Source organism: Oreochromis niloticus, linkage group LG22, assembly GCF_001858045.2.
Source record: "Oreochromis niloticus isolate F11D_XX linkage group LG22, O_niloticus_UMD_NMBU, whole genome shotgun sequence".
NCBI classification, from domain to species: Eukaryota; Metazoa; Chordata; class Actinopteri; order Cichliformes; family Cichlidae; genus Oreochromis; species Oreochromis niloticus.
This window is the reverse complement of record NC_031985.2, coordinates 29,216,270-29,350,830: the sequence shown is the minus strand read 5'-3', so window position 1 is coordinate 29,350,830 and position 134,561 is coordinate 29,216,270. Positions and strand designations below refer to the sequence as shown.

At 39.5% G+C, this 134,561-nt stretch overlaps 6 protein-coding genes and 1 long non-coding RNA gene across 9 annotated transcripts; 2 read left to right on the top strand and 5 right to left on the bottom strand.

Moving 5' to 3' along the window:
• Positions 1-13,024: 13,024 nt before the first annotated feature.
• On the top strand, positions 13,025-17,134 carry LOC109200053 (uncharacterized). Of its 2 annotated transcripts, XM_019355442.2 has the most exons (7): positions 13,025-14,000; positions 14,103-14,227; positions 14,380-14,511; positions 14,626-14,687; positions 14,765-14,845; positions 15,864-15,985; positions 16,307-17,134. In XM_019355442.2, the coding sequence occupies exons 1-7, from the start codon at positions 13,967-13,969 to the stop codon at positions 16,393-16,395; spliced, it is 645 nt and encodes a 214-aa protein (XP_019210987.1). In that variant the 5' UTR covers positions 13,025-13,966; the 3' UTR covers positions 16,396-17,134. The 2 variants fall into 2 exon arrangements, 1 of the variants encoding a protein (XP_019210987.1); XR_002060267.2 differs by lacking the exon at positions 13,025-14,000 and having other exon boundaries at positions 14,101-14,227; positions 14,626-14,671; positions 15,864-17,134.
• Positions 17,135-18,972: 1,838 nt separating this feature from the next.
• On the bottom strand, positions 18,973-24,816 carry LOC102078363 (putative nuclease HARBI1). Its single transcript, XM_005466295.4, has 2 exons — positions 24,142-24,816; positions 18,973-19,059 (listed from the first exon to the last, which is right to left on the bottom strand). Exons 1-2 carry the CDS (start codon positions 24,725-24,727, stop codon positions 19,004-19,006), a joined length of 642 nt encoding a protein of 213 aa, XP_005466352.1. The 5' UTR covers positions 24,728-24,816; the 3' UTR covers positions 18,973-19,003.
• Positions 24,817-40,196: 15,380 nt separating this feature from the next.
• Positions 40,197-46,149, bottom strand: LOC106097823 (uncharacterized). Its single transcript, XM_019355452.2, has 5 exons — positions 44,743-46,149; positions 44,505-44,657; positions 44,386-44,433; positions 42,129-42,227; positions 40,197-40,837 (listed from the first exon to the last, which is right to left on the bottom strand). The coding sequence occupies exons 1-5, from the start codon at positions 46,010-46,012 to the stop codon at positions 40,605-40,607; spliced, it is 1,803 nt and encodes a 600-aa protein (XP_019210997.1). The 5' UTR covers positions 46,013-46,149; the 3' UTR covers positions 40,197-40,604.
• Positions 46,150-46,154: 5 nt separating this feature from the next.
• On the bottom strand, positions 46,155-47,728 carry LOC109200054 (uncharacterized). Its single transcript, XM_019355443.2, has 3 exons — positions 47,491-47,728; positions 46,850-46,920; positions 46,155-46,769 (listed from the first exon to the last, which is right to left on the bottom strand). Exons 1-3 carry the CDS (start codon positions 47,564-47,566, stop codon positions 46,155-46,157), a joined length of 762 nt encoding a protein of 253 aa, XP_019210988.1. The 5' UTR covers positions 47,567-47,728.
• A 1,031-nt stretch (positions 47,729-48,759) lies between these two features.
• Positions 48,760-53,109, bottom strand: LOC109200059 (uncharacterized). 2 transcript variants are annotated; one of them, XR_003216087.1, is made up of 5 exons: positions 52,937-53,109; positions 50,233-50,387; positions 49,494-49,614; positions 49,027-49,189; positions 48,760-48,858 (listed from the first exon to the last, which is right to left on the bottom strand). It is a non-coding gene; the product is annotated as an uncharacterized LOC109200059 (long non-coding RNA). The 2 variants fall into 2 exon arrangements; XR_003216088.1 differs by lacking the exon at positions 50,233-50,387.
• A 3,718-nt stretch (positions 53,110-56,827) lies between these two features.
• LOC109194549 (uncharacterized) lies at positions 56,828-74,510 on the bottom strand. Its single transcript, XM_019355445.2, has 15 exons — positions 74,391-74,510; positions 73,300-73,408; positions 72,848-73,010; positions 70,849-71,041; positions 69,987-70,083; positions 69,837-69,898; positions 69,457-69,571; positions 69,162-69,223; positions 68,088-68,190; positions 66,179-66,243; positions 63,117-65,103; positions 62,975-63,034; positions 59,165-59,245; positions 58,512-58,577; positions 56,828-58,196 (listed from the first exon to the last, which is right to left on the bottom strand). Exons 2-15 carry the CDS (start codon positions 73,400-73,402, stop codon positions 57,970-57,972), a joined length of 3,384 nt encoding a protein of 1,127 aa, XP_019210990.1. The 5' UTR covers positions 73,403-73,408; positions 74,391-74,510; the 3' UTR covers positions 56,828-57,969.
• Positions 74,511-112,603: 38,093 nt separating this feature from the next.
• On the top strand, positions 112,604-115,151 carry LOC102078056 (uncharacterized). The gene is made up of 5 exons (XM_005450808.3): positions 112,604-112,701; positions 112,800-112,819; positions 112,922-113,036; positions 113,120-113,293; positions 113,967-115,151. The coding sequence occupies exons 1-5, from the start codon at positions 112,699-112,701 to the stop codon at positions 114,585-114,587; spliced, it is 933 nt and encodes a 310-aa protein (XP_005450865.2). The 5' UTR covers positions 112,604-112,698; the 3' UTR covers positions 114,588-115,151.
• The last annotated feature ends 19,410 nt before the right edge of the window (positions 115,152-134,561 follow it).

Here is a 134,561-nt window from a genome sequence, read left to right as displayed (position 1 = left end):
TGCATTTTTAGATAAATAGTTGTATATGTTTACAAAATGTACAATTTATATTTGCATTTCAAGTTATAAAAATTTACTCAACATATCTGTGGGGGGTTTTTTACAGTAAAAAATACTACTAGGATTTTAAGTTCTTTGTGTGATTTCAGATCAGTAATACTAATGCAGTATGTCAGTGAAAAAAACAACTAAATTCAGTTGAGCTGAAAAGAATGACAAGGCAAGGGGAAAAAAATAAAATGAAACAATTTGACGGTGAAATACAAACGTAAACTCAAAAGGAGTCAAAAATGGCCGGTTGTATTTCAGACCTCAGTGGGTTAATCCAACAAATCATGAAAAATTAGGTTTAAATTTTTGTTCATGACAGTGCAGATTTCTGACATTTTGTGTAATTTAAGCTGTAACAACGTGATTGTTTTCTAACAAAAAACAGTGTGAAACTTAAGTTAGACTTGTGTTTGTAAATGAACCGCCCCATGTTGTGTAGCTTTCTGGATTTTATACTTATTGGGCTACATGTTTATTTATTATACAGGCTATACAGTACATAACATCAAAACTCTCATGTTTTATGTAACTAAAGTGTGTAATTATGTGGGCTACAGACAATAATTAAGTAATAGACTATATTTATATGAAAAATGTGTATACTTACTGCATTTGAATCATTTTAACCATATGTAACCACCTGCATATGTGTTTGGGGAAAAAAAAAAAGGCTTTGATTTTGCCACCCCATTTAATTTCTTTGCCACCCTCATGCCACCCTAAGAAAATTTCTCTAGATCCGCCCCTAGTGCAGTGATGAAACTTTCTTGCACATCAGAGGTTGTTCACCAGGAACACAAGTTTTTCAGCAGTCTCGGGCTTCAGTGCAGATCGGTGGCATGTTACTATGTTGCCACTGGTGCTGAATGCCCTTTGTGAAGGAGCGCTTGTGGCAGGAATGCAAAGGTATTTCCTGGCTATGCTTGCCACCCTGGGAAAATTAGCCTGGTGCAGCCTTCACCAATCCAGTGGGTCAGCTTCTCCTTCAACATTCAGTGCCAGCAGGTAACTCTTAAGCTCAATTTCAATCACTTCTATGTCATTGAGGGCAGCTGGGCCAAGCTGAATGGATGCCTTTTTGAAAAAGCTGCAGAGACTTCGTTTACTCCTCTTGGGTTCTTTCCGGGCATCTCCAGCAGCTCCTGTGCTTGTGTGTGATGGTGGTAACTCTGTGGCAGACACAGCTTGCGTCTCTAGCAGTGACTGAATTTCTGCTGTTGCTTTTGTCAAGATGAACTCTCTTCGGTCATCAGCTATATATGATGATCTAAAGTGTGGTTCAACAAAGGAGGCCATATCCAGTAGGCCATCAGTTGCAGGGTCTCTATACTTCTTATTTAAATGCTTGAGGATGGCTTTCTGCATGTCCTTCGTCAGGTCTGTGTCTTCATCAGCTAGAGGAAGAACTGTGTTATTTAGTAGGTGGAGCACAGGTTTGACATACAACACACTCACATACTGTTCTCCAGACAGAGCATCTGTGAACTCCATCACGGGATTGAGTGTCTTTTTCACAGATTCTGTCATGTCAGTGTCCTGCCAAGTTGATACCAGGTGCCTGTTTTTTCTGTCTACTTTCAGGACCTGTGATTAGTCCTTCTCCTGTTCAAGCACCCGTTGAATCATCTGTTGTCAAGACCTTTTCCAATTGTAAGAAAAGGCACTTACTATTTTCTTGCACTTGCCAATTGCACGTTCAACACAGGCGTCTTTCATACTTCTCTTTATGGACAAACTTGGAAGATATTATTATTAGTCCCGTTACACATGCATAAGATAGCAAAACATCTGCACAACTACATCATCAACATGTACAAATACCATTATTATCTAATCCTAGAGAAAGAAAAAGGAGAGCCGAACAGTACGAGCTGTCACCGACCAGAAACAGGAGATGGGAGCATGTAAATATAATAATAACCAGTGCAGCCAAAAAGAGTGCCCGACAAGTCCAGTTGTAAGTAAGCTATTGAGACTCGACTGCACACTGTGTTCGTGATTTCCTCTGAAACAACAAGAGCAGCCTTTCAACGCCTATCTCTGTCTCTCGCTAGTAAATTTGACCCAGACAACAAAATTAAGCTAGTTTTTGGCTACGACCCTGACACGAACCCAACGTATTAGCCAGAGGTCCCTTTACGGACCTGCTTCATATACGCGCAGAATAATTTTCTATACGAGATCGCTGCAAAAAGTGCAGCCTTACCTGATGTCCACCCTACTGTTACTCATTTTATGTTAAGGTTTAAAAATCTAATTGGTATTGGTATGGCGAGTAGCCTTCAGTAATAGAAATAAATCACACAGCAATAGTACATTCATGTAGTTGTAAAAAGCATAATAATACAGGGTGGGCCATTTATATGGATACACCGTAATAACATGGGAATGGTTGGTGATATTAAAGTCCTGTTTGTGGCACATTAGTATATGTGAGGGGGAAAACTCCTCAAGATGGGTGGTGACCATGGTGGCCATTTAGAAGGCGGCCATCTTGGATACAACTTTTGTTTTTTCAATAGGAAGAGGGCCATGTGACACATCAAACTTATTGGTAATGTCACAAGAAAAACAATGGTGTGCTTGGTTTCAATGTAACTTTGTTCTTTCATGAGTTATTTACAAGTTTCTGACCACTTATAAAATGTGTTCAATGTGCTGCCCATTGTGTTGGATTGTCAATGCAACCCTCTTCTCCCACTCTTCACACACTGTTAGCAACACTGCAGGAGAACCTGTACACCTCCAGGACACTGGGGCATGCAGCTCGGATCAGTGGTGACCCTTCTCACCCTGGACACAGTCTGTTTGACCTGCTCCCCTCAGGCAGGAGGCTCCGGTCCATTCGCACCAGAACCTCTCGCCACAAGAACAGTTTCTTCCCCTCTGCTGTTGGACTCGTGAACAATAACCATATGACTGTTCCCACCACTAACACATGACCCTACACTGTGTTCACTGCATCATTCCATGTTTGGCACTGATCACCACCTGCACTCATGTACATATCTATCCTCTTAGCACTTTTAATTCTTATTTTTATGTCTATTTAAGAGTTGTATAACAGTATGTTTGCACTAACTACCACAGCAATTTCCTAATGTTGTAAACCTGCTCAACATTTGGCAATAAAACCCTTTCTGATTCTGATTCTGATTCTGAAATGCCAGCACAGGCATCCAGTATCCGTAGTTTCAGGTGCTGTACATCTCCTATCTTTATTTTATTTATTTTATTTTATTTATTTGTTCATTTCAGGCACAACAAAAATACATATATTAAACATAAAGTGCACAAAACAAAAAGCAAAATTCGCCTGAAAAGGAGTGGGACGAAGAAAACTTATTAAATCCCACCCCTATACTCACTCATCAACAAAAAACAATAAACTTCCCGCAGCTACGCCCATCGTTGCAAACCAAACAAACCCATCAACAGCCCCGGGCACATGCAAGCATCTCAACGGCAGCTCGCAAACAACAAATAGAACCTTCATAACTGAATACAGAATATATTAATTATAAATTGCGTTACCACAGGTAACAGGCAATAATAATTACATAGTAACAAACACACATACATATACATACATATATATCTACACACACATGTACATATATGTACATACATACGCACACACTTTTTTTTTTTTTTGGAATCCATACCAGCAATGGTAAGAGAACAGACATTACAGAGCACACTAAAACCATCCTTGAGTATACTGTGACCAGACCAACTGTTTGTAGAGGAATTTAAATCTATGAATATTTTTGCATTGTTTCAGTTGTAAACTCAGACTGTTCCAGATTTTCACACCACATACAGACACACAAAAACCTTTACGGGTTGTTCGAGTTCTGGGTAATTTGAATTCTCCGAAGCCTCTCACATTATAAACCCCTTCTCGAATTTCAAATATAGTTTGTAAATTTGCAGGTAGAAGTTTATTAAAGGCTTTGTATAAGATTATGGATGTATTGTAATTAACCAGATCCTGGAATTTAAGTAACTTTGCCTGAAGAAAGAGTTTGTGAGTATGATCTAGATAACCAGCCTTGTGAATAATACGCAGTGCTCGTTTCTGTACTGTAACTAATGGATTAGTTGTATTTTTATATGTGTTTCCCCACACTTCCACACAATATGTAAAATATGGAAGAACCAGGGTACAGTACAGAGTACGAAGTGCATCTTTATCAAGGTATGGTTTCACTTTGTTCAAAACTGCGAGGCTTCTTGAAATTTTGGTTTTTATGTGTCTGACGTGGGGTTTCCATGAAATTTTGTTATCAATTACGACTCCCAAAAATTTGTTTTCACTCACATTATCAATTGGTACACCTTCAATGATAATTGGTAAGTCTATATTATATTTTAAATTACCAAAAAACATTGCTTTAGTTTTATTTATATTTAATGATAATTTATTTATATCCATCCATTTTTTTATTAATTTTAACTCCCTGTTTACGGTCATTACAAGATCAGTATAATCATTGCTACTGAAAAATATGTTGGTGTCATCTGCGAACAGTATGAGTTTAAGTACTTGAGAAACATCAAAAATATCATTTATGTATACATTGAAAAGTTTTGGTCCCAACACTGACCCTTTGGGAACACCACATGTAATACCAAGTTTCTCTGAATGGTAATGCCCTATGCTAACATATTGTTCCCGACCCGTTAGGTAACTTTTTAACCAGTTACCAGCTTTCCCTCGAATAGCATATCTTTCCAATTTATCCAATAAAATTGAGTGATTGATTGTGTCGAAGGCCTTTTTGAGATCAACAAAAATACCAACTGCATATTTATTTTTATCCAGTGCATTAGTAATTTCTACTGCCTCAATTATCGCCATTGAAGTGGTTCTTTGTGTTCTGAAACCATACTGACCAACATTTATTATTTGATTTTTTTCAAGGAATTTTTCTAATCTTGAATTAAAAAGTTTTTCTAAAATTTTTGAGAATTGAGGCAGTAGAGAAATAGGCCTATAATTGGTAAAACTATGTTTGTCATTACTTTTGTATAGTGGTATTACTTTCGCAATTTTCATTTTTTTTGGAAAACAACCGGACTGAAATGATAAATTACAGACATATGTTAAGGGACTAGCAATATTCAGAATAACCTGTTTAACTACAGACATATTTATGTCATGATAATCCATTGAAGACTTACTTTTACATTTTAATGTGATATTTATTACTTCTTGCTCATTTGTAGCTGAGAGGAACAGTGAAAAGGGATTTGATTTTATATTACTGATATTTTCATTTTTTTGACACGGGATGTCCGCTGCTAGTTCAGGGCCAACATTTATAAAAAATTTATTGAACCCATCAACAATGTTACTCATGTTGTGATTTTCGCCATTTGCATCAAAGAAATATTCAGGATATGATGTTCCAGAAGATCCTTGTTTAATTAAATTATTTAACACAACCCAAGTTCCTTTTATATTGTTTTTATTTTCATATAATCTTCTTCTGTAATAAAGTTGTTTACTCGTTCTTATAATATCAGTCAATTTATTTCTATATGCTTTATATCTTTGTTCCACTTCTTTTGTTTTTACTTTGATGAACTGTTTGTACAGATTGTTTTTCTTTTTGCAAGCATTGATAATTCCTTTTGTGAGCCAAGGACTTTTTATCTTTTTTTTCTTTGTCTTGTGTTCGTTTACAGGACAATGTTTATTGTTCAACATAGTGAAAATATCTAGGAAATTGTCATAAGCCTTGTCCACATCTGACTCATCGTACACCGAGCTCCAATCTTGTTGTGCTAAATCGAAATTGAAGGCATGAATTGCTTCTTCATTTATTGTTCGCTTTGCTATCGTAATCTTGGTATCTATTTTTTTTAAATTACAGTCACACAAAGTAAAAACTGTTAAGTGGTCAGTTATGTCACAGACAAGCAGGCCACTATTAATTTGGAAATCCATGACATTAGTAAAAATGTTGTCAATAATAGTGGCGCTATGTGATGTTATTCTGCTTGGCTTTGTTATTGTTGGATATAGTGATAAGCTGTACATCGTGTCAGTAAAGTCGTCAATGGCTTTTAACCTTGTTGGGTTTAGCAAATCAATATTAAAATCACCACAGATGAAAAGTAATTTTTGGTTCACCGAAGCAAACATTTTTTCTATCCATTCATTAAAAGTGTCAATACTTGAACTGGGTGTCCGATATATGCAACTTATTATAACATTTCTCTTTTTTTCATTCATGATCTCAATAGTCAAACATTCCAAAATTCCATCAATAGCCATAGACATAGTTGTTACAACATTATATTTTATAGAGTTATGAACATATATAGCAACCCCGCCGCCCGCCTTATTTAATCTATTCATGTATTTTAAATCATATCCATTCAAACAGAAATCTATTACTTTATCGACATTAAACCAAGTTTCAGTGATGGCTATAACACTAAAGGGGCGAGAAAATTGTTGCAAGTAGTCCTTAATGAAATCAAAATTAGAGTACATGCTTCTGCTGTTAAAGTGAATTAATTAATTAATTCCCGTCTAGGTTGATTTTTTTTTCATATTGTTCCTGTGTGAAATAATTACAATTTTTAACAAAAGAAGAGAGAAAATTACTTTCAGAATCTATTTCTGGGTCTATTATATTATGCTCCTTATATTCACAATCTAGATCAATTACTTTCTGTTGGAGAATTGATTTCAACGTGTCCATGTCATTTTCTGGTGTAATTAGAGATGTTGGTGTATTTATCATTTTGATTGTCATTAGAGTTATATATTACCTCGATACATTGGTGTCAGTTGTACTTGTCCAGATCCTCCATGTTCCTCACTATCAGTACTTTTGCCTCTTCTGGTGTCCCGTTTAGCTTAATGAAAATCTTGCAGTTTGTTACCCATGTATGTTGTATTTTACCGTTCTTCTTCAGTTGCCTTGCCTTCCTCGCGATGTCTGCGTTTTTTCGTGTCACATGCTCATTAATGAAAACGTCCGTGCCTTTCAGTTTACGTCCTTGTTTCAGCAGTGCGACCTTGTTCTTCCGATTGACGAATCTCATAATGACGGCCGGCGGTCTGTCGCTCCTCCTGGGCAGTGGGTGACATGCTTCTATGTGCTCCAGGTCCATCTCTATCCCCTTGCTTTGGAGGAAGGACGCCACCTGTTGCTCCACCGAGCGGGTCTCCTCGTCGCTGGGCTCCCCGACAGTACCGCTGATGATCACGTCGTTTGTACGGGTGTACTGCTCCAGCTCATCCACCCGCCGCTCGAGAGCCATGATCCGTCTGTCCTTCTCGGCATTTTGGAGGCGTAGCTGTTTTACCTCCTCCAGTAGCCCCAGAAGCAGCTCCTGCTGCGCCCTGACTGCAGCCACGTCTCCGCACAGCGCTCCGAGGGAGGTTTTAATGTCCTCGACCTCCTCTGGTGTTGGGCCTTTCTTGGGTGGCATACTTCACCTTGCGTCACTGCCATTTAACTTATGGGAATCTCAACAGTTGTTGCGAGGTGGTGTTTTCCTTGGGCTGCTACCTGCTAGCTGATTGCTAGTAAGTTAGCGCTGGTATGCTGCTGTTAGCGCTGGTGATCGAAGTGAAGTATAAGGTATACTAATGCTGTAATAAATACTGGTTTGTTGTATGTGATCCTAGATAAGTCAAAGCGTTTAAACAGGAACAAACAGCACTGCTAATAATGACATTTCTAGTGTCGGCGTTAGCTTCCAACGGTCGTTTACATCTAATGTTAGAGTAGCGGCTGAAAGCACGCCTCGGCAAGCCCTTTGTATCTTCACACCATAGACAACTGCCGTCAGATGACCCCAAAGATAATAGTCTAAGGGGGTCAGATCGGGAGACCTTGGGGGCCATTCAAATGACCCACGATGACCAATCCACTTTCCAGGAAACTGTTCATCTAGGAATGCTCGGACCTGGCACCCATAATGTGGTGGTGCACCATCTTGCTGGAAAAACTCAGGGAACGTGCCAGCTTCAGTGCACAAAGAGGGAAACACATCATCATGTAGCAATTTCAAATATCCAGTGGCCTTGAGGTTTCCATTGATGAAGAATGGACCCACTATCGTCGTACCCCACATACCACACCAAACCATCACTTTTGTTGTTCCAACAGTCTTGGAGGGATCCATCCAATGTGGGTTATTGTCAGACCAATAGTGGTGGTTTTGTTTGTTAACTTCACCATTCACATAAAAGTTTGCCTCATCACTGAACAAAATCTTCTGCGTGAACTGAGGGTCCTGTTCCAATTTTTGTTTTGCCCATTCTGCAAATTCTGTGCGCCGATCTGGGTCATCCTCGTTGAGATGCTGCAGTAGCTGCAGTTTGTAAGGGTGCCATTTGTGAGTAGCTAATATCCGCTGAAGGGATGTTCAACTAATGCCACTCTCCAGTGACGTGCGGCGAGTGCTACGCTGTGGGCTCTTGCTGAATGAAGCTAGGACAGCCACTGATGTTTCCTCATTAGTGACAGTTTTCTTGCGTCCACATTTTGGCAAATCCAACACTGAACCAGTTTCATGAAACTTAGCAAGCAGTTTGCTAACTGTAGCATGGGAGATGGGTGGTCTCGTAGGGTGTCTTGCATTGAAATCTGCTGCAATGACCCGGTTACTGCATTCACCAGATATCAACACAATTCTAATCCGCTCTTCATGTGTTAACCTCTTCGACATGTCAATGCCTGTGAACAAAGAGAAACTTGTAAATAACTCATGAAAGAATAAAGTTACATTGAAACCAAGCACACCATTGTTTTTCTTGTGACATTACCAATAAGTTTGATGTGTCACATGGCCCTCTTCCTATTGAAAAAACAAAAGTTGTATCCAAGATGGCCGACTTCTAAATGGCCACCATGGTCACCACCCATCTTGAGGAGTTTTCCCCCTCACATATATTAATGTGCCACAAACAGGACTTTAATATCACCAACCATTCCCATGTTATTACAGTGTATCCATATAAATGGCCCACCCTGTATATTAAGTAATCCAAAGCATTCAGAATACGTTGTGTTAGGGTTCAATGTTGAGAGAAGAATCCATAAAAAACCACAGATCCGGTCCCGTGTGGAATTAGACAGTATTTTAATAAACACATGTGTGAGCTCAACAACCCAATCAGTGTTGAACTGAACTTTCAATCATGAGACAAGGTTTTATATGGGTACAATAACAAAGCCCCCCTCTTTTACAAAAATAGACAATAGTACAGCTTACGTCAATCCAAACCACAAAATGTTCCATGAACTTTAGCATAGTCTAAAACAGAACATCTTCTTCGGGTCAACGCCAGGTGCTTCCCCTCAGCTCGTCTTCGCTGTCGCTTCCCTCTAGTGCACTTCCTCTAAGCACGTCGGCACAATTCTGCATTTCTGCCCTACCAAAATAGATCTACCATGGTGTGTATGTGTGTGTGCGTACACGTGCGAGGGCGCGTGCATGCTGTGTACTGCGTACGTGTCATGACCTCTCACTATTTGTCTCTCTGTATGTGTGTCTCGTCTATCTGCGGGTGCACAGTTTCACTTCTGCAAAAGCATGCTCTGCAGACGCGTTTCGTTTCCTGTCTCATTTTGGCACAGAGTGTATTTTCCTGTCTCTGCCCTCTACACAGAGATCATAAAAGCATTAATAACTTTTAAATTATAGATTCAACTCAACCATTTAAAATGGTTCTTCTTTGGACCTGTAATAAAGGCTATAACCATATATTTGAACATCTGAATGCATCTAAATGCAACATCACTATTAACATGAAATGGTAATGATGATTATAAAAATAGCAGCAAATAATAGCAGTAAAATATTTCTATTCCTCTCAGTTGCTCTCATTGAGTGACGTAACAGAATATGTTACAAAATAAATTTTGGGCCATGTAATCTCTAATCTGTAGTGGAATACATTTTAAAAGTAGTCTTCCCAACACTGTTGCCCTTTTGTGTTAACTGTCAAAGGGATACTGTATGACTACTGTATTTAAACTACACGGCTTATTTCTTTCACTATTTCAAGAGCAGAGGAGATCACAAAGAGCCTGACAGAGATGATTGTGAGAGACCTACAACCTCTTTCCATAGTGGAGGAACACTACCCTTGTTTTGCAGACACTTTAAATTTGGTGGTGAAAGACTCCATTAAAGCCCTGCCTGACTTGCTTGAGCTTCAGCAGAAAAGCAGTGCTATTGTTGCTTTCTTTCACCACAGCACTAAAGCTGCAGACAAGCCCAAAGACATCCAGAAGCAGCAGAAGTTCCCTGAACAAAAACTTATTCAAGCAGTTGAGAAAAGGTGAAACTCCACATTCTACATGTGGGAGAGATTGCTTGAGCAAAAAGAGGCAGTTACCAAAGTCCTCTGTCTCCTTAGGAAGAGCTCACTTTGTTTAAATGAGGAAGAATGGTCTGTCATTCGTCTCTCCATCAATGCACTGAGACCATTTGAGGGAGGAACCAGAGAGAGGGATCAGGATCCACTACTTTGGTGGAAAAACAATGAACAAACATTCCCCTCTCTGAGCAACCTTACCAAAAAATACCTGACAGTGGTTGCAACATCAGTGCCAGCTGAGAGGATTTTTTCAAAAGCAGGGCAGTTAGTGAGTAACAGAAGAAATGCATTAGAGGAAAAAAAGGTGAATATGATACTGTTCTTGAACGAAAACCTGTAACCAAAACCTTTGTTCTGCACAGACTAACTGAAGGCTTTGGGGGTTGTTAAGTTGTTTACTTAGCATTTATATTTTCACCAGTTGTTGTTTTTGTTGTTCAGAATTTTAATTGTTATTTTTTGTATTATAGTTTCTCAACTGTACTTGTTTGTTTAAATTTGTTTACTGGTTTGGGTGCACTTTTTTGTAAAGATTTTTCTAAAAAATATTCATAATAAAGCATTTTCTATGTAATTATAAATTTTCTCCTGATTATGTCCTGGGTTTTAACTATTTAATAATAAAGGAAACACACATCACAAAAAAAAACACTTGAGGTCATGAAAATTAATTGAGATTTATCAATTCAATGACGCATCCACCTTATTTTGGGGCGATCGTGGCTCAAGAGTTGGGAGTTCACCTTGTAATCGTAAGGTTGCCGGTTAGAGCCCCGGCTTGGACAGTCTCGGTTGTTGTGTCCTTGGGCAAGACACTTCACCCATTGCCTACTGGTGGTGGTCAGAGGGCCCGGTGGTGCCAGTGTCCGGCAGCCTCGCCTCTGTCAGTGCGCCCCAGGGTGGCTGTGGCTACAATGTAGCTTGCCATCACCAATGTGTGTATGGATGACTGGATGTGTAAAGCACTTTGGCGTCCTTAGGGACTAGTAAAGCGGTATACAAATACAGGCCTTTTTTTTTTTTAACCATTTATTTATTGAAAAGTATCGGTATCGGCAATAGTGGCCTGTGTTTACTTGGTATCGGATTGATACCAAAATATGCAGTATTGCACACTACTACTAATAAGCTTGTGTGCTGCAGGGTAGCTTTAAATTTTAATTTGATAAGTTCTGGGACCTGCAGGTAAAAGAACATTGGGAGGTGCTGGGTATGGATTTAATTGGACCACTCCCAGAAACACGTCTAGACACACGTCCAGGACTGCAGTGGAGGTCTCTGCAATCATGAACTCTTAAGTTATACATAGGGATGCACCGATACCGATACTGGTATCGGGTATCGGGGCCGATACTGTAAAATGCGCGCGTACTCGTACTCGTAAAAGTTAACCGATACCATGAACCGATACTAATGTAGCCCGGATGGGAATTTGGGAGTAGATACTCATAATTCCCATGGACTTGAACGCCACGGTAACATAAGGTGTTCACAGTTATGTGATGTAACTGTACCCTGAATTTAATTTGCCCTGTAATATGTCACAAGGTAAATACAGGTAATTAATTAGAGCAATCAAACTGTTATGTTAATCATAAAGTATTATTGTATGGTATGTAACTCTGAAGGGAGTTAAAATATTGTTCAGAGTTCTAATTTTCTGGAGGCCCGTGAAGGTAGCATATAACGGGACCTGTGTATCTGTTGCAATGGAGGAGGAGAAGAGAACGGCATGGAGAGATGCACGAGGTTAGCTGAGCCAAAGTGAGAGACTCCGCTAGTTTTACTGAGGTTAACTACCACAAAAGAGTGTGTGACTAGAAAGCTAACCGTGTGGGAGCTTCGCAACAGAGTGTGGGTGAAGTGACTTTTTGTTTCAACGGTAGCACCACCGTGGAAATCTGTGTTTCCAGCTAAGACCGTCGAGGCTAAAGGCTAGCCCGGACTGCTTGGCTGCGCCACGGCGGCAGCCGCTATGGACTGTCGGAGAGCTGGACAGTGACGGGCTAACGCGCTGTAGCAGAGACAGCATCGGGTCCGCAGGGAGTGGATTTAGTGTGGGACTGGTGAACGGCGACCTACCGAGCAACGGAACTGTAAGTCAGACTTTTGTGCTCTTACTGGGGAGAAGAGGATTTTTCTCCATCGTCCGGCGTGAGCAGCAAACAGGCCTGCAACAAGTGTGAATGTGAGTGTGTGTGGGGCCCATGTGTGAATATTGTATGTTTAGTGGAGTTATATAACGTGTTTTGGAGTGTATATTAGTGAGTCACTTACCAAAAGGTGATAACATAAGTTGGGTTGTTTAATATAATTTGAAAGGGAATTATTTCATTTATACAGTGTATTTCATTTGGTTAAGGAATTGGAATATCATTTGAGTTTAAAAAAGGGATGTGTTGTACAGTATTTGTCTCTGCCCTTACGTTCAGTAAACGTTTCGTTTGTGTTAAAGAGTTGTCTGGGGTCGTTTCTTTACTACTGGTTAAGTTTAACTTGTGTGTGGTAGAAGTATCGGATTTTGTACTCGGTATCGGCAAGTACTCAGATCTAAGTATCGGTATCGGATCGGTTTGAAAAAATTGGTATCGTTGCATCCCTAGTTATACATGTTTGGGATGGTCAGGAAAATCATCACTGACCAAGGAAAGGAGTTTGTGAACCGGGTAAAACTTGTGAAAGTGTTATTCGTACCTTGACATATGATATGATGTATTTAGGCTAAGTCTGCTCATGTCACTGCAGCTCAACAACAGCATTTTCAGCATGCTGAATATTAAACATGCTGTCTCCAGTGCTTACCACCCCCAGACCAACAGGCAGGTAAGCATTTGGATATCTAACCTCGAGTAACTCATATGAAATTAGTCATGCTTATTTATCTATTCTACAATACAACTCAAAGGATGAGAGGACCAACCAGAACATTAAGCGTGCTCTCAGAAAGTACGTCAACCACGATGATGAAGAAGCACGATGACTGGGACGTTCACCTTGCTGCTGTGGTGTATGCTATCAACACTGCATTCCTGTTTTGACATTTTGTATTACTTTTAAGATACTTTACAGTGTAGCATCGTTTTAAGAATGTGTTTTTAAACTTAATTTTTTAAAAAAGTTATTGATAAGTGCAAGAGAAAATGAAATGATGGAGAGATTTTGTGTGATCAGCACTCCACCCGTCACAGTCCCTATTTCCTGCTCTTCCACCGACATCCACGTCTTCCTGCTGTGATTAACACCTGTCCCATGGATGAGGACTTTGAGAAACCCAGAAGAGGACACAAGAGTTGAGGAGATGACGGTTCTGATTAAAACGGTCTGTACAATTAAAGAAGGCTGAGTGACAGGGAAAGGAGATCTGATGAGGCAAAAAGGGAAAATGTAATACAGTGTGTTGGTCAAGCAGGTGATAATGTTCTTTTGTCAGGTGATCCAAAAAGGAGACAAACTGGAGATAAATTATTCAGCCAGCACCAAGGACCGTACACTGTGGCCAGCGTCACACCAAGTGGGGTGGCCAGTATTGTGAAGGGAGCAACTTGCCAGAAGGTAAACATGTCCAGGCTGAGGAAATACCACAGATCAAAAAGTAAGAGTATGAGATGTAATAAGTACTCAAAATTACATTTTGATTTAATGTTAAAAATGTATTAAAGTTTGTATGTCATGCCACATATTTGCATATTATTAGATCCACCAACTGAGAGGAAGTTTCTCCTAAACCACTCATATGGGACTCAATGGCAGATTGATCATCAGTATGCCAGTCCAGGAGCAAAGTGGCAGAAAGACTTGGACCCTCTTCAGTCCAGTCTGGTAAGGCGCATTTCTGTGCAGTCACGTTAAACCTTAATAAGTCAAAGTCATTAATGGTTTTATAACTGCTGAAGCATGAGAAATAATGCCAGCCTTATTTTGTAGTTTCCCTTTTAATCTGTTTCTTTATTATTTTCTATATTATACTGAAGCAAAATCACATGAATTTAGGTGGAATATGTTTTGGACCAAAACCGACCTCCAGGAAAACTCCTAGGGTAGGAAGACAATCACTGCCTGAAGACTTTTGGAGCCTGGGATTGGAACAATCCATGGAATCTACTGTAAGTATATGTGGTTACTTTGTCTAATGTACCGCAAAGAAAATATCATGTAATGCAAGATTTTAAGAATAGTAACTGAAACCATATTCTATTGCTTTTTGCTATTTCTTTCAGATTGGGAATGCTTTTCTGAAGATTGTGGGGGAAGCTGCACAAAGACGTAATCTGTCATGCTGGTACATTTTTTTCTTTGGTTATAGCCATGAATGGTTGTTGTGTATTGATTTTGGTTTTTTGTGCGTGTTTCCTTTAGGGAAAAGATTTTCACATTGCTGACCTCTATGTCATGGCCACCTGGAAGGATCCACAAGTCAACCTGCTGCGTCGCTTGCCAGTATGTTTTTTGTTGGTTTTACTCCTGGATGTGCATGTTTACCAATTTGTACCAATACCTGTAGGAAAACTTTAGGTCCAAGGACATCCTGCTTTTTCCAGCTTGGAGCAGGCAGGCAGGTGAAGCTGACCATTATCTACTCTGTGTGAATGCCTTTGGTCTTTCTCGCTCTGTTCTTTCATCTGATAGAAAATAACGAAGGTTGACATGTCGTCTTTTCATGGATGTTGAAAACATGTCTATATCAGGCTATATTGGTAGCTGAGAGATAGATGCTCTTTCTGGAGTCACTTTGCCCTGACTGTTTTGGAGATGATCTCTACCAAGCCATAATTAGGTTGACACTAAAGAAATGAAAAATTGTTTTGGTCTTATTCAATGGCCAAGTGTGTTCTTTGGCTAGATCGTCTAAAAGCAGCCTCGTTCTAAGGTTTAAAGGTTCAGGAGGGAGCCTCGTTCTTAGGCTACTTCATGATAGGGATGCACCTATACTGGGATCTGGACCGATACTGTTCTAATGAACACGTATCCGTATCATTTTGTTAACCAATCCGTGAACCGATACTTGAAATTTGGGAAAGTTTCTCAAAAAAAAAAATTTTTCCGCCCTAATTTTGAATTTTCTGGTCATTTCTATTAATATGTTATATATGTTTTTTTTTATCTTATTCACCATTATTATTTGTAACAAGCACAGAAGAAAATAAAACCTGCCTTCCCATTCATTCCATTTTTTTGTGTGGTAGAAGTATCAGCATTGGTACTTGGTATTGGCAAGTACTCAGATCCAAGTAACTGTATCGTATCGTTTTGAAAAAAGTATTGTTGCATCCCTACTTCATGAATTTATTTGTTAATGGCTAACATTTGATTTGTGTGTTATGCGTATTCTCTAAAATGCCGGGAGAGTAGCAGCCTTATTGACTCTGGATCCTGGATGGAGAAAACAGGAAGAGACCTTGACGTACAGCAGCAGTACACAACTAGAGTCCATTCTGACTGGTATTGCTTTTTTAAGGCATGGACAGAGATTCGCCTTCTGGACAGAAGAAGCATTCTCCTCCAGGGAACACTCTTCAGCCTGTCTTCAGGGTACCAACGGTAACCTCCTCCAAGCCTTCACCAAGTCTAATCAGACAGGTGAGAGAGGACAACAATGAGAAACCCATTTGTAGAATATAACCACAGAATGTTAATGTTGAGACTATTCATCAGCAGCAGGTTTACATATATGGTGGTAATCTTTATTGCCATGTAATATTATAATGTTAATGCTACTGAATTAGTAACTATTAACACAGGTAGCTCCATCAGGGCAGAAAGAGGCATTATTCAGTAGTGGAATGAAGTAATAGTTATCAAAATACTACCGAATGTAATGTATTTTCAGTCCTCATATTTCTGAAACTTGGTGGACAAACTTTATATTTTCATTATTGTTGCCTTACCTATATTTTACAGTTACCAGCATGTGTCCTCATCGACATATTGGAAGACATCTTCAAACTGGCTCTGGTGTCCTCCATGTTCAGACACCTTGTGTCTACTGAATATTTCAGAAGACGAGCACACTTCAAGTGCCTTCACAATAAGAACTTCAGTAAATTATGAAATTATATGTACAGTTATTGTTGCCACATGTTTTCCACTGGCAGCATGTAAATGTTTTTTTTTGTTTTTTTTCTTTTGCTTTCCACAGGTGTTTGCACATGGAGAAGGTTCTCAGAAAAGTACAGAGAACAGTACTTTAACATGTACACAATTAGGATCTGTCATCAATGTGGAGATCAATACAAACACTTCCCCCGAGGTATGCAACACTGTATAAGCTTATATTACCATATCGCTATATATACAGACAATGAGATTTTTGTCTGTAATGAGATCTGTAAGGATGAAAACCATACCGCTTGGAGCCCATTCTCCTCCCTGTTTGAATTTTTTAAAATTTTTTTGTTGTATTTTAGGATATGTTGGCACAGGTAAAAGAGGACAACTAAGGGCATTTTACTCAGAGGAGATGTGCCCAGGCTACTGTAGCCACTTCTGCAGTCAAATGAACAATTAGTATGTCTGCTCTGTTCACCTATACACACACGTACACACACACTGGTTTTAGTGACCAGGTTCCGCATTAGTGATTCCCCACATCTTGGGCCCTTTCTCAATATGCGTACTTGTGCGTACTTGCGTTCTTGTGTACTGGTGATACGTCAGCAGTGGGAGACCAAGTACTGTTCCAATTCAAAGTACGCATCAAGCCGAGACCGTGAAAAATTCCCGGATGTGTTCTCGCTCCCCCCGTTTTATCGAGCATGCATCGAGGGTGACTTGTGCGGACTTGGTACAGCTAAATATCCCAGAATGCATTTCGCAAGACCTTTGTGAAAATGGCTATGGAGAAGACGCACAATTTTAAGTTAAAAATACTATATTGTTGTAATATGCAGGGCTTTTTAAATGCATTTTTATGCAAGAGTATAATTATTTAAACCTCGAATGTTTAGTCATTTTAACAGGCCTGTTTTCGGAGACTCCTTGCCCGCCAAATAGTGAGCCCTGTGACCGAAGAAAGTGTCCTAATCGCGGCATTTCGTTCAGAAATTTTCTGCTATCTCTAAAGTCTGATATAAATCACTTTGGTATTTTTAATTGCCAGTCGTTCACACAAATGTCACAAATGTCCTATATAATGTTTAAAAAACTTAAATTCTTTTTGTGTTTCTATGTACATTAAGTTTTAATAGAGCACCTATTGTTTTGCTGTCATTTTTCCCTAATATAAAGGCTTTTTTTGGCTTTAATTGTTATTATACTAATGCACAATTTAACATTTCATATTTTATTAAGGGACCAGTGAGGAAACCCAGGTTCTTATTGAGTGGCGGGTGGCAAATGACAGCCTTTTTACAGGGAGGTGACACACCTGTAAGACTGGATGGGAGTAAGTACTGATTTTGACTTCTTTTGATGTTAGAGGAACACATCTTATGATAACTAGCTATTGAAGTGACAGTGCCACATTCTTTTCCCTCAGGGACTTTGTTAGCTCTTCCGGCTTGGCCATAACAGCCAAGCAGGCAAAAGAAAAAATGGAATAATCTGAAGGCGAAATACAAGGTAATGTACCTGTTCCTATCTGATTCCTTAGATTGCTCTAACAAATACTTGTTTACCATTCCTTAAATCTAAGGCTTTTTTTGTAACAAAATTTACTTTGCAATTTAATAATACAGTGAGTGTAACTGTGATAATATAGCAATTAATCAAATTTTCAGGAGCTTAGGGACCCACCCACAGGCTCGGGGGTAGAGGAAGGTAGCCCGACTGCCGCCACCTGGCAGTGGTATAGTATGATGGACACTGTGCTCCAGGGTGAACACTCAATCAGTCCACCCCTGCTAGTGGCAGCATATCTAACGTCCACTACAGGTGGCGCAGTCAGCACGCCGGCCTCGACCCCTTCTGCCGAAGTGCCCAGCAACAGCCAGAGGAAGAGATCCAGGGACAGCCAGGTTGTACTGCAGTTTCTGAGAGATCAGGCGGAAAGAGAGGAAGAGAGAGAGAGAGACAGGCTCTGGCTAGGGAGGAAGAGAGGGAGAGGGCAGCCACTGAAAGGGCAGAGCGATACCCGTCACTATTTGAGAAGCTTGTCCATAAAAAGAAAACTACTGCACACTATTTACAATTTGAACAAATAAAGATGCATTTAAAATAATTAACTTAATTTTGCTAATAACTAACACTAATTAGGAAAAAAAATGTGATTTGAAATTAAATTTTTCTTTGACCCACAGGACACTTTTTCCTGTGGCCTTAGCTGCTTACATATCTGCTTGAGCATGACAACATCTTGCAATTGAAACCTTTACATAGATGTAGTCATGTTCAAACAGACATGCAGGCAGCTGTTCAGGAGCAGACACTTGCAAACCTGGCTCGGATACAAGCTACTGGAAGCTTCTGTGCCTTCTGTTTCAGCTTCTAGTCCTGGTTGTGCCTCCTGCCCTTCTTCTTGGTGGACGTCATTTGTTGCCACACAGATATTGTGGAGGATGCAGCAGGCCCCCACAACCTTTGGAGCAAACAGAGGCTGAATATCAAGGGCTCGCAGGAAGATGGAGCGCCAGCGTGTTTTGAGGATTCCAAAGGTTCGCTCTATGATGATCCTGGCCTTCGCGTGGTGCCGATTGAAGCTTTCTTCAACTTGAGCTCTAAAGGAAAAGAAAATACATACTTTTATTCAGTGCTTAGTAAATTTCAATTAGTGTAATAGGTAGAAATATATTATTGCATTTGTTCTGTTAAGGCTCTGCATGCTTCACAGTAAAAGATGTAGCACTACACGTGTTTGTAGGTGTGATAAGAGATTTTTTAGGATTTGGGGATTTTTATTATGTTATGCTTAAAAGTACGTTTCTTTATCTAAATGTGTTTGCTCTTTTCAGTATTCAGCTTAAACTCTGCAACTCTGTGCAGACTCCTAAATGGGGAAGTTACACAGGAAGCCTGCAGTTCTATTTTCTCTCTTCCTGTATGTGCTCTCTGAATAAAGACTCTTCCTTTTTACTGCAGGGTGCGAGTCTCCCTGAGTCTCACCCGTGTACACATTAAACCTGTCTGAGCGTTTTTATTCCGACCTGAGTTGCAATACAGGAAAACTCCTGACATTTCTTGGTCCTTCGAGCCGGATGGGACACAGCACTTTTGTGTGACCCCACAGGAAAACCTCATCGAGTCCTGCCGTCGTGAGAAGCCCACGCTGAAGTCTGTCGACAGCTCCTGTCCAGGTACAGGATAAAGTCCAGAGACGTGAATTCGGGTTCTGGCCGGCGTTCTTATAAGTGGTCCACGGCGGTGGGGGTCGATGAGGTAGACCTGAGAGACCGGCAGTGAATCAGCAACCAGGTGAATATTAACACTCAGACACCTCGCGTAAAACGTCTAGGCTCGCCCAGAGGGGTTGGTAGCATTCCTAAAAGTAAACGCTCGCCTGAAAAAGGGGCTGGAAGCTATTTTAGGGGGCATTCCTAAAAGTAAACGCTCGCCTGAAAAAGGGGCTGGAAGCTATTTTAGGGGGATTTCTAAATGTAAATGCTTGCCTGGAAGGGGCTGGAAGCTATTTTAGATAAACCTGGTCCATAAGACGTAGTACGCGTTGAAAAGGTATTGTTGTTGTTTTATTTTTGTTGGTGGAATAAGTTGATTTTACAGCACAATAAGGAGGCTGAACTATTCCACTATTTTGTTTACTGTTGGCCACCCAAGTACTGGTGAAAAGAGAGAAACAGGTCGTGTTTCATCACGTAAAGGTGACACCGCTTTCAAGAATAGCTTGAAAGTAGAAGGCCGTGTCAACTACCTCTCTCGATTCTCGTGCCAGAGAAGGTGCCGCAGTTGTGTAGTTGTAAAGTATTAAAATTAAAAGGAAAAAAATGTCCAGGCGCCGGACAAATTAGTGCATATAGATGGAGAAATCCAAAGAACACCTAAATGTCCCACGTGGGAGGGAAAATGTATAACTAAATTATAAGAAACCCTCCAAGCAGAAATAAATACTGAAAAGGAAGCTAAAAAGAAAACAAAGCGTACACAAGAGTTGTAATATTTTAAAGCATGGAAAGTGGAATGAAGTGGAATAAACAAAAGGTTAAATTAAGGTTAACTTAAATTAAAGTAGAGCTTATCTAGTGTATTCAACATGGTAATGGGAAGGTTAACAACCTGTAAACTGGTATTAACAATGAAACATAGTTGGCATGACGACCGTGCCTAGAATGAATAGAATGCATGAAACCAGATAATTCACACGAAAATATATCAAATAAAAAAGAGAGATGCATAAGGTATATTAAGGCTGTGTCATTGTTCAGCCAAGGAAAATGTCTCCAGCTTGGGAAGGTGTGAAGCTGCAGATTCACACAGACCCGTGATGGATACATAATAAAATATAAACTGATATACTATTGTATATTAGTAGTAAAGTAGTGTATTGTAATATACTATTGCTGTTATAAAGAAGGAAAAACAATACAATGATAACATTAATAATGACATACTATTAATAAGAAGAGGCACCTCAGTCAGTTATGATATGAGGTGAATGATTGTTAAAAGTAGTCTAAATCAAGCTTAAGGTTTGCTCAAACTCAGTACAATGATATATGAGATGAGAAATAAGAAAATAAGGAAATAACTACACTAATCAGGTGCATAGAGACACTTGACCTGCTTGTAAACCTGTCATCTTAGATGAGACTTTGTTAAGATGAAGAGCAAACCTATACTAACAACTAATGAGCCAAACCCTGTATACAACAGCTAAAGCTACAAGATTGAGAAGCTGAATTAAATATGTGGACACTACCAAGCTAATGAGGAGCGGTGACGCACATGGAGATGCTGGTTTTGCTCACTACAATTGTATAAATAGAGTTTGAATTCATTACTGTGGATGTACAGTGAGTGACCTCTATATATCTTGAAAAGCATGTCTGAAATACTCGTATGAAAGCATATTTTGAGTGATTTTAACTGTGTGAATGCTGTGAGTAGTAGGATTTGAGTGATTGGGTGTGATCTGTACAAAAATAATAAAGAATTAGTAAGTATAATACTACAAAGGTTCATAGTAGAGTGAGGGAACAAGTGGAAGTTTGAGAGAAAAGACAGTGTGTGTGATGATTCCTGATGTCTGAAAGGGCTCTATTTAGAAGTGTGTGCATGACATAAAGGTGTTGGTTTTAGATCAAGATTTAGTAGAATTAAAGAGGCTTTATAGACTATGAATACAAAGAAAAACAAAAGAGTTCGATTAGTCTGCAGAAACAGGAAATATGTGTGCCTGTGGTGTGTCAAGACAGCTCACAGAGAGAAACAGACGAGTTAAACTCTAAGAAGATGAAGCGAATGAATGTTTTAGGAAAAGTCATGATAATGATATTAATTGTATGCTTTAGTGTGTCAATACAGGTGGATTTCTCTCAACCTGGAACCTTGAGTACAGCGTCAAAAGCATAGATTAATTGGGAAAGTGCGAGTGCAAGAATACAGGGTATAACTGGGTTGAAATTGAAGGCTGAGCTCATGATTGTTTAGAGATGTCCGCCATGTCATAAACAAAAGAAGGCAAAATAATGACAGAAATAATTGACAACTATATTAATGAACAGACAACACATACTCAAATTGTTATATGTGAAATTATTTTTGGAAAGGGTCAGAAGAGATAATTTGAACTTAGAACTCAGTGATATGATGCATGAATTAAACCTTATTGCAATAAACACTTGCAATGAAGAAAGCAGCTTACACTCAATTAATATGAACGCAAAACCTTGATGCCATAGGCAATTTGTTTTGTTTTTGTTTGCTTAGTAAGTTTGGAAAACAAATTTGTGATCATACTTGTGGATCACAGTGACACATAATGATTTGGGCATATGATTTGTTGATGCCTAGTTTTAGAGCTGTGAGCTATGAACTGTAAGCAATGCAAGGTTTTTCCCTAACTCAGAAGTTCGACACATGCCAGACAACTTTCCTATGTAGGCATTTTGCTTACACTGTCACACATCAGAATTGCTGTATGCTGTATCACGCACTGACCTTCACAGCACTCCACAGGCTGGTGTCGTTGATATCTTTGTAGACGGTTCAGCGTCCAAAAGTAGCCTTGGGCAGAACTGTGTAGGTTATGCGGTAACCACAGTAGACACGATTTTAGAAGCAAAAGCACTAACTTCCTCACACTCTGCACAGAGTGCAGAACTCACAGCTGTCATACGTGCCTGTTCCCCTAACCCAACTGCAACATGGAAATCTTTTGAAGGCACTGTTGGAAGTGATAATATTGCCAAAACAGTTAGCATTATGTAAATGTGCTGCACACCAGAAAGACAACTCAGAGGTCACTAAAGGCAATAACTTTGCAGATCAAGCAGCAAAAGCAGCAGCACAACAAACTATAGACACATTAATGTCTGACTCCTCAATGCAAATACCACTTGATGTGCTTATGAATGAACGAAAAGCCGCACCAACTACAGAACAAAGGAAATGGTTAAACTGTGGAGCACAGCTAGAAAGTGGTTTGATGACTTGTAATGGCAAACCAATACTACCAAAGTCCCTACACAAATCAGCAGCATTATTGTCAACAGGAGGGGGGGTAGGAGTGGTAGATAAAATTTCGGAAATTTGTCGGAACATGCATGATTTGCCAAAAACATAATGCGCATAATGCACACCACCTCATCCTTTTCATACAATCCACATGGGTGGATGGATTGATAAGATCGATCAGACAATGGGACACATTTTACTAATGAAGTAATCAGTAAGGTCTCTGAAGCACTAGGATTTAGCATCAAACACCCGTGGACCACAAAGTGCCGGACTAGTGGAAAGAACTAACGGCAATAAAACAGAGACTGAGAAAATGCATGGAAGAAACAGGGAGACCATGGCCTGAGCGTATAGGCCTGGTAAAAATGTGGATGAGACTGACACAAAGTTCTCAGAAACTCACACCTTTTGAAATCATTCACGGTAGACCATTTCCACTACCGATTACAAGTGAGCCTATAGATAAGTCAATAAGAGAAACTACACTAGCCGAATGGATGACTAAATTACTTGAAAATAAAGAGATTGTTCTAAACAACTCTCCAGTGTCTTGCAGGTTGAAACTAGGTGATTGGATCCTGATCAAAGTACTCCAAAGGAAAAATTGGAGTTCACCAAGGTGGGAAGGTCCTTATCAAGTGCTACTCACCACACCTACTGCCTGCAAAATAGCAGAAAGACCATCTTGGATCCATCAAAGCCACTGCAAAAAAGTGAGTGACAACCTAAACGTTTAGACGCCGACACCCCTAACTCCTGGTGATCTATTGGTGGAGGGAGGGCTGATCGGGTACACCCCGCCTTCTTCTTCTTCCGGTAGTCTACTCATCAGAGGTCACAGGTGTATCTGGTCATCATGAAGACACTCGTCCTCCTAGTGGCTAATGTTGCACTCCTGGTGAGTTTATTAACACTCACCCGAAAGAAAGAAGGTGAACAACACCACCTGCAGACAAGATGGACACATGACAACTCACATCTTCGTGACATGACACAAGACCACATTCATCCATGGATGAACAACGCATGGTATCGATATATACATGACAGCACACCCAGAAAAGACTGCTATGTTTGCTCCTATATGCCCCCAACGACACAATACGCCACCTTGTATGCGAAGGGAATGGACATAATTCAAGCAAATGAAAAAGGAATTATGTTCTTACTGGACACAGGCTGGTGATATGGGGTCATTATTGCCACGGGATGCTGAAGGGATGGGTATCCTCCATCTCCCAAGAGGAAAAAGCCTGCTGGTGGATACAGGGCCTGTTTGTACATTGAGGATCTTCGCAGCACACGTGCATCATGCACAGATCCGGAATTACCAATGTACACATCTAGGAATGTACTTCTGGAGTCACAGATGCCCTGCAGCACGATAGAGGGGAACAGTTTCCTATTGATGTAGGACCTCTTATGTGGTTCCCCTGGTGGAAGAATTCGGATGTGGCATCCATCAATTGCACCAGCTGTGCAACGGAATGCTTCATTGCCGGCGAGGCGTGCAAAGCCTGCCCCAACCTCCTCCATCTCTTCTGCCTTGGGGAAATGAATCACTCGGTGCAGAATGGTCATCATTTCCTCAATGACACTGTGAACAATCCTGCACACTGTTGCCACCGGCATGGAAAAGATGTCTGCTGTCACTCTGTATGACGCTCCACAGGCCAGACAGTAAATGGTTACAGGCACTTCAATTTTGCTGTTCCAACTGTGTTGTTTTTCCCGGAGGAGCATTTGCACAAGCATGTTGATGCTTGGTCTTGACAGTCTGAAGGCTGGTTTGAGGTCAGCTCCAGTAAAGAATATTGACAGGTAGAGCAGGGCGATACCAAAAATATTTATCACGATATACATTTGAAAATTTGCAATAACGATATAACTGACGATATAATTGACACTAGACAAAATACTTTACAACTCCACAACTTTATTAGTGCAAAAAACCCAAAAAAGACCCATCAATGTATTTTCACTTAAACAAGCAGCTGTTTTTTATGTGCATTAAAGTTATATAAAAATTTAACAGTGCAAATTCCTTGCTGACAGTTTAACCAAAAGGCATTTCCAGTGGAAATTGGACGACATATCCTCAGCATAACCATGTATAATATCCACAAAACTTAAAAAGAGGTTATACACACACACAATACCGTAATATTATGTTGAAGCACAGTACGTATCACTCCGCGAGGCTCCTGCCTATGGTAGCCGTAATGCTCCGACAATCCATCAAGCGGTGCGGGTTCGTAGCTTAGCAAAGTCGTACTAAAACATTTGACAGATTTTCGAGCGCCGTGTACCACATAAAATCGTTTCGAGGTCAGTAAACACAACCAGAATTCATACATAAGGCACACGGGATTATAAGGGGCACTGTCGATTTTCAGAAAAATCAAAGGATTGATTTTAAGTGTGCCGTATTTTCCAAAAAACACGGTAATAACGACGGCCCGCTAGCATGTGCTACCAAAAATAGTGCTTTGTTGTGTATGTGATGGACGAAAGCTAAACCAGTTCCACATCACTGAAGTTGCAGCATTTTTACAAACTAATTCTGGTTCATCCGTTTCATTCAACGATCCGCTTTCGCCCTTCTCATTCTCCGTCGCCGGCACGCCTTTTCCTCCATGTGCGTATGAAAACAAAGGCACTGCGCATGCGCATTTTACCCATGTTCTATCGCGATATTTCATTTTCTTATCATTGCCCGACATTATACCGGTATTACCGTGAACGTTATGATATGACCCAGCCCTATTGACAGGATGGGGACACTGTAATTTATTTGTGTGTACATTTGCTGGGCTTTTTTCCTGTTTTTCAAAAATAAAAAAGACGAAGTATTTAAACAGATATGAATGAGGTTTTTTTTTTTTTTATACATCTATTGAATAGTTAGTGAATTATTTAGTTATTTTTAGTATATGTCATGTTTACTTAAATTTCTGATTAAACGACGGTATGAACTTCGATGTCTTTCTTAAGTGTGTATTTCTGACCATTTGCATGACATAGAAATGTCCTGCTTGTGTTATTAAGTTACTTGACATCACGCTTGTCTTTAGAGAGTAATGCTTGTATTAGTACTGCACAGTGGTATTTTTGTTAAACTGTATAGGCTTTATATAGTATTGATCTACCACCATATGATATTATACACAGCAAATGCAACCTTTTCTCTAGATGTTGGAATACATGCATAGAAATGATTGATTTGTAATGACGCAAGTTCAGTTTACAATAGGTGCTGACTTGCTGACCACTCGCTTGGTCAGCAAGTGGCGGTATCCCCGTACACTGGGGAGTAAACCGCCATTAAACGAAACAGAAGACGAACAGAACATCTGCACATGTGCGGTACGGATCGGATCGGATCTGTACGGTCCGACTTTGCACATGCGCAGTAAGGATTGGGGAGTCCTGATCTGTAACATTATATTGAAATTTTTCATTATTGCCAAAATTTTAAGAGATACTTATTGTTGTTAAAATCTTAACAGATACTCTGACCCGTAATTATCGTAAAATGCTCCGACCGGAAGTAGACACCTTTCGCAAATGCGTGGTACGGATCGGGTTTCTGGTACGGATCGGGTAGTGACAAGCGATCAGCCGCTGCCATGCTTTCAGTTGGCCAAATTATATTATTTCTACCGTATACCGCTTAGTTCGTATGTTATAAAAGTGCATATGGATTAAAAAGCAAGAATGTGCAAGAATGCGAAACGCATTCAGCTTGTCAAATTTACATGAACCTTCAATCGCTAGCAGCATGAGTCTGAAGTGCTGTACTGTATGTTTGTAAGTTTTCTCCCCAATAAACTCCACAATCATCGTCAAACGCAACCACAGGTGCATCTGTTTTCATTCTATAATACTGGACTTACTTTTCTACGAAGGTTTGAACTTTTAGAGTGTTTAAACAACAGAGAAAAGTGTGAAAATGTTCATGCCTGTCTGAGAAAAGTGTATAAAGTGTGTAGTGATGGGCTACCTCGAGAAATGAACTTTTTTTTTTAAACAACTCGATGGACAATTTCAAGGCCTCATCTGGCTATCAATAGTGATGGGTTAACGGCCTCAACAGATGAGGAGGGAAAAGATGTCAGTGGCCTCAACCTGAAAAACCTATTCTGGGGTTGTCTGATTGTTCTCCTTCTAGTGCACCTGCTGTTAATTTCATTAACACTACAGCAGCTGAAACTAATTAACAACCGCCTCTGCTACTTAACTGGCCAGATCAAAATCCCAGAAGGTTAACTGATTTGATGCTAAAAAAAAATTAAAGCAACCCTTTAAAGCAGAGTAGTGTAGTTTTTACACCTCTATATCCACTCATGAAAGACAAGTGTCTCTAGTTTTGGAACATTGGTTGTGGAAAATGAATAAACAATTTTTGAATTGCTTTATATTTAGACTTTGATTTATTTCCACTGTCAAATTGTTCCACAGTTTTATTCCACACACAGAAACACAAAAACCTTTCCTGGTAGTACACACATTATAATAATAATCTCCTTTTCCGTGTGATGTGGTGGAATTTTTTTCCATGTTTTTATTTTGTAATCTCATCAACACCTGCTCAGTCACTCAGTATAAAATGGGGAGGGGGTCAAAATGCTTCAATTGTAGAGGAAGGCACAGTGTAGCATTGTGTACAGAAAGTTACTGCATTTTTCTCACCATAACACCGGATTATAAGGTGCATTAAGCAAAACAAAAAAGTCAGATATGTTTAACTTTACTCTTGCTTCCTCCACTTCCCTACCATTGATTCATTAATGTTGAATTCTCTCGCAGCTGCTCTGTTTGCATGTTGTTGCAGTATATTACTTACTAACCTCATACTGTGGATGGGTTATCTCAGTTGTTCTCCTGACTGAAGTTTGGTCCATTTACAGCATCCAGCCATGCGATTGCATTTGCCCCTAACCATTGGGAACCCTTTCGTTAACTTTTATTGAGTGGAAAAAATTTAGCATTCATCCTACAGCTTTACTGTACTCATGTTATCCTAACATAGCTGTGTCGCTAGCAATCACGTAGCACATCATTATGTACCAGCAAGTCCAACCTCAGTAACCCTACAAATGTCTCTGCTGTTTAGTTTTCTGTTTTCATCTATGTTGGAAGTGACAGCAGAGCTATTCGTTTTAATTTTTTCAGAAATCTCTCAGTCAGAACATGTTATACAGTTTAGGTAACTAGCGAGCTAATGTCCTGCTAACTTCTAACTCTGTTAAATTAAATATTTTCTGATTTCAGATTTTTGAGTACCGTGTACCACATAAAATCGGTTTGAGGTCAGTAAGCACAAACAGAATTCATAAATAAGGCGCACCGGATTATAAGACGGACTGTCAATTTCTGAAAAAATTAAAGGATTTTAAGTTCACCTTTTAGTCCAAAAAATACGGTAGAGTGAAAAAAAAGCTCTCATATGTTGAGGCAAACCAAAAAGTGGGAAAGAGAGAAGACAAACGGCAAGACGCAGCAAAAAGCAAAAGACACCAACAAAGGCTATGTTCACACTGCAGGTCTTAATGCTCAATTCCGATTTTTTGATCAAATCCAATTTTTTTTGTCTGCTTGTTCACACTACAAATAAAATGTGACAGCAAACGCGCTCTAGTGTGAACCCTCAAAGCGGCCCGCATGCGCAAATGAAGACGTCACACACAATGCGTTCTGTTTAGACAGACCAAACAATATTGTTTGACTGTTGGCCCTTAATATAAAGACTTGTTTCGGACTTTACGTTCCCCAATTTTGCTTTAAGTCATAAAGTTATTTTGTTATTTACAAATGGCCTAATAATTATCCTTATTGCTGTTTTAGAGAGGAGCGGTGCTTCAAAGGATAGATTTCTGTCAGAATCTGCAGATTATACAGTATAAACAAAATGTTCACGTTTCTCCAATGCTGTCTTCCCAACAGTTTCACTGACATCTACACGGGATGGCCAGGAAGCGTTCGCGACGTCTTCTCGGGCGCTGATAATTGGCGTCTGTCTTGTGTCAGTGACGTAAAAGATGCATTTAATGCGACATGACCATTCAAACAGCAGTCGCTTTCTAAAACATCAGATATGTATCGGATTCAGTACCGCATACGAAGGTGACCCAAATCGGATTTGAAAATATCGGATTGTGCCGTTCACAGTCATACCATGATTGGATTTGATGTGCTTTCGCCTGCAGTGTGAACGTAGCCAAAATTCCAGGACAAAAAAAAAGTGAAATGAGGAAGATAAAGTTTGTGAATATTGTGGCAGGAGTGATGAATGTGGAGACAAAATAGGTTGTTTGTACAGGCACATTTTTACAACCAATATTTATGTTTTAAAATTAAGCGGATTCTAACAGACTCCAAGCAAGGTTGCATGAATAATAATAATAAAGATTGCCAAATTAATTATCTTGCTTTTGCTTTATACCGCTGAAAGGTACTGATAACTTAGTGGAATACTTTGGTTTTGGAGAAAAAAGAGTGGACAAGACACTGAAGAGTTCACAGAAGATGTACTGTAAGAGCTTATCCTTCACCCAAGTGAACGTAAAAATTTTATCACCACTATTTGCATCTCTCAAGCAGGCAAGAATTGAATTAAATGCTGCAGAAACTCCATGTCCACTTCTGTTCATAAAGTTGGGAGAATCATGATCATTACCGCCTGCTGAAGTGTGAATATGCAGCTGGTGCAATGATGACCTTGTTTTAAACAAAAGAAAAAGAGGAGAAGCCACACACTGGTGGAACCATTAAGGTGAGAATTAGGTGTGACACATTTTGCTTCAGTGATGAAGAGAAATACCTCCCCTCACCAGTCATGTCACTTTTTGTTTGGAAAAGACTGACTGTAAGAAGAGGGACCAAGACCACTGTGCTGAAGTTGAAAGTCTGAACCGCTCATTAAAAAAGCCAAAGAGCGAGCATGACCAGCATCAGTGTGGGCTGAGGAGACCAAGGAAAAAAAAAAAGATGTTTAAGGAAAAAACGATCTGAAGAAATGCAATTTGATTGAAAGGGCAAGAGGTTTTCCATTTTTACTGAGTATGTGCTTACTGCTGTACTGACAGAATAGAGACAAGAATGCATTCCTGGCCAAAGATGACAAATGTAAGCTGTCACGTGTACGTGATTGATTTGAGTTTTTAACTCTGGTTTTACCGCACTTAACTTTTATCCCTTCCCATTGTAAATGCCACCTTTTTTTAGGAAAAGGAGGGAGAATGACAAGTACTGTTGAACAACACAAAGTCTCCAGCATTTTGATGCAGCAACACATCACAATGCTACAGAAAGGATCAACATGGCGGGTGATCAAATATCCTCGTGTTGGTGTTGTTCCCACGTCATCATAATTAATGTTGCTCCAGGCTAAGCATTGCAAGTAACCAATCACAATGTTGTGGTGTCATAGTTTTGCGACTGAGAGGAATAGAAATATTTTCCTGCTATTATTTGCTGCTATTTTATAATCATCATTACCATTTCATGTGATGTTGCATTCAGATGCATTCAGATGTTCAAATATATTGGTGTTATATTAGTCTTTATTACAGGTCCAAAGAAGAACCATTTTAAATGGTTCTGTTGAATCTATAATTTAAATGTTATTAATGCTTTTATGATCTCTGTGTAGAGGGCAGAGACAGGAAAATACTCTCTGTGCCAAAATGAGACAGGAAACGAAACGCGTCTGCAGAGCATGTTTTGCAGAAGTGAAACCGAAAGCAGAGTGAGTGCAAGCCAAAGAGCAGGGTGTTATGCATGTATCGGTGATTAACACACACTTAGTTAGAGGAATCACTGATAGGGGAAAGTTCAAGTTGCTTAAGTTAAGGTCAACTAAGGTTCAGAAAAGCAGATGCAAACTCTGCACGTACAGACAGACAAATAGTGAGAGGTCATGACACGTACGCAGTACACAGCATGCACGCGCCCTCGCACGTGTACGCACACACACATACACACCATGGTAGATCTATTTTGGTAGGGCAAATGCAGAAGTGTGCCGAAGTACTTAGAGGAAGTGCACCAGACGAGCGACAGCGAAGAGGGGAAGCACCGACCCGAAGACAATGTTCTTTAGAGCTATGTTAAAGGTCATGGAACATTTTGTGGTTTGGATTGACGTAAGCTGTACTATTGTCTATTTTGGTAAAAGAGGGGGGCTTTGTTATTGTACCCATATAAAACCTTGTCTCATGATTGTAAGTTCAGTTCGACGCTGAAATCTGCACAGCGGTCGGACTCACACATGTGTTTATTAAAATACTGTCTAATTGCACACGCCTGGATCTGTGGTTATTTATGGATTCTTCTCTCAACATTGAACCTTAACATTTGGGGGCTCGTTCCGGTGAAGAGAGGGAATTAATTTTGGTGTAGATGGAGAGATCCAGGGTCGGTGGTGATTGGATGGGCAGATAGGAGTCAGTGGTCTGAAGTGAGTGGACATAAGCCGGCTTAAACAAAGGTAAGGCACATACCTGTTGAATTTTCCAAAATGTGCTAGATTGGACATGTCAAATTAAAGTCTACTCACTGAAAATTACTGGTGAATGTCTGTTTTTTAATTTTGGTGAAGTTTTCATGAAGTTTACCGGTTGAAGTAATGATAATGAAATGGAAGTTTATAAGTGACAGTACTGAGTTAATGAGAATAAAGGAATGAAGAGAGTTAAGGCAGTTGGACTGCGAAGTGAACTTAGAATGATAGGGAATTTGGTCATTGTGTGGGGTGAAGCCCCGTTGGTCATTTGATCTACGTGTGATGGTCAGTTCGTGGGTTCAAGTCCCTTTATGTCCACAACGGGAGATCTGCCTCAATCTTAATCCTGATCCGGGTGTAGATTGTTGTTTCAAATTATTATAAATTTTTCTAGGACGACAGCGGCGTCTGTTAAGAAGCGCATTTTCTCCTTGGTAACGCTTGCACCTGGGCAGGACGCTGACCCTTGGCCTACCCTGAAGAGTAGGGATAGTACCGTCGACAGCGGGAGAGAACTTGGGAACCTCTGAAATTGCTAGGAGTTAGAGTCTCCTATTTTTGCGCTTATTGGGTATGCTGGCAAATTAAGTTAGGTTTAGAGATCTGGACAGGACAGTCTGGGACCGCCCTGGTGAATTGAGCACAAAAAGTCTGGGACTGATCGGTTGGAGCCGTTATGTTCTATTATCAAAATTACATAGGAGTTGAAAAGGCCTAAAAAATCTGTGCAGTTGTAATTAAAGACGTCTGTAATATAAAATATGAGATCTATGAGTAGGATCAATCTCTGTGTCAGTAATACACAGCCGGATGTGCACTGATGGTGTGTAAATGCAAATGAGCCGCGGAGACGCGCAGAGAGGGTGGTTTCAATTTCGACAGAATTGAGCTTTTTGCTAAATGCCTGTATATAAGAGCTTATTATGAGAGTGTAAATACAGTTTGAATATATTAGTGTGGATGCATAGTAAATGACTGAATTTTGATAGATGTATATTTCGTGAGCCATAAATGTTGGTGTGTTTTATTTTTCAGTTATGTGTGTGTGGGGAGAAGCTGCGAGACGATGAGAGGTTTCAGTTTTCTTTTTCTTTTTCTTTTGACTTGCTCTTTCTGATCATGGAAGGCATGTCCAAAATACTCGTATGAAAGCGTATTTTGTGTGATTTTAACTGTGTGAAGGCTGTCAGTATGTGATTTGAGTGACTCTGCATGATTTGTCTGAGTGAGTGGAAAATGGAAGTTTGAGAGAGAGAAGGCAGTGTGTGTGAGACGAGTCATGGCGTCTGAAAGAGGTTAGAATATTTAAAAGTGTGTGTGAGAGGAAGGTGTGTGTGACTGATGATGTCAGGGGAGCACCCAGAGAAATAGACAGAGTTAAATTCTAAGAAGATGAAGCGGATGCATGTTTTAAGAAAAAGTAATAAAGTAATAAAATTATATTAATTACAGGTTTTAGAAAAGAGACAGACTGAGAGAAATAAATACATGAACTAACAATTACATTAATGAATTGAAAACGCACGTACACAAACTGTTACATGTGAAATTATGGTTGGAAAGTTTAAGAAAGAAAGCAGTTTACACTCCTTTAATTTCCAGAACCAGTGTGTCCCCTAGGCCTGATAACACCCTTGCCCAGTTGGCCCCTGTAGTAGGCGGGCATGGAAGGCTGGACAGCCCATGACGGGTAAGATCCCACCTCGAAACCCTGGGACAACCTAAGGCAAGGCGCAGTCACGATTGCTTGAACCTAAGTCCCGGAGTGACCGTGGAGTCACTGGAGGAGACGGGATTTAACAGGTAAGGCCACTGGGCACAGGCGAGGGGAAATGTCATTAACAAGGAACCAGAGAGAGAAAACACACCCTGTCAAAGGAGTTTGAAACACTGCAAAAGAAACATTTACAAGATCACAAAGATCATAAAGAAACATTTATAAAAATCACACATACAAACAGAAAATGCACTAACCATACAGAGATAAGCTCATGAAGAGTAATGCATAGATAGTGATTAAAACTTGGCTAAGAACACAAACATATGTAATTAAATCAGCCTGGTAATTTCATGAGGGTTAAAATGGTGTGAATGTTGAAGAAAATACACTTAAAACATACTTGGATAAAATAGAGTTGTTGTGGAATAACTCAAACGAAGCTGTATGACAAGGGAGTGAGTTATGAAAAAAAAAAAAAAACAAAAACAAAAGAAAAGTGTCTATAAGAGTGACTCAGGAGTGCTCTTGCACTGATTTATCAAAGTAAGTGATTAGTATAGAAAGAAAATGAAAATAATTCAATAATGTGATAAGGTTTAAACATGTATTCCTCTTGTTAAGTTGGCTGTTGAGCTGTGGGTTTATGCAAATTAGCTGGAGTGAGTGAGTGACAAAGACACTTCCTGTGTGCGTGTGTGTCGGAGGCTTTCAGTTCAAGAGAGATCGGGGCTGAGGAAGAGTATTTGGCGAAATATAATGGTAAAGTATCAGGATAGTTGATTACGGTGGTCAGGCCTGTTCAGAGGGGCAGATTTGGACAGGAAATTTATAATTTAAGGATGATATGTGGTTGAAATTGGTTTTTATCTTGTGCTGAATGAACACATGGTAAAGTGAGGAAGGGAGACATTGTGCAAACGGTCTTTGATCTTTTGACGAGGTTTTCGGTGTGTTGAACGGGTGAAATTTAAGATTGTTTCAGATTTTTGAGGCTGTTGTTTTATTTCAAGAGAGGGAGTTTGATTGGACCTGGATAGGTCTGAGAGGGGCCCAGAGAAAAATTTTTGTAGTAGTAAGTGCACTCAGGAAAAACCTGTCAGGTGATTTTGTTTGGTACTTTGATGAGCTAATAATCAGCTCTCTTTTTCATTTTTGTTCTAAGCAGGCCTGGAAGAGAGTGAACGGACGGCGCTGACAAAATTACCAAGTACGAAAATCAGGTGGGCTTTACAGAATTATAATTGATTACAATCAGAGACTGATTGGCGGCAAGTCTCTGTCTAAAAACGGATTGTATCGATTCAATCCAGTCAAAAGTATAGAGAACTATTTTCCTAAAAAGGAAAACGAAATAAAACAAATGATTGAGCTCATTTTGCTGATGTGGAGCATCTGATGACGTGCGCGGAGGGCTGCAGATCAGCAAAAATATCATGTGTGGATGCATGTGAGTGAATGTGAGTGACTGGACTAAGGTGGGAATGAATAAATGTGGACGGATTTATCATGTGAGGAAAAGAAAGGGGATGCTTTGTTTTGCTTTTGCCATACGCAGGACAAGTGGGAGACTTAAATCTGGGGATGCTGATGTTCCTTTGAGTGAATTTCTGTTTTATTGATTTGGGTTAGACCATATTACTACATTATAAAATGCTAAAAGGGAAACATTGATGTAACTTAAGTTACCATTAACTGAGGTAACACATGATTAATAACTGTTCTGTTTAAGTTTATTTTGTGTCATGACACAGATTGGATCATATAGGGGGAGAGTTGAGTAAAGGTTTTGTTTTCAGGAAATTCCAAGGATCCAGACTTTGCATGGAGCAACGAGTTGAAGGAGATTTGACATGATGATTAAATTGATTTTGTTCCTTAAACACAGGTTTTCAGGGCTGGAGCAAAACACCGGAGAGGAGAATTGCTGAGCTGTTCTGAGAAATGAAATGACTAACCTTTTTTCCTTTTGATTTGTTAAGCTTGGGTGGAGCATGTTGAGTTTTTTGCCACATGAGATGTGTCAAAAAAAGAGAGGGATTTAAGATTTAATTTGTTTAATTTGAAAGGGGTTTTACTAGGATTCTATAATGATTGGGGTTGTTTGATAATCTAGATATAGTAAAACTGAGGACTTGTTAAAAGAAAGGATTAAAATGAACTGAATTAGGTTTAGAAGATAAATTGCTGGTGTTAATAAGAAGTTGTACACCAAATTTAAAGGGGAAACTGTGGGAATAAAGGATATGCTTTGGGGAAAATAGTGAACATTTGATGAGTAGAAAATGTGGGATTTCTTTTTGATTTTTAGGATAAGTTGTCACAGTGACATAATGCTAGAATGTTGTTATAATGTAGGCTTTAGAAACAGATAGTAAATAGATTTATTTTTAGGGTAGAGGAGAGCTTTTTATGAGGATGTTAAAAGTGTTATGGACTCAAATGAATAATATTGGAGATTATATATGTAGAAATGATTTTTTCTTACACATTGCAATCGTGCTCATTAACAGAGTTGATGGTTCGGTCCATTTGAAGGTCATAAGCTTCGATGAGCGTTATGTCTCAGTCGATATATTGTAGGGGACTTGGAGCAACAGAAGGATAAACAGCATTCACGCTTACGAACACATATGGTTTAAACATAGGTGAGGCCTAGGGCCTGAAATTCCTTTAGCTTTTAACTGAATTTGAGTTGGCCCGGTAACAAGTGACACAAAAGAGGAACTGAATAGGAGTTTCGGTGGTAACTAAATGGGGTGACATGTAAAATATTGAGATAACAGATGCAGCTCTAACTTAGTCCTCTTATATAAAAAGCAGTTACAGAAATACAGAAAACAGAAGCAAAGGGAGAAAGCTTATATATTTTGGTTAAGTCTGATAAAGTTTAAGTTAGAAGGAGTCATTACATTAAAAGCAGCAAAATGAAATAAAATGATAGATTCAAACAGGTTATCACCCAGGAAATGGGAGTTCAAAATACTGTTAGAGTTCAGCTTTTAGCTATGATGAAGTTTATCTAGGAGCAATTAACTAGGTGCTTACACTTAGTGATTAAAATGGTTGTTTTTTCTTTGATCCTTGAGTAGAATAAGTGTTTAGGATTTTTCTTGTGAAAGGTGACTTTAGATGAGAGGTAGGCCCTTGCAGCAGTGACAGTTTTGTGCACAGGATGTTGATGATCAGATAAGGAGCAGAGAGGAAGCACATGCAGAGACATGCTTCCTTTGATCCTCTTAAAGACAACGCTTTCAGACCTTTTCAGGTTCATAAATGCTGAGTAATGTTGAATGAGATATGAAAATAAATGTCGAAAAACCAAATACGTAATTAGGTTCATGTTTTGAGTAACATTAGGTTGAGTAACATTAGGTTTGAATAAAGAAGACAACTGAGGGACATAAGGCAGGGAAGCCGTACTAGGGAGAAAGTGTTTTGTTTCCTTTGCAGGTGGCCAGATTTCCACTAGAGTGGGACCCAGAAGAGGAGCAGAGACCACTTAAGCATGAAGTGTTCTCAAGTGGGAGCGGGCATTTTATAACTAAGACCACCTAGATGACATGAGGTTGTCTGATTTGTTAAGTCACAGGATGCCAAGAGAGGGTCAGAGCTAAGAACAGTGATCCTAAATGTCCATGACGTCAGGGGTGGACAGGGAAACAGTTGAATGGGCCAAGGAGTGACCCAACATAATGTATGGCGACCTCTGGTGTGCCAGAGGTCGAGAGTGGGGGTGAGAGGAATAGAAATATTTTCCTGCTATTATTTGCTGCTATTTTATAATCATCATTACCATTTCATGTGATGTTGCATTCAGATGCATTCAGATGTTCAAATATATTGGTGTTATATTAGTCTTTATTACAGGTCCAAAGAAGAACCATTTTTATAATTTAAATGTTATTAATGCTTTTATGATCTCTGTGTAGAGGGCAGAGACAGGAAAATACTCTCTGTGCCAAAATGAGACAGGAAACGAAACGCGTCTGCAGAGCATGTTTTGCAGAAGTGAAACCGAAAGCAGAGTGAGTGCAAGCCAAAGAGCAGGGTGTTATGCATGTATCGGTGATTAACACACACTTAGTTAGAGGAATCACTGATAGGGGAAAGTTCAAGTTGCTTAAGTTAAGGTCAACTAAGGTTCAGAAAAGCAGATGCAAACTCTGCACGTACAGACAGACAAATAGTGAGAGGTCATGACACGTACGCAGTACACAGCATGCACGCGCCCTCGCACGTGTACGCACACACACATACACACCATGGTAGATCTATTTTGGTAGGGCAAATGCAGAAGTGTGCCGAAGTACTTAGAGGAAGTGCACCAGACGAGCGACAGCGAAGAGGGGAAGCACCGACCCGAAGACAATGTTCTTTAGAGCTATGTTAAAGGTCATGGAACATTTTGTGGTTTGGATTGACGTAAGCTGTACTATTGTCTATTTTGGTAAAAGAGGGGGGCTTTGTTATTGTACCCATATAAAACCTTGTCTCATGATTGTAAGTTCAGTTCGACGCTGAAATCTGCACAGCGGTCGGACTCACACATGTGTTTATTAAAATACTGTCTAATTGCACACGCCTGGATCTGTGGTTATTTATGGATTCTTCTCTCAACATTGAACCTTAACAGCGACTTTGGGGAAAAACCCCAAAAAACGCCTTAAAGAATTACTTCACTTGCGAGATCTCCACTAGATACAGCAATTTGAATTCTCTACCCTTAGGAAGGTTGCACATTTTAGGATACTTTATTGATATTACTTGAAACTTCAACAGTAAGCATTATACATATTTTCTTTAGAAAACTGGAATTTCATATATGAATTCATCATTTGACCTCCTGTTTGTTTGCTAGTGATAGGCTACTTGATGACAGTATTAGTGTCACGGTTCTGGGTCAATTTTGACCCAGCTTTTTGTGTTTCTGTTTTGTTTTTCTAAATTTATGATTTGTTTGGGATTTTGAGTGTTCATACTTTGGTTTGATTTTGTATTTGGTATTGTATTCTGATTATTGTTCTTTCTTGACTATTATTAGAATTCTATGTTTCTATTTATTCGTGTTTAAGGATTGTTCTTCGGTTGGTCTCATGTTTAGTATAGTTTGAGTTCCATGTGTTATATTCTTTGTCTGCCTTTTGCTGTGAAGTCTGCGTCTTTGTGATTTGTTTCATGCTTCCTGTCTTATTTTGATAGTCCCTGTCTGTTGTCAGTGTGTTCAGTTTTGCTTCTCCCCTGTCTCGTTAGTCTAATTTTGCCCAGCTGTGTCTCCCTCCTGTTGCCCATTCCCTGATTACTCCTCTGTGTGTATATAAGCCCTGTGTTTTCCTGTTGCTCCCTGTCGTGTCGTACCCTCAACTTGCTCTGTTTCTTATGTCCAGTCCTTCAGCACCTGTTTAGAGTCTTGTTTTGGTTTTTGCTTTGTTTTTATGAGTTTTATTTTATGAAGAGTTTATCCAGCAATAAAGCTGCGTTTTCAGTTTAAACCCCGTCTCCAAGAGTCTTGCATTTTAGGTCCACCACTTCTGCCTGCCTGCCTGCCAGCCACACAGCCAACCATGACAATTAGCTAACCAGTGCTCTCCATACAGAGAATCTAATGTCAGTGTATTATGATCTATTATGAAAATTCAGGTAACTGTGGCTGTCATAAAAATATGATCAGGGAAAATTGCAGTAAGCTTCCCTGATCATTTTACTAGCATGAGAGAAAAAGATCTAAATAACTTAGCCTAGGGTGACCAGACGTCCTCTTTTCCCCGGACATGTCCACTTGTCACGTTCTGGGATTTTCGAGATTGATGAAAATGTATGGGCTAGTGATGTGTCGGTTGCGAACGAAACGGCTCTTAGAGCCGGATCTTTGACGTGAACGACGCGAGCCGGCTCCTTATCGCAAGCCGTGGGTTTTGGGGGGGGGGTTTTTTCTTTTTTTTTTTTTTCTTTCTCTCAACCTCTCTCTCTCTCTCTCGCACTTTTTTCCGCTTCACTTCGCACGCGAGCCTTGTGCTTTGCGCTGGGAAGAGGGGGGAGGGGTGGTAGTTACACTCTCAGTAGCATAGGATCAGCGGGAGGCAGAGACAGAGAAAGAGAGCCAGGGACAACAACGTCACATTAGAAAGGTATATTAATCATCCACAACCATTTTCAGTTGCAGATAAAGGATTCAGAAATTTTATTCATGCAGGCCAATATGACAGAGAATATGCATGTTTTTGTTTTCATATTTTAATTTGTATTTAATTGTGTTGTGGTTTGCAGTGTTTTGTGTTGTTTCACTTTACATTTGTTTAAAAGCAAAAAGCTGAAAATTTAAATAGTTAAAAGTTGAAGTGTGTGTGTGTGTGTGTGTGTGTGTGTGTGTGTGGGGTGTTTTGTGTGTTGTTTTTTTTTTGGGGTGGTTTTTTTTTTTTTTTGTATTATGATTTATTTATTACATTTTATGTGGAGTGAATAAATAAAAGTATATTTACGGTGGCCCCTAGAGACAAAGCACGTACAAAACACAACAGAAGTGCTCCAGGATGCTAGGTGCAGTGTTGAGCTTTTGTTACCTAGTGGCTACACAAGCCAGCAAGTACCAATGACCGGGTTTGGTGCGTGTGGTACAAACATTTTATTTTTATTATTTGAATATATATGAGTGCTTGTGTATAAATACACAAACAATACACATATGCTTTAAATTGTGTAATTTAAGTGATCTAGTTAAGTTAACGCTAGAAATGTGTTTTGGAGTTTGTACGTGCTTTGTCTGAAGGGGGGCCACACACACACACACACACACACACACACACACACACACACACACACACACACACACACAGGTAAAGGTGAATTGGAAGGACAATTTTTTCAAACAAGATTTTTGCAACACTAAACGGACCCCCCTTTCCGCTTGTGCTAGATAGATGAAGTGCATCTTTAAAAATCCCATTTGAGTTGTACAACACAAATCTCACTTAAATTGTGAAAAAACACACCAGAACTCAAAATATAAGAACCTGACACCATGGTGTAATAAGAGGACAACACTAATTAGGTAACTTGGCTCCTCCCCCTGACATGAACAGTAATTGTCAGGGCTAACTTTATTAACAGGACAAAGGCCATACACATACACAAACATGTATTTTGTGTGTATTAAAAGGGCAACAGGTGAATAAAAGGAACAAATTGAGTGCATTTTACAAAAACAGGATTGTTTTGTTAACAGAAATGAAAATAACTGGCAATATAAAATTATATGTCCTCTTAGATCAGATGCACTAAAACAGTGTCAACAAAATGAATTTACCAATCTTCTAATAGTAAAATTCTAAAATAAATAAATGAGAAACCAAAACATACAAAATATCTTTTGTAACTCCTCCAAGAAGTACTTTGGAGTTATGTAGACTCCTCTACATAGGATTTTCTTTTTTCTTCAACGACACGCCCCGATTCCTCACAAAATCTCTGATTTGAATAGAACGACCAGCCAGAGCAGGATCTTCTGCAGTTTTGCATTGCTGGCATTCGATAATAGTGGCCAGTTTTCCTTTTTTGATATGTTCGCCAAAATACTTCATTATCGCAGCAACCTCCGTGGGAGACCAAGGATGCTTTTTGACCCTCCTTGCATTTTCCAGAGAAGCTAGAAGCAGAAAAAAATAAATGTAAACAAACTACTTTTTAAACAATTTTTAAATTAAAGGGGACGTATTATGCTCAATTGTGTGAGTTGACATGGTTGTAGGATGCAAAAATATAATGGCGATAATCGGCTTCCTTCAAATAAGCCGAAGAATTGAGTTCTGCACACACTAGTTTTACAGCCCTGCTAAGAACAGTTAGTGTTTAGTCTACACAGCCCAAAGACGGCCTTTGCATTGTCCACGAGGACAGGTGCTGAGGCTGTGATTATGCTGGATTGTGCAAAATACACTACCTGGGACCTAAAAGAGCTCCTTTTTTAGTTGTTGAAAACCTACACTTAAGGAGTCGGGAGGCAATTCATAACCAAATATACATACAAAAGCAACAAAAAAAGTGGGTTTTGCATAATATGTCCCCTTTAAGGTGAATTTGTTGTAACAGTGTTTCTTTGGTATAAATCCTGTAATGCTGACTGTTTAAATACTTATTACAATGGATGAATACATTTATTTAAATGTAAAATTCTGAAAGGTAGCCCACATTAAGTCAGAATTCCAATAAATAGCTATGGCAAATCACTATGGATGGAGAGCATTTTATTCCACACACCGTTATACAACAAAAAACATGTATAGCATGATATTGTAATAATTTGAAATGTATAACATATACTCAAACATTTCATATATAACTGTCTGACTCAAATGTTTATTTAAAAACAAGGGTGGACCCTGCCTGACCATGAGGTGGGCCTTCAGGTTTTTTCAGTGAACATAATTTTCTTCAAGACGTTCAGGTTACAGCCCACAATTAGCCAAACCAGCCCAAATTTTCCAATATTATCCAGATTCTGCCTATGGGAATAAGATGATGTTCAGAGTATGGAGATAATGTAGAAGCCCAATGGTTGAGGAATCCTCAAAATTAAAAACCCAAATCATAATATGTTCTCATTGCTTTGTTTATTAATTGTTTTGGTGCATTGCTGTTTTGAAAATGATAAGTATTTAAATGTATTACAGATTAAAACAGGCATAAGGAAAGTAATTTAAACATTTATCCCATTACTTAATACAAGGTATTGTTCCACATTGAATGTGATTTATGTTTTACCTTACCAAGTAGGTTAATATAATTGTCTAACCAAGTTGTAGAATTATGGTACGGTCCCTGGCAGAAAGATGAGCATAGTCACCATACTGGCTTGGGTGGTGTGGATAACTGGGTTCAAAAATGCATGAAGTTTACATTTGTGCTTAAGTGACTTTTGTATGCATGTCACCATTTACCAGATTGTTTATTTGTTTTCTTCTTACTGCTTGGCTTCATCTCCTTGTTTAGTATTCTGTTGGGTTCAATGACCTTACCCGCTCCATTTTTACTTTGTGCTGAAAAACAAAACAAAACAGTAAGCATATATTTGTTGTATTAAATCTCTTATAATGTAATGTCAAATGCTCCTGAATGTGGTCAAGCAACTAATGGACCTTGAAATCTTGAATATGGTTTCTAAGATAAATCCAGAGTCGCAACTATGACTTTTAGTTTAAGGTGACACATGTGAATGTGGAATATGGCTAGAGCTATTACAGCTGATATTAAAAGATACAAGGCTGAATTTTTCTCCAAACAAGACTCCGGTGTAGTGATGGGATTTTCGGCTCTTTTTAGAGATCCGGCTCTCTCGGCTCACTAAAAAGAGCCGGCTCTTTCGGCTCCCGAACCGGCTCTTCAGGTTGTTTTGTTGCTTTCATTCATTTATTATTAACAACAATATAAAATTATGCACAAAATGAATTACTAATGTTTAAAAACGTGTTTTCTATGTATATATGTTCATTATATAAATATGCTTTTATTTATTCACTCCACATAAAATTTAAAAAATAAATTATAAAATACAAAAACCTACCATTTACAATTTAACTTTTAAAATTTAAACTTTAAATTTAAAAATACCAAGTGCTCAGCTCAGTGGGTAGACACACTGGCAGCTTCACTTATATCACACTTAACTCACTGTGTTTTATCTTCCCATCGCACTGATGAGTGGACAGTTTTCAGGTGCCCGTGCACCGGCTCTATATGATATCCTTTTCTTGCAGACTCTACACTCTGCCTATGTATTGTCAGTAAAATTTAAATGGTTCTAGATTTTGCTTCTTTTCTTGGTGTCACTCATTTTCTTTACTCCACCTTTCTAATGTGACGACATTGTCTCTTGTTGTTGCTCCCGGCTCTCTTTCTCTCTCTCTCCCTGCTGCTCTTTTCGTGTGCTACTGCTGTTGCGAGTGTAACTACCGCCCCTAGCTCCTCCCTCTGCTCAGAGGCGGGAGGGGTGCAAACGCAAGGCTCTGTTTGCGCCCCTCCCGTCTCTACTCAGCGCAAACACAAGGCTGACGTGCAGCGAAAAAAGTGAGAGAGAGGGCAAGAGAAAGTTAAAAAAAAAAAAATCCACGGCTCCCAATAAGGAGCCGGCTCGCATCGTTCACTTCAAAGAACTGGCTCTAAGAGCCATTTCGTTCGCGAACGACCCATCACTACTCCGGTGACTGGTCAACTTTCCACTCACCACTGATTTACTGTAGAAAGAGGATGAGAGCGTAGAGGGAATACTTCAGAAGCGCAAACCAGGTAAATAAAGAGTAGTAGATCAGCCCTCCACACACCAACTATTTTCATCTCTCTTGATTAATCTCATCTCCTTCTGTCTCCTGCAGGGCAGCTTCCTTTCTAACATCCTTCAACAAACCTTCCTCACTGTCCCTTGTTTGCACATGCCCAACACAACCTCAACCTGGCCAATGTAGAACAATGTAGACATTTTTTCCAACATGTGCAGTCCCAATGATATTGTTCTTCCTAATCCTATCCATTCTCTCCACCCTCAAAAAGAATCCCAGCATCTTTGCTTTCCCCAAACTCACCTCCAAGAACTGCAATCTATTAAGAACTCTGCTGCCCCCTTACTCTACTGCACTCACTCTAGAGACTATATCACCACATCCTAAAAAGAACATTACTGGCTGCACACTGACTATAGTATTGAGTGCAAACTCCTAATCAACTTTTAAGCCTTCAACAACCTCGCCCCCGCCACCCTGAGGGATTGTCTTTACTGTCACTCTCCCACAACACTGCTAACACTAACCTCCTTACCCCCATCATCAAAATCATAAATCTGAGGGTACAATCCTTTGCCACTGCTAATTGCACCCTCTGGAACTTCCTCTGCTCATTAGATTCTCTGTAGAACTTTAAATCACAGCTCAAAATCACCTGTTCAAACTAGCATTTCCTACCTGACCATCCTCCAAAACTGACCTTTCTATTCTGTTGAGCTGGTCTTTAGAAAGATCCTTGACTTTCTTTAAATTACCATTTGGACAAAGGTAACAATCACTGGAAAAATGATAGTAATGAATTATCTTTTTTTTTTTTTTTTTTTTTTTTTTTTTTTTTTACATAAAGATAGCAAAGATAGCAAAAGTGTCTAGGAAGTAGTTACAAAGGTAAAAGCTTCAATAAATGATGACAAACACATACCTGGAGGTTCCTTGACAACTTTCTTCATCATTCTAGTATCTATAGAATCTGTAATAAAGTCTATTAGTCATGTGATTTCATAAATTGAACAAAGTTGAGACTAATCACATTGTACTTACCAATCTGTGGATATACAAGATTTCCTTCATTGACCTCACGCTCCGCTCCAACCTCCTCACGCTCCGCTCCAACCTCCTCACGCTCCGCTCCAACCTCCTCACGCTCCGCTCCAACCTCACTTTCTTCACTTGAATCTGTCAACTGTAGGTTATCTAACAAAATAAAAGATTGTCTTAATGAATTATAAGGTTATAGTGCAGGAAACGTGTATAATTCTTAACCTTAACACCACTTTACCTTCGATTTCAATCTCTTCAAGTGTTTTGCCTTGAAGGCTTTTGAGAGACCCTTTCTCCATGGCAATCAGTAGTTTGGATATTTTGGCAAGCTGGGTAGTAGCCTCTGGAAGTCTATAATATTCCCGATGAACACGAATATCATGACCTAGGAAGTTGGCAACTTGGTCTAACTCGTGATTCTTGAGGTTTAAGATCTGAGACAAAGTTGCGACATGTTTGCGCAACTGCGTTGAACGTAGGTGTTCAGGGTTTTCAGCCCCACATTCAGTCGCATAAATCCTCAAACAGTCCTGTCCTCTGTAGGGAGTCAGACAATGAGGTCTGGCAAACAGGAATATGTTTTCTGCCAGAACACCACAGTCTTGTCTTTTCTCTGTCAGCCGTGTTATGGCATTCACCATGTCTGGTGAAAGTAGCACTGCAACCTTGCGTCCTCGTTTACCCCTCAATTCTACACGACTGAAGTGTTGACAAAGGTAAAGTTCAAATTTTGTCAGTCCAAATGCAACATCCTTGTGCAGGGTACTAGTGTCTCTCTCCTGGAAGCCATTCAGTGTCATCTTTGAAATTTCTCCCCCTCTTCTCCTGTTAAATAGTATTACATTTGCCATGGTAGCTTTACAAAGTTCACTGTATGATTTTGGTGAACTATGCTCTTCCAAGTCCTTCAGTGCTTGTTCTGTAGTCTTCTCCAGATGTCTATGAAGACGCTGAACATCTTCTGTGAAAGGAAGTGTGGAAGGCTTGTTGAAGTGCCGCTCGTTTAGTGTGGTTAATGCAGTATGGGAGATGAGTTCTGACCACTTTGTAGCATAAAGGGTTTTGAAACTCTGGGTTGACTTTATCAGTGCACTGTCTTCTGCCATCAGTGCTCTGCAATGTATAATATCACAGACTTTCTGCAGTGAGTGTCCCAACTTTAAAGCAAGGCTTGGAGTCGAGTAGCAGTTCTTTTCTTCATCATACCCAGACACCTTCTTAACAGCTTTGATAACCACACTGAAATTTGCAGGTCTTACAGCATCCTCAAAAGTGTGTATTGAGCATTCTTTCCGAAGTGTGAGCAGAAGTCTTCCACATTCTCGGAGTGTCTGGCGAATGTAGTCAAATTTGGTGGGATCTTTCCCATGTTTGTTAAAGAATGATTGAGTAAGCTGAAGAATAGAGAAGTCACTTCGCACAGTAGAAGTTATTTCATCATCTTTCATGACAGCTAATATCTTCCAAACACCGGGGGAAACTTGCTGACACAGAGCTGACTCACTCATACAGGCCAGGGACAAGACCTTTTTTCGTCCCCCCTCTGAATTGGCCTCCACTGGTTTTGAAGAACATTTACGAACATGTCTCCAAAGATCTCTTTTAAGATATAATGCCTCGCAATAAATGCAGTGAATATAGTCTTTTCCTTTAGGGATTTTTTGATGTGCGTCTGGTTTTTAATGATCCAATCCCACTTGCGATGACCTCCGAGTTATGTCTGTGGTTTCCCTTGTTTCGCAGCTTAGAAAGCATTTTCAAACGGTCTTTGGACTTCTTGGGAAGACTTAAAACTCGAGCAACATCTGCATGTGATTTCTCATGAGTTTTTAAATGACGTGTAAACTTTGTCTGTAGTTTTCCACAAATGTAGCAGTATGTTTTGTTTCTTAGTGAGGAGGATGTTTTTAAGGAATCTTCAGCCGTAGTATCAGAGTCATCAACAATGCCTTCAGCATCAGACTTTTCTGCTGTGGCAATAACCCCTGATACGTCGAGCTGTCTTGTGCCAATTCCATCTTCAGATATTGATTCGGCATCTTCTGAAATTCTTTGTCCTACTCTCTCTAAAAAACTTTCTAGGCGAGGTCTTTTCGTTTTGCAAGCAGATTGACTGCTGGAGATCTCAGAGTTCTGTACTTGTTTGCAACTTATATTTAAAGGCTCTGATTTGTTGTCCCATGAGCTGTCTGAGTCAGCTATAGAATCTGGCACATATTCCTCTTCTGATGAAGCCCCCTCACTTGAACTATCTTCACTAAAGACCTAATAACAATCAAAAACACAAAGTAAGACTTTGTTTACCTTACATATTTTACTGAGAAGAATTCTGCAAAAACACTTACCTCTGGAAGAGGTTCAGTGAGGTTCACCTTGTGGCTAACATAACATCTTTTGTGCCAGGACTGGTAGCAAACTAGACAGAGAAAAATTAAGTTAATAAAAGAAAGGTAGTTAAAGCTGCTTTCCCCAATTTAAAAAACAGGCTAGATGGAAGCATAAACACAGTCAAGAAGGCTCCCCCTCCCATTGGATATTATCCATAGGCCACACCCCCTGGTGTGCTTTGCTGCTAAACAGGCCAGTGCATAGTGTGGTGGAGCCATGTTAATGTAGAATTTAAGGAGTCAGGTAAGACTGTTCTATCGTTTTTCTGGACTGAGCCATGTTATTGGCTGATGGTTTTAGACAAATGCAACAGAACCACTTCATTTTTTTTTCTTTAATCTCCAAACAACATTTATAGCTATGCTTTGTTAAAATGTTGTTATGAACATGAAAAAAAATGTTAAGCTAACTTGTTTTTGCAAATTGGGTATAGCAGCTTTAATAATGACATGGTAAGTAAATATGTAAAAAGTGCAGATGTAAAAGGTTCATTATGAACATATATCATATTTACTTATGGATTAGTTTTTATAGTGTTCCTTATGGATCATATTTAAGATATTCTAATGTACCCAACCTTCCATAATTAAATAATTACCTTCACATCTCACACCACTCCATTTCAGAGGCGAAAAAGGTCCTCCACATGCAAAACATTTTTCTAAACTTGACATTTCGTCAGGGACTAGATCATGATCTCAGTCCTGTTTGGTAAAAAAAAAAACAAAAAAAAACAGTGTAATCAAAAACAAAATTCATACTTTTGTGATGTAAAATATCACAACCAAATAGTTGTTTTGGTTCCTCTTTAAAAAGGAGTTAAGGACGGAAGAAAAAAAAAAACCAGGTTCAAGTGTTACAAAAATTGATTTAATAGTTTTAGTAACTTTTGCAATGCAAAATTTAAAGGGAAAAATACCTGCTGTATATAGATCAATTTTCAAAACAATTTGTTCTTCTAGGTTTTATATTATGGTATATATTACAAAACCACAATGAAAAGAAAATTCATTGTGGACCCACAACCCCCAAAAAAGATTAGACTTACAATTTGTTCTTTCTGAAATGAGAAGATGTGTCCAAAGTTTTGACTGGGAGTGTAAAAAAGTATAATTAAATCATGAAGTCATGAATCCATCAAGACATAACGGATGGCCTTTACACAACAATGTTACATAAATGTGCTTAGCATTAACAGGAAAGAGTTTAGCGATTGTTTCGGTTGTATTTACATGCTCCTTGCTATAGTAAGCTTCATTCTTGCTCCTTGATCAGCTGAAATTCAAATATGCGATCTAACTACATCAGAGTTCATTTCAACCAAGCCAAGAACTACGTCTTTATGCAAACCAGATTTAGGGTTGGGGTTTCATACTTCTTGTTTCAAATCTCAGTCCTCCTAATGCGTGCATCTTACTTGGTCAAGATAACCAAGGACCCACATACCTCAATACTGCCTAATAACTAGCACCTCAGTCTACAACTAAAACAATCTGACACTGAAACTCCAATTTACCTTTGTTGCGTCGTTAGGAGAGGAACTGGCTGCAATCTCATCCACAGCCTGAGATGCCACCATGTTGGATTTCTAAGGAAGAAGCATGAATAATGAATGGCAGTATTTGGGTCTAGCCAAGATGAATACAGTCCTCCTAATGTCTGGACCTGTCCAGTTGAGTATTACACAGGACCCGTGTGTGTATGCATACTTTTCAGTATAGCCTTTATTCATTTAATACTATTTATACTTATACTGTACTATTTACATTATACCTTGCTTCTCCATGGCCAGTTGGAATCACCATAGTTATAGGTGATTTCTTCTCCTGGACCAATATCTTTGATTGCAAACAAACAGAAATGGGGCCTTCCATCCACTCTGGTAACTGTCATTTTACTGTTTGGATTCACATTATCGTCATTTACAAGTCTGCCAAGTGAGCCGTCCTCTCTGGCAGCATCAACACTAAAACAAAAAGTATACAATAACAATTACACTCTGTAAAGAAAGTCATTAAGTATATTAGGTTGTAGAACGTCTGAATAACATTTTAATATTCAATTCAAAATATTATTTGAATATTATAATTTGTAAACCTCATGTATTTTATCCTTTATCAAAGCAGTTACATACCATAACTGTTTTCCATTGAACTTGAAATCAAATATGAAAACCTTGAGTGCATCATGGTAAAGTTTCATTCGGTTTTCTTGTTCCTCTTTAGTTATGATTTGTCCTCTGTACTCAAAAAGAAAATCTCCCTTTTGAAATGACCGACAGCTGAACACACCGCGACCTAAAGACACACATCAAAAACAAATTGGGCAATAAACTATAAACCATTTAATTAAAATCCTTCTTGTTTTTAAATATGTTTTTTATTTGATTATATTGTATTATTTATTTTGGAACATGTAACATGTTCATAATTCCTTGGGGAAAGACAAGGAAAAAATAGAAATATAATAATAATAATAAAACAAGTATAATTATATTCGTGATTATTAATTTTCTCATGCATGGTATGCTACAAAAAAACTACAAAAAACATAAAAATTTCTATTTTGAGAAGCTGACTGCATTCTTTGGAATCAACTCACCTTTAAATGAATCAATATACCTCACATCAAATCCTGCCTTGTCTTCACCTAAGGAGCAGTAATACCTAGCATCTTGTCTGGGATTTATTTTAGCTCTCCGTGGCCTTGTTGCCGCCATCCCCTGCAAAGATCAGGTATTAATGACTTTAGAAATAACACATTATACTACAAAATGTATGTAGACATAGAAATAAACAGATCAAAAAATCTATTTATGTTGGGGAGAGCTCCCCTAAAGGTTCCAAATATCTGTGTTTCCCAACAGTTCCTCCTATCTTGTATCACTGTGTGTCAGAGGCTGCATGCCCTACCTGTGGAAGTTCTGTTTCGTATATTTTATTTGGTCTAAGGTTACTGCAAATCTTAATGAGTTAATTTTCATATCCACATTTCCTTAACCTTTTATATTTCTTAAAGTTATAAATTAAAATAATGATTTAGTATAGTTGAACAATAAGCATATTTGTCCTACAGTTTTTGTTTCATTTGTAAAATATTTTCTGAAAACAGATCTCACTAGTTTTAAAACCACAAGTTTTGTGATGCTAAAACCAAAATTAATCAAACCAACAGCAACAGAATGTCAAACTTTTGCTACTAGCATGCTGGCTAGCTAAACTGTCAAAAATTAGATGCTTTGGTGTATCCGAACGTAATATAATAACCTATATTACTTTGCTTTATTGGATGAATATATTTATATAAACATCATGTGTAAGGGAATTTGTATGGTTCTCACCTGATCTTCCACGAAAGCAGTAAGATAAAAGCTGTCTCATTAAATCCTCATGTCGTGCACCTGAACTCTTTAGTGTCTTCTTCTTCTTCTTCTGCTCTTTAAATGTTCATGGTGGTTGGCAACCAGCGTAGATGTACATTAGCGCCCCCATAGTGCTGAGGAGTGGATATCATTGGCCAAGAACAGTGGATTAACACTGGGATTCTTGCAAATAGAATGCTATGATGTAATAGAGTTAAATTGCTCTAGTGCATTCTGACATAACTCACTTGGAATATGTAGACTTAATAATACTGTATAAAATGTAATTTTTCCAAAAGACTGATATTTATGCTTCTAAATTTTTAAAGAATGAAACAAAAGTAGTAAATGGGGATGACGAGTTTTAGTAACAACTTCAAAGTTATTTGGCTAAAAGAGTTTTAAAATTCAAATAATTAACTTGGACCAAAAAGGCATATTATTGCTACAATGAGATTGGTGAATAAAAATAGATTAGACCACAGATATTTAAGTATTGCAGCAATACAATTAATTTTCATGACCTTAAGTGTTTTTTGTGATGCTTTCTTTTTCTTTTTAAATAGTAAAAACTCATGACATAATTAGGACAAAGTTTATAATGAAATAGAAAAATCTTTATTATTGTGGCTGGTCTGGGATGCTGCTGCAGGTGAGATGGACTCACCTGCATTGTATCTACAATCTGTTACAGCAACCGTATAATTATTGTAATTGTTGGACAGCGCGAGGGAACGACCGGCTCAGGTGAGCCACAGGCTGGTGCGCTAGCGGGATGGGGGTGCCGCTGGAAGCGTGGGCGGTCCCTGGAACCACCTCGTCACCAGCGCCGCTAGATCTACAGGCGAACGCCCAGGTAGTCACTTCCCCGTGGCTGGGCTGGGGCGCTGATGCTCCAGGCCGATTCCCTCGCTTGCTCATGGAGGGAGGGGGGGGGAGGTGGCTCCCCGGTCTTAGTCGGGGGAAGAGGGTATGTGGCGGGGCGTGTTCTGCGATGCCGCTGCATGTGAGATGGACCCACCTGCACGGCATCTATAATCACACCACGCTGGCTTAAAACTTGTGCTCTGCTTGTGGTGTTGTTGGTGGTGATGTGTACGGCAGACACAAACATACCTTCCCACCCTCATACACACAACCACAAACACTCGGCCCTCACCCAACGTGGACACAGACATAAATGGACACTGTACACACAATCACACTCCCCAAACATTCTCTACATCCCAGGTCCAGGTATTCTTGCCCCGGAGGGGGAACTCATACCCAGACCCAGATGTTGCCCTCCTCCCTGAGGTGGAAATCAAGCAGACCGTCCCCGGCTCCGCAGTGGCAGGGGGCCGCTGCAACCCAGGCCTCGATCAGATGGCCAATTCCACCTTCAGGCCCCCCGCCCTGACGGCTGGCAGAGAGTGGGGCTCTGTGAAGACCCCATGCCTCCCTCCGCTCGCTCATATGTAGTGTTGCTGCGTGCTGTTCTAAAGTGCATTTAAAACACGGGAGGAGATGTCATCTGTTCTTTTGATATTCATCAGAACCCTGGCTGCAGCATTTTGGATCAGCTGAAGACTTTTAGTTGCATTATGTGGACTTCCTGATAGTTAAGAGTTATAGTAATGCAGCCTTGAAGTAACAAAGGCATCAACTAGTTTTTCAGCATCACTCCTGGATGGGATGTTTCTAATTTTAGCAATATTACGAAGGTGGAAGGAGGAGACCCTAGAAACCTCTTTCATGTCAGATCTAAATGACATGTCTTTGTCAAAAATAACACAGAGGTTCTTTGCTTTATTACTGGAGGCTAATTTAATGCCATCCAGATGAAGGGACTGACCAAGTAATTTGTTTTTCTGAGCTTCTGGTCCAAAGACAACTTCTGTCTTGTCGGAATTCAAAAGGAGGAAGTTTGAAGACATCCAGGTTTTTATGTCTTCCAAGCATGCCCGTAATCTTTGTAACTGATTAGGTTCATCAGGATTTAGGTGTGCATAGCTATGGAAATTTATCCCATGATGTCTAATGATTTTACCAATAGGGAACATATATATAGTAAAAAGGATCAGTCCAAGTACAGAACCCTGTGGTACGCCACAAGTAACCATAGAGGTTGAAGAGGATTTATCATTTACGTAAACAAACCTTGAGTCTGTTGGACAAGTAAGATTTAAACCAGCCTAGTGCTGTTCCTTTGATCCCTGCAACATTTTCAAACCTTTCTATGAGAATATTGTGATTGAATGTGTCAAAAACAGCACTGAGGTCCAGTAGAACCAGAATGGTCACCAGTCCATTATCTGAGGCCATGAGAATATCATTAGTAACTTTCACCAGAGCTGTTTCAGTGCTATGATGAGCTCTAAAGCCAGATTGAAACTCTTCAAACAGGTCGTTATTGTTTAAGTGCTAACACACCTGATTGGCAACTATTACCTCAAGAATTTTAGATATGAAGGGAAGATTAGATATAGGTCTATAGTTCATTAAGTTGTCTTGATTAAAAGAGGGTTTCTTAAATAGAGGTTTAATTACAGCAACCTTAAAATCCTATGGTACGTATCCATTTTCTAAAATAAATTCATTATATCCAAAACTGGAGCAACAATTAAAGGAAATACCGCTTTAAATAGTTTGGTTCGGGATTAGGTCTAACATGCAGGTATGTATGTAGACCATGTCTACATACCTAAATGTCATAGTTCAGCTGTGTGCAGGCAGGAACGAGGAAAAGGACCCAAAATGCAGACTCTCGGAAGACTGGAGTGAAACTCAAAAACGGCAGCTTTATTGCTGGTTGGAAAATAAAAGGCAATACAAAACTAATCCACGGGGAGACACACAGCACAGGATTAGTGCCGTTTACGACGCGACAGGGAGCATAGAAAATACAGGGCTAAAATACACAGGACATAACGAGGGGAATGAGAGGCAGGAGGTGAACACTGGTGGGAGACATCAGGGCTAACGAGACCAAGGAAGCAAAACTGAAAACACTGACATGAGACAAAGACCTTGAAAGTAAAGCAGGAAACACAAAATCACAGAGACAGACTCAGAGACATGGCTTCACACAGGGATTTGACAGAGAACACAGACAGGGGAGAGCAACAGGGGCTGTATCCCAATTCAGGGTCTGCAGCCTTAAAGGCCGCATTTTAAGTTTCAATTCAAAGGCTGCTCGAAATGTGGCCCACAAATGCGTCCTTCATTTCCCTGAATTTGAAGGATGTGGCTGTGTAGACTTCATGGCCCAACATATCCCAGAATGCATAGCGCGGCGTTGGGTGTGGATAATTTTGCCGAAAAAAAACAGCGGAAGCGGGGCGGCCAAAGAGTAAACTTGGAAAAGTAAGTACTGAATATTAATTCACTTATTTATGTACAAATGTTTAATAACGAAGAACATTAAAACATTACTGTTGGCCACATGTTGGCAAAGTTATGTGACATTAGTGATGTTTGTACTTTCAGCGTTTACTTTGTTTTAAAGCCTTTACTTTAAAATATACGCCGTTCAATAGTCGACCTTAATCTTACAGAGAATGTGATGTTTTTATGGATAATTAAAGTCAGTCATATATCCACAAACACAACAAGTTGAAAGTCAGTGAATGCTGCTCAGTTTGCAGTCCTGAATATCACGGCACAAGCAGGATTCACTGCACTGTTAATGTGAGCTATGTTATATTGCTGCCTCTGTTCGGTGGTGTCGAGCCAAACGGACTTTAACGTGTGTTTGAACGTTTGTTTCACTCGTTAAGCTGAAAGAAAGAAGCTTTAATCACAGGAGTCACACATGTGTCCACTGTACCATCTGGGAACTCTTCTTGTTTAGCACTCGGAATAACACAAACACTAAATCCTCCTTCTCTTTTGCTGTTTTGTAGCAGTGTGTACACCTGAGACTGTCACCTGTCTGTCTGTCCTGCACTCTCTCTCTTTGTCTTTCTCTCTGATTGTGTAATAAAAGTATGAACATGTATTTATAAGTTACACTTGTGTTTGAATCCTGCAGCTTATCACACATTTGATTTCCATGTGTGACAACTGCAAGTGTCCAGAGTGAGGACAAACTGAGGGACCCACTGCTGCACATCATCTGTGAGGCTTTGCACCCCTGATGATCCACCAGGACAAACTCAGCAGTGTGTGAGGAAGAGGAGGAGGAAGAGCCAGCAGCAGCTGACAGATGGAGAGAATAGACAGACTGTTCCCTCTGTGTGAAGGATGCTAGAAAAGGTTAAAAGAACTCATTGTCTGTCCTGAATCAGTCTGATTAGGTCATGTTCAAATAATTGTATCATTCCAGTGTTTTTGGTGTGGGAGAAAGTACTCAGGGCCTTCAAGGGAAACACTATGAAAGGCAGGAACAAGTTTAATATTCACAAACCTAAAGTATGTATCAGCAGCAGAATGGACCTCAAAATAAATGTCCATGTTTGTTTCAGTTCTAGGAAGCTTTGAGTATTTTGCATTAGTAGTACTGCTGTGTTTGTTGGATCATATTGCTGTAATTATTTCTATGCTTTATATATTCTGAGGTAAGTTGATCTATAGTGTTCCATCATATTCTATAAATATGTTATGTGTTTGTATACTTTGTGCCCAGTTTGACCCATTTAGCAGAAGTCAGCCTGTTTAAGGCTCTGATATCTATTCTGTAGGACTTAAAGCAGTTATGACATGACATGGTCTGATTTTCTCACTCAATAAAGGAATATTTAATATATCAGTCTACTCTTCATTCTATCACAAACGGTTATCACAGCTCGTACATTTTATTTTTACACATATATGTCAGCATTGAGCCAAATTTAGTAATACCAACATATTAAAAGAACAACATTTGTCTCTTATATATAATACATCGATATATACACTGTCAAAGATACTTGTCTTTGAGTGAAGATTTAAGGTGATGGGAAATATAAATAACTGCAACTTGAATCTTTACTGAAGCTCAGTATTTGACACAGAGTTCAAGTTCACTGCTGTAATAACAAGTAATGATTAATATAATAATAACTTTAATATTGGCCATATTATATTTTCATTGCCATTGCCACTTTAGTTTCATGAACAACATTAGTTAATTGTTAATTACTAACTAATTTTAAAATGACTGTTCAGTACAGAAATGAAGCCCAACAATCATGTTTTACAGTCCCGTGGTCTCAGCCTCAGATACTTATCACATCAAAGCTCATAGAAAAACAAACACATGAACAAAAACAAATGAATTTTCTCCTTTATTTCTGTCAAACAATACTGTATGAAACGTTTCCAGCGGTGAGTATCATGGTTGCTAGGTAACCTGAGCAGTGCGACGGAGCCTAGACCGTCCCATTTCACAAGCCTCTCACTTCCGACCTTAGCGGTCTTTGAGTACGCGGCCCTTGTGGACTGCTAAGGCTGCGTATTTTAAGGCTGCAGACCCTGAATTGGGATACAGCCACAGAGACAGAACACCAAACCATGATAACCGAAACATGGGAAAATAATAATCAAAACTGTACACTAAGAAAGCAGAACAACAAAGCATGGAGCAGCAAAAAACCAAAACACAGACAGCAATAAATACAAAACACACAGTGAAGGGAAAGGGTGAACACAAGACCCAGGGAACACAGATAAATGTGAAGGCAAGAGGACCTAAAACAGTGAATAAAAAATAACCACAAACTCAAAATGCTGGGTCGAGAGACCCAGGACCATGACACCTAAATGCATTGAGTTGCCACTATGTGATTGCCCAATTAGTGAGTAGTTAACGAGCAGTTCGAGGTGTACCCAATAAAGGTCACTCTTTTTTACATTTGTTTTAGAATTGCAATATCCTCTTTACACAGGGCCAGGAAAGCATTTCCCCTTGAAAAATAAGATAATAGAAAACAACCTATATTTGTATTCACTCAGGTTCTCTTCATCTAATCTGATAACAGATAAATGAGAGAACAAACCAAAAAATAAATAACTTATCAGTCAAATACTTTTTCATACCACTTTGTAAGTACGTAACTGTATTTACTTAGTATAACTGTGAATAATTACACAAAACCTTAGTGTTTCATATAAAAGCAAAGCTTCATATGTCTTCTTTCCAACAAGGTAAAGCAGGCTTTTATTACAATTAAGTTCAACATACAGTGGTTCATTTGGTGTGGTCATTTTGGAACATTTCCCAGTTATCTAACCCACATGTGAATTGGAAGGACTGTGTAAGAATTGGCGGGACAACTACACACAAGCCTCATTATTATTCACACATGTGTGAATATTCATGAGGTCCTGCTATTACACACGCTACCACCAGGGGCACTCTTGGTGATACACAGATTTAACACAAAATCAAGTTTATATGTATTAAACCGACATCTTGCTTTTTTTGTTTTTTTAGGGTTAGTGGACCAATAGAAACCACTCTACGTTGTTAGATTTCAGTCAAAATTAGCAGGACACCGCCTCTGTCCTGTTAATTCAAAATGTCCTTCTAGTGTGGTGTGTATTCAGACGAAATGTCCAGCTAATACATGTTTACCAACGCACACACACACACACACACACACACGTACGTACGTTTCTTGGGTTAGAGGGACAATTTCTGAAATTTTTGGCAAATCAGACTGGACATAGGGCTATGGGGACACCGGGTTCCAGAGGTGCTAGAGCTACAATATGCATATCAAAAATCAGCAAACCTATACACAACTTAAAATTTAAACATTTTCTTTGCTCGACTGAGATATAAAAAAGGCTATTTTTTTTTCAGACATTCTGGTGGTTTGTACAGACTTTTCTGTAGCTCGGTCTATAAGGACAGTCTGGTGTACAAGGTCAGTGATGTCATCATACATATACACAAAGTATAGTCTGTTCTGAAGGGACACATGGTGTGTAAAGCCAGTCTACTGTACACACACACACACTGAGTAAATCTGGTTTAAAAGGACACATGGTGTGTAAAGCCAGTTCACTGTACATATACTCACACATGCACTAAGTATAACCTTCTTAGAAAAGAACGTGTATTATAAGACTGTGACTGATACATTATAGTAAAATTGAATAAATTTGCTTAGGCTGCTGCCCCCGCGACCCGGCCTCGGATAAGCGGTTGAAGATGGATGGATGAATAAATTAAAAAAATAATAAAAAGACTACATTTTGGTTTTCTCTGATGAGCATTACAATCTGACATACAAGCTTACATAAAACACCACAGATCATATCTGTTGTGATCTACTAACAGGTGGTCAAAGTGTCATTAAAACAACTAGAAGCATAACACAACAGTGCTTGCATCAACTAGAACAAACTATGTATTATAGAGTTTTTCATTGTCCTGAAGAAACTGGCACTGAGTGGCTGACCAATAAAACAGCACCTTTGCACACCAGGGGTGAGTCGGGCTGACACCATGACTTATACATAAGACTTATATCAACACACAACACATTTGTTGAATTACTGAACTATATTTAATATAACCAACTCAATAATCAATTCCTTAAAAGGACAGCATTGTAACAATTATTGAAGGAAAATAAAAGTGAATCCTGGCATTAAAAGACTCAGGCTAACCACACATCAAAACAAAACACTGCCTGTGAGCACAGTGAAGTCAACTACATACTTTTTGAATGGAGAACACTAACCTTGAAATCAGGCCCAGAAAGGTAAAGGCTCAGACTGTCAAAAAGTGCATTTAGTGTTTAACATTTATTTATTTTTTTTAAAGGCCAGTCCTCTGTTGCGCACAAAATCTCGAATGTTTTGAATAGATCTCGTCTCCAAGATAGGTTGTTCCTTTTCTTTGCACTTCAGACACTGCTGGTTGGTGACAGTGATACCGTTTTCAATAAAAGGCTTCATATGTTTCATCACCGCTCCTATCTCCTCCTCAGACCATGGTCTCTTCACACACCGCCTTGATGAAACACGTAAACCTGTTCAATAAAACAAAACAAATTTGAAGTTTAAAAAGATCATGTGAGATGCACTTGTAGGTAGAGATGGTGTTCAAAACTGTGAAAACAAGCTGGTACTTGTCTAAACAAATTGTGTGTGATAATAAATAGACTGTAGACCTGATAAAATTTAAAGTTTGATTGTTTTCATTAACATGATAGTTCATCACACTGCTTGGTAAACACAAAATACATTCAGCTTCTTTATATGTTATATAATGTCTAACCACATGATGTTGGTGTTGACTGCACATAGTGCCTAGTGATGGACATGGCATCTGATTTATATCATACCTTTAGTAACTGAGTCAGGGACAGGAGGTGAACCAGAAGTCACACAGGCATCATTCCCCTGGTCATCTAAAAAATATTGCACAGTATAAATGTATGGGCTTAAAGAGGCTTTCTGCCTACCAATCAAACACCATGGGCACAGAGGGGACAGTGACAGCCAGTTCTATTATACTAACTATACACATGGCAATGCTGCTGAACTGGATGAAGTCAACAATACCTTGGGTAATAAGTTTACTGGGAAATGATGTAGATTTTGCACAGGCCAAATCTTGCTTGGCCAAAACTGATGAAGCATCAAAATACTAGTCATAAAGCATTAGTGTCACAATTAGGAATGGAACAACTAACAATCGACCATGTAAAAATGTACTGATGGTTAGTAATATTGTTCTATACACAATCCCAGGTTATCATAATCAGCATAGTAGTGTTAATAGTAAAGTCTGATTTCATTTTTAATGCAATGAAAAACAGAGATGCAAGTGGCATTAATGAAACAAGAGAGCATCGTTATCATACGTGATGTGCGCTGTTAAAATACGTTACTGCACATTTCACTGGATTTGTCTCTGAACAGGACTAACTCACAGATCCCAGCTCATTACATAAGATATGTTGGGCAAACTTTGAGTACAGCATTGAAAATGTACCTTGAGCTGCAGTCTCGGAGAAGTGAGGCAAATCAGAAGTCACAGAAGTTAATATTTCTTCATTGTCATTGATAGATTTTTCTAGCAAAAAAAAAAAAAAAAAAATGTATATATACACACACACACACACACACACACACACACACACACACATATATAATATACACACACACACACACGTATATATATATATACACATATATATACATATACATACATATATACATATATACATATATATATACATATACATATATACATACATACACACATACACACATACACACATACATACATATATATATGTAGGTATGTATATATGTATATATATATGTATATATGTGTATATATGTATATATATATATATATATATATATATATATATATATATATATATATATATATATATATATATATATATATATATATATATACACATATATACATATATATATACATACCTACATATATATATATATATATATATGTATATGTGTGTGTGTGTGTGTGTGTGTGTGTGTGTGTGTGTGTGTGTGTGTGTGTGTGTGTGTGTGTGTGTGTATATATATATATACACACATATATATATACACATATATATATACACATATATATACATACCTACATATATATATATACATACATATATATATATACATACATATATACATATATATATATATACATATATATATATATACATACATATATATATACATACATATATACATACATATATATATACATACATATATACATATATATATATATACATATATATATATATATATATATATATATATATATACACATACATACATACATACATACATACATACACATATGTGTGTGTGTGTGTGTGTGTGTGTGTGTGTGTGTGTGTGTGTGTGTGTGTGTGTGTGTGTGTGTGTGTATGTATATATATATATATATATATATATATATATATATATATATATATGAGAGGTCTGGAAAATGCTTTTGCCATGATGTAATCTGTAATTTCCACAAAGCATGCTGATCAGTGTGATTTTCAATGATTGAACTGTAGTAGAGACGAGCAAACATATTGGTACATCTGAGAAGAGAGAACTTTTGTTATGAAAATGATTTTAATCTTTTACACATGATTGCATTTGAGCTTATTAAAGAGCTGTGGCTCCTGGTCGAGGGAAGGTCAGAAACTCTTGGCAGACGTTAAGGATCAGCCAATACACGGTGAGGAGGACAGGAGCTCTGAAAGGAATGGCAACACACCTGCTTACATACGCCTGGAGTGATTTTTATCTTTTATTACTTATATTCTTTAAAGTTAAGATTTAAGTTTTTATCATTTATACCTTATATCTGTTGAGTAAGTTTTAAGTTTCAGTTCAGTTTGAGTAAGTTTCCTTCATGGTTCGAGTGTGACATTTACCCTAGAGATCACACAGAGTTCAGCTGTGTAGGTGCACAGGCCCGATGTCTGGCTAAGACGAGCAGTGTGAGGTTAGCAAAGGTGCAGACGGGGGTCATGACACATACATAGCCTACACAGCAGGCACCCACACATACACACACTCTCACATACACACACACACACACACCATAAAAGATCTATTTTGGTAGGTAAGAAGTCAAGATGTGTTTTTGCTGCAATTGCAAATTGTGCCGGCAGATTGTCAGAGGCTTACAGGAAGTATACCTGATCTACAGGAAGATAAGGAAGCGTACGTGGGGCGACACCGGGATGGAGATGAGACGTGATGTTCTGTAAAACTATGTTAAAGTTAGCAGGAACATTTTGTGGTTTAAGTGATGTAAGCTGTACTTTGTCTATTTTTGCAAAAGAGGGGGGGGCTTTGTTATTGTACCCATATAAAACCTTTGTTTAATCATCGTGAGTTCAGTTCGATTGCTGACTTTGCCCAGCTTCGGACTCCACGCGTGTAATCAATAAATCTTTGCTTTGACCACATCTTCCGGACCAGAGTTGTTATTTGCTTGTGAGCCCTCCGTACTCCTTTTCTCCAACTTTTGAACCTTAACAATATATATATATATATATATATATAATATACAGTGAGGAAAGTAAGTATTTGAACACCCTGCTATTTTGCGAGTTCTCCCACTTAGAAATCATGGAGGGGTCTGAAATTTTCATCATAGGTACATGTCCACTGTGAGAGACATAATCTAAAAGAAAACTCCGGAAATCACATTGTATGATTTTATAACAAGTTTTTTGTATATTTCTTTGTAAAATAAGTATTTGAACACTTGAGTCAAACTATATTAATATTGCCTTTGTTAACAACTACAGCGGCCAAACAGTTCCTGTAGTTCTTCACCAGGTTTGCACACATTGCAGAAGGTCTTTTGACCCACTCCTCCACACAGATCTTCTGTAGATCTGTCATGTTTTGGGCCAACACAGACTTAATTCCATCCACAGATTTTCTATTGGACTGAGGTCTGGAGACTAGTGAGGCCACTCCAGAACCTTGAAATGCCTCTTACGGAGCCACTCCTTGGTTTTCCTGGCTGAGTGCTTCAGGTCTTTGTCTTGTTGAAAGACCCAGCCAGAACCCATCTTCAATGCTCTGACTGAGGGAAGGACGTTTTGGCCCAAAATCTCACAATCCATTTCCCCGTTTATCTTCTCCTTAATACAGTGCAGTGGTCCTGTCCCCTGTGCAGAAAAACAGCCCAGAGCATGATGTTTCCACCCTCATGCTTCACTGTAGGATGGTATTATTGGGATGAGACTCATCCTCCTTCTTCCTCCAAACCCCAACAATGGAGTTTAGACCAAAAAGTTTTATTTTGGTCTCATCTGACCACAGGACTTTCTCCCATGACTCTGGATCATCCAGATGGTCCCTGGCAAACTTCAGACGGGCCTGGACATGGGTTGGCTTAAGAAGGGGAACCTTCAGTGTGATGAATGATTTTAAACCATGACGTCTCAGTGTATTACTGATAGTAGCCTTGCCAACGGTGGTCCCAGCTCTCTTCAGGTCATTGACCAGCTCGTCCCGTGTAGTTCTGGGCTGATTCTTCACCTTTCTTAGCATCACTGACACCCCACGAGCTGAGATCTTACGTGGGGCTCCAGTCCGAGGAAGACATTAGCCTCTTCCATTCAGGGGCGCCTGCAGGAGTCTTGCAGAGGGTACGCACAGTCACCTGCACGCGCTCCATCGCGCACACGCACATGCGTGCACGCGCACTGTCGCGCACCGAGCTGCTTGGCAGTGGCTCTGGAGCCCTTTCCAGCTTTGTGAAGGTCTAAAGTTTTGTGTCTTGTGTCGTTGGACAGCTCTTTGGTTTTACTCATGTTGCTGCAACACTTTTGACAGATTGTGGGGTGCACATGTGTCTTTATGAAAGCTAACGGCATCAAACAGGTGCTGCTAAATTAGAATCATGAGCAGAGTGTAGTTGGACTGTTTAAAAGCAGAATAACAGGTCTTTGAGGGTCAGAAATCTGCATGATAAGCAAGTGTTCAAATACTTATTTTAAGCAGTAATATACAAAAATATTTTAATAAAATCATACATTGTGATTTCCGGAATTTTCTTTTAGATTCTGTCTCTCACAGTGGACATGTACCAACGCTGAAAATTTCAGATCCCTCCATGATTTCTAAGTGGGAGAACTTGCAAAATAGCAAATATTTACTTTCCTCACTGTAAATGGTATTAACTACACAGCAAAGTACAAACAGAACTGCAATAACATTATCTAAATATATAAAAATGTAAATTTTAAATATTTTATCAATACAACTGCAAAGTCTATAACACAGAATACAATAATTTCAGTACCTCGCAATGTGGAAGCATCAGGGAGTTGCTGTGATCCAGTAGCCATCCCATCTATGTCATCTATAAAATTGAAAAAAATGTTATTAGACCAACCATATTCACAAACACCAAGCCGATTTAACAACATATAAACCATGCATACCACCAATTTCATCCAGAGTTTTTCCTTGAATATCCTTCACACTTCCCTTCTCCATGGCCATGAGCAACTTGGAGATCTTAGCCAGCTGAATTGTTGATTGGGGCAGTCGATAGTATTCTCTATGGACCCTAATGTCATGGCCGAGGAAATCGGCCAGCTGGTCTAGTTCATTATCTTTCAAGTTCATGACTTGGCTTATCGTGGCAATCTGTTTGCGAAGGTTAGTTGATCTGAGGTTCTGAGGATGTTCAGCTCCGCAAGCATCTGCAAACTGACCAAACTGCCCTCTGTAGTGACCATCACTACAAGGAATGGCGAAAAGGTACATATTGTTTTCAGATACCCCGCACTCTTTCCTCTTACTAACGAGGAGTGACAGGTTATCGGTCATATCAGAAGTCAGGATCACAGCCACCTTTCGTCCTTTTTTCCCCTTCAGTTCCACTCTGGCAAACTGTTGGCAAAGCCTTTTCTCAACTTCTGTAAGCCCAGAGCTGATGTCTTCGTTTAGTTTGGACATGTCACGATCTTCAAAATTTTTGACAGTCATACGTGCTACTTCACCTTCCCTCCTCCTATTGAACAAAATCACTTGACAAAGGATCACCTTTGCTAGTGCTGCATAAGTTCCTGCTGTTGGGTTATCACCTAGTTTCTCCCTAGCCGATTCCACTTGCTGACCAAGATATAACTGCAGCTTCTGAACATCTCTGGTCAGTGGAAGGCTGTCGACCTTGTTGTATTTTGCCTCACTCAGGTTTGATAAGGCTGAATGGGAAACTAATTCAGACCACTTTGTTTCATGAAGTGTGTGAAACCTCCTGATTGAATCGATCGCCTCTTGATCCTCTTCCATGAGAGCACGACACATGATAATATCACTTATTTTTCTGAGAGAATGTCCAAGCTTCAGGGCCAAACTTGGGGCTTTGAATGTGCTGGTTTCAGTATCAAAACCTGAAACTCTCTTGACAGCATTAGTAAGAATAAAGAAGTTGGCTGGTTTTATTGCCTCTTCCATATTATGGATTCTTGTTGTGTGACGCAAAGTCACAAGTAATCTCCCAAGTTCCCTTACTTTCTGTCTTATATACTCATGCTTTGATCTGTCACTTCCATGCTTATTAAAAAGAGACTGAGCCAACTGCATAATATAATGATCATTCCTTATTGCACTAGACACATCATCCTTGTGCATCTTGCCCAGTACTGAGTAGAGTTCACTTGAAATTGGCTGAGACATTGTGGATTGAGTAGATGCTATACCAAAGACTCTATCTTTCAGCTTCTCTTCAGCATTATTCTCTGGTCTTAAAGCACATCTTTTCATATGCCGAGAAACTTCTTTTCTGGATATCATACCCTTACAGTATAAGCAGTATTCGTATGTCTCAGCGCTGCTGCTGCTCTTTTTTGAGATCCTTTTCACTTTAAGACAACCTGATCCTGTGGTTTTAACAGCAGAGTTGTGCTTGAAGTTACCAAGGTTTCGTAACCTTTCAAGATGAACTTTTCTGTCCTTTGATGATTTGGGTAACTGAAGCACCTGGGCGACTTCAGCATTTTCATTTACATGCGTCTCCAGATGACGTGCAAATTTTGTTTGAGGTTTTCCACACGCAAAACAAAAATTGACTGTGCTTTTGATTAATTTTGTTGACTTGGTTGGGGATTCATTTTGGCTAATATCCACAGTACTCTTTTCGCTACATGCATCTTTTGTTTTCTGCTGGCATGACTCTGAGCTGTCTGGTTCTTGGTCGGGATGAAGATCATCAGTAGTTTCAAGATCATTCAAAATGTGCTCAAAGTTGTTCTTAACATCCATGGTCTGTTCTTTTTCAGCAAAAGTAACGCATAAATCAGGCATGCTAGCAGCATGGGAGTTTTTTGATGGTCCAGGTAACTCAATAGACAACTCTGTTCCTGAGCTTTCTGAATCTGATGCAGAATTTGGGATGTATTCTTCATCAGATGAGACATCACCCTGTTCGTAAATACAGCATAGATTAAATAACAGAAATAAACATGGGAAGGATAAATGCTAAATTGTTCACGTCACAGAGCTCGGGACGTAAACCAAAGTCTCTAGATGTCTTAAAAGTACTAAGAAATACCTCCTGATTTAAAGAAGAAAATGTGCAGCAGATATGTATTTTGTGCAAGTATTTTGATTCTGCTTGATCAATTTGCAATCTGTGATCGATTCAGTACTTTTTTGATATTTGTCCCATTTCTAATATCCAATTTATATTTTTTGAACAATGACATTAACAAAAAAAACAAACACAAAACAAAAAAACTAAGACACCAGCCCTAACCTGGTCCCAGAGCCCCTCCCACAATGACCCCCACAGATCAAAATTTGTAAAACCTTTGAGACTAGATTGTATGAAACTGTTTTTTGTTTTGTTTTTTTAACAAAGGATTATAATAAAATTAAGTAATATTTTTTACAATGTGTTTATTTATTTCTGGCCTCTCTCACATAACTTCTACACTCTATCCAGTCCAAAATCTCTCTGCTTTCAATTCTCTGAGACAACACTTACAAAACTGATTATCCTTATAATTTTGTGATGAAAGAAAAAGGAAGAGCAAGCAACATGTGGCAATCTTCACGAACTGCATCTACGTCAATATTAACTATATTATAATGAAGCCTGCGTAAATTCAACCTGGGAGACACACCTGCACATCATCATCATCATCATCATCATCTCAACTCCCTTCAGCTGCTCACTCCGGCGCAGCCAATCCGGAGCTCCCTCGCACTTACGCCTCCATTCAGCATCCGGGCATTTAAGCTCTTTCACCCATAGCTCGGCCTTCTCAGCGTTTTCGCACCCCTCCACCACCCCTGCACCCCATGCTTGCCCCCTGCCTCCATACCACCACCAGTGTCCAGACCCCGGGGAAGACCTCCTACTTCAATCAGCAATGCTTTTATCAACAGTTTTCCCGCTGGGGTCTGACCGCCAAATATTTAATGTTCAATAAAGCATGTCTAATTCTTTCTCCGTATCTGAGTCTTTCCAGGTTGAATTTCACTGTACACTTACGTCGGACATATCCCAGTCTTCTGAAGATGTCTGGAGGCAGATCTTATGCCACACACAACGGCATTCTACAAATACAAAGAAACCACAGCATTAGACAACAACCGATGATTCATTAAGTTATAATTTAAAAAGTAGCGATCCCACACATCACAAATTATATTCACTAAGACCACTAAATATAAACAAGCATAAAGTGAATTTAAAACCAACGCATAATTCAGAATAAAAAGCAGATTTTTTTTTAAGTTTAAGACACATTTTAAACTTATGAATATGATATACTGCATCATCCTAATAATCAATTTTTTTCATCAGATTTGAGATATAAAACATTGTTATTTTAAAAACAGACTAATTAGTAAACTATATATATATATATATATATATATATATATATATAAAAATAAAGGATATCTTATCTTAAATTGACCTGACCAAACTACTCATTATGGGCCACATAGGCCATGTTTCAGAATGCATTCTTGGCTCAAAGACTTCTGGCAGAATGATCTAATGAGAAACAGAAAAGCTAAAATGTTTATCCTACATTAATTAATAAGGATTGAGATGAAAAGGACTTCTACTAAAAAGTCATTGAAAATGTGTAGAGACACCATCAAGCATTTGTATTGCAAATTGCCTGATTGATCTATTGGAATAGGTCTGGATTAATCAGACCCAGTACCTTATTGGGCTTCCTATATTGACATTGTAAGAAGTTTGCAAGTTTGATGCAATGTTTACTCAAAGGGTTTATTATCATCAAACATCATCTTCCAAGTTTGTGTGTATATGTGTAATTACAGAATGACAAACAGACTTGAGGGCAGTTTACTTCATACATGTTGATACTCTCTTAAATATAATTAAACATTTGTGCATTTTGCTTTATCTTTATATAACAGATCAAATCAGGAACTGTGGTTTTTGCATTGTAACATCACAAATAAGCTAAATCAGCATTGTCAGTACGCATGCACGGCGCGGCCGGGTCAGAGTACACCACTACCCACGATGTAAAGGCTGAATTATACTTCTCCGTCAGATATAGGCTTGGTTCTTTTAATACATCCATGGATATAGGCCTACGGGGAAGTGCTGTGCCAGGGTTGCCAGACGTCAGTGGCCAAACCCCGCACGAGCGTCTCCGGGCACCACAGAGGCTGATGGCTCCGGATATGAGGCTTTGAAAGTGAAAGTTTATTTGCAGCTGTCGATTCATTGTACCAACCTTCTCTCAGCTCTAAGGGATCTGGAATTGTCATCTGACAACTGTCAGTCTCGATCTCGAGCAGAGACTTATATCCAAGGTAGCATAGCCTCCCGCTCCTGCTGTTTTGTTAAAACTATAGGGGCTTTTTGTAGTGAAAACGCCCAAGCGAGGGCCACGAGTTCTTTCTTTCTCTTCCCAGCAGCACTGTATCCCCGTTTCGTACCAAATTCTTTTAAAACATTGACTTTAGGATGCTCAAAATATTCAATATCGCTATTACACGCGGCCGTGTTTACTGTTTACGATGCACGCTGGGTAGTCGTGACCCTTGACCCGGACCGGCATGCCTTGCGCGCGGTGAGATGCTTATTTAGCTTATATGAGCTTGATGTTGAAAGAGTGAAACAAAGATTTAAAGTTGTAAAGTTCAACAGTCTAATCAACAAAGAGTAAGAGGGCAATATACATTATTACAGTATGCTCTCTGTTCTCTGCCACACTAAGCAGACAAACTCAAATGCATGATATGTGATAGTATCTGCCATTACACTGTGTATCATTGCAATGGTTTGAATTGATAAAACTTTGAAGTGATTTTTTTTATTCTTTACATATGAAAATGTAGACCTGACTCATGGTAACTTATGGTATAGTGAAAAAATGCATTAATTAACACAAGATAAATAATACACTTACGCTTGCATCTTAGACCGTGCCATCTGATAGCTGTCAAAGGTGAATGGCATATCCCGCATTTGTCAAGTTTCACCGATTCAAATACCAGCCTATGAATTGTACACTGGAAAAAATTAAAAACATGAAATGAAACATAAAACATTGTTACCCAAATATTTTATCCATCCATCCATCCATCCATCCATCCGCTTCTGCTTCTCCTTTTCAGGGTCGCGGGGGGCGCTGGAGCCTATCCCAGCTGTCATAGGGCGAGAGGCGGGGTACACCCTGGACAGGTCGCCAGTCTGTCGCAGGGCTAACACACAAGGACAGACAACCATTCACACTCACATTCGCTCGCACATTCACACCTAATGGCAATTTGGTTTATCCAATTAACCTATCCCCACAAGTTGCATGTCTTTGGACAGTGGGAGGAAGCCGGAGTACCCGGAGAGAACCCACGCAAACACGGGGAGAACATGCAAACTCCACACAGAAAGACCCCAGCCTTATGTTGGAATTGAACTCAGGACCTTCTTGCTGTGCGGCAACAGTGCTAACCACCGTGCCACCGTGCAATATTTTATGACGAATTAAAAATGTTTGACCGTTTTACATATTTTCTACCAATCCTTCAGGAGAGATGGAAAGGGAGATAGGAGTTACTTTTTAGATAAAATAGTGAAGCATATCTATTCAATTCCTGAGATTTGTGAGTTAGAGAGAGGGGAATCTATTTAGATGAAGCAAAAGTAAAATACTAAGAAGCTAAAGTGACTGTGAGTAAAAGGTGCATGTATATGTCTGACACAGAAAAACCCAAGGTTTTCAAGGACACTGTCCATCAGCCTCATAATGACATCTGAGCTCAAACTGATGCTTTCACTGTTTCACCTCCAGTGTGTGGCCACTCAGTAAAACACACTTGTTAAGGGGACACTGTGGTTAGAAAAGACCTCCTGTTCTAAATAGAGGACATTTCCACCACCGCTGCCAGATGTTTGCTAAAATACTCAAAATGGAGTTTCATGTAAACACCATAACACTTCTAACCATTGGTCAATTTTAAAACAAAGGTCAATTTCAACTCACCTCACAAGCAGAGTCATTAGGCACAGCTCTGGATGATTGTGGCACCTCTTTCGATTTGCTCTCTGTACAAGGGAACACATGGAGATTCAGTGCTTGACTTTCGTTAAGTCAAAAAAACACATCTACGCATAACGCAATCAATTCACATCCCTGACTGTTACAATTCTACTCAAAATATCCATCAAGACACTATAGAATCATCAGAAATGTCCCAATACTGGCACATTTTTCATGCAGCAAACCTTCAGGCATGTCATGCATTGCCAGAAGTTAACAACATTTACTCAAAACTGACCACTGGTAAGTTCTTCTGAGAACGCTTGGGGTGACAACTCCTGATACTGGACACCAACTTCACCAATTAACTCTTTCAGAGAAGAAGTGCCATGCTGACCTCCAACAGAATGCACCTAAAAAGATGCAAAGATGAACAAGCATCAATGGTACAGTGTCCATCTGATCAAGAGGGACACTCTCAGTCAAACCTTAAAACACCCAAATGATGTTGAGAGGGAAATGCAATGTTAAATGATGACTACCTGTACTTACAATGATTTAAAGACTGTACATGCAGTATAATTGTAATCAATTGATAAACATGATCTTTACAAACCACACTATTTACCAAACTACACATTGATACAATCTTTAGTAAACAGATGAATCCATGCTAACCTCATGCTCAGAGTTGTCTGCTGTAGGTCTAGATGACTGACACTCTGCTCTTAATTCTCTGTCTGTAGAAGAGAACACAAGACATGGAGGCATAGTGCTTTGCAAGACCCCAGGGTTTAACAGGTAGTGCTTACTCAAGCAGGGACTCACCTGTGAATGAGTCTGTAGAGATCACATGGTGCTCCACGTCATGGGCAATAGGCTCTGCAACACACTGTTGACCAGAAGGGATGCTTGCGATCTTTAGCTGGGTATGAAAAGTAGAACAAATATTGTAAACATCTGGCAGCTACAGTGGAAATGTATTTAATCCACTACGAGTGGTCTTTTCTAACCAGTGTCCCCTCAACCCGTGTGTTTTTCTGAGTATGCCAAACACTGGAGATGAAACAGTGAAAGACTCAGTTTGAGCTCAAATGTCAGGACAGTGTTCTCACATACCTTGAGTTTGTCTGTGTCAGACACACACACATAGTTAAGCATTTTCTGTTTCACCTTCAGTTAAATACAGTTCTAACTCTCACCCTAACTGCAAGGAAACCGAGTGATTAACCCTTACCTAGTTAAGTGAAGCCAAAGTAAGACAATACTAAGAAGCTAAAGTGACTGTGAGTAAAAGGTGCATGTATATGTCTGACACAGAAAAACCCAAGGTTTTCAAGGACACTGTCCATCAGCCTCATAATGACATCTGAGCTCAAACTGATGCTTTCACTGTTTCACCTCCAGTGTGTGGCCACTCAGTAAAACACACTTGTGGAGGGGACACAAAACAGATAAGCTTGCAATCATCACTTGGGAAAGTCATACAAATTCAAGATTTAGTTAAACCAGATTGAATACCACCAAGAGGACATTTAAATATTGTGACTAGGGCTGAAACAACTAATCGATTAATCGACAACTAATCGATTATTGAAATAATCGTTAGTTGCAGCCCTAATTGTGACATCTAGATATGTAGGTTTTAAACAACAATTCATAGGGCGAAAATTTTTTTTAAATGACCCACCTTTTTCCGCCAGGGCCATTCTTTCCCACCATAGTCATAAGTAATTTCACTTCCTGCCGCAATTTCCTTCAGTGCAAAAAGGCAGAGATGTGGCTTCCCTTCTGCTTCAATCAACTTCATTCTGCAATTTGGTGTCCTGTGTTCATCGTTTACTAGTCGCCCAAATGACCCATCTTCAAGTGCTCCATCAATACTGCAAATTTGGAAACATACATTAAACAAACATTTATAGTGACACGCCTATGAACTATACTATAATTTTTAAGCACCAACACAAACACAACATCCAATACAAGTTTAGTTGTTAAATGCATAGTTGATAAGTTAAAGAGGGTCCATCAGTCAAGGACGCGTTGCTTTCTGACTGAGATAAGTGTTTGCGCTTCTACTTGTGCTTAGAGCTTAAACGTGGTTTTGTTGTACTGTCGCGCTGACCTAGTAGGTGTAGGTGTAGGTGTGGCTGTTACTCTTCTCTTCTCTTCTCTTCTCTTCTCTTCTCTTCTCTTCTCTTCTCTTGCCCACTACCTGCTCTGTGCTGCTGCTTGCGCGTGGCCGCTGATTAGACCTTGTGCAATCTACAGCTAAGCGCAGCCTGGTGCGCACTGCTCCGCCAGGTGAGTTGAATTAGAGCAATCAAGGGCGGGCGTGCCTAGTAGACCTTAAAATGCATGCAGCAGTCATTTGACCCGAGTGCGACATACTGAGAGGACAGCAAACCAAGCACAATCCACTTTCCACTGTGAGGAAGACTTTGAGTTAGACGGGCTATCGGTAAGCTCGGACTCATATTTGCTGCTTATATGTTTGGGAACTATGGAAGCTCAATTGTGGAAATGTATTTATGCTTTGGGAAATAGTTACTGCATTTAAGTTTAAAAAATTATATTGATATTAAAATAAATGTTTAAGTTTGAATAAATTGTTTATGTAAATAGTGTTTCCCACACATTTATGTTAATTAATACTAAAAGTAATTACCCCAAATCCTTGGTTAAATCTTAAAACTAGTGTAAATATGTTTGGTTTAATTTAAGGAAAATAATTCTTTGTAAAAGAAAATCCTTGGTTAAAGTCTTTATTAAAATATTTGTAAACTCTAAAATGTATACTTTAAAAATGTAATTGTTACAGAAAGTGTAAAAAATGCAAGGTAGACCACAGTTTATTTCATCTTCGTTGTTTGAAATTACTCACCTCTGATTTAAAAACTAATGAATGTAAAACTAGGATAAATTATAGTTTAGACAAAAGTGGCTTTACTGAAGTGTATATTTTTGTTATTTCATTTGTCTTCTGTATAATGCATTTAATTTATCTGAATGATTAATGAAATGTTCTTTATTTTTTGTGTTGAAAGGTTTTTCACCTATCCATCAAGCCATCCATCTACCTACCTATCCATCTACCTACCTCACAGACAGAGAACACTTGACATGTACTATTTTGGCATTGTACATATTATACAGTAGTTTTGGACACAGTATAACAGTGCACGAGTCTCCGTGTCCACATGTGCCAAATGCGCACAGACACCGGGCCGCTCATTCAGCCCTGGCCATTTGAATTTTCTCTTATTTTCTCTATCTCTATATTATATTTTAAATCTTCACAGCAGCGTGAGCACACTGTCTTAGCTGTAAAATGTAGGCTTATATTATTACCCCTCTAACCCCGTACATTACGCCCGTGAGTGTGTATTAGAGAAGGCACACACAGGCTGAATACGGGGACTAACGGGCCCTCAGCATATGTGGGAGTCCTGTCAGTCCCCAGTACCGCAAGTTCCCGGGGACCACAGGGTCACCGGGAAATGACGGAGCCTTAGTAAGAATGAGATCCCGCTATTCCACGGGTCCGTCACTCCCCCTTCTATAGATTCTGGGGACTGACGGGGCCGGGTACTAGAGGTAAGGACTCGTTAAAGAGCAATATGAGATGTTTGCTTCAGAAATCCTGACCTTGCAATAGAAATGTAAACATTCAGTCATTTGGAATTTACCACAATGTCTTCTGCTTCCATATGAATTCAAACATGAAGACTGAACATGCGCTGGGGTACAGGTTACGTCTGTGTTCAGCTTCAGTTGCATCAATAAGCTCCCCTCTATACTCGACCACAAAGTCTCCTTGTTTGAAATTGGCTAAAGTGAAGATGCCACGACCTGAAGACACAACCATATTAGAGACACAGGCGTGGCAGCACTGCAAATAATCAATTCATTAAATATGTATATCTGTAAATTGCAAGTATGCAATGTTGGACATGTGCTTTTTTCAATTCTACATATATAATAAAGAAAACAAGTGCAGAAAACATAAATAGCCAGGCTCGCTAATAACTAAATTATTATTAAAATACCTTTAATTTTAATTTATATTGATGTTTGTACAGGTCACCACTGGGGATGCGTAACCCCTCAGTCTAGCCTGCAGTGTGTCAAAGTCACTCACCTTTAACTGAATTAATAAATTTGATTTCTAACATTGAATTCTTGTCTCTTCTTGCAAGGATGTGATTAATGGCATCCTGAAGGGGAGTGGTTCTCCGTGACATGATTTGCTAAGGAAATTAAGATAAAAATGTAAACAACATCAAAACTTCAAGCCTTTATGCTTACAAGGGCAATAGTAAAGCCTGAATGAGAAGCACCCCCCATGTTAGCGTATTATTAGTTTAAGGTTATTTTAGTTTGGTGATGAGTGCTGGAGGGATTCTGGTTAACAGATAAATGGATGGGGGCGAGGCTGTATTTGTGCAGATTAACTTGACTGTGTTCCACCTGTGTTGATTAAGTCAAGTATCTGACATGCTCCACCCAATTTTTCTTATTTCACTAATAGCATGGATACTGAAACTGTTTCAATTGAGTTCTATGCTTTCATTACATTCACATAACAGACACAGACAAGGCTGATGTCTGAGTTGTTTTAACAGAAAGCATGCACTTGCAGATATTAAAGATACTTAAATGTCCTAATTTAACTAAAGCCTAACTCTGACTTAGCCTAAACCTGTCTGTCAAACTAAGCTTTAGATCTCTCAGGAATAATGTGCTTCATCAACACAACTATAAGAGAGCAAAACAAAAATAATGTTTTTTGTTTGTTTTTTTTACAATATTTTATAAACAAATGTGTGCAGAGTGACATCAATACTGTCTCAATTTAATTTCATAAATCTAAAAAAGTTTATTTGTATTTGCCTTCCAATGTTTCCTTGGTATTTGGGCAAAGATCATCTTTTAATATCTTAAATAATCATCTCAAAACAGAACAGGAGGAAAACAGCTCCAACTACCACAAAAAAGACAGGTGTGACAGGTGTGAGTACTACTGCTACTACAACTGCATCTACTACAACTACTACTACTCCTACCATTAGTACAATAGGTAGTAGTACTAGTAGTAGTTACTAGTTACAGAAGTAGTACTTATAGTAGTTGTAGTAGTAGCGGCCATTTTACATTAAACAAGTGATCTTGTAGTGAAAAAGGCCTTCTTTCAAACTCAGTGAAACATCACACACTTGTGTAATTTCTTACCTTGAAACAAGTGATGAGATTAGGCCAGGGTAAAAAAAACGATCCCGGTGCTTGGGACAGTCCGGGAATCCCCGCCCCGCGTGTTGCTGTGACCTCCGTGAACCGTTCCACGTGCTCCGGCCCGCTCCGCCGTCCTCACCTCGTCGTGGTCCGGTCCCCGCGGTGCGCTCTCCGCCGTATGCTTTCCACCGTACCTCGTCGTCGTTCCCTCACCTGCCGCCTCACCACGGCTGTGCCTACTCTGAAGCACTGTGTCTGTCAGAACGTCCGTCTTTTAAAAGTTTTATAATTACCTTCTTACCTTTTCTCCAAAGCGTGTCAAAACTCTGCCAAAATTGGGCGCTTCTTATTCATCCATCAATCAGTCAGTCTAAATCATTGATGTAAATATCAACGGTCTAAATGGGTAATGCTAAAATGCGCATGCGCAGCTTCTAATTTCGCGCGATGTGTATAATGTCCCACGCTCGTGTATAATTTCCCGCGCTTGTGTGTGCGGCATGCGGGGACAACTCCAACCGACAGGGGGCAGTGGCGGACACACAAATATACAACATGTGTCAAGTTTTTGGTTTACAAAGACTTTTGAGAAAAACACTTTTTGGGTATTAAAACATGCCCAGAAACTGTTTTAAAAGGTCAATTTTATGAGGACAGCAAAATGTCCTCCTGTAACAGAGGGTCCTCATGGCTCTTTGATTTGTCTTGAAAATTGTCCTCCTAAAACGAAAAACAAACACACACACACACACACTTGTAAACCATGCCATGTGGGGACCTCGATTGTCACATGAAAAAAATGGAACCCGTGGGGACCTCGTGTTTGTTTTTGTTTTTTTTTTGGTTTGTTTTTTTTTTGTTTTGTTTTTTTTTCTTGTGAAATACAGGCTTCAACACAGCCTCAGCCGTTTTCTAGGATTTTTTGAATGCCAGAAATACACGTGCTCACTGGCATTTCTGAAGTTTTCTTTTTAATTTTCTGTCAGGTTTTTCTATCCCGGTGGGGACCCCTACATTACACTGTATAAGAAACCACCACCAGGGGTCACTGTTACAGATTTTACTTCCTTGTCCTTAATTGCATGTAATAAAGTCCAAGGACTTAATCTTTGGATAAGGCCAGTATTAAAGGTCGTATCTTTCAAATCAAAAACACTTATATTTGTATGACTACTTTTGTTGAGAGCATTTATATTTGATTTGTATGCAGATTGAAATGATTGAACAGTACTGCAGTTTAAAGAAAAATACCCACTTGTCTTTGATGGAGAAGGTTTTACAGAATAAATGTTTTAAAACTACCGTGACGAATTGGAAACAAACAACCTCACCATCCATAGCACAATGGAACGAATGACAGCAAGCTTGCAACTGAAGTTGGACATCTTCTACCAGAGATGGAACTGTGTGGCCAGATACTTGGGTGAATGAACAAGAACTTTGGAACATTGTAATATAAAGCTATAAATCTATGGAACGCCAGGACTGCCATAATGAATTAATTAAATACACCATTAAATAATTAATTAAATGTGGCAATAATTAATTAAAATTGGAATTAATTAATTAAATAGTTATGACACATGTAATTAATTAATTATTGACACATTTAATTATTTATGTATTTCACATTTTAATTAATTATTGACACATTTAATTAATTAATTATTGACACATTTAATTAATTATGTATTTATTTAATGATATATTTATTTATTTCATTTTGGCAGTCCTGGCGCCTGGCTCTCACCATGAATTAATTTTATCTGTCAGCTTCACCCATCAAACTCAGGGGGCGGGGTTAACGCTGATCGAGTCAAAACCATTGCTTTGGCCTGGTGGCCATTGTTTTTAGCACAACCGGCATGTGGAAACTAACAGAACTGAACTTTGAAAAAACCCTGTTTGTGTGTCACCAAATACCGTTTTAATATTTTTTAGCCGAGAATGTAGTGGTTTAATCTTCGTATGTCTGGTCGTTTGTCAAGATATAGCCTCTTTGCAAAAGTGCTTCGATGATTTCGGAGATGTCTGCCCAGTCTCATGGCAAAGCGTGGGATAGACCCGCTCGCCTCGCAAGCAATCGAGCTGTTATTACCGCCGACAAAGCGCAGGCCCCGGTACACAGCTGTAATAACCCCCGCTGACACTGACTTCTTTTACTGAGGTTATATTTATCGGGATTTTATTTCCTGATGTTCGTATGTGTCCTACGTGTTTCAGTCGCCAATTCTGAATTATAACTAACATTAAAAAAATGTTTAAGGAGGAGAGAGAGCAAAGAAATCCGATTAACAGCTGATCTTTGGGTTTTTGTTCAGTAATCAGCGTGACCTGTGTATAAACGCATAAAAGAGATAACGTTGGTGTTTCCGTCATGTAGTAACTGCTGGCTTTAACTGTACAAAGGTTGTTCTACACTATGAAACACATACAGACTTCATGATGTTCGGCTAATATTTTTATCGTGAATATTAATCATGAGGGTAAACGGCCCTGTACACCACGGAGCGAGGTCAGCATATCCACGATATCTTCAGCTCTATGAGTTAACAGAGTTTCCCAGCTGACTATCTAACTGTCATCTACGAATAATTCACGGGTCATATCAATATGATTTTACAGAAAAGCATCCTTATTACTGCCAACTATTCCAGAGACGTGAAAATCTACAGCATACGAACAAAAAATTATAGCAGTCTAACGCAACACTGTAACAGAGATGAACCGTCAGTTTGTCACAGATCAAAGTGGAATGAAAGTGATTGGTTGAACAGGTGTTCGTGATCTGTGTTTTCTGCATTTTCATCAGTGTAAGAGACTCAGCAGCAGATTAGACTAACAGTTATACATTTAATAAATTACCAAATGAATCCACGATCGAACCTGTTCCGACAGTTTGAGTTTGTATTCCTTCAGCTGCAGACTCGCTGCTGTTTAAATGTTTGAGAGGAAGATTAGATATAAAGCAAACGTCAAACATAGACTCAGTCTGCGTTCACATTTGATATGAGGCCAGGACGTATAGTGGCTGTGTCCTGTTTTAAGATCATACGTGTAAAATTGTTGTCTGACCTCCGTCGATCCAGCCGCTCAGAGTCCGTGGTTACCATGGTTACTGCATAAGCAGCTGTAATGTAAACAGCTGGCACAGCAGAAACCTACTGGCAGCATGGGTGCTTATGTTTTTCATTGCAAAAGAACCGTCTGAATGGTTAACTGAAGTTAACTTGGATAAATTATAGTATATTAGTAGTATATAGTATAGTATCACAGATAACGCCCACGTGAGCTGTGTGACTGTTCACTACTACACTGAAATAAGTAGGCTATTACTGAAATACACGTGCTATATCATAAACTATGATATAAATAGGGAGGTCCTACTAACATGTTTAGTTTTAAAGGACACCTTCCTGGCTTTAGTCTCATTCATGAGCAGTGTTAGTTTTCTTCTAACATCCAGAAGTCTGCACGATGTGTTTCATAGTTTGTAACAAGCCTTTGACAGTTAAACATAACATGACCGAAAAAGCAAAAAAAAAAAAAGAGAGAGAGAGAGAGAGAGAGAAAAAAAATCACACAAATTATATGTTAACCTCATTTATTTTTAGTTAGGTAAACTCTAAAAATTCTAACAGATCGCTGGTGCTTAGAATACAGTTGAATATAAAAAAACAGATGATATAATATTTCTGTCCAGGTTGCAGTCTGCATTATGAACATGCTGTTGGAAACTCTGCTCAAAGCCAAAACACACCAGATAAAGAAAAGCGAATAGTTCAGTCTAACACATGTGCCAGTGAACCATTAAACGTCTGTACAACAATGCAGTTATGAAACGTAACTTTAGCCTCAGCCAAACCGATTTGCTCAGTTGGAAATAAAACAGTGAAGTAAACGTGACCCGACAGACAAAACCTGAGTGAATTAAGTCCAGCGTTTAACCACTGAGAGCTAAAACTCAGGTGAGGTTTCAAAGCTGTGTGCGGTGATTGGACATCAGCCGCCGATAAAGTGGGTTTGCCTATTGCTCTGTAAGGAAACGAGCTCCAGCAGCTCTGCGCTCGGGAGAAATACTATATTTACTTATTTTGTGCAGAAAAATGCGCTGACATTGCGTTATATCGAGCACCAGCTGCCCAGTTAAATTGTGACTATCACCAGGTAACGTGGGCGTGTTTCTTGAATTAGCAGCAGGTGTTAAACAGCTGACAGGTGAGGAGGAGGATGCATGCAGGTAAACCGAGGGCCTGCTCAGCTGATCGCTGGTTTCGTGAGAAAAATGTCAGCTCGCTCTTTATGTTACAGAAGCACAGACACACAAGACCAGGCGGAAAGAGACGATCGTTCGGTGAAAATGAGAATATGCGAATGCAACGTGGAACACGGAGAGTGGAATATGTAAACAAACCGGTTGACGTAACCCCCTCGGTGCACTCTGCATGCTGACTGTTAGCAGGAGCTAGTGAAATCTCTGAAAACATCTGAGCACTTTTGCAAACATGTTCTATGTTGACAACCTGACCAGACATGTGAAGATTACGGCGCGACATTCGCGGCTAAAACACTGTTAAAAGTGTAGTTGGTGACAGAAAAACGGGGTATTTTAAAACTACACTACCACCATTGCTGCCTGTGATTTGAAATGCATTCTGGGATACCTGGCTGCCTCAAGTCTACAGAAGCAATCGATTATCTAGGATCGACCTGTTTTGACTTACTTTGCACGGCAACCAATCAAATGTTAGAGAAGCTGCATGGGCAGCGTTAACCCTGCCCCCTGAGTTTGATGGGTGAGGCTGACAGATAAAATTAATTCATGATGAGAGCCAGGCGCCAGGACTGCCAAAATGAAATAAATAAATATATCATTAAATAATTAATTAAATGTGTCAATAATTAATTAAAATGTGAAATACATAAATAATTAATTTAATGTGTCAATAATTAATTAATTAAATGTGTCAATAATTAATTAAAATGTGAAATACATAAATAATTAATTAAATGTGTCAATAATTAATTAATTACGTGTCATAACTATTTATTTAATTAATTAATTCCAATTTTAATTAATTATTGCCACATTTAATTAATTATTTAATGGTGTATTTAATTAATTCATTATGGCAGTCCTGGCGTTCCATATAAATCTCCCCTATGACATGTTATTGTATTGATCTTGGTCTGGGTTCTAAAAACTACCGTGACGTATTGCATTTGTCTCAACTCCTCTAAATAGATGGCACTTCACACTTAAAGCTGAAATGAAATTTTATTTCCAAATTTCAACAGCGTTTCAAGCCAAAATAACCACAACTGCTTGGAATAGAAATATGTAGCAAAAAACTATTGCTCTATTGCAATAATGATAGGAACTAAGTTAAAACATTGAACAGGTAAATGTTCCTATCAAAGCCTACTTCTTCTTTTGAGAGATTCGTTTCAAGGAATCAATGCGGTTCTTAACATAAAACTTTACTGCCTTCCAGGTCCTGTCTTTAAGTGCCACTGATGAAGCCTCAATACACTCAACACACTGAGCCTTCCCAGGAACCTTTCCAGCTCTAATGTATGCATTCAGTGTTTTCTCCACTGCCTGGATTTCATCTGCACTCCACTTGGTTCTTTGGGTTTGTGTCACTGGGGGAAGTACAAAAAAAAAAAGAAAAAACAAACAATAAATAAACAGTAAGACAATTTCCCTGCTGATAACATTCCATGACTGTAGGGTTAGTGAACAGGACAAGTAGGACAATTTGAACCTGGCACTTTCAGGGCCTTAGAAATCAAATTGGTATTCAACTTTAAAATCTAGTCACTGAGCTGTATTCTGTTAGACAAAATGCAAATGGCATGTCAAGGTTCAGAATTTTTACTTCTGAATGTTTGAACTTGAAAATGAAACTGGGTCAGTGAACTGGTTCAGGTGCAGTTAGTGAAAGTAGTTGGTTGTTTGTTTTTTAACAATTGCATTTCAACATGAAATGTCAGAACACACTGACACCATTTGCAGGCTTAAGTCAAACTTACAACCTGAATAAATCCAGTAGTAATTTCAGTCTTTTGTTTTCCAAATATTCATATCTAACAAAATCCTTACTGTCAAAGACATTTTTCCACATCAATGTGGCTGATTACAGCATGACAAATGACTGATCTAGTTTCATTTTCAAGTTCATAATGTTGCCATCAAAGCACAAATTGAGGTGCAAATCTGCACAACAGAAAAGTTGACCTCAAGATTAATGTCAAAAGTCCAAGTTCACAGATTTGAACTTTGAGGGTTGTTGTTTCGTTTTTTGTTTTTTGTTTTGCAGATGCAGCTATGGAAAAATGACATTTAAATTACTCTTCACTTGCTCTTCCTTCTGATGACCATCTTGGTCAGCACTAACATACATTGATATTCCTCAGCCCAGGTGGAATGGAATACCGCCAAAATGGAGGTGGTGCTGGTTTTCATTTACTTGTTCTGATAGTTACTCTAATTCCGAAACTTCTTAAACAGGCCCCTGGTGCTCAAGTCACTTAAATGCCAGATAGCAGTGAATAAATACATAGTTATATTCATAATTTACCTTGGGATCTATTTGTCCTTAAAGAACAAATTAAGACTAGAAAGCGAAAATTTCAGAAGAAATTTTAAGTGTGCCTATGCCGCTGCTAATCAGTGTAGTTTGCCATTCATACGGCTACAGACAGCAAAACTCAGCAGAGCAGCCATTCTCCACCATGAATTATGGTAAAAACAAACACCGCTCGCGCCTCACAGATGACAGCTTACAGTTTTGGGTAAAGATGAGGTGACTTCGTACAGCCCCGATTTGCAGACGCTGTGCACACAGGTTCATGAGCAGAAGTCCCATTGTATCACGGCAGACCCCGACAATGTTTGCATGAACACGCTTTGAACCATTACGTTATGGACCACTTTTCACACATGGTTGGTGTACCCACACAGCCAGCTGTAGCTTTTCAACTCACAGCCCAACACACACCCAAAAAACAGCCGAGAGAGCACAGGCTACGCCCGAGAGGCGTGATTGCCGATGCCGCTCAGGTGGGTCCACCTCCCCTGCAGCGGCACTGCAGACCACGCCCCACCACACACATCAAACACGTAAAATAAATATTTATGCACTTTCACATTCACTTTTTGTTATTTTTACACAGTGTTCTGAATGATGAACAATTGTCTACAGCCAATCTTGTGTATTATTATACAAACTTTGGTTGTAAGATTCAGATAACTATTTAATAAAAGCTAAATATTTTATATGAGAGTAAGAAAGAAAAGTATATCTTTGTGTCCACCTTTCTCTGTTAATGCCCTACCTGGCCCCCTGGCAAAAGCTTTGCTAGATCCGCCCCTGCACTTCATGCACAGTTACCAGCTGTCAGCTACACAAAAAAAGGAGCTTGGTGTTTATTTGTCTCTCAGAAACAGTTCATAACTTCCCTTCAACTCATTCATGTCACCTAAAGGGTAAACCTGTTTCTCCATCACCAGTTCAGCTCTGATGATTCAGTAAGGACATCTGGTTTGGACCAGCCGTTTTTACAGCTGTGGCTCCAGCAAACATCAGCTGATACTAGAAATTAAAATCAAATGAATTCTAACAACAGCTGATCAAGCTTAAACGTGCTGCTGTTGTTTAGCGCGATAAACAAGAGCGAAAAGCCGATCATTGATCAGTGTCATGGTTGAAGTTTCAACAGGCGAGAGAATGACAGGGGAGGCTTCGTAATGACAGAATAAATCGTAATATTTTCTGTGAATGTGGGACGATTCCGTTTGTACGGCAATTCTACGAACTAACCCTTATGAATAAAATAAAGTTCAACGTCAGTAACTTAGCGCGCACACAGCTGTATAGAAACTCCTGTCGTGCTAACTAGCACGCAGTACGATTGTAAAAGGTCAGCACAACGAAAATAAACTACACCTAAACTCGGTTTATATCTGACCCAAATAGCGTGCAGTTCATAACTTCTTACCTGAAATTCAGTTCACCTCACGCTCCTGCCTTCGGTTTACCTGATCCACGATTGACCTCCGCGTTAGCAACCACAGGTCGATCGGCGGTCGCCTCGCCGCCTCGTATGTCTCGTTCGCGGCATGTCCTTTCTGTCAGACACCGGTGGATAGCTGCCCTCTGTTGTAGCTCCACCACCAAACAACTCAGTTATTTTTTCCACATCGACCAGCATCATCGGCCCATATAAACGAAAAATAAGTCCAGCTAAAACACAGACCCTTGGCGAGCGATCGGGTGATGAAACGAGAGTCAGGCGCCTCACTGTAAGCCAAGCCTGGGTGCTTTTTCATGAAGGGTCGCTAGCAGCGCTAGCTAGCTAGCCGGCTATCAGCAACACGTAAGAGAACTGTTGCTAATATGGGATGTCTTGATAAAACGAGCAGATATTTGAAATTTACACACCTACATTCGTGCCTGAAAATATCTTAAAAGTTTATTTTGTGGCCTAGAAACACGAATAAAAGCATTATAGAACCCAAGTGGTGTCCGCCATTGTTTGATTCCTGTAGAGGCGTGCTATGAATTGTGGGATATGGAGTTTTCCACCAAGCATACACCTTTTCGGCCGTACTACTCCCGGTATACCACTAGAGAGAGCCAACACACCACAAATGAAGTCTGTTTCTATGGCGCCAAAAGATGAATTGGCCAAAATTTCCACTAAAATCTAAATATTTAAAAAACTATAAAAGTCAACACCAAAAGTCATACCATACTAGTCCAGCTCCAGCCGCAGAAAATGATATAACATATGTGAACCTTGTCTCAAAACTGTGGGGCGAGTTACGCGCCGAAATTTAGGCGGAAGATGGAGAATAATAATAAGTAGGATTAAGTGTGCCTCTTGGCATAGGCACACTTAATAATTTCATTTCATGTTCTGCAAGGACTATGTACATGTCCTTGCATGTATTGCCAAATACATTTTTCTCACATTTGTGAGATCACACACTGATGTTGGACCAAAAGGCCTGGCTTGGAGTCTGTCCTCCAATTTACCCCAAAGGTGAATTATCAGGTTGAGGTCACAACAGGCTTCTCAAGTTCTTCCACAACAATTTGCTCCATTCTTTTTATGGACCTTGCTTTGTGAAGTTGTTAGCACACACCATGTGACAGGGGCGTATAGAACGCATAAAAGCAGCCTTAAGAGTTATCACAGTACCAAACTGGAATTCACCAAGCTCCTGAGAGCAATCCATTCTTTCACCACTGTTTGTAGAAGCAATCTGTATGTCTAGGTGCTTGATTTTATACATCTTTGGCCATGGAAATGACTGGAACACCTGAATTTAATTATTTGAATGGGTGAATACTTTTGGCAGTGTAGTGCATCTCAGAGAGACCCTTTTATGATTCATTGGAAACAAATGTAAAAAGCATTGAGGAGTTTACCTGTGATTCTCTGCGATTCACCTGAACCCTCTGCCATCAGTGGCACCTCTTTATCCAGCATACCTAATGGGGGAAACCGAAAACAAGGATATGTTGAAAGGCCTACTTTTTTTAATATCCATTAATAAAATTCCAATCACTGTGTTCTCTTATAACCATGTACCTGAGTGAGACCCTTTTTACTTGTGTAGCCCACTCAAACGTCAACCCTAACATAGAACTCAATCACTGAAAAAAAGTTTTGCACTTTTTAAGAATTCTAAACAAGAATTCTATATTTCACCTTTAAAAATTGTTTATCTTGCCTTGTTTGGTATCATTGTTTTCAGCACAAACTCAAATATCTGAAATTTGAGTTATTTTTTCATTTTGAAATACTATATTAGCACAAATGATCTAAATCCAGACAAAAAAAATTCAAAATCCGAGTAGAAAAAAAGTTATATTTTTTACTGCAAAACCCACAAATATGTTTAACGAATCATTTTCATAACTTGAAATGCAAATAGAAATTGTACATTTCTAAAAAGTTATGCACAAGTTTTGCAAACAACAAAGTTATATGGTACTATTTACCTACAAATGCAGCCAAGGCCTCAGGCGTTTGTTCTTGAAATAGATTTAAATATAAAAATCAGGTGTTCTGCATCAAATAAGAAGGCACACAAATTATTTGTGCCAGTCCAAAAAAATAGTTTGTGTTCAGTATAAGACAGAGGAGAACACCACAGGCCTAAACCCTGCAGGTCTGACAGCAGGAGGTGTATCAGTCCAGTTTTCCATGTGGGAACAGCGTTTTCACTGGAATCTGCCTTTGATGACTTTTTTGGAGCAAATGTGACATTCACTAGTATGAAAGTAGTTAAGTGCCAAAAAAGGTACGGAAGCAATTTGAAGATGAAGAATAATACAGATAAAGAATAAAAAGAAACAGGAACTACAGCATCCACACAATAAGAAGAGTAATAAAAAATGCCTCTTGGCATAGGCACACTTAATAAGTCTGAGGAATAGTAATAAGTGTGCCTCTTGGCACACTTATTATAAAGAAAAAACATTAAATGACAAGGTGTGTCCAAAGTTTTGACTGGTAGCATGTATACTACTAAATATAAGCATGAACTTTCTAGAGCTGCATGGATACATACATAATGAGTAAGATGATGGGGGGATCTTGAAGAGTCTGCATTAGTCTGTCTGATCAGTCTCATGTTCAGTATCTGATGCACTGTCCAGAGCCATTTCCTCTGCAAATACAGTAGACATATGGAGAGAAAACTATATGCACCATTTATTTTTTAAGGAGTAAGTGTTCAGTTTCTAAACATTAACAGTAAAATGTATAAAAAATAAAAACACCATTTTCTCATTTTCAGTCAAACAGTTCAAGTATAACATGATACCTGGAAATGGATTAAAGATTAACACACAAAAAAGGTTTAGGCCAATTTACTCCACTGAGCCCTGCTCTCAGACACTGACATAGATGTAGCTGTCTGGAAAGGTGTAATTTAAAAAAAAAAAAAAAGAGCTTAAAGTTAAAAGTTTTAAAACCATTTTCAGCACCATCTGCTGTCAGTGCAAAACATCATGTAATTGGTTGGTTAATTGGTTAGTTGTGCCTAATAGTCAGATACACATGCTGGAGTCCAACACTATAGCTTTTTCTCGTCAGACCAGGTGTACCGAGTCTGCAAATAGCTGGCAAAGCAGATGGCAAACCCAATTTTGTGTTTCAGCACCAATGTAAACAATGCACAACAGACCTGACCACATGTTTGCACTTTTCAGTACACTTCTTTATTGCGGCCATCAACGTACACACGCGACTGCAGCTTTCCAGCGGATGCAGGCAAGCCACACACTTTCAGAACCACTGACTTATATTGATGTTTAGTTTTAGTGTCCTTATTTTTCTCTGAATTATCAATTCTGTCACTAGTTGGCTAACAAACTAAGTCTATTAGCTGCAACCAACCAACCGACAGAAGATGGATGTAAACGTGTTTTTAAAACTTAAAGCACTTATTTCTTAAATCGAACTTCACAAACAGTTACATCTATGACCGTTCATGAGAGCAGAGCTCAATGGTGTAAATTAGCCTTTTTGTATAGTGTTTAATGTCCCCTATAAGCAACAGTTTGTTACCAAAAAATTAAAAACAAAAACACAAGCAAAGCAATGCAAAGGATTTTTATAGTAACAATGCATGACTACTGAAATAGTGTCTCTCTCTCTCTCTCTCGTGTGTGAGACTATCAATATAACTGATGCTAAAATTAACAAAAAAAAAGAAGACTTATACACACTCCTATTACACAGGCCTATTTTACCTTGTGGATCAATGTTTATCTCATCCAGATTTTTCCCTTTATACTGCGAGAGTTGTCCACGCTCCAGGGCCATCAGAACTTTGCTGATTTTTGCTAGCTGTAACGTCCCCTCAGGCGGCCTGTAATATTACCGATGAACTCGAATGTCATGCCCAAGGAAGTCCGCAAGGTCGTCCATTTCATTGTCCTTCAAGTTGAGGACCTTAGACATGGTGGCGATGTGTTTTCTAAGTTTAGTGGAAGATAATGATTCTGGGTGCTTTGCGCCACAGCACTAAGCAATCTGTCGGATTGCATCTGATCCTCTAAAGTGACCCAGTCCTTTTGGTCTTCCAAACATAAATTCATTATCATCCAGGACGTCACAGTCACTACGAGTCTTCACAAGCAGCTCCATGGATTCCAACATATCAGGTGTCAGCAAAATGGGGACCTTTCTTCCACGTTTGCCCCTTATCTCCACTCGGTGGAAGTGCTTGCAGAGTTGCTTCTCAAGTTCAGACAAAGAAACCTCAACATCTGGGTGGGTTGATGAGGTGTCCCGCAGAGTGAACGCGCTTAGTGGCATCTTGGATACTTCTCCTTCTCGTCTACGGTTAAATATTATCACCTCACCTAGAGTGATTTTGGCCAGTTCCACCCAGTTCTTTCTAGTTGTTTTTCCTCAAGTCTTGATTTACATGTTGTTCTTTGATTTTTGATATACTCATGCATTTGTCTAACATCTTCTGCAAAGGGAAGCAGGTGTGGACAATTCCATTTAGCTTCACTTAAATTCCGGAGGGCCTGGGATGACACACATTCACACTCCATTTGGTGTCACAGATCTGCTTAAATATCCGCGCATTGTTAATAGAAGTCTCATCTTCTATGATCATTGCATCACATTCAGTGAGGTCTGCGATTTTCTTGAGGTTGTGACCCAACTTCAAAGCCAGGGATGGTGTTTTGTAGGTATTTGTTTCCTCATTCAAGCCAGCCACAATCTTAACAGCTTCTATTACAAGAGGAAAGTTAGCCGGTACAAAGAAATCTGAAATAGTCTTCCACTTTTCCTCCCTTGGAGAACAAGTCGCCCTGTCTCACGCATCTTTTGTCTGACATATTCATGTTTTGCAACATCATGCCCATGCTTAATGAAGAGGTGTTCCCCAAATTTCAGTATGTTTTTCTCACTGCGGACAACACTGGTGATCTCATCTTCCTTCATATTAAGGACCAGTTTCCAAAACCGTTCATTTACACCACTTGGGAGAGGTTCAGCATATTTACAAATGGCCTGTACTCTGGATGTTCCAGGCTTCATGCCTTTGAGTTTTTTATTCAGATGACATCTTTGCATATGTCTCCAAAGGGATTTCCTCTTTAGGTAAGCCTCACAGTTCAGACAATGTAGGTAATCACTAGCCTTCACAGATGCACCAAATTGTTGACGAGGTATCACTACACCTTTTCCTTCTTCAAGGACACGATTATTATGGGCCCGGTTACCTTTGTTAGTTAGTAAAGTAAACTGCAATCTTCGCTCTTTGGAACCCTTGGGGAACTTGATTGCCCTCAACACTTCAGGTTTGTTTTTATGTTTCGTTTCCAAATGGCGTGCCATTTTGAGCAAAACCAACAATACAATTTTTTTTTGTTGTACAGTCTACCACCATCTGCTTTCTTTTTAAGTGTCATAACCATTACAGAGCTACCGCCTGAGATGGTTTCTCCAGGTTTATTTAACCCAGACAAGGTGTCTTCCAAATCATGTGACTCCACACTATCTTGAGTAGTGGCTGCTGTTATGGAACTTGTATCCCTTCTCTGTGGGCACTTTTTAAGAGTGATTCTCTTTGAATGTTTCTGAAAGATGGATTTACATTTTTTCTTGTGTAATGTACTCTGCCAAAAAGTACAAGAATGAAGAAAAGTAAAACTGTCGCTATCTGTTTCATCAGAATGAGGAACATATTCTTCTTGGCTGTATTCAGAACTTGACATAGAATCTTTTGAGTATTCAAACATCCCTCTGTTAAGCTAAAAAAAAAAAAAAAAAAAGAACAAAAGAAAACAGCAATTACAATTAAATCTATTTGAGTAAGAAGTTAACTACCTCCATAGCACAGAAGACACAAAGTTACCTGGTACAAGATGAAGTTACCTGGATAAGCCAGAATTGGTATTTTGGCTTTTCTACAAAGCCAAAATCCTTGTAATCTTTTCTTAAGGTGTCAGAACCACTTGACACTGTGTACACAATTGCTAGACAAGAATTTTGATTTATACATACTTTGCTCCAAGGTTTATAAAATAGAAACTGTTGTGTGGTGGTTGAAATGGCTTTGTGAGCTAATGGCTAAGTTTGCAATGTTTCTGTGGACACCATACATCTATATTTTTAAATACAAGTTATGGCAGTACATCCCATTAAACCAGATGTTCTCGCTCTTGCTCGTGGTACTGGGGAGACTGAGGTTCAACAGGTTAAGACTGGGCCAAGAAATGTCTGAAGAAAAATCCTTAAAAGTTTTTGTGAACCAATTAGATTAGCGTCTCTCTTGACAGACCAGATGTATGTGCCTGTGGCTGGACACTGCTGTTGACTGATTCAAAGCAGAGCTCAAAGTGTTAACGGTATAGCAAACCATGAGTGAATAATGGCTTTAACCCCTTTTCTAAGCCGACCTAAGTTTAAATATAGCATCCCTAATAACTGTGCAGATAGTGTAATCATAACTATCGAGGTTTTGCAGTGCATTATATACTGATAATCTGTGACTCAACTTGTTTTTTTGTTTTATTTAACTAACCAAAACACATCTACAAACTCTTACACTCTCAGTGTGTGTGAGCACAGGTACACTGCTGTCCTCAATGTCAGTTGATGTAGCCACATCAGGAATAACTGTGCTCTTGCTTTCACTGTCACTGGAACACAGCTGTACTTTCTAAAAATATAGCAAAAAGAAGTTTATAACATTGTCAAAAATATGCAACAGAAACATCATGTCAAAGCAGCGGCACATATTATTGCTATATTAATAAGAAATGTCATTGTTACATTCAGGGGGACAGAATTGTCCTTGTGTTGTCATTGTTGATTTTAGAATCATCATCAGAATACTTAATAATCCCAGAGGGATTGTGGTGAAAGTTGCTCCAGAGCCATAAGAACAGTGACTAACTAAAATAGATATTAAAATATATTACAATGTTTCAAAACAGCCATTCTAAATAAGAATAGCTCTAATCATTAATACTCCTCCAAAAAATATTACTAAAGAGAAGTGACAGTGAGTTGCCCTCTTATTAAAATAACTTTGTAATTTTCTTTGTACATGATGTGATATTTAGGGCACACGTGGTAGGACATGATGACACCTCCTACCGTTTCCTTTCCACTGGAAGACCTAGCGGCCCCATCAGCAACTGCACAGATTTTAAAGAAAATAAAAGTGTTACCTAAAAGCAAATAGATAAAACAACAACAATCCAATTTGACCCAAATCAGTTACTGACCTTTGGGGACTTTGGCCTTTAGGGAGGCTTTTGTACGCCTACCTCTTTTCCCCTTACTGATTGCTCTCTGTGGAAAAAATAAAAATCAAACCTGATCAGCTCAATGTATTATGCTGTAATACAGCCAAACCTCTCCCTTGCCTTAAAAGTACATAGCTTTGCTTTTAAGGGGCGTTTATGTGCATTCTTGTGTGTTCTGAAAAAAATTGCTGGGACAAGACAGCTTATAATTGCCATGAAAACTAAAGGCAGTTTATAGTGGTGCAACGGATCAAAAGTCTCATGGTTCGAATTGGATCACGTTTTTTTCGTCACGGATTGGATCAATTTTCGGATCAGCAGGGAAAAAAAAAAGAAGACAAAAATTTAACTCGCCATTTACTTACAGTGGCTTGCAAAAGTGTACGGCCCCCTTGAACTTTCCCACATTTTGTCACATTACAGCCACAAAAATGAATTAATTTTACTGGAATTCCACGTGAAAGACCAATACAAAGTGGGGTACACGTGAGAAGTGGAACAAAAATCATACATGATTCCAAACATTTTTTACAAATAAATAACTCAAAGTGGGGTGTGTGTAATTATTCAGCCCCCTGAGTCAATACTTTGTAGAACCACCTTTTGCTGCAATTACAGCTGCCAGTCTTTTAGGATATGTCTCTACCAGCTTTGCACATCTAGAGACTGAAATTCTTGCCCATTCTTTGCAAAACAGCTCCAGCTCAGTCAGATTAGATGGACAGCGTTTGTGAACAGCAGTTTTCAGATCTTTCCACAGATTCTCAATTGGATTTAGACACCAGACAGGTCAGGGATAAAGTTATTGATAAATTTAAAGCAGGCTTAGGCTATGTCTACACGTACGCGGGTATTTTTGAAAACGCAGATTTTTCTATGCGTTTGCACCTTTCGTCCACACGTAAACGGCGTTTTCGGTCACTGAAAACGGAGATTTCTAAAAACTCCAGCCAGGGTGGATATTTTCTAAAACTCCGTTTTTGCATTTACGTGTGAACGAGAAAAATGGAGAAAACGCAGCGTCAAAGGTGTGCGCCTTTTTTGACGTCACAGTGTGCGCCACGTTGTTGTTTCGGTGAAATGAATTTCTACAATACTGTTACTGTTAATTGTCCTCTCTGCAGTGTTTAAATGCTTACATATACACACACAGTTACTGTCCCTTCACACATACGACTCGGTTCTGCTTCTATGCCCCATCTTTGTTTACTATTTCCCACCGAGGCTTCTAGACTTCTGATTGGCCAACATTTCTACACGGTTAGGAATATAGCGCCACCTGCTGCTTTGGCATGTTCCTAGCAGCGTTTTCCTTCATTTCTGCCTTTACGTGTGGACGGGATTATTTTTTAAAACGAAAACAGAAAATCTCCGTTTTCAAAAATACCCGTGTACGTGTGGACATAGCCTTAGGCTACAAAAAGATTTCCCAAGCCTTGAACATCCCACAGAGCAGTGTTCAAGCGATCATTCAGAAATGGAAGGAATATGGCACAACTGTAAACCTACCAAGACAAGGCCGTCCACCTACACTCACAGGCCGAACAAGGAGAGCACTGATCAGAAATGCAGCCAAGTGGCCCATGGTGACTCTGGACGAGCTGCAGAGATCTACAGCTCAGGTGGGGGAATCTGTCCATAGGACAACTATTAGTCGTGCACTGCACAAAGTTGGCCTTTATGGAAGAGTGGCAAGAAGAAAGCCATTGTTAACAGAAAACCATAAGAAGTCCCGTTTGCAGTTTGCCACAAGCCATGTGGGGGACTGTGATGGCATGCCACACATGGTAAGCTCCACACCTCACCACCAGTTGATTCACTTTAGTTTAATTTACAGTCACTACTTTAAAATATCCTACTTATTGTTCAATATTGTTTCTTTATTAAATGTATTTATTTTTCCATCACACCTTCCAATGTTTATATGGCGTGCACACATATTAACCTTGCAAGGTCAAAGTTCTGTTTTATGTTATATTAATACATCTTTCTTTCTTTGAGTTACCTGGGGTTTGGCTTCTCCTTCTGTCTGGCAAAAGGTGTGGCAAAAGGCTGGGAGAGCTGAAATACCACTGACAGCCTAATTGGACAGAACCACATGCTTCATTGCCTGGGGGGTGTTTCATGTTTGTTTAATTGTTTTGTATTAGTTGGTTATATGGCAGCCATTTTGTTTTCCCCTGTGTGTGTCATTTGGTTTAGCTAAACCAGTATTTAAGTTCCCCCATGTGTCATTTCAGGAGGTCAGTTTATCTTATGTTTGAGGGTTTTGTTAATTATTATCTTGAGTTTAGTCTGTTGAGTTGACCTCTTTTATTGGTCTGCCTGTTTAAGTTCTGGCTTTGTTAAATATATTTTCATATTTTTGGGTCAATAAAACCCCTTTTTTTTTAAATTAAATACCTGTGTCCTTTATGACTTACTGCTTGGTCCCTGACAGGGACACAGCAAACATGTGGAAGAAGGTGCTCTGGTCAGATGACATCAAAATGGAACTTTTTGGCCAAAATGCAAAACGCTATGTGTGGCAGAAAACTAACACTGCACATCACTCTGAACACACCATCCCCACTGTCAAATATGGTGGTGGCAGCATCATGCTCTGGGGGTGCTTCTCTTCAGCAGGGACAGGGAAGCTGGTCAGAGTTGATGGGAAGATGGATGGAGCCAAATACAGGGCAATCTTGGAAGAAAACCTCTTGGAGTCTGCAAAAGACTTGAGACTGGGGCGGAGGTTCACCTTCCAGCAGGACAACAACCCTAAACATAAAGCCAGGGCAACAATGGAATGGTTTAAAACAAAACATATTCATGTGTTAGAATGGCCCAGTCAAAGTCCAGATCTAAATCCAATCGAGAATCTGTGGCAAGATCTGAAAACTGCAAAACAGCTCCAGCTCAGTCAGATTAGATGGACAGCGTTTGTGAACAGCAAAGAAGAATGGGCAAGGATTTCAGTCTCTAGATGTGCAAAGCTGGTAGAGACATACCCTAAAAGACTGGCAGCTGTAATTGCAGCAAAAGGTGGTTCTACAAAGTATTGACTCAGGGGGCTGAATAATTACGCACACCCCACTTTGAGTTATTTATTTGTAAAAAATGTATGATTTTTCGTTCCACTTCTCACGAGTACACCACTCTGTATTGGTCTTTCATGTGGAATTCCAATAAAATTGATTCATGTTTGTGGCTGTAATGTGACAAAATGTGGGAAAGTTCAAGGGGGCCGAACACTTTTGCAAGCCACTGTAGCTTTTGCCCGGTCGGATTGCGCAGCAAAGGGCTGCTTAAATGCCGCAAACTCCTCTGCTCCTCCATCTGGACCGCTAGCGCTGACCATAACCTATCGCTTGACAGACTGACCACGCACACCACACACACACACTTTTTTCTTCTTTTTCGAATCTTCGGATCACGTGAATGCCGAACCGTGGAGTGGGATCGGTTCAGATTACGGATCAACCGTGATCCGTTGCACCACTAGCACTTTGGTTTCGTAAAAAATGTTTTTTTTTTTCTTAAAGAAATCTCAAATTATTTACATTGTGGGCAAAAGATGTGATGTGAGCAAGTACATGTTCCAATTAGAAAACGATTACGCTGCCTGCCCTTCACGCGAAGTACTCCGACCGACTCTGTGCGAACTTACAAAGTAAGCAAGTACAGACTTGCTTACTTGAGTATTGAAAAAAGGCCAACAATTCTGTTCACTGGGACCAGAAACGCACAGACTAGTTGATTTTTTCCCTTTTTTTTTTAAGTTCTACAATAAGTGCAAATTAGATACACCCAATGCTAACATTCATGACCTTTTCCAACATTATTTAACATCAATGTTTTTCCATCAACCTTTTCAGCCAAATGACTAGTGTTTCCGAAGTTGATTCTTCTGAGAGAACTTTCTGAATATGACGGATTACAATCGTACTTGGTATTGATAAAGATCACTGGTTCATTTGACACTGCTCCACGTGGATAAGCGCAATTAGCCTTGATTTGTTTGTGTGCTATCAGGTAGCTAGCTCCACGTGGATAACGGCAATTAGCCTTGACATGGTTGTGTGCTATCAGGTAGCTAGCTCCACGTGGATAACGGCAATTAGCCTTGACATGGTTGTGTGCTATCAGGTAGCTAGCTCCAGGTGGATAAGGGCAATTAGCCTTCACGTGTTTGTTAGCCTCTTTTACAATACCAACAACCTGCGACATTACTTTTTTTTTTTTTAGCACAAGTACAAATATTTATACCGAAAGCTTATAACATTATGAGCCAACTATTACAACGTGTAACTCACCATTTCTTTCGAAGTTCTCAAGAAGAGTAATAGAAACGTCTGTCGACCTCTTTTCCACTCTCTACTCCTGCCAATTTGGTTTGTGCTTTGGAGAGGCGCAGGTGCGAGAATCCAGAAAGGTGCGTTTGATTTTTGGCACCACGTACAGCAGTAACTACCGAGATAGCTACAGACAGCAGAAGAAGACTGGCGGGCTGTCCTTGAGCTGAAACAATCGATCCTGGCATGTAGCCAGAATATCAGTGAGCCATCGTCATCCTGGGGACTTGAAAAGTTAGTTTGTGTGTAATATAGCCTTTGTTGGTCCCAAGGACTACATAAATGTCTGGCTAATGTGGAGTTGAAAATATTATTTCATTTTTTTATAAGTAAAAAAGTACAAATACATTAAATAAACAGACGGAAAGACAAAATAAAAATGTTTTTCAACCATTAATGGACGAATAGAATGACAAAAATATAACTTCATGAACTAAAAATTTGTAATATATAGATTTAAAAATAGTCTTATTGCTTGACAGTTCAGCAAAAGCTGACGATGGAGTATTAAGTGTAATTCAGATATTTCCAACACCATGTGTTTCATCTGAAAGTGGCGCTACCATCCCAGAGAGGTCGGAGCGTTCTTTCATGAATAATGATTTTATTTTCTAAGTACAAAGTTCAAAGTACAAATAGTTCTTTACTGTACTTAAGTACAGTTTTCATACCTGTACTTTATGCTTATCAACACATTGAATAGTTTTTTTTCCCCCAACATTTTACTTTTAAACCTATATTTTTAAATAAATATCTGAACTTTCTGCTCTGTACATTTTCAAAGCAAGGTCGTTGTTTTTTCTTTAATACTTAAAGTATTAAAGCAATACTGGGGGGGGGGTAATTTCATCACTGCGAGTCTCCTAAAATCAAACCGATCTGAGCTTGAAAAACACTTGAAACACATGAAGCACATGAAAAGCAGTCCGGTTCATGTATTAAACATAAAAAGACATGACGTGTTCGGGGTTAAAATGGGACAGTGTTCATTTCTGTATGTTTGTTTGTTTTATGCCACAACATGAGAACCACTCTGGGTGTCCATAAGTTGCAGTACTTCGGCATCTAACTAGCGTTATAAAAGAGGACTGAGCATAAAGGGAGTGATTTTTTTTTTTTTTTTTTATTTTAAATACAGATTTTAAAAAGACTGAACTTACGACTCCCCGCTCCAAAGGTGTGTAGTCTTACCAGTACACTATGCAGGTGCAGAGTCTCACATGAATTTTAGCTGATGATGCTGAGATTCAATGACTGAATTTCACCTTCATGACAACTTTATAGTGTCTAATATAAAGAACGCCAATCATCATTATCCAAGCAAAAAAGGGAAGACTTTACTTAACAGAGACAATGGAGCGGGGGAGGGTCAGGGTCATAGCCGTTGTGGGGACCTGAAAAATCAGGGTGTGTGTCTAAAGTGTGGCCTACTTTTTGAACTGGGTGAAAGGAATAACTGGCATAGATAGTATTGGAACTTGAAAAATAAGGTTGTATCTAATGTATTAAAAAAATTTATATTATAGACTTTTAATTCATTTGAAAGCCTGATGCTTAGCCTCGTCCACCCCAGCTGTAAAACTCAGAAACCAGTCTTACTTGTTATTATCTATCGTCCACCTGGGCCTTACACAGAGTTTCTCTCTGATTTCTCAGACTTTTTATCTGATTTAGTGCTCAGCTCAGATAAAATAATTATTGTGGGTGATTTTAACATCCATGTAGATGCTAAAAATGACAGCCTCAACATCGCATTTAATCTGTTATTACACTCGATTGGCTCAATTCTCTCAAAATGTAAAAGAACCCACCCACCACTTTAATCACAGATCTTGTTTTAACATATGGCATAGAAACTGAACATTTAACAGTGTTTCCTGAAAACCCTCTCCTGTCTGATCATTTCCTGATAACATTTACATTTACAATAATTGATTACACAGCAGTGGAGAGTAGACTTTATCACAGTAGATGTCTTTGTGAAAGCGCTGTAACTAAGTTTAAGAATATAATCCACCCACTGTTATCATCTTTAATGCCCTGTACCAACATAGAGCCGAGCAGAATATGCCCTGAAAATCCCACTCTAGGGGACTGTTTTTGTCCGCTAGAGTGGGATTTTCACGGCATATTCTGCACCACATCTCTGTGCGTTCATCATTTGTTTGAAGCCAGCTCACCTCCTGCAAACACTGTTCTGAGAATACGCGCTTCTTTTGCGGTTTGGACTCCTTCTGACATTTCATTGGAGGTGGAGGAACACCAAAGTAATTGCTTAACCTGTTAAGCCCCAAAGGGTTTTCTGAGTTTCCTACTGGAAAAATGAAATGCCCAAACTTAATGGAGTATTTCTCTGCCATTACAAACTCTGTATATACAATTTTGGTATCAAAATAAAGCTAAGACTTGTGAAATTTCATTAGAGGTGTAAATATTGCAAAGATATTACTGTGTCCAAGTTATTGAGACTGGAACACTGAAAAAGTAAGTAGCCTATTTTTTTATTTACTTTTTAGCATATAACCCTTAAACAAAATGCCTCAGTGCAAATTTCATTACAGAAATTCAGTAACCAACATATAAACATCACCTGTGCAAAGATTTATGTTTCTAAAGTGAAACAGTGAAAAATTACAGCACTCTGAATACATAAATATCCAGACGTTGTACAAAAGTGTCCAATTTTGGCACACATGCCAGTTGATTTGTTTTAGGTATTAAAGAGTAGACATGATTCAGTTTATTATTCCAGCCTAAAAATGCTTTTTTTAAATGTTTTGTTTTAGAGAATAGATCCTGTGCACGAGAAAATGCTAACTTCCTGGTCTGAGTTGTTTGCACTAAAGTAAAAACCATCATCACCTCATGCGGAGACCCCTTCGGCGCCAGCTGCGGTCTCAAGGCTGGAGCTGAACAACAACACCCTGATTACGGACTGTGTTTAGACTGTTCTTCCCACTCTACAGGGAGTGCAGAATTATTAGGCAAATGAGTATTTTGTCCACATCATCCTCTTCATGCATGTTGTCTTACTCCAAGCTGTATAGGCTCGAAAGCCTACTACCAATTAAGCATATTAGGTGATGTGCATCTCTGTAATGAGAAGGGGTGTGGTCTAATGACATCAACACCCTATATCAGGTGTGCATAATTATTAGGCAACTTCCTTTTCTTTGGCAAAATGGGTCAAAAGAAGGACTTGACAGGCTCAGAAAAGTCAAAAATAGTGAGATATCTTGCAGAGGGATGGAGCAGTCTTAAAATTGCAAAGCTTCTGAAGCGTGATCATCAAACAATCAAGCGTTTCATTCAAAATAGTCAACAGGGTCGCAAGAAGCGTGTGGAAAAACCAAGGCGCAAAATAACTGCCCATGAACTGAGAAAAGTCAAGCGTGCAGCTGCCAAGATGCCACTTGCCACCAGTTTGGCCATATTTCAGAGCTGCAACATCACTGGAGTGCCCAAAAGCACAAGGTGTGCAATACTCAGAGACATGGCCAAGGTAAGAAAGGCTGAAAGACGACCACCACTGAACAAGACACACAAGCTGAAACGTCAAGACTGGGCCAAGAAATATCTCAAGACTGATTTTTTTTTAAGGTTTTATGGACTGATGAAATGAGAGTGAGTCTTGATGGGCCCGATGGATGGGCCCGTGGCTGGATTGGTAAAGGGCAGCGAGCTCCAGTCCGACTCAGACGCCAGCAAGGTGGAGGTGGAGTACTGGTTTGGGCTGGTATCATCAAAGATGAGCTTGTGGGGCCTTTTCGGGTTGAGGATGGAGTCAAGCTCAACTCCCAGTCCTACTGCCAGTTTCTGGAAGACACCTTCTTCAAGCAGTGGTACAGGAAGAAGTCTGCATCCTTCAAGAAAAACATGATTTTCATGCAGGACAATGCTCCATCACACGCGTCCAAGTACTCCACAGCGTGGCTGGCAAGAAAGGGTATAAAAGAAGAAAAACTAATGACATGGCCTCCTTGTTCACCTGATCTGAACCCCATTGAGAACCTGTGGTCCATCATCAAATGTGAGATTTACAAGGAGGGAAAACAGTACACCTCTCTGAACAGTGTCTGGGAGGCTGTGGTTGCTGCTGCACGCAATGTTGATGGTGAACAGATCAAAACACTGACAGAATCCATGGATGGCAGGCTTTTGAGTGTCCTTGCAAAGAAAGGTGGCTATATTGGTCGCTGATTTGTTTTTGTTTTGTTTTTGAATGTCAGAAATGTATATTTGTGAATGTGGAGATGTTATATTGGTTTCACTGGTAAAAATAAATAATTGAAATGGGTATATATTTGTTTTTTGTTAAGTTGCCTAATAATTATGCACAGTAATAGTCACCTGCACACACAGATATCCCCCTAAAATAGCTAAAACTAAAAACAAACTAAAAACTACTTCCAAAAACATTCAGCTTTGATATTGATGAGTTTTTTGGGTTCATTGAGAACATGGTTGTTGTTCAATAATAAAATTATTCCTCAAAAATACAACTTGCCTAATAATTCTGCACTCCCTGTATGCAAGGCCACCTGGGTTGGCTGGAAGACTGTTTACTTAGCCTGGCAGGGCGAAGGACACTGTCTCAGCTGAACTCTGGACATACACACACGCACTCAGACATATACACATGCAGATATACACTCATCCCCCCTCCCCCTCCAAACGCTTTCGACGCTTATTCCCTTCGGATGCTGATGGTGGATCATGGAGACCAGCGCATAGGCTGCAGGCCCGGATGTCCTGTCTACACTGGCTGTCTCTCACCCTTTACCCACCCCTGTTACTTGTCATGTGTTTCTTTGGTGTATTAAGAGTTTTTTCATGTGCTATGTGCAGAGGTGTTTTTTTCTGTTCTCAAACTGATCTCCCTGTTGGAGCTCAGTCTGGGGGGAGTTATTTTTTTCTCCTTATTTCTCCTCATGTTGTGCTTTTCCATGTTATACCCCTCTGACCTGTCTTCCCCATGTGATGTTTGTGTAATGTATGTATGGTCGGATGGGTAAGATGGCGCCGCCATTGCGTGCAATTGGTCGGCAGCCTTAACATGAAATTTCCCCTTGTGGGACTAATAAAGGTATATCAAATCAAATCTGGAGACCGGATGTAGGGTTGTACATTTCCGGTAGCTTTACTTTGCGGTCAATCGCTACTGCGAAGATATACTCCAAAATCATGTCCAAAACTTGAAAACAGAAAGATCGCGTTAAGTTACAAAGAGCAGGAGGTGGGAACACTCGCCACTGTTGTGTCACAAAATATCTAATGATCAATTTTGACGTTTAAAGAGTTTAGATCGATCCGTTGTTTACATCACTCAACACAAGCAGAACTGCATTACAAAATCAGAAGACACATCGTCCACATTCAGAAGCACATCTCTGTATAGTGACTGGTCTTAAGATTTAAACAGGCAAATGTTCAGCATTCAAACTACAGGTGAACAATAGTCAAACCAGATGTTTCCCGTTATGTCGATATCAGCTAGTCAAGTACACGCCTACACAGCATGTTGTAGCATGAATTTCTGGTTCGGTTTTGTTTGCTTCTCGGACTTTGGCGAATTTACGTTACTGCCCTTTTAATCATGGCTTGTTTTCGTTGTGATTTGTGGTTGTAAAAGTGGTTTATATGTGCTTTCGGCTGACATTCAGAGGTTTCTGTGGATACCACACATCTCGGGATTTATATTTTTGACCCCATGTTATAACCGATTAAACGCGATCTAACTCCTTTTTGCCCCCGGTACCAGGGGCGTGGTGCGGAAGAGGAGCTTGCTTCTTCGACCCTTTTAGAGTTCTAAACAAATGTCTGTCCTCCTCCAGAAAATCTTATGTACGCAAACGAAACGTCTTATCTGGTGCACGTATTTTATTTTGAGAGCGCATGCACACCTGCGGACCACTTATGTGCACCCCTGCTTTTAGACCCCGTTCCTACAAGACTGCTAAAAGAAATCCTGCCATTAATTAATGCTTCAATCTTAAATCTGATCAACGTATGTACCACAGGACTTAAGCTGGCAGTAGTTAAACCTTTACTCAAAAAGCATCTCTAGACCCAGCAGTCTTAGCTAATTATAGGCCAGTCTCCAACCTTCCTTTCATATCAAAAATCCTTGAAACAGTAGTTGTCAAACAGCTAACAGATCATCTGCAGAGGAATGGCTTATTTGAAGAGTTTCAGTCAGGTTTCAGAGCTCATCACAGCACAGAAACGGCTTTAGTGAAGGTTACAAATGATCTTCTTATGGCCTCTGACAGTGGACTCATCTCTGTGCAGCGTTCGATACTGTTGACCATAATATTTTATTAGAGCGATAAGAGCACGCTGTAGCTATTACAGGTACTGCGCTGCAGTGGTTTGTATCATATCTATCTAAGGCTACGTTAACACTATAGGTCTTAATGCTCAATTCCGATTTTTTGATCAAATTCGAGTTTTTTTGTCTGCTTGTTCACACTACAAATAAAATGTGACAGTAAACGCGCTCTAGTGTGAACCCTCAAAGCAGCCCGCATGCACAAAAGAAGACGTCACACACAACGCGCTCTGTTTAGACCCAGACCAAACAGTATTGTTTGACTGATGGCCCTTAATATAAAGACTTCGGACTTTACGTTTCCCAATTTTGCTTTAATTTATAAAGTTATTTTGTTATTTACATATGGCCTAATAATTATCCTTATTACAGTTTTAGAGAGGAGCGATGCTTCAAAGGATAGTTGCAGATTTCTGTCAGAATCTGCAGATCATACAGTACAAATAAAATGTTCAGGTTTCTCCAACGTTATTGTCACGGTTGTTAAAGAGTGGACTCAGGCGCGGAGCTCAGAAATAAGGACAGCGCATTTATTTACAGTACAGCAACAGTTCAAATGTGCAACAATGGTGATTGTGCCTGTCTCTCCACCAAGTGCTTCCTTCGTGTCCGTGAATCTTCCGTCAATCCCTGGGTGAACACACACACGACAGCAAAATGAGTACGTAGATCAGACAGTACTTCAACAACGTTAGCGGCTCGAAAACACTACCAGGCCTTAGTGCAATACTCCAGCGCTGTCTGTCGCTCAGCCACACCATTAAGTAGCCCTCCTGAAGATGGTAGTTGATTGGCAGCAGCTGGTGGATTGATTGCAGGTGCGGCAGCTCCGGGCGACAGCACTTCCGGGTCGGAGGTAGCCTGTTGCTAGGTTACCTCCTAACACATGACAGCGGAGCCGGAGGGGAAGACAGGGTGATAGGAGAGACACACATACACATGCACACAAATAAACACACTGGTAGGTCGACCGGTCAGGGCACCGTCAGATCCTGACACTTGTCTTCCCAACAGTTTCACTGACATCTACACGGGATGGCCAGTAAGCGTTTGCGATGTCTTATCGGGCGCTTCTCCAGTGCTGATAATTGGCGTCTGTCTTGTGTCAGTGATGTAAAAGACGGATTTAATGCGACATGACCGTTCAAACAGCAGTCGCTTTCTAAAACATTGGATATGTATCAGATTCAGTACCACATACGAAAGTGACCCAGATCGGATTTGAAAATATCGGATTTTTGCCGTTCACACTGTCATAACCTGATAGGATATGGGTCATGTAGGGTCGAAAAAGTCGGATTTGATGCGCTTTCGCCTGCAGTGTGAATGTAGCCTAATAAACTCCAATTTGTGCATGTAGATGGGGAGTCCTCTTCATACACTGAGGTCAGCTACGGTGTTCCACAGGGTTTATTGCTAGGACCAATTCTGTTTACATTATACATGCTTCCCTTAGGCAGTATCATTAGAAGACATGGTATAAATTTTCACTGCTATGCAGATGACACCCAGCTCTATCGATCCATTAAGCCAGATAACACTCACCAATTACTTAAACTGCAGGAATGTCTTAAAGACCTGGATGACTTTCTGCTTCTAAGTTCAGATCAAACAGTGGTTATTGTACTCGGCCCTGAAAATCTTAGAAATATGGTATCTAATCAGATTCTTACTCTGGATGGCATTACCTTGGCCTCCAATAACACTGTGAGGAACCTTGGAGAATTTTTGACCAGGATATGTCCTTCAATGCACATATTACACAAATATGTAGGACTCCTTTCTTCAATTTGCGCAATATCTCTAAAATCAGAAATATCCTGTCTCAGATTGATGCTGAAAAAATAGTTCATGAATTTATTACTTTCACGCTGGAGTACTGTAATTCATTATTATCAGGATGTCCTAAAAACTCCCTGAAAAGCCTTCAGTTAATCCAAAATGCTGCAGCAAGCGTACTGACAGGGACTGATGATAGTAAAATATCACCCTATTTGAGCACTTCGCTCTCACACTGCAGGCTGACTTGTTGTTCCTAGAGTATTTAAAAGTAGAAGGGGAGGCAAAGCCTTCAGTTTTCAGGCCCCTCTTCTATGGAACCAGCTTCCAGTTTGGATTCAGGAGACATACACTATCTCTACTTTTAAGATTAGGCTTCAAACATTCCTTTTTGCTAAAGCATATAGTTAGGGCTGGACCAGGTGACCTGAATCCTCCCTTAGTTATGCTGCAATAGGTGTAGGCTGCTGGGGGATTCCCATGATGCAGTGTTGAGTGAGATTAGTGTTTCTTCTTCAGTCACTATGTGTTTGTACACGATCATTAGTTATTATTAATCTCTGGCTGTCTTCAGCAGCATGTCTTAGTCTTTTCTTCCTTCCCTCAACCAGTTGCGGCAGATGAGCACTTCTCCCTGAGCCTGGTTGTGCTGGGGGTTCTTCCTGTTTAAAGGGAGGTTTTCCTTCCCACTGTCACCAATATAATTAGTCAGAGGAGATCATATGATTTTTGAAGTTGTGCCTGTTTTCTCTTTATTATAAAGAGCTATATAAAGTCATATACAGTCATATAAAGTTAAATAAAGCTCTTTTTGGTAACTGGTGCAGTCATCTGGTAACCTTTTGCTCCCAGTCAGAACAGAATTCAGACTGTTTTGTTGAAATTTTAATCACTGGAAAAGAAAGAAAGAAAGAAAGAAAGAAAGAAAGGACCTCATTACATTTTCCTTCTTCAACTTTCACCACCTCCCCTGTCTTCACTGACTTCAACTTCTTTTTTCCAAAGTAATCCTAAAGACTACCGTGTGATGCTGCCGACATTCTCTCATGGCATCAACTTGTGATCTCCTCTTTCCTGCAGACTGCATAATCCTTTTAAGACATAGTGCATAGCCATCTCCATACTTTTGCACTACCACCTGTTTTTATGGATTCCCTGCGAAAACACCATACCTACTCAATCCATCATGGTATCTTTTCTCTTGAACTACATGTTCATTGAAGCCCACTCCATCTTAAGGACCTCATAATACCACATCACACCTGTAGAGCATTTTGTTCTCAGATTTTCAAAAAGTTAAATGCCTTCAGCTATGAGGCACATCTCCTTTAGAATTGGTTGCTGGTTTGGATTTGTGATACAGTTTGAACTTAACATTAGGTATACAACTTTTAATTTTCAAAAAGCATATACTTTGTGCTAGATCAGGTGGCTCTGAATTATTCCTTAGTCAAGGTGCTATAGGCTTAGACTGCTGGAGGATATCCCCTGATAAACTGAGTAGCATTCCTCCACGTCCAGTTCTCACTCCCCATGTTTACATGCCACTACTGCATGTGAATAAGTTTTCTCTTCTGTCTCCAATAATGTTGTGACCTGTCTTTCTATGCTTCTCGTTTCCCCTCAGCTCAGTTTATTCAAATTTATTTCACTGTATATGCTGCTCTCTGCTCTCTCATTTGCCCTATGGAAGTTATCTGAATCTAAATCCAATTGTATCTGTATAGTGCCAGTTCACAGCAACAGTCACTTCAGTGTGACCCAAATAGGCCTGGTTGTATTAAAAAGCAGTTCTTCCTGTCCACTGTCTGTTCCAATACTGAGTGTTTGCTCATCATTGGTTTCCTGAAGCATGCATTGATAATATATTTACTTACTTCCCCCCCCCCCCCAACACACACAAATTTGTACTTTAATATGGCCCTAAATTAAGTTATTTGTAGTACTTCTGGTGGAGTAGAGGACTGATTGGGTGTCTGCACTTAAAGTGGAGTGGAAAATAACTACATGGACACTCAAGGTACTGAGTCGGGATGAAAAAAAATGTATTTCTTATCAATATCATGTGAATACAGTTTCAATGTTTTACATGCCTTTGAAAAAATAATACTGCTCATAGCTGCCTTTTTCATTAAAAGGAATGAAAATTAACTAACAACATATTTAACATCAAAGAGAGTAAGTAAAAAAAGCTTTGACCACTTTTGTTGATGAAGAGTAATTCTATAACTACAGCAAGAAAGCAAAATGTAAATTGTTTTATTTTAATTTTTTGTGTTATTGTTTGTTTGTGTCATGGCTGTGTGCAGGCATATAAGTGTGTGGACGGCAACGGCAGCGGCGAGAAAGCAGTTCTGGGGGCCGACCGTGTGCACGGCAGCGGCGGCGGCAATGCAAGTCCGGGGGCCGGCCACGCAGAAGGCAGTGGCGGCGTTCAGGAGGCCGTTCAGGAGGCCGTCCACAGCGGCGACGATGCCCAACAAGTGGCCTGGCGGATGACCGACGATGTGGAGGTGGCAGTAGGGGACCTGAAGGCTGTGTGGCCCCTGCAGCACCAGGTGAGGCAGAGGTTGGACCAGACGAGGCAGAGGCAGAAGCCGAGGCTGGGCCAGGCGAAGCAGATGTGGAGGCTGAATCAGGTGAGGCTGAAGCTGGACCAGGTAATGCTGGAGCTGAGGCGGCGGCTGCAGCTGGCGATGCTGGAGCTGAGGCGGCGGCTTTATTTATTTATTTATTATTGTTAATAATAAATTAATTAAAGCAACAAAACAACCTGAAGAACCAGTTCGGAGCCGAAAGAGCCGGTTCTCTAAAAAGAGAAATCAGGATTGTAAATCAGGATTTGTGTGTGTGTGTGTGTGTGTGTGTGTGTGTGTGTGTGTGTGTGTGTGTGTGTAATTTGTGTGTGGACTTAGCCAAAAAAATACGTGTGAAACTGCACTCAAGTTTCAAGTTACAAGTACGAATTTTGACCCTGTTTTTCTTCCTTTCATCTGATTTGCCAATGTCATGTCAATCACAAATTTAACTATCCAATCAGAGAACAGGTGGGTTTGGCTATTGGAGGGGTGCTTTATGGAGCTTCAGGTCCTTGAAGGGAATAAATACCCTTTTACATGCCAGCCCAGCGTTTTCCCTCATCACCACGAAAGAAAACAGTCTGTGGTGGTCCGAGTTTGGTGATACTTGTGTCACAGGTTTACGTGCTTAATACAGGGACCTCCAGAGCCTTTTCAACACCGCTGCGGACCGGGGGGGGCAGTATTGTGGAACATGACAGTCTTCACTAGTGGGGATTGTTACAAAGCTTTCTTCGTTATGAATTAGCATACATGTTTTTATTGAATATTTGAAGAGCCAGCAAAAAAACCCAGAAACTTTTGTAGAGGACATAAATTCAGAGATAGAAACAACAAGGAGCAGGTGCATCTAGTACAGGGAGAGCTGCTGCAAAAACCCACAGAGCTCAGAAGCCAGCGCAACAAATTCTGGATCCTTGACTTTTAGTTAGCAGTTAGCATTAGCAGCACATGCTGCATCCGATGTGAATGGACCTTTATGCTGCGCACTGTGACTCACAGCAATGGTCCCGGGTCAGCCCTGACTTTGTGTTTAAACTAATCCTAAAGTAATAATGGTATTTCTAACCACTGATATACCACAACTTTATCCTTTCAACAGCTGCTGAAAGTTAGGGGACCTATCTGCTATCGGATATTTATATAGAGATCCTCCAGCTTCAAACTGTATTACCCTTCAAGGACCTGCAGTTCAAAAAAGCGCCCCTCCTACAGCAAAACCCATCTGTTCTCTGATTGGATAGTTAAATTTGTGATTGACATGACATTGGCCAGTCAGATGAAAGGAAGAAAAACAGGGTCAAAATTCGTACAACAGCTGGACCCGAGAGGACAGGAGACGTCAGTGTTCGTTTCTAAACCTGTAAACACTTAGCTGAACCTCTCTGTTAGTAGTTATGACTTGTTTTTTTCGCTTGAATTTCTCTCGGCTTAATAAAGGGCTGTTTAGAAAGCTCTGGTACGTAACGCCTAGATTAATTTTTAAGGTGCTGTCACAGTGAAGTGAGAGTTGTTGGGTAAAACAGTTTCACCCCGGTTCTTTTTTATTCCTCAGGCATCCAGAGACGGCACCGGACTCAGTCGTCATTTCACAAAAACCTTTAGTCATCTTCAGTTAAGCATGCATCTCCTAGAGGGGAGACGTGCAAGGCCGGTGTCCCTCTGCAGATCTTCACTTCTTTGTTTGTTACAACCAGTTTTATAGACGCGACCCTCATCATAGAACCCACATGGTGTGTTGTAAACTCTGTGTTTGTGCACGTCAGTGCCTGTGTGTGCGCGTACCTGTGTGTTTATGTGAGTGCGTGTCTCTGTATATGTGACTTCCTGCCAGTCATAAAGAGGGCCATCTCCCCTCACCCAAGCTACACCAAATTCCTCTACAAAACATAGTTAACAGATAACAAGCACTGAGACCCCCACTCTGAATCCACTGGCCCATTGGCCTCTTGTTGTCTTACTTTTACAGCTAAGCATGTGGAGAGTCTTCTGCAAACCAAGTTATGACAATTAGGAGCTTTTATTACATGCAGGTACCAGTATCAGCATCCCCCAACTGTAGCTTCCTGTCTCCTTTTATGACAGACAGAAATTCCTTTCCCTCTACACAATTACACTCTTTCAGGCCTATAACTAAACCAAACTGAAACACACAGACAAATCTTCCCTATTCCTCTGATCTACTGCTGGATCCTATCATCTAAGCAAATTCAATACATTTATTAAATGTTATTATTCAGTTCAGTAAAACACAGCTGGTGTTTGCTGGGGAAAACATGACATTTTGTGTCTCAGAGTTATCAGAGGTTGATGTGGATAATCATTGAGAGGTTGTTGTTCTGTTAATAATTGCTTTTTCTTTCTTACAGATTCTGGTATTTGGCCAAAAGAGAGCTTCAGATTTTTGGCTTCAACGCTTTGAAAGCAGACATCATCATCATCTGTAGCATGAAGTAGCATGGGCCCCTCTGGCCACACACTGATGTCAAAGCACAGCAGAATGTGTAAAATCATATGCATTGTGTTCTCCATGGATTGTTTGATCTGTTTTATATCTGCTAAAGACAGCAGACTTTTTTCAGCACTTTTTGACAGTCTACTTTACCACATAGTTTCCTAACGTTGACAGGAACCAAGGAGGAATGAACTGTCACTTACATACTTTTGTTTTGTAATTCACTGAACTTCCTGTATCTGTAATGAAACTGGATGATAATGACAACAAGAAACCATGTCTGATGGACTTCATGCACTTCTTGCTCCACTGCTCATTTCGTCCTCCTTATATACACCACCATTAATAAATATGAATACCGGATAATCAGTGTTGGGAAGACTACTTTTAAAATGTATTCCACTACAGATTACAGAATACATGCCCCATAATGTATTTTGTAACGTATTCTGTTACGTTACTCAATGAGCGTAACGTATTCTGAATACTTTGGATTACTTAATATATTATCATATTTTTAACAAATACACGAATGTACTATTGCTGTGTGATTTATTACTGAAGGTTATTCACTATACCAATACCAACTAGATTTTTAAATCTTGATATAAAATGATTCACAGTTGGGTGCACATTATGTAAGGCTGCACTTTTTGCGGTGATCTCGTATAGAAACTATTCTGCGTGTATATAAAACAGGTCCGCGGCTCTAAACCGTAGTAAAGGGACCTCTGGCTAATACGTCAGGTTCCGTGTCGGGCTCATAGCCAAAAACTAGCTTTACTTTGTGGTTATTATTATATTTACATGTCTCCATCTCCCATTCCTGGTCGGTGACATCTCGTACTTTTCCACTCCCCTTTTTCTTCCTCCCTCGTGCTCACAGACACATAACGTGTATGGCAGTCCGTTCTCCCTGCAGCACGGACTACACTGCCTATGATGCTACATTCTTTAGGGCTATGCCTGTAACCCTAACCCTTCATATTTTGTTTTTGAACAATAATTTTAAAAAATATTTCATTACATCAATATGTGGGCTGCAAGTAGCAAGGGTGACATGGGCCGCAAGATTGAGACACAGGCATTTGAGCCTGTTAATGTATGTTTTGTTAGGGTTTCAACCGGCGTGGAATTACCAAAAATAGAAAGGGCATTGCCTAACATATGAAAAAGGGAAAAAACCACCGTGTAATCCCTTTATTCAGACCTTTGAGTCTAACTTTTGCTCTTCATCGCTACAGACACTGAACATTCTTTAAACTTTGCACTTCAGTTTTATCTACAGAACCTGTAATACAGGCGTCACCAACACGGTGCCCGGGGGCAATAGGTCGCCCGCAAGGACCACATGGGTTGCCCACGGGCCTGTTCTAAAAATAGCTCAGTAAGCTACCAGTAAGCTGCATCTATTTTTATTTTTTCTTGCTATTTTTTTCACAATTGCATTGGTGTGAATTTGTTAGTGATAATATATATAAAAAAAATGTTTATTATTAAATATTAGATTAGCGCTAGCTGGTCTCCACGGAAATAGTTGTCGTGAAGACCAGCAAAGGTGAGGAGATGAGGAAAACATGGCGGAAAAAAAGAAAGAAAATATATCATTTTCACAGTGAATGGGAGGAAGAGTCCTTTTTTACCACTGTGAAAGATTCATGCGTGTGTCTCATTTGCCGGGCGACTGTGGCAATGGCAAAGCGGCACAACGTGGAGAGACATTTCCGAACGTGTCACACAAGCTACCATGCTAACTACCCAAAGGGCAGCACACTGCGAGTGGAAAAGGCCCGCGAGTTAAAGGCAGGTTTGAGCAAACAGCAGTCTTTTTTCACGAGACCGGTGAAAAACTCCCAAAAAGCAACCGAAGCCTCATTTAGAGATACACATTTCATGGTTAAGAAAAAGAAGGCATTTTTAGACGGGGAGGTTTTCAAAGAAGCAATGATGATAATTGCAAAAACTGTGCTTAAAGACGAGAAATATGGAAACGATGTAATCTCCACTCTCTCCGATGTCCAGCTGGGGGCAACTACAATTGTTAGAAGAGTGTCGGCTATGTCCGGGAATTTGGCTGATCAGTTGAATCAGGATCTGGCAAAGTGCAGTTGGTTTAGCATCCAGAGTGACGAGTCCATGGACAGCAGCAGTACAGCACAGCTGATGGTCTTTATCCGGATGGTATTTGATGGTTTCTCCACAAAAGACGAACTTCTGACACTACTGTTACTAAAGACAACTACGAACTGAGTTGACATCTATAACGTGGTGAAGGAGTTTTTCGCAAAGAAAAAGGTACCGTTGGAAAAAGCTGGTGTCAGTGACTACCGAAGGGGCTCCTGCTATGATCGGCCGACATACAGGATTCATCGCTCACTTTAAAGGTGACACAGAGTTCCCAAATTTTATGCATTACCACTGCATCATTCAGCAGCAGGCGTTATGCGCAAAGGTGATCAGCTTCGAGCACGTCATGACTCCCGTCGTGAAGATCATAAACAGCATCCGCTCCAGTGCTTTAAATGGATTTAAAGCCCAGATGAGCATCTTCTCTGTGCATTTACAGAGAAAAAGGGTGCTGCACTTTCCCTCTGTGCAGATGCTGCTGAAAGACAATGCTTCTGCATATGAGACTTTTGACAAAGTTGCAGAAAAGTACACTCAGGTCATAAACCGACTTGGTCAAGAGTTTGAGAACAGGTTTTGTGACCTTAATCAGCTTGAGCCATGTGTGTCATTCATTTCCAATCCTTTCATGAATGTGGACACAACATGCATTGCTGAGCTAAGTTCAATAGTGAAAGAGTGAAAGAAGCCATTTACGTCCACTGTGAGCGACCATCTTTGAACAGAGGCGGTGGTTTACGACACCAACTCTCTGCCATCTATACTCCAGTTTTGAGTTCCCTCCCCAGACGCCTTAACGCCCACTCACATCCTGGGCCATCTGACCTCAGGAAATCACATGATAGGGTGGGGCCAGGTTTCACAATGAGCTCACCCGAAACCCTGGCTGATTGGGACCCCTACCCGCTTTCACACCTTGGCTCATGTGATTAGGCAGAGGATCATCAGGGGGTCCTTTTGTCCCTCTTTTGTCCCACTCCCAAAGGGTTTAAATCTGGGACTCCCCACCATTGACCCTTAGAACTGAAGAAGCTTCTCGGATGAGAGGTGAAACGTCTTCAAGAAACTCAAAGAAATCCAGACGCTTTTCTTTCCAAGCTCCTTAGACCATCAAACCTGATCCTCCCAGCGATGGCTGACACAACGTTCATCAATCCCACGCCTCCTCTGAACTCACCACAGCCACTCACCTGTGCACAAAAGTTCTTATTGATATCTTCTGTGGCTGCTTCAGACGGTCTTTCAGGTTTGCTCTCCTGATTTTACCGGGAGGAGGTTCAATACTAAGTTCAATATTCAGCTTGGATGCTGGACAGGTGGAAATCAAAATTGTAACATTGCAAAATGACGTCCACCTCAAAGCCTATCAGGGTGTACCAAACTTTTGGTGCCTTGTTGACACAGAAAGGTACAGTGGTGTATGCACAGCAGCTATGAAGGTTGTCAGCCTGTTTGGTTTAACCTGTCTTTGTGAATCAGCCTCTTCTGACATGAACTTCATCCCGAACAAACACAGAACACGCCTCTCTGATGCACATCTGCAAGATTCACTCAGAGTTGCAGTGTCAAGTTATACCCCAGATTACAACACACTGGTGAACAGCATGCAATGCCAGGTTTACCACTAACAGACAAAGAAAGCCATATTAGATGTTCTTGGTGGCAACATAACAGTGTCATTTCAAAGCTGAATTTAATTATTGAAAAACAAATGTGTTTGTTAAGTGTAACATGTGATAATTTGTTTTAAAATGCTGCCAATTTGGTGAAAAGTTCTGTAAAATTTGAAAGTTGATTTTTGTATGTTACATACGTACATACAAAAGTAATGTAACAGTGCATGATTTGTTAAAATTTGTTAGTTAAATGTTGTAGAAGTGATCACTTCAAAATGTAAATACTTGCAGAGATTTATATAAATAAATAAAGCGTTGCATATTGATATTTATCTGTTTCCTACCTTGTTTCTTAATTGCATTCTTTATAATTATGGTGAAAAATAATTAACATAATCAGTGTCTTTACATAGATGAATATTATTAATGATAACACATAATTAAAGTTAAATTGAGGAAATTTGTTTTTTGAGAAGTGTATGTCAAACTGGTAGCCCTTCACATTAATCAGTAGCCAAGAAGTAGCTCTCACTTTCATACATGCAGTTTAATACATGCAGTATTGTATGTTTTTTAACTGTATGATGCTGTAATGTGTTTGCAGTGTTGGGGAGTAACGGAATACATGTACCGCCGTTATGTATTTAAAATACAAAATATGAGTAACTGTATTCCGTTACAGTTACTGTTTAAAAAGGTGATATTTAGAATACAGTTACTTTGCTGAAATAAATGGATTACACGGTGGTACTTTCCTGTTTCATATTATGGCGGATCAGGACTGTTTGGATTTTGTTTGATAGCTACGTTCTGTTGTTCCAGGCGGCAGCGTAACGGTTGCCATTACAGGGTGAAGCGGTCACTCTGTGACTGCTACCGACCAGAAACAGGAGCTGGAAGCATGTAAATATAGTAATAACCAGTGCAGCCAAGAAGAGTGCCTGACGAGCCCAGTAGTAAGTACGCTATTAAGACTCGACTTTACACTGTGTTCGTGTTTTCCTCTGTCATGTAATTAATATCCTTAGTATCCTTATTTTCTTATTATATTGTTTTATGTACTTTAATCATGAAGGTTTGTAAAGCAAGGCCACTTTTGACTCACAAACTAAGTGCTCAGCCAGACTGAAAACAGGAAGTGTAGAGCTGTACAGCATATTAATAAATACAGGAAGCCAGACAGAATAGAGGAACTTTGCCATATAAGCAATGTTTGTATTGAAACTGTGACGTGTAAAGTACCAAAATAACACCTATATGAGACACAGTTTATGATTCTAATGTTAGAGATCCTGCAACTGGCGTTTGGGCTGTGCAGGGGTCTCTCTCTTCCGGAAGATGATTAAATAAAAAGAAATATAAATGTTTTAACACACTATGAGTCGGTTTTCTCTATTCTATCATGGGGACAAAAGAATCGGGGTTAATACCTCTGAAACAATAAATTCCGTTGGAGCAGCCTTTCAATGCCTTTCAGTTCGGAGCCGCGGACCTTCAGTAATAGTAATAAATCACACAGCAATAGTACATTCATGTAGTTGTAAAAAGCATGATAATATATTAAGTATTCAGAATACGTTACTCAATGAGAGTAACGGAATACATTACACAATACATTTTGGGGCATGTATTCTGTAATCTGTAGTGGAATACATTTTAAAAGTAACCTTCCCAACATTGTGTGTTTGGTACTTCCAGTCGCAGGGCTGTTGCTTTTCTGTCAATCACATGACGAACCATTTTAAAGGGCTCACTCTGTGTGTTCAGTTTCATTCTTAGACTGCGGCAATGGTGAGTAGCAGCTTTTCATTTGTTCACTCTCAGCCACCATAAGAGTTATTTTATTCTATCAATATTAAATTAAATGTTTTCTCTCATGTTCAAAATAGGCTGCCCAAGAGCAAAACAGGTATGTTTGCAGATTCTGCTGTAGCCAAAGTTATGATGTTTTAAGATTTAAGATGTCTTGTGTGTTTTTAAATTCCTAACTGCTCAATCATGATCATTGTAGAAGAGAAGAAAATCTGAAAGCTCAACAAGGTTTCAGAGAAAATGCTTTTAAGATTATCGTGAAGATGCAAGGCTGGTCTAGCGTGACTCCTAAAAGTAAACACTTAGTGGATGAGGTGGGTTACCTTTGTCACTTTTGACACAGTCTTTTTATTTCACTTGTAACAACAAGTAAAATAAATGTGTTTTCCCTCAACAGATTCTTCACAGCATCTTGTTTTTGGGTAAAATCAACAGCATCCCCTTTCCCCCAAATGAAATCATCTCTGATGGTGATATTTTGGAAGCCTTAATGGCAAAATATCCCAGGCCTTTTCAATTCTATCTGACTCAGCTTCCCAGGCGGAGTCCGTTCTCCTGTGTGCTCGACATGGTAAGATAACTGTTCTCACAGTTTCAGTCAATCTGTCAAACTTCTGGTTTTAAGGAAAGTATAATGCAAAGTCATTTTGGACTCACAAATCCAAAGAGAGGCTGAAAAGCATACTATACCTTATACTTCAACATAGACTGCAGGAGAGCTAGGAACTTGCTTCAGAATGTGTTAGTCCTAAATAATATCTAAAAGACGCAGTATTAGACATACTTACAGTCCTCAGGGCATATATGATGCTGTTACTGTGTAGCTGCTGGATCTTTTCATTTAAGCCCAAGATTTAATTTGTTTTTTGTGACAACCCAACATGGCAAAAGCAAAAAAAAAAAAAAAAAAAACCCATCAATTAACAAATTTGATTATAAATCCGTAAGAACAAAGATGGATTTTTGCTTGTTGATTCGAAATTTAGCACATTTTTGTGACCTGTTCTACTCCCTTTCTTATAATATCTACATAAAAAGCATCCGATGGTCCTACATAGCTAAATAACTCAATCTGCAAAACAAACATGTTGGTCAACTGTATGTTAACAACAAATATGAAATCGTATGTATGCACTAGAGTCAGATATTTAAAAAACATTCCACTGTTACAATATAGAAAATGAAAGTTGATCATTTCAACGATGCAGATGTAACATTATGACTGTATGTGTAACTGTTTCCAGATTGTCCTGCTGAATAGTCCAGCGAATGAAGAGCAAATAAAGGAAAGTCTGCGAGATCTCATCAATGACCTTGCTCCACATTTTCTGGTCTCCTCCACCATCTGCATTTCTCAGAAATCCAAAACCGACCAAAGTTCAAAGAGGTACTACGGAGTCTCCATGTCCACCAACGGTCCTAACCCGAGGAAAATTGTGATTGCTGCCTCCTGTCTTAGCAAATGGGATGAATATGTATCTGGTGCAGTGATGACCTATTATCCAAATAATGTCATGAAAGATTACTTTGATGGAACCATTGAAGTACCTGGAAACATCAGGTGTGAGGCATTTAGTCTCAGTCGTGATGAACAAATGAGCCCTTGTAAATCATGTCACAATTTGTTTGGCTTGAACACAGAAGAAACCACAGTCTGGCATTATGGTAACTGTGCTGAAGCTGAGAGCCTGAGCAAGTTGCTTACAAGTGAGGAAGAAGTTAAAAATGAAACACATGTGCACGAACACTCAGCTGAAAACAGGCAGAGAGCAGAGGAAGAGGTTCGTAGGGCTCTTATGAATGTGTTGAGAATGATTCACTTTAACACCTGGACAGGTGAATTTTACAACCCAGAGATGTCATGAAATCATCTGCATAAGGTGACCTGATACCTCTGCTTTGATCTGATTCTGATGAATAAAGATGCTCTGCGCTGACAGCATCAGTGTGGATTTGCTGTAATCACATACACACATTAGCGCGCTCATATGTTTACTCTCCAGCTCTCTGTAATGTGCTTGTTAGAATTTATAATAAGAATAAATATCAGCAAACGGTGAGAAAAAACTGAAAAGGTGTTTTGATCATGGTAATAATAAAATCAGGCTTCTATGTTTTCTAATGCAATATGAAGCATGTGAGACAGCAATTATCGGGAACAAACATGTATTTATACTGGTCTATACCCAGGATACACAGAAATACACAACAAAACATGTCTTTTCCTTTTATGATCCCATCTATAACCTCTTCCCTAAGCAAAAGCACTACACATGTAGTTATAATAGTTGTAGTAGATATAGCACCAAATATATTTCTGCTCTGTAAAGTGTAACCTTTTTTAACCCTGTAAATTCTCAACCATGAAATAATTGACAGAAAACTCAACTGGAGTGTTTATTGAACCTTCTAACAAATGAAATAAATAAATAAATAAATTGCATCTGTGAGTTTTCTTTCTACATCCAGCATTTTGTGCTATTTATTGTTTTTAAATTTATGAATTTTTCATTATCCACTCTGTCAGTGTCACGGTTTGCGGGGCAAGCTTTGTGGTGTTAGTGAATAAAGGACCCGAAATGCAGGCACAGGCTGAGATGCGACTGAGCTTTTATTCCGAGAGGTAAAAACAAACAAAAGAGGGGACAGAAGTAAGAAAACCTAAACTGTGAAAAATATTAGAAACAAAATCCGAAACCATAATTCACAGAATGACACACAGGGAGAAAGATATGGAGCTTACACATGCATGCATGTCGTACTTCCTGTTTTACATTTTGACACGCAGAATGTAAAGCAGAGAGACACGGCGATGCTATCAATCACTCAATCAATCAGTCAATACTTTATTTATATAGCACATTTAAAGACCAGAGGTACACTAAAGTGCTTCTCAATAATAAAATATGAAATAAAATTAATTACATATGGGTACGATAGCAGAGTACAAATACATTTCCAGACAAAACGAAGCACTAATTAACCCGTGAGTACTATGTTAAAAGAAATATTTCACTCTCACTGTAAAAGTTAGGTAAAATCAACACAGACATATCAACTGGAAAACCCCAGTAACACAATAGGTTAAAATTACATACAAATGCAATAAAAGCACAAAATGTATGTTGGATAAATCACTAACTAATCTAAAATGCAAGATTAAATAAATAAGTTTTCAATGGTGTTTTAAAAGATTGAATAGATTGCGATGCACGAATATCAGCTGGAAGACTGTTCCGGAGGTTAGGTGCAGCAATGGCAAAGGCACGATCACCTCTGGTTTTCAGCTGGGATCTAGGTTGCACCAAGAGCATTTGACTCGATGATCGAAGTGCTCTCCTAGGAGTATACAGGCTGAGAAGTTCAGTTAAATAGCAAGGTGCAATATTATTTATGATTTTGAATAAAAGCAATAAAATCTTAATCCGATATTTGATGGGCAGCCAATGTAGGTGAGCAAGGATCGTGGTAATAGAATCAAACCTTCTAGTACCAGTTAAAAGGAGTGCCGCTGCTATTTGGACAAATTGTATTTTACGAAGAAGCGCAGATCGGAGGCCCAGGTAAAGGGAGTTGCAGTAGTCTAATCTTGAAGTAACAAAGGCATGTATAAGTTTTTCAGGATCCATTCGCAGTATGTAATGCTTAGCCTAAGAGATTTATTGTAGTTGGTAAAAGCTAGACTGTACTACAGAGCACACTTGTTTATCAAGTTTAAAGGAGTTGTCCAAAAAACACCTAAATACGTACTGTATCAGAGAGGGAGGTAGAAAAGGGCCCAAATATATCGGCTAATTGTCCCGAGGGATGTGGCTATCAAAAACTATTTCAGTTCTATTTTAATTTAGGAAAAAGGAGTTACTCGATAACCAGCCTTTGACCTCCCTCATACAATCAAGAATACACCAAGTACTTTGACGGAGCGATGACAAGCAAAGGCAAACACACTCTATAAATACAAAAGGTGAACCACGCAAAGAGGGAACAGCTGGGAGACACGGCTCAGGACAATTACATCTGACGAGACAGAGGGAAGCAAAACACAATACATTAGCCTGAGACACGGACCTTCAAAATAAAACAGGAAGTACGACATGCATGCACAAACACGGGCCAAACACTATGACAACAGAGGAAACACAGAGACGTGGGACCCAGGCAGGCACAGAGACACAGACACAGCACATAGGGAACTATAAACCTGAAAAAAAAAAGAAAAGGAAATATGTTATCTGACCAGATTCTTACTCTGGATGGCATTACCTTGGCCTCCACTAACGCTGTGAGGAACCTTGACCAGGATGTCCTCCAATGCACATATTAAACAAATATGTAAGACTGCTTTCTTCCATTTGTGCAACATCTCTAAAATTAGAAATATCCTGTCACAGAGTGATGCTGAAAAACTAGTTCATGCATTTATTACTTCCAGGCTGCACTACTGTAATTCGTTATTATCAGGATGTCCAAAAAACTTGCTGAAAAGCCTTCAGCTAATCCAAAATGCTGCAGCAAGAGTATTGACAGGGACTAGAAAGAGAGAACATATTTCTCCTGTTTTGGCTTCCCTTCATTGGCTTCCTGTTAAATCCAGAACTGAATTCAAAATCCTGCTCCTCACATACAAGGTCTTAAATAATCAGGCCCCATCCTATCTTAATGACCTTGTAGTACCATATCACCCTATTAGAGCACTTCGCTCTCGCTCTGCAGGCCTACTTGTTGTTCCTAGAGTATTTAAAAGTAGAATGGGAGGGAGAGCCTTAAGTTTTCAGCAGTGTTGGGCAAGTTACTTTGAAAAAGTAATTAATTATAGTTACTAGTTACTTCTTCAAAAAAGTAACTGAGTTAGTAACTGAGTTACAATATTCTAAAAGTAATTAATTACTTGAAAAGTAACTATTGTGCTACTTTAAAAAAAAAAAAAGTTTAACCCTCTGGGGTCCAGGGTATAATTGGCCATTTTAACTACTTTTGATCTTCCCTCCACATTTTACCTTTAAAAACTATTTACTTTGCCTTGTTTGGTATCATTCTTTTTAGCACAACCTTATGTGTCTGAATTTACAGTTATGTTTCATTTTGACATACTGTATTAACACAATTGATCTAAAATCAGACAAAAAACATAAAATAAGTAGAAATTTTTTTTTTACTGTAACAACCACAAACATGTTTATTGAATCATATTTAATAACCTTAAATGCAAATATAAATTGTCAATTTTAAACTCCTATGCAAAAGTTTTGCAAACAACAAAGTTATTTGCATCCATTTACCTTTTACCTTGATTTTTTTAAATAACCATTTCAAACTATTTACAGAACACTCAGCTGTTCTGCATTCAATAAGATGCCACACAAATTATTTGTGCCACTCCAAAAATAAAAATAAATTCTGTCCACTATAAAGGAGAACATCACAGCCTGATACCTGCAGGTCTGACAGCAGCAGGTGTATCACTCCTGTTTCTACCTGGAGACACCAGTCGCCTCATTGTTCTGACACACAACACAAAACTATCCACAACGCTACACACTAACTACACAAGACAACACATTAACTACACACTCCAAACACGCTAAATGTCACAAATCTCTCATATCTCAAAACTGTCTCTCTCTCTTTTTCTGCGGTCTCTCTCTCTCTCTCTCTCGCCGTCACTCCTAAAACTTCCCCTGTTTTTCTTTATGTTTTTGGTCATAAGCAGAGAGTGCTTGGTAGCGCTGTCCTTAGACAGTAAATGTGATGAAACTATTGAGGAAAAAACGCCACGTACATATTGTTTATCACGACTCTGGTTTTACGTGGCCTATCAACACAGTTAAAAAACTGGTATATATCACCTTGTTGCTTTGTCTTTAAGTGGCCATGTGATTGACTTACCACGACTACTTTATTCTTCCTCAGTCAAACAGCAGCACTCATGCGATTGTTTTGCCCCCTTAGCTCCAGGTGTTGTGCTAGACAGCGATCGTGATTGCCATCCGCGGGAGCGCGCAGCTGCTTAAAGCTGTAGCGTCCAGAGTACTTACAGCTACTTCCGTGCAACTGATATAAGATGCGGTAAGCTGAACACAGCTTCAACCGTCTGTTTGTTGAAAAGTAGTAACGGACCGCATTTTCTTGTTAGTAACTGTAACGGCGTTGTAACGATAGGAATAGTAATTAGTTAGATTACTCGTTACTGAAAAAAGTAACAACGTTATTCCCATCAATGGTTTTCAGGCCCCTCTTCTGTGGAACCAGCTTCCAGTTTGGATTTGGGAGACAGACACTATCTCTACTTTTAAGATTAGGCTTAAAACTTTCCTCTTTGCTAAAGCATATAGTTAGGGCTGGACCAGGTGACCCTGAATCCTCCCTTAGTTATGCTGCAATAGATGTAGGCTGCCGGGGATTCCCATGATGCATTGAGTTTTTCCTTTCCAGTCACCTTTCTCACTCACTATGTGTTAATAGACCTCTCTGCATTGAATCATATCTGTTATTAATCTCTGTCTCTCTTCCACAGCATGTCTTTATCCTGTTTTCCTTCTCTCACCCCAACAGGTCACAGCAGATGGCCCCGCCCCTCCCTGAGTCTGGTTCTGCTGGAGGTTTCTTCCTGTTAAAAGGGAGTTTTTCCTTCCCACTGTCGCCAAAGTGCTTGCTCATAGGGGTCATATGATTGTTGGGTTTTTCTCTGTATCTGCTGTACAATATAAAGCGCCTTGAGGCAACTTTTGTTGTGATTGGCGCTATATAAACAAAATTGAACTGAACTGAATTGAATTGAATTGAAACCAAAACCTAAGAACAAGAAAACAAGAATTAACCCAAAACATAAGATAATAATTCAATTCAATTTTATTTATACAAAGGTAAAGGTACTTTATATTGTAAGGTAGAGCCTACAATAATAAATACAGGAAAAAAACCCCCGAACAATCTGCTGCGACCAGTTGGGGTGAGAGAAGGAAAACAGGATCAAAGACAAAGACATAATACAAATACTAAACACAAAACGCTGGGTCTAATGACCCGGGACCATGACTGTCAGCCTCCAGGGTGCCCTTTTGTTAGAGTGAATTGTTAAATGTTGTCATTTTTATGCTCACCATCTCTACATTGTTTTAACTCTGTGATGAAAGGAATTCTTCTGTCCTTTCCCCCAGATTCTCGAGGTTCTGGGTGGGGGGCTGTAGTCTTTTATTACAGACACATCCTTGTGAAGGTCTTTTTGATGTAAGCTTCCTGCCCAGCAGGAGGTCTCACACACACACACGCACATTCTTACATACATACAGAAGATCACACATATACATACAATGCCTTGTCTTAGAACCATGTGGGCGTTGCTTTGCTGTGATGTGTTTTGTGTGAACTGTTTCTCAATAAAGGCGGGAGGAGGCCGGATTTGGGGTCATTTTCATGTTAGACACAGACGAGGCCTCCCTTGCAAGGAAAATCGATCGATCACTGACTGTCTTGTTTTCTTCATGATGAATAAGTCTCTAGAACTAGCGGGGCTTGTGGAAACACAGACCCAACATCTTTGTTGTCCTTTAACTGAAGAAAGTCTGCTGTTTGTGCACATGGACAGTAGTCAGAACATATGAGATGAATGAGTTCCTCATCTTCTCTGCTTATTTCCAGGTGTAAATACCTGGAATGGGTGTCAGATTTTGTTTCCAAAAACAAAAACAAGCATTTAAAATGAGAACAAAACAACAAAAACAAAAACAAAAACAAGCATTTAAACCTGAAGAAAAAATGAACTATCACTTCCATACTTCTGTTTTGTAATTCACTGAACTTCCTGTATCTGTAATGAAACTGGATGATAATGACAAGAAGAAACCATGTCTGATGAACTTCATGCACTTCTTGCTCCACTGCTCATTTCATCCTCCTTACATACACCACCATTAATAAATATGAATACTGGATCAAAGTGATCACAGTTAACACTTGGTTATGTTGTGTGTTATTTTCTTACACTTCTGTGACATTTTCTGTGTAAAATGTTTCATTTCTTTCTACTTCTGACTTTTAAGTCTGACCTTTGCTCTTCATCACTACAGACACTGAACATTGTCTCTAAACTTTGCACTGTAGTTTCAGTTTTATCTACAGAACCTGTAATACAGCAGTATTGTATGCTGTTTAACAGCAACTTCCCAACTATTGGAAGGAAATACATATTTATTCTGGTCTATACCCAGGATACACAGAAATACACAATACACAGCACAACATTTTTGTTTCATTGTATGATCCCGTCTATAACCTCTTCCCTAAGCAAAAGCACCACACGTGTAGTTATAATAGTTGTAGTAGTTATAGCACTTGTTATATTTCTGCTCTGTAAAATGTAAATTGTTTCAGTTTAAGTCTGTAAAGTCTCAACAATGAAATGATTGACAGAAAACTCAACTGGAGTGTTTATTGAACCTTCTAACAAATACAATTTTATTTATATAGCACCAAATCACAACAACAGTAGCCTAAAGGTGCTTTATATTGTAAGGTAGACCCTACAATTATGCATACAGAGATAAAAACCATTGACAGATTCCTTTAAGTTGGTTGGTAGTCATTATACCATTGGTTTACCTTTCAGGTGTAGTCAGATGAAACATTCCAAATAGTAAGGCAGCTGTAGAACAGCAGACTATGAGCCTTAAACGGAAGTTTATCAGGGATGGTTTGTTTCATGCCGATTATACCAGTTTTATGACTGATATTATTTACAAAGGGTGTTCAGAGAAGGTGCCTGCTGAAGAGCTGGATCACTGTGATGGAGGATTGTGGTACATTCCAACATAGGTTGTATCACCCACAGAAGAAGACGTTGCCAGTTGTCTTTGATCGTTGCGTTTCATTTCAGGTAATGTCTCTGAATGGACTGTTTCTGCAAGGCCCAGTTCTTACTAGCTTGCTAGTTGGGGTGATAACTGGGTTCCGTAAAGAACCTGCTGTGCTCATGGCAGATATTGAATCCATGTTCTATCAGGTCAGAGTACAAAGAGAAGACTCAGATCTGTTCAGGTTTCTGTAGTGGCCAGATGGAGATCATGGTAAGGATCTGGTGGAATACAGAATGAAGGTACACCTGTTCAGAGCCACCTCATCTCCAAGTTGTGCGAGTTTTACCTTGAGGAAATGTACAAGGGATAACAGAGATGAGTTCAGACTACACGTTGTCAGCAATGTTCGACATAATTTTTATGTGGATGATTGCCTTACCTCGGTTGGTTCTGAAGAGGAAGCAGTGTTGCTTCATCAAGAACTTGTTGCTCTTTGTGCTAAAGGAGGCTTTAAGCTCACCAAATGGATTAGCATCAGAAGAGCAGTACTCCCAGGAAGTTAAGGATTTGGATAGTGACATCTTGCCAGAAAAGAGAGCACTAGGTGTGCAGTGGTGTATCCAATCACATACATTCAAGTTTAAGATTACACCTAAAAACAAACCTCTCACAAGGAGAGGGATACTGTCCATTGTGAGCTCGAACTATGACCCTTTGGCGTTTTGGGCACCTGTTGTGTTATCTGCTAAGTTGTGCCTTCAGAAATTGTGCAGAAACCATTGGCGCTGGGATGATGTGTTGCCAGTTACTGTTGGACGAAGAAGGCCTTTGTACAGTTCTTTGTGAGGTAGAGGCTATTGTGAACAGTAGGCCGATAACCAAAGCCTCTACTGATCCTAGTCTTTGACTCCTAACCATCTGTTGCTGCTTAAGACCAAGTCATTGATGCCACCAGGAGTGTTTCAGAAGGAGGACGAATATGGGCGACATCGATGGAGTAATAATAATAATGGATTAGATTTATATAGCGCTTTTCAAGGCACCCAAAGCGCTTTACAATGCCAGTATTCATTCACTCTCACATTCACACCCTGGTGGAGGCAAGCTACAGTTGTAGCCACAGCTGTCCTGGGGCAGACTGACAGAAGCGAGGCTGCTATATCGCGCCATCGGTCCCTCTGGCCAACACCAGTAGGCGGTAGGGTAAAGTGTCTTGCCCAAGGACACAACGACCAGAACAGAGAGCCCGGGGATCGAACCGGCGACCTTCCGGTTACAGATGCGCTTCCCAACTCCCCGAGCCTCGGTCGCCCCTTGTCTGACATGTTCTGGAAGTGCTGGGTCAAGGAGCACCTGCCCCAGCTTCAAGAGTGGCAGAAGTGGCAGAGTCAGACGGAATTTCTGGGAATGTGGTTATCTTTGCGGGTGATTCTGCGCCTCGTAACACTTGGGTGACTGGAAAGGTTGTGGAAGCAGTTCCTAATGGTAAAGGACTTATTTTGTGTTTAAAAAAGACCAGCCTATCACTAAAGTGTGACTTCTACAAGGAGCAGAAGAATCATTAAGATTGTGTGACTTTATCAAATGTCTATTTGTATTAATGTGGATTTATTATTTTTGAATTAAAATTCTATCAAGTTTGATCAATATGTCTCTGTGAGGGTGCTGGGGAGCATCTCCCTCACTAAGGTGAAGCACGCACCCACAATGTTTGACAGGAAGTTTTGATTTTGTTATGTTTTGACTCTCTCTCTCTCTGTTGAGGTCAACTTCCTGAAGGTCTGAGTCATGGAGTGCATACATGATAATGTGTTTTCCAATTATCCACTGCTAGTGGGTTAAACCATCACATGAGAGCTGAGGGTGGGAGTGGGCTGAATCTTCAGTTTGATTTGATTTAGTTAGTTTCTATATTATTTAGCTGGAGTGTGTTTGTAATCAGATATATGTGGGGTTTGTTAGAATAACTGCAGTATTTTACTGTATAGGCTTTTGTACCTGGGCTGTGTCAGGGGGAAATCTTGTAAATTTTATAGGTGGTTGTATGACCGGCATCTATTTAAGGAGGGATTTTTTTGAGGGGGAAGTTTGTCCATGTTTATATGTGTTGGTAGTGAGCGTGTTAAACCTCTGTATGTGTAAAAAAAAAAAAAAAAAAATCATCAACAACAACAAAAACATATTCAGAGCTCTGAAAAACTACTGAAGGCTCTTGTGGTTGTTTTTTATCCATCTGGTCAACCATCACATTACCTTTTCCCTGCTACAGTCTCCTACATGGTAAGTATGAGGTAATTATTGCTCTGAAATAATTAGGGGCCAGTATGTAGGAGCCTTATATGAGTTTCTCCTTTTTTGGATTAAGAGGGTTGGTTTAGATGCACATACTGTATTGATGCACGGTTGTGGGGCGTGACTCATCAGTGTATTAGATTATAAATGTGGTTCACTCACCTGTTCACCTCACCTGCAGTTGAGGAGCAGAAAGGTAGGGTGAGCATGAGGGGAAACTTTCTGTTGACCGCAGCTTGGTGTATAGTTTAATGCACTAATTGATGCCATAGTCATATGTTGTAGTTTGACATAGTAATTGGTGTAGTATTTTGTGAGTTGCATTCATGTTTGTTTGTGCAGTCTATGCATTTGTTTTACATTTGATCTCATCTACTGAATTGTGGGTTTGGACGAAAAAGTGTAAATAGCGTCCGCAGTGCACTCCATGTGTTTATTGTTGCACGTCTTCAGTGTCCTAATGTTTAGCCTGCTGCAGCCGTTGGTTGGAGGAGCCGCAACAGTGAGGGCACTACCTAGTTTATGTGATTTTTTTATTTTAAATTAAGAGATGTTTTCAGTATGTCGTTACTTGCTTGTGTTTCAGTTTGTTTACCTTAATAACTTTACATTATCACAGAGAACGAGAAAGCATTTTGTTTCTCACAGTTATCTTAGTTTCGTTTTTAAACGTAAAACTATAATAGTTTTGAGGCTTAGAATAAATATATGGAGTGGCAAGCAAATAACAGAAAAGGGCATTTTATTTCATGTTAGTTACTACAGACAATAGAAATTATATGAAAAGCAAACATTTTTGTATTTATAATACTTTTTATGGACCAATTTTCTTGCAAGTCCCAAACTTGTAGTTGAAGTACAATTAATGTCAAGTTGGATTTTCTATGACTGTTTTAACAATCGCCTATTTTTCTAGGTGATAGAAGGCTGAGATGGCTGCAACTATACTTGCGAGGTATCTACATATCTGAAGATAAATGTGCAGCAATGTCACGTTTGGTGCTTACAAACACCACAGTGCATTTTGTGATTTCGTAGCTAGTGTTGTGATACTTTGCTGCTTCACATTATCACTGTTATGCTGGCTCATTTTACTGTAACCTTTTTATTTCTTTCAGTGCACATCGTTCTCTTGTTATGGAAGCTCTTCAGCAGTGTGAAAGGGCAGAAGGTAACAGAGCCCGCTTTTCCTCCAGCTGTTTTCTTTCTTTGCAAAACAGCTGTTTTGCAAAGAAAGAAAGGAAAGGATTTCAGTCTCTAGATGTGCAAAGCTGGTAGAAACATACCTTAAAAGACTGGCAGCTGTAATTGCAGCAAAAGGTGGTTCTACAAAGTATTGACTCAGGGGGCTGAATAATTACGCACACCCCACTTTTCAGTTATTTATTCCTAAAAAATGTTTGGAATCATGTATGATTTTCGTCCTACTTCTCACGTGTACACCACTTTGTATTGGTCTTTCACGTGGAATTCCAATTAAATTGATTCATGTTTGTGGCTGTAATGTGACAAAATGTGGAAATGTTCAAGGGGGCCCAATACTTTTGCAAGCCACTGTATCTTCATGTTATTCTGGTCATAGTCATAGTTCAAGTGATAGTCTTAATTTGTGTCCTAGTCACAGATCTGTTTACGTTGGCGTACACTTGGTCTTGTTTTTGGTTAGTTCATATGTTTGGCCAGAATAAAAGCTCACCTTTCGTTGGAAACTGTCACGATCCCGGGTCTTTTGACCCAGCGTTTTAAGTTTGAGTTTATTTTTGTTCATTAGGTTATGTAAGTTCATTTGTTTATTAGGTTCTCCTTGTGTATCCAACCCCTGTTAAGTCTCCCTTGTCCTTCATGTGTTTCATGTTTGTGTTTCTTATGTTGTCAAGTTTGCGTTTCATTATATTTCCCATTTTATTTTAAAAGAGGTCCTGTGTTCCTGCATTTTGTTTTACTCTTCCCCTGTGGCATTGTTATGTTCATGTTGTGTCTACTGTCCCTTTCTGTCCCATGTTTCAGGTCCCTATGTTCTGTCTCCCCAGTCTGTTAAGTTTACATGTCTTGAGTTCAGTAGGTGTGTTTCCTGTTTTACTTTCACAGTCTGTGTCCTATGTTAATGTTTCTAGTTTTGCTTCCCTTGTCTCATCCTGCCTAATTACTCCCAGCTGTGCTCTCCTCCTGTGGCTCATTCCCCCTCGTTATCCCTCAGTGTATTTCAGCCCCATGTTTCTCTTTGTCAGTGTTGTGTCCTCCATCATAGCTGTGTGATTCTCCCTGTCTTTCCATGTATGATTTAGTATTAGTTTTCCCAGTTTAGTTTTATTCTTCGTTTCCCTTCCACGCCAGCAATAAAGCTGTGTTTTTTGAGTTTACTTTTTGTCTCTGCGAGTTTGCGTTTGGGTCCCACTCTTGCCTGCACACAGCCGTATTGTGACAGAAACCCAGCTCCTTTCTTTAGTTTCTGGGTCCGTTCAACAAAACACACCGCCATATCCCACTGTGACAATAAGATGAGTCAGATCCTCATCTTGTCTGTTTATTTCCAGGTGTAAAAACCCTGAAAGAGATGGCCCTTTCTGCTGCCAAAAACAAGCAATTAACTCTGAAGAATCCAGCTGGTGCCCTGCTGAGGATAGCAGGGCTTGAGGACACCATGTACAGAGGGAAACATGATGAAGTGAACGGCTGGGGAAAATTCTACCTTCCCGAGATCGTAAACATGCAGGTCATCGGTGTGGTGGAGGGCACCTCGTGTCCATGTGACGAGCTCGTGCTGATGACCCATGATGGCAAAAAGATGTACGCCTACGATGGAGAGGAGCTGCATCTGGTGGCTTCCAGTCTCCAGGAGCTACTTGACAAAGGAATAGAGTATCCAGCATCCAAGAGCTACTACAATGGAGAGGCCTTCAAAGATATGGTGAGACGTTAGCGTTAAGAATAAGATTGGGGATGCCTTGTAGTAGAAATCAATCACCTCACAGGTTCTTTGTATTGTGTTGTGTTCTGTTTAGACTGAGGAGGACTGGGAAGAAGTGAAAATGGGAGACGTGGGGAGGAAACTGGAGGAAGAGCATCAAAAGCTGGTGAAGGAAACCAAGTCAGCATTCTTAAAAAGCCTAACATCATAGGTGGGTATCCAGCCAAGCTTAGACTTAGATCCAGGATTGAAGCCTTTGTTTGACTGCAGTGGTTGAAGCTCTTTCCTTGTTATTAATCACTTCAGTAAAACACAGCTGGTGTTTGCTGGATGGAGAAACATAACATGTTGTGTCTCAGAGTTATCAGAGGTTGATGTGGATAATCATTGAGAGGTTGTTGTTCTGTTAATAATTGCTTTTTCTTTCTTACAAATTCTGGTATTTGGCTATAAGAGAGCTTCACATTTTTGGCTTCAATCCTTTGAAAGCAGACATCATCATCATCTGTTGTATGAAGTATTACTTCATGAGCCCCTCTGACCACACACTGATGTCAAAGCACAGCAGAATGTGTAAAATCATATGCATTGTATTCTTCATGGATTGTTTGATCTGTTTTATATCTGCTGAATTCAGCAGACTGTACTTTTTTCAGGACTTTCTGACAGTGTACTTTACCACTGCAAGTTTCCCAATTTTGACAGGAACAGGGGGAAAAATGAATTATGACTTACTTCTTTTTGTAATTCAATGAACTTCCTGTAATCTGTAATGAAACTGGATGATAATGACAAGAAGAAACCATGTCTGATGAACTTCATGCACTTCTTGCTCCACTGCTCATTTCATCCTCCTTACATACACCACCATTAATAAATATGAATACTGGATCAAAGTGATCACAGTTAACACTTGGTTGTGTTGTGTGTTATTTTCTTACACTTCTGTGACATTTTCTGTATAAAATCTTTCATTTCTTTCTACTTCTGACTTTTAAGTCTGACCTTTGCTCTTCATCACTACAGACACTGAAAATTGTCTTTAAACTTTGCACTGTAGTTTCAGTTTTATCTACAGAACCTGTAATAGATGCAGTATTATAGGCTGTTTAACAGCAACTTCCCAACTATTGGGGAGAAATACATATTTATACTGGTCTATACCCAGGATACACAGAAATACACAATACACAGCACAACATTTTTTTTCATTTTATGATCCCATCTATAACCTCTTCCCTAAGCAAAAGCACTACACGTGTAGTTATAATAGTTGTAGTAGTTATAGCACTTGTTATATTTCTGCTCTGTAAAACGTAACTTGTTTCAGTTTAAGTCTGTAAAGTCTCAACAATGAAATTATTGACAGAAAACTCAACTGGAGTGTTTATTGAACCTTCTAACAAATACAATTTTATTTATATAGCACAAAATCACAACAAAAGTAGCCTTAAGGTGCTTTATATTGTAAGGTAGACCCTACAAATAATGCATACTAGAAAAAAAAACATCAACAGATTCCATTAAGTTGGTTGGTGATCATTATACCATTGCTTTACCTGTCAGGTGCAGTCAGATGAAAAGTGCCAAATAATAAGGTGGCTGTAGAACAGCAGACAATAAAAACTATTATAGTATTGAGGATTAGAATAAATACACAAAATGACAAGCAAATAACAGAAAAAGGCCATTTTATTTCATGTTAGTTACTACAGACAATAGAAATTATCTGAAAAGCAAACATTTTTATAGTATTTATAATACTTTTTATGGACCAGTTTTCTTGCTCCCAAACTTGTAGTTGAAGTAGAATTAATGTCAAGTTGGATTTTCTATGACTGTTTTAACAATAGTCTGTTTTTCTGTATGTGGGAGGTATCTACATATCTGAAGATAAATGTGCAGCGATTCTCTACATCGTTCTCTTGTTATGGAAGATCGTCAGCAGTGTGAGGGTGCAGATGGTAACGGAGCATGCTTTCCCTCTAAATACCGTAAACTGTATGTCTGATGGCAAAATAGTTGTAAAATACAACTAAAAAAACCCAAAACAATCTGTGGCTTGTTTTGTTTAACCCAGTAACCCCAGTTTTATAACTTAAGTGTAAAAAAATCTCTAGTGAGGTCAGCAAAATGATTCACACCATTGTCAGCCTCTAGTGTGCCCTTTGTTGTCCTTTAACTGAAGAAAGTCTTCCCTTTGTGCACATGGACAGTTGTCAGAACATATGAGTGAACATATGACCCAGCGCTTTAAGTTTTCTTGTATTTTGATATTCATTGTTTATGTTTAGTTCTTTTGGTATTAGCTCCTAGGTTCCTCCATTGTAGTTCTTTGTTCATTTAGATCCCTTTGGGTCATCACCCCTGTGTTTAAGTTCCCCTTGTTGTTGATTGTGTTTTATCTGTCATGTGTTATTCCTGCGTCTCGTCATATTTCCTGTTTATTTTGAAAGTCCATTATGTTTAGGTTTACAATTTTCTGTGTGTCATTATGTTCATTCTAGTCAGCTGTTTCCTCATGTGTCTCCATTTCCCCTGATCACCTCATGTGTGTATTTAGTATTTGTCTCTTACTGTTCATGGTCAGGATGTCTGCCCATTTATCTCCATGTTATTCTAGTCATAGTCATAGTTCAATTCATAGTCTAAATTTGTGTCCTAGTCACAGTTTTACTTTTGTCTGCTTACTTTGGCGTTCACTTGGTCTTGTTTTTGGTTAGTTCATCTGTTTGGCCAGAATAAAAGCTCAGCTTTTGTTGAAAACCCAGCTCCTTTCTTCAGTTTCTGGGTCCGTTCAACAAAACACACCGCCATATCCCACCGTGACAACGAGATGAGTCAGATCCTCATCTTGTCTGTTTATTTCCAGGTGTAAAAACCCTGAAAGAGATGGCCCTTTCTGCTGCCAAAAACCAGCAATTTACTCTGAAGAATCCAGCTGGTGCCATGCTGAGGATAGCAGGGCTCAAGGACACCATGTACAGAGGGAAACTTGATGAAGTGAACGGCTGGGGAAGATTCTACCTTCCTGAGATCAAATATTAATATACTCCAAGAAACACAAAGTCCCAATAAACAAACAGTAAAACTTGTTAAACACTACCTTACACTATATACAGTTTCTAAAAAGCACAATGACCAGATAAAGCATGTGGCAGTATATATTTAACACAGACTACAAAAAAATGTTTTTGATGAATCAACTGTGGAATTTAACGTATTTGCTTAGAAGGACAATCTAAAATCTACATTTCGGTATAATTTGAAGCATGTGTGGTAACAATATATGTATCGTGATTCTTTTCTTGTGTGTCATATATATGTATATGATCTCAAAATGACTGAACATACTCGCATACCAGATACATTGCAGATGAATAAACACACTTCAAAAAAGTACAGAATGTCATTTTAAGAACATTGTGCATAAACTTTTTCAGGGCTCTAGACTAACTTTTTGACATGGGCGCACCAGTACGCCTAACTTAAAAAAGTTAGGCGTACTGGCACAAAAGTTAGGCGCACTCAAATTTTTCAATCGCATCGCTTAACACCGCAGTTTTACATGTGCACTTTCTTTGGGGGGAAGTCCATACAGACAATATTCATTTTTAAATTATTAACTAACAAACTTGTGCTTAAATTGCTTTGTCAATATTGTAGAAAATGTTAAACTTAATCATCATCTTGGCTCCTCTGACGACCTGTTTGCTGCTGCCTGCTGCTGAAAGGCAGTGGGGAGAGGGGACACTTGGGCAGTGCATTTATTGCAGCATATAATGTGTTTTCTGGATACTCTGTGGTGTTTTCAGCATTCAAGGATTGATGGCACCGTGTCAGAGCTGGCTATGAATTTCAGATGGATCAGTCCTTAACACAAAAGTTATCAATAGTTCATTTCATCTTTTCTTATTACCCACAGCTACATCCACTTCTGTCAGGCCTAGGCTGCTCACTAGGGCTGGGTATCATCACTGATTTCTATAATCCATTCAATTCCGGTTCTCAAAGTCCTGATTTGATTCAATTTAGCCTCAGACAGTCAAAAATATTATAATTCTGATCATTTATCAGTACTGATACACATGAGACTTCATCAGAATTGTGAACATCACAGCAGATGCCTTTGTGTCAAAGTAACTGAGAATAAAACACAGAAAAACATGAAGGAGATTTTCCTGGTCTGGCTTTTTATAGCAGATAACCTTAAAAATATTCTGCAATATTCTGCAATTTTGCATAATTTTAAGAAGTTTAAATTTCTTCAGTATTGAACAGCAGAAATTAGGCTTTCTTGTCCGAGGTCATTTACGTGAAAAAAGAAAAAGAAAAGAAAAAGACAGCGGCCGACAGCGCTGTAAACAACGGTAGACTGGTGGGTAATAAGCGAATGAAAAATGCAGAAAACAGAGATTTGAGACGGGAAACTGTTCTTGAAGTACAGAGAGAGAGAGAGGGAGAGAGGGAGCTGTGCATGAAGTGTGATTTTTTTTTTTATTGTGGTGGAAGCAAAACAGCAAATGTCAGAGGGAATTCATGACGACATTGATCAAATGTGAAGCGCAGTTTGCTGCTTCTTTTGCTGCTGGCTTGGCGAATTTTGGTTGGAGAGACAAAACCTGCAGCTCAGAATCTAGCGCAAAAAAGACGGAAACACAGCGCGGACCCGACGCATCAGAATCGCTAAGCTCCGACAGCGTGTCCGTGTTCGGGCCGTGGGGTGAGAAAGCCGAGAAAGACAAAGCTGATTCTGATGCGTCGGGTCCGCTCTGTGTTTACGTCTTTGTGTGGAATCCATTAATGCAGAGGTTCCCAAAGTGTGGGGCCCGCCCCCTAGGGGGGGCGCAGAGCCATTGCAGGGGCTCTGCAATGGCTCTTTTCTATGAAAAGAAAAAAAAAAAAAAAGAGCGCTTGGACACTGTGGACAGGTTTTTGACGGGGCTCCCACACAAACGCAAAGCAGGAGATGAAGCATCGCCAAATATGTTTCCAAACCAACTTCCTTCCAAGCCAAAGACTAGAAAATATGGTGAAGCATATCTTCCCTTTGGCTTCACCTGCACAAGTGCCAAGGTAGGTCTCCCCTGCAGAATTAGTTTCCCTGCGTCGGGAGCAGCGCTGGGCTGTTCAAATCACGGACAAACAGGATCCAACATTCTTGATTTTTAGTTCACAAACACTTCTTGTAATAACTACTCCTGACATTTTGGACATGTTAGCTCTTTATGCAGTAAAGATACAGTGGGATACAAATAATATCAGGATGATCCTTCCGTAATTTGTTCCCCCTGTTCAAATCACGGACTAACAGTATCCCACAGCTGTTTATGTGTTTAAACCCATTTTGCACAGAGAGACATTTTTTTGTTTTAAATAATCTCCGTTTTCGGTGAATCGCAACGCCGTTTACGTGTTGACGAAAAGCCCAAACGCATAGAAACAGCTGCGTTTTCAAAAATACCCGTGTAGGTGTGGACGCAGCGTAAAAGAGTTAGTAGTATATTTTATTACTACCTGTAATTTATTGCCGTTTACTTGTATTTGCTTAGTTGTTTACTAAATGTTTGAGGTGTGAAATAAACCGCAATGGAGTTTGTAAACAAAATATGGGTGTGTGTGTTTGGAGGATGTGTTTGTGGTGGGGGGGGGGGGGGGGGGGGTGGATGGTGGGGGGCGCGAACATTTTTCTTCTGAAAAAGGGGGGCCTGGCAAAAAAAGTTTGGGAACCACTGCGTTAATGAATCGATATCGCTTTATTCAAGCTACTCACCTCTCTCTTCCACCTGCACTTTCAACTGGACCACGGCCAATCAGAGAGGTCCCGCCCCTGACTATCTCTGATTGGTTTAGTCCACGATAGGGGCATAATGTGCGTCTGTTGTTGACCACACGGAGAGTTGCAGAGATTTTTTTTTTTTTTAGTCGCACCACTGAAAAATTTGGTTGCATTTGCGACCAAATTGGTCGCACTCTAGAGCCCTGTTTTTCCAAACAATGTAACACAAAATTCTTAAATAACAAATAAAAATAAAGTTAAATGCACAAACATTTTTGAATAAAAAGATGCAAGTAAAATATCAGTAAAACATGAAATTCTAAATTGTTTAAAATAAAGTGCAAAATGTAAATAAATAAACATTACAATTCTCCCTGCTGTCCTGATTACTTATTTATATTGCACATAAAGCTGCACATATTTGAACTGAAAACACTTCAAGTTTAACTGGTTCCTTTTCTGTTAAATATAGAACAACAAATTTCAAACTTGCGATATGTAGTGCAAATACAAACACAACATCAGTGTTTATGGTCCTTGCGTGCAGTGATGAAACTTTCTTGCACATCAGAGGTTGTTCACCAGGAACACAAGTTTGTCAGCAGTCTCGGGCTTCAGTGCAGATCGGTGGCATGTTACTATGTTGCCACTGGTGCTGAATGCCCTTTGTGAAGGAGCGCTTGTGGCAGGAATGCAAAGGTATTTCCTGGCTATGCTTGCCACCCTGGGAAAATTAACCTGGTGCAGCCTTCACCAATCCAATGGGTCAGCTTCTCCTTCAACATTCTGTGGCAGCAGGTAACTCTTAAGATCAATTTCAATCACTTCTATGTCATTGAGGGCAGCTGGGCCAAGCTGAACGGATACCTTTTTGAAAAAGCTGCCGAGACTTTGTTTACTCCTCTTGGGTTCTTTCCAGGCGTCTCCAGCTGCTCCTGTGCTTGTGTGCGATGGTGGTAACTCTGTGGCAGACACAGCTTGCGTCTCTAGCAGTGACTGAATTTCTGCTGTTGCTCTTGTCAAGATGAACTCTCTTCGGTCATCAGCTATATATGATGATCTAAAGTGTGGTTCCACAAAGGAGGCCATATCCAGGAGGCCATCAGTTACATACTAGAGGATGTACAGAGTACATGCTCAAGTATTTAAATGCTTGAGGATGGCTTTCTGCATGTGCTTCGTCAGGTCTGTGTCTTCATCAGCTAGAGGAAGAACTGTGTTATTTAAAAGGTGGTGCACAGGTTTGACATACGACACACTCACATACTGTTCTCCAGACAGAGCATCTGTGAACTCCATCATGGGATTGAGTGTCTTTTTCACAGATTCTGTCATGTCAATGTCCTCCCAAGTTGGTACCAGGTGCCTGTTTTTTCTGTCTGCTTTCAGGACCTGTGATTAGTCCTTCTCCTGTTCAAGCACCCGTTGAATCATCTGTTGTCAAGACTGCCATCTTGTTGGTGTTTCAGTGATGAGGCGGTGAGGAGTCAGGTTTAGCTCAGCCTGGGCATTAGCCAATTCTCTCTTCCTTTTCCAATTGTAAGAAAAGGCACTCACTATTTTCTTGCACTTGCCAATTGCACGTTCAGCACAGTTGTCTTTCATACTTCTCTCTATGGACAAACTTGGAAGATATTATTATTAGTCCTGTTACACATGCATAAGATAGCAAAAGATCTGCACAACTACATCATCAACATAAACAAATACCATTATTATCTAATCCTAGGGGAAGAAAAAGAAGAGCTGAACAGTACGAGCTGTCACCGACCAGAAACAGGAGATGGGAGCATGTAAATATAATAATAACCACTGCAGCCAAAAAGAGTGCCCAACAAGCCCAGTTGTAAGTAAGCTATTAAGACTCGACTGTACACTGTGTTCGTGTTTTCCTCCGAAACAATAAGTTCCGTTGGAGCAGCCTTTCAACGCCTCTCTCTGTCCTCTCGCTAGTAAATTTGACCCAGACAACAAAGTGAAGCTAGTTTTTGGCTACCAGCCCGACACGAACCCAACGTATTAGCCAGAGGTCCCTTTACTATGGTTTGGAGCTGCGGACCTGCTTTAT

What these genes read in the sequence shown, in the direction of transcription:
- LOC109200053 (XM_019355442.2), top strand. Translation starts at nt 13,967, where the DNA reads ATGTCCAGGCTGAGGAAATACCACAGATCAAAAA. An exon ending in ACCCTCTTCAGTCCAGTCTG is followed by an intron (nt 14,228 to 14,379) that starts GTAAGGCGCATT and finishes ATTATACTGAAG; the next exon opens with CAAAATCACATGAATTTAGG. An exon ending in ACCTGCTGCGTCGCTTGCCA is followed by an intron (nt 14,846 to 15,863) that starts GTATGTTTTTTG and finishes TGCTTTTTTAAG; the next exon opens with GCATGGACAGAGATTCGCCT.
- LOC102078363 (XM_005466295.4), bottom strand. Translation starts at nt 24,727, where the DNA reads ATGCTTGTGCAAATGCTCCTCCGGGAAAAACAACACAGTTGGAACAGC. An exon ending in ATATCACCAGCCTGTGTCCA is followed by an intron (nt 19,060 to 24,141) that starts GTAAGAACATAA and finishes CTTTTCCTTTAG; the next exon opens with AGCTCAAGTTGAAGAAAGCT.
- LOC106097823 (XM_019355452.2), bottom strand. Translation starts at nt 46,012, where the DNA reads ATGAGTGAGTCAGCTCTGTGTCAGCAAGTTTCCCCCGGTGTTTGGAAG. An exon ending in TCTTGTATATCCACAGATTG is followed by an intron (nt 44,434 to 44,504) that starts GTAAGTACAATG and finishes ACTTTATTACAG; the next exon opens with ATTCTATAGATACTAGAATG. An exon ending in AGTTGTCAAGGAACCTCCAG is followed by an intron (nt 42,228 to 44,385) that starts GTATGTGTTTGT and finishes TTTGTTTTTCAG; the next exon opens with CACAAAGTAAAAATGGAGCG.
- LOC109200054 (XM_019355443.2), bottom strand. Translation starts at nt 47,566, where the DNA reads ATGTCAAGTTTAGAAAAATGTTTTGCATGTGGAGGACCTTTTTCGCCT. An exon ending in GAGTGGTGTGAGATGTGAAG is followed by an intron (nt 46,921 to 47,490) that starts GTAATTATTTAA and finishes TTCTCTGTCTAG; the next exon opens with TTTGCTACCAGTCCTGGCAC. An exon ending in TCACTGAACCTCTTCCAGAG is followed by an intron (nt 46,770 to 46,849) that starts GTAAGTGTTTTT and finishes GATTGTTATTAG; the next exon opens with GTCTTTAGTGAAGATAGTTC.
- LOC109194549 (XM_019355445.2), bottom strand. Translation starts at nt 73,402, where the DNA reads ATGTCACGGAGAACCACTCCCCTTCAGGATGCCATTAATCACATCCTT. An exon ending in ATTTATTAATTCAGTTAAAG is followed by an intron (nt 73,011 to 73,299) that starts GTGAGTGACTTT and finishes TTGTGTCTTCAG; the next exon opens with GTCGTGGCATCTTCACTTTA. An exon ending in AAGACTGGGATATGTCCGAC is followed by an intron (nt 65,104 to 66,178) that starts GTAAGTGTACAG and finishes ATTTACGAACAG; the next exon opens with GGTGATGTCTCATCTGATGA.
- LOC102078056 (XM_005450808.3), top strand. An exon ending in GCTGCCCAAGAGCAAAACAG is followed by an intron (nt 112,820 to 112,921) that starts GTATGTTTGCAG and finishes TGATCATTGTAG; the next exon opens with AAGAGAAGAAAATCTGAAAG. An exon ending in GTAAACACTTAGTGGATGAG is followed by an intron (nt 113,037 to 113,119) that starts GTGGGTTACCTT and finishes TTCCCTCAACAG; the next exon opens with ATTCTTCACAGCATCTTGTT.